Source organism: Nipponia nippon, unplaced genomic scaffold (genome assembly GCF_047370975.1).
Source record: "Nipponia nippon isolate SJK-2023a ecotype South Korea unplaced genomic scaffold, ASM4737097v1 scaffold_10, whole genome shotgun sequence".
Lineage (NCBI taxonomy): Eukaryota > Metazoa > Chordata > Aves > Pelecaniformes > Threskiornithidae > Nipponia > Nipponia nippon.
This window is the reverse complement of record NW_028262291.1, coordinates 33,128,552-33,256,480: the sequence shown is the minus strand read 5'-3', so window position 1 is coordinate 33,256,480 and position 127,929 is coordinate 33,128,552. Positions and strand designations below refer to the sequence as shown.

The following is a 127,929-nucleotide window of genomic DNA, read 5'->3' as shown; positions in this document are numbered from 1 at the left end:
AGCGGCTACCTGCAGGCGATGCCAGCCCTTGCTCCTCTGGCATCAGGAAAACAGGTTCTGGTTTTTGTTGGGTTTTTTTTGTTCTAAACTCTGCAAAATAGGAGTAAATATTTTTAGCATCTCCATTTTAACAAGGGGTCTTGAAAATGAGCTGTTTATGGTGGGTGTGAGAAAATTGACTTACTGTAATGGGATTAGGCCCTGTTCAGAAAAGGTTCTGGCTCTCTCAGCCCTGATGGAAGTGCGGCTGGAGGCTTGTGTTAGAGTCACTGCTGAAAGCACAGCCGCGACCAGGGCAACAGCACGTACGGCAGTTCTGTCTTTGGGAGGGCTGACAAGCACTCAAGGACCCTGGGTGTCAGAGGAAGGCTGTGCTCTTAGGTGCGCTCATCTCAGTGGCATGCGAGGCTGTAAGAAGAATTAAAACCACATGGTAAGAAGGTGGGAATGCTGTGGCTTTTGTAGCAAGACAGAGGAGTAGCCTTACTGGAAAGATTGCCAGAGAGGAGGGATTGTAACTCACTTGGGAATAACCCCTGCTTTCATTTCTCCTTTCCTTTCCTGATTCTGCCAGAGGCACAACACTCGTGCTTGCTGCAGGCGAGAAGGTGAGGAGGCTTCACCAGGAATGAGGTTGAAAGGTAAGAGTGCAGCAGATGTGACAAAAAACTAGAGCACTGCTGATAGTGGGTTGGTGTGTTTAAAAACCAACCAAACAAAAATGTGTGCTATGGCAAGTGGACATGTTCTCTTCTAGCTCCTTCAGCATCAGCCAAAGCAGGGGGCTAAAACATCTAGCAGAAGAAGCTGTCCTATTTCTCAGTAAGCAAAAACCACCTCGAGTCCCAACTGGCATCCAGTCCCAGGTGCTCAGAGAAAAGGGGTCTGCAGCCAAGGCCCTCTTTTTTTGTCTCCCCAGCTGCTGCTGAGCAAGACACTGTGAGAAAACACAGCTGAGCTTGCACTGGCATGGCCCAGCTGGGTTGTGTGGACATGGCTTACAGTTGTTCTCCTTTGTGGGTAGCTGTGTGTATGCAGCAGCTGCTCAGGGGGGGCAGAAGTCAGTCTTTTGGTGCTGGAAAGGTTTGGGTATCTAAACGTTGACTGGAAGAGGTTGGAAATCCCTGCAACTCTTAATGGACTTGGATGTTCAGAAATTCCTCTAGCCTGGAGCAGCAGCCCTCTAGATCCCTCTCTGGTCAAGTGCACAGTACTTCAGACAGATGCTCCGACCCATGAAGGGATGTGGGGAATAGCAAGGAAGCCAGTGACTCTCTCTTTCTGGTTCTGCTCCTGCTCCTAAATTTCTCATGTTGTAGTTTCTCCCTGAACACAAATACAGAGCAGCTGTGGTTTAATGCGGAACTTATTTTAGATTAAGAGAAACAAGGCAGGCTTCCTGTGCAGGCCGAGCTGGCTTTCTTCCTTGTGTAGGGGGAATGTGGGCTCCAAAATGAGGACAGAAAATTCCCAGCCATTCAAAGGTGTCTTGGATGGGTAAAATAAGTGTGCTTATCATATGTGCCAAGTTTGGATGAGGAGGAGTAGCAGGACACACTGTATTCAGAGTTTGAAGCCAACCTGCAGTAAGGGAAGAATGAATTTGTTTGGTGAGGGAGATGTTTTAGCCCCCTGCTTTGGCTGATGCTGAAGGAGCTAGAAGAGAACATGTCCACTAAGCCCATGTTCTCCTTTTAGCTTGTGACTGGCTCCTGGTGCTGGCAAGGGGTTGGGTTTAGTGACTGCTCACTACACCGAAAATCCTTCCAGCTGTGACCGACTGCTGCTGAGTAACAGCCTTCTTCAAAAGCAGTGGTGGTGGTTGTGGCTCCAGGGACCTGTAAGCAGCAAAGGATGAGCATGACACTCCTCCCACCTAAACTCACAGGGGCCCGATGTCATGGGAGCCTTTGGCTTCCCCTTGCAAGCAGGCATGAGCCCAGCTTGCAGCTCCATGCTGGCACCCAGGAGTGGAGAGCCCCATACCCACTTCTTGAGCTGCTCCTGCATCCCAGCCTCCCCACTGCCTCTGACCTGTTGGATTGCAGCATGCCAGGGCGGACTTCTGCCGTTAAGCTTTCATCCAGCAGCAGCAGCACAGAAGGAGGGGATTTAATGAGCCAGCCTTAGGAAAGGCCATTGGAAGCAGGCGTGGGAGCCATCCCATTCCCTCCCTGAAGGGAGAAGAGCATCTCCCTGTCCCTGCCCCGGCAGCACTCTGCTGCAGGCACCCTGTTGAGCTCCTAAGTGCAGTGCAGGGAGGATCCAGAGGCTGGCTGTCAGAGGAGCTGCACGTGGCCTCTGCTTCATTCCCAGACCAGGACAGGGGAGAAGGGGAAGGGAGAACAGTTGCTTTCCAGGTGAATTGGAAGGAAAGAGCAGACCTCACAGGGAAGCAAAGAATAGCTGTCGTGGATAGTGCCCTGCAAAGGAATAAAGTGTCCTGATAATCTTTTCTTTGTCCAGGCAGGAGGGAGGAGGCTTGAAAGATGTTTCTGGGCCTTGGTTCTGGTGTGTTCCCTGTACCAGGCGTTTTGGTCCTGTCTGTACTTGAAGAGGGTTGCAAAGTTAGCAAACAAATTGCTTTACATGAGGAATATCCTCTCCCTCTCCCTCCCTGCTCTCCCCAGCTCCGAGCATGATGGGCAAGCCAACTTCTTCCCACCTTCCCCTCCAGCCCTCTCCCTCAGCTTTCCGTTTGCTCTTCTTTGGCTAACTGTGGCTATCTTTCCGAGGTGGAAATCAGCATCACCCCCCAGCACGTTTGGCGGGAGCCGTGGGAGGACGGTACTGCCCCAGGCAGAGGGGAAGCCCACCCTGCCGTGGTGGAGCTGGGGAGCCGCTCCGCTTGGAAAGTGCAAAGGAGGTGAGACGTGGCCTGCAGACGATAGTAGCTGCTCATGCCTCTTTCATAACGCTGGCTTTCTGTCTAGAAAATATTATTCATCCTACTCACAAAGTCTTTCAGACTTGAGTGTTTCATGCAGAAAATGCGTAGAGATGGGCAGTGAGCACCCCGGGCTGTTAACCAGGCACCTTCCTTCCCTGTTTCACAGCCCACCTCACACACAGCTTTGGGCCAAGCCCTGCAGGTGCAGAGGTGGACAGGGAGGTGCCTGGTCCCCCCTCACCTCGCACCCTGCAGCGCAGGCCCGTTCGGGGTCTGCGTGCCAGGTCCCGTCCCAGTGTGTTTCACAGGGGTGGGGGCAGGCTGAGGAAACGGTGCCTCCGCCAAACCAGTCTGAGCCTTCGCTGGGAGGCTCAGGGGGCCAGTGCTTTAGCGAGTCAGCCAGCGTCATGTGTCCCTTGCAAGCTCCTAACGAGCGCTGAATCCGACTCACCTTTTCTCCACCATGCATTCACACACATATACATACATATGTGCACACACGCATATATATATACACACATATACATAAAAAGATGACATGCATATCTCAAATATATGTCATCTATCAAAACAAATATTTCACAGTGAGGTCTTTTTTTATTTTTCTTGTTTTGCCTGAAAATAATTTACCCAAAAGAATTTCTGATTTTTCCTCTGATTTTCTTTCCTCATGGGCAGAGAGCAGAGTGGAAAGTTTTACCTTCAGGTGAAACGTGATGTGCTCTATAACTGAAGGTCACCCTGGAGGCCGTGTCTCTACTGTAGCTGCCATTGCCAGACCCACAGAGAAAGCAGCACGCGGGCAAACAGCCCTGGCAAGGACAACAGCCTGGTAATCCTGCATGTAGGGACATATCTGCTTCTCCACCATGCAGCAGCCAGGTTAACCATGGCCTCAGTTTTTCCGAGTCTTTTAGCGACCTGTTCAAGACATGCAGACAAGCATCCTTGCAGCTCCCCTGGACGAGGGTCGGTGGTGGCAGCTCCCTGCCAGCATGGCCGGGCGCGCAGCTCCCGTGTGCGGAGCGGTGCCAGTGAAGGGGGCAAGCAGCCTGTTCCAGGGCAGGGGCTGAGGCATGAGGTTCGGGGCTAACGTGGGTTTTTGAAGTTAACGTATAGGAAGCCTGATGTGACCTTTTCCTTGCTGCTGCCTTTCTCTGAATAAATAGTCTTAAATCACGAGGGCTATAAAACTAGCACATCTCCTAGCGCTAGCATCATGTAAATAAGCCAGGTCAGACAGCTGGCATGCCAGAAATTTCCTCAACATTTTGCTATCCACATGATTTAACAAAATATAACTATATCCTAAGAGCCCTGGAAATGCAATCACTCTTACATGCATCGGGGATGTTTTAAGTATCTCCGAATGTCACGGAAAAGAAGACAAGTAACTGTTTGCCCTTGGAGGAGGGTGGTGTGTGTGTCCCAGACAGGGGGCTCGTGCGGAAGGTGAAGGGAGTGAGCTGCTGAGTTTCTGTAGCTGCAGTGCAGCAAGGAAGAGGTGGTGTTATAAAGAAAGATTTCCTGATTTAAGGCACTGAATACATTTGAATTGTTTTGCAGAATAATTGGCTTGTGCTTATTACTGCTGTAATGGAATAGCCAGAGAAGCAGAAGCCGTGGCTGCTTCTGCAGCAGGAGACATCAATTATGGAGGAAGGAGGACGTGCTGTATAAGGTCAGCAGACAGTAGCACAGACAGGACTATATTCTGCTTTTTCTCTGCCTGTCCAGGTGATGTTTGCTGTGGTAGGGTGTGAGTTCCCAAGGTAACATGAAATGAATCCTGTCCCCTTTCTAAGGAGAAATGAATCAGTATTTGCCATCCCTACAGCCCTGATACCACAGCCTGCCACGTTATGGATGCTAATACGGTAGTAAGGTTATGACTTCAGCTCAGGTTCTGGAGACTGTGTGTGGAGAAATGTGAATTATACAGAAGTGGCATGTGGGTACTCATCTTTGGATGGACAGCTGCACCAAAGACAAATCAGATTTTATTTTATGGAATCTCCTCTCTCCTTAATCTTCAGAGATTTATTGAAAAGCTTAAGGTTAGGAAAGACCACTACAGTCTCTAATCTCTTCTCCTGTCTGCCACAGATGAGTACATTTCACCTACTTACCACTGGGTGAATTTTACTGTTATTCTAACCTATGGCAAGAAAGGCTTGGGAACGAGATCTGTGGCACGCTGTCTCCGGCACTTACTGGGGATTTCCCCGCCTGCATTAATGCTTCCTGGACCAACACACACCTAAACATGCCCCAGCACAGACCCTCCAGGAGGTGTTTGGGAGCAGCAGCCTGCTGGGGAGCACGTGGGCTGGCAGGCCTCCACGGCTTGGCTGTGCACAGAGAGCTGGAAGGCAGAGGGTTCCCCAGGGGAAACCTGGCAAACCCAACTGGCAGTGCCAGAGCAAGTGGCAGGAGAGGAACCAAGGTGCTTGGTGGGGGAGCCCGTCTCACACAGCAGGAAGGATCTTCAGGCCACACCATTTTTCATGGAGCTGGCACCACTAATAGGGAAAAGAAGGAAAGCAGTGACTGGCCCAGGCTCCTCACACTCACTGCTGGAGGGGTTGTATTTAACTACGTACATTTGCCAAGGGCTGTTTGTATCTAAACATATACCGATCATTTTTTGGGGGAGGATGTATTGTTATCCAGGCTAGTTGCTGTAGCCTTTGGAGGTTGGGGGCCAGTGAATCCAGTGGAAGAGACGATCCTGTTCTTGGTGGCCATGCTGTCAGCTGGGGCATGCTGGAGATGTAGAGGTCATGAGTAAAGTCTACTTGTAGGGAAGAGGTGAAGCTCAATGAAATGGGAAAAATAGTCCAAGCAGAGGTGCCAGGCTGGAGTTTTGTGGGAGGAGAAGTCAGCTCGTGCCATCCCTCAGTTGACCTGGTAAACTTGTGTAGTTATTGTCCTTCCTGGGGAGCAGTTTTTAACTTGGACAGAACCAGTTCTGGGGTACGTACCCAGCCACGGCCTGCAGCAGCATCCCTGTGGAGAGAAGCACACAAAGGACTGGGAAAGCAGTGCTTGATTTCCATGTGGTTAAAAGGGTCCCTTGCACATCTGTGCTCCAAAGCTGAGATGTGGTTTTGTGAAGGGGTTGTCCAGCTTTTTGCTATGCCTAATGTGACTTTGAGGCTTGGGTTGTGGTGGCTGCAGGGACAGCGGCTGTGGGAGGGATGCTGAGGAGACTGGGCTCCTGGCAGGCTGCAAGCCAGACAGCTCTCAAAACGCAAGTGCCCCCTGTCTCTGCTCTTGAGAGACTCTTAATGGACAAGGGGATCTTTTTTCCTAATTAAAAACAATATAGAAATACATGTCATGTCAGATTTCCACAAAGCCACAGAGAAATGGGAAAGGGAGGGGAGCCAAGGAGCAGCAGACGAGTGGAAAATCCGCAGCTTTATTAGCACTCCGTTTTCCACATGGAGCACCATGGGGTTTTGTTGTCTTCACCCAAGATAAGAGATGGGAAAAGGACCTTTATTTGCAGCTATCTCATTCAGGCCCCTTGCAGGGCAAGCAGGTTACTTATTGAACTTGCTAATCCTGCTTGTAGTTTGTTTAAATATCTCTGCGTCTCTGCTGTGCTGTTGGAGGTGCGTATGTGGAAAGGGCACCGATGTCTGTGCCTTGCCCCAAGAGGATGAACAGCACGCATGTAACCTCAGTGAGCTCCTCTTGGGGGTCACACACTCTTTGGACGCAATGCATTAAGCTCAAAAAGCTTCAGCTTACCAACCTGCCCATCTAGCTTGCTTTCCTAAGAAAATGAAGTGCCGGCAGTTGCTCTGTCTCTCCCACGTCCCCGCAAGTTGTGATCTCTGTCCACCAAGCTTAATAGAGACACAGAGATCTCAAAGATGATCTGACCCTTCAAGTTTCAGAGCTGAAAGTAATAAAAACATTTTTGTTTTGACTTATAGCTGAAGAACAGTGGAATTTGCCAAGCAGGCTATGGGCTAATCCTGTGCCTTGAGGTGGACAGCTGCTTCTCTCGTGTCCCATGCCAGTGCTGCGGGAAGCATCTCTTGGTGGGAAGATGGAGGAGAGCAGTGCCTCTGGCTGCAGGGTGGCCCTTGCTCTTCACAGGTGAGGCACATGGACTTTGCAGGGTGTGGGTATTTCACAGAAAAATGATAATAACCATGGTCTTTAGGGAGCAGCTGGACTGCCAAAGGCGTGACGCACTGAGGTGGGAAAACGCCCTTTGAGTGCTTATCTGCTTTTGAAAGGGGCAACAAGGAAGATTTAGCATGTGTGTAATCTCAACCAAGAGTCTTAGGGGCCAGAGCTCTTGGCTAAAGTGGAGAGATAGGGGTTCCTCCTCTGCAGTTACTGTCATATACATGACCTCGAAGGAGTCACTTGGGGAGCTAAGAGCTATTTGTATCACCCAGCTTCGGGTAGAGAACCTCATCTTCTCAGCCTTTTCTGTACTCTAAGCTTACGCCTTCCCCATTTATGAAATGGGTTGATTTCAGGCAGCCACCAGGCAGGGGACCGTGGCTCATCCTGCCTGGATGTGCGGAGAAGGTCCCAAGGCGCTCACAGCAAAGCTGCGGGGGCTGATGGCCTGTGTTAGTCTCCTGTAAGAACCTGGTTCCGTAGGAGTACTCCTTCCTCTTTTCTAGTGGCAGCAGAATCTGGATTCTTTATATTTAAATCTTGAATGAAGAGCTTTATCACTGATACCTTCAGTTGCCCTCTCACAGGCCAGTGGGGCTGCCCCTGCGCGCGCTGAGCCGTGGGGCTGGCAGGCCCTGCAGCTCTGCCCTGACAGGCTAGTTTATGTGGAACGGGACTTACCACCTTCCGCTGAAACTAATGCATAGGATCTATGCCCTCTGAAACCATATTTCTAGATCTATGTGTTTCCTCCGAGGTCACTTCTTTTCTGACCGAGACTCAGTGCTTGGTTAGTTCTTCACAGTCTATTAAAAGCTCTTCCTGCATAATGTTCTTTCTTTAGTACATGGTGCCAAATATATCCAACCATCAAAATCTTTTGCTCTCAAAGGGACAGGCTTGGCATAGGGGGGTGTTTATGGGAGGGGGACATGTGTGCACAAAGCTGAATACCATTTTTTCTGTGTTTATCTTCCCCTGCCACCAAGAGGCATCTCAGGGCAGGTGGGAAAAGTCACATTGCACTTTCATAGCATCTTAGTGGCATTACTCTCCTAGAAACAGCACTAAAGCCGTGGTCTGTGGGCTTGCAATCACAGTTCAGCTCCTCATTTCGTTCCAAGCCTTGGCTGTGTTATCTGGCAGGAAGATAATTCCTTGACCTTGCGGTCAGGGGATGAGTGCTCTGCTTAGTGATTAAGCCACTGCAGTAGATAACATGCCATGTTTAATCCCTTTGGTAGCTGGTCCTGGGGAGGCAGGGCAGGAGGCGCTGCAAAAATACAGCAGCTTGCAGTAGGTCTGGAGACCTCAGAAACAGTGGCAACAGCGCAGAAACTGTGGCTGTATAAGCCCTTCCTCCTAAGTTAATTTGGTGGCAGACTGGAAAACAACCAGCATATCTAGGGCACTATTTTATCAAGTGATAGAGCCATATGGTGCAAAACCCCCAGTTGTCTGAGGGCTTAGGTGTGTCAGAAATCAGGGAGTCCCTTTGCGTACTGGTCCTGTCTGCTAGCTGGCATATATAAAAAGAAGGTTTATAATTATTTTTCCTCCACTCTGTCGATGGGGGAAGGGACTCCTGAACAACCAATTAATCCTGCTGACTCGAGCTGGGGAAGGATGAGATACAGCCTTTGCTGCTGCTTCAAAGTTGTGGCTGGGATATGGCTGTGAAGCATCTGGCTGGCAGGCTGGAAAGCCCCACAAGCCTGCCTTAATGTCCAAGCAAGTGCAGCAAATGCACCAGAGCATGGATGCATGACCAGGTTTCAGGGTTGTACAAGTCATCAAGGGTTGAAGCCCAGTCCCCCTGGTGATATTTAGGGTCCTGCCTGCAAGTGAAATCAGAGTGAGAGCTTTGACTGACAAGGTCTGACCAAGGAGGTTTCATCCTCCCAGCCAGCTGTCCGTCCCCCCTTTCTGCTGAGAGTCTGCTTCTTGCCCCTGCCAGAGAAAGAGAAGATGGGGACATGAGCCAACATCCAGACTGCCAGCAGTGAGACACTATGTTTCTTGAGGAAGACTCATTTTTCTGAGCAATCCTCTCTTCCCATGCTGTCACTGCATATTTGAGGATCATGATTCCCCTTTAATCTGGCTTTTCCCTTTCAGAAGGTTCCTGCCCTCCTTGGAAACAACCCCAGCCTCAGGTTTCATTTGGCTGTGGTGTCACCTCCGCTCCGGCACAGGAATGTGCTAGTTGTGACCATGTGCTTGCCTTTGGGCAATTGACCTTACTGGGCATGAACCCAGCCCCGTGGTCTGGTGACTGAATCGAAATGGTTGCTTACAAACAAAGCCGTGCATGGATCTGGCCTTTGTGCGTAACTGCCAGCCAGCTCCCCGCTTTCCTAATGAGAACTGGGCTATGGGCATCTTGTGGGTCTCTACCAACCCCTGGCAGTTTGACATTAAAGTTGGTCTTTAAGAAAACAAACAAAAAAACCCACAAAAAAACCCCCAAAAAACCAACAAAAAAAAGCAGAATTAAAACAAGCTTCAGCAAAAATGTGCTTCCTCATCCTGTGCTCTTGAGCTAGATACCTCTCCTGCAGCTCATCCTCCTGATCCTAGCACTGACACACAGTAAAATCCTTTTAGTGCCAGCTCACATTCAAACACTAAGAGAAATGCTCCTCATCACTCTCTGCTTTGCAGGAGCACTCTGGGCACCCTTGGCTGCTGCCCCAGAGCCCAAAGGGTGGTGGATTAGCTCCTAACGTCATGGGGTGCTGCCTGCCAGCCCCCCGGAGCAGCACCTGTGCAAGCCTGGGGTGGAGGAAGCCACCGGGCTGGGGTGCTCCAGAAGGCGTTCCTCTGCTACTGCAAGGGGAGGAGCCTTCAACAAGAAGGAGACCTTAGAAAATAAAAAATTCATCATGACTTTCATGTAGGGATCCAGTCCTATTTTCATTATATTGTCCACTGGTTTAAGTCCTCGATGTGCTTATCCCAGCCAGCTCCATGGAGCTGGCTTCTCTTTTCCCTCCTTATTCCCACCACGCATTCAGGACATGTTTCTTTGCTGTACTGGTATGAGAGCCATCATTGTTGGAGATGTCTAGAACTTCTTTTCTACATTTCTCCACTCACTCAGCTTTCCAGCCACCCCAACCCTTGCTGGAAAACACCTCTCCTTTCTTACCTGTGGTCCTAAGTACCTTCCACCAGTCTTCATTCCCTGAGGATACCCAAAATGTTGTGTGAAAGGAGCTGTTTGGCCGTGCACATCTGTTGCAAGAGACCTATAAACTGTGTCTCCTATGATGTGAAGGTTATTTAAATCTCCCATTTTGCTATTTCTTTCTTCTCTCTCACGTTCAGCAACTCTTTCCTTTCCTGTGGGGAGACATTTTGTCCCTTCGTATTTGTGCCTCCCACTTCCACATAGAAAAGACTTCTGCTAAAATTATACTCTATACATCTGATAATACTGACTCCTTGGCCAGCCTTGCCTGCTTGCAGGATGCCTCCCTGTACCTGAGGACGTTGCAGTGTGTTGTCATGGAGAGGGTTCAGACAGTATTGCTAGGTCAGCGGGTACCATACAGCATGCAAGTTTATACAGCGCTGGCATCAGGATGGACAGAAAGGGCCCCTGCGGATTCCAGGAGACTCTGCAGAAATTCCCCTGGTAGCTTACAGTAAATTTTCTGTGCATCTGGGGGCTCGCAGGCTGTGACTGAATCACGTGGCATCTGCATTATAGTAGAGTGTCTTTGCAGGGATGGATCTGCATGTTCCCAGAGACTGCAGGAGCTGCAAGAATCTATAGAGAATCCCAGTGTAGTCTGATCAGAGACACTTAGAGAGCACAGTAGCTCTGGGTGTGAACATCACTGCCTTCAGGAATCTCTACTTCCACAATTTTTTTATGGAACCGTAAATAAAATGCATTGAAATACCTGACTGTGCAAAGGGGTATGTGCAGGTTCTTCGAAACGTAGGAATCGCAGAAAACTTCTGTTATAAGACAGAGTGCCTTCTGCCTGGAAAATATTAGGACTTGCAGCACCCAAGAGATGTGAGTTGGAGTGACAGCTACCATGCAAAGTGATATGGAGTGTATCCACAGCAAACCTAAGATGTCAGGTGCTCTAACTAGTGTTGCATAAAGCCCTGAAGGATCCCTCGGCCTGCCTACCTGCCTAGCATTTTCTGAGAGCAGGCAGGTCAGCTCTGGTTTACTGACACAATCCTCCCTGGCTTTGCTTCCTCCTGTGTGGCAGTAGGTGAAACTGCTAGCAGAAAAAGCAATGCCATGACTCAGAGCTGTTAAGATATCTCTAAAATTCCTGTCGTGACAGATCCTGCAGGCCTAGATAAGCTAATTATGAATTTACTGGTAGAGCTCAGTATGGATTGAAAAGCCCATAAGGAGAAACTGGAGAATACTGGACCAGTTAGCCTATCCTAGGCACTGCACTGTTAAACTGGTAGTGGTGACTGAGCTAGCCATTTTAACACTGACTTGGTTATCCACACCTCGCTGGCAGTCATCGCAGTGGTGGTAGTGTGGACGTATCTTAGACAGGCTGCCAACCCCACCCCAAAGCACAGGCGATGATGACTGCAGAAAGGAAAGCTTCCCTCTCATGCAAGAAGGGGCACCGCTTCCCACGCCAAGCATTGGTCTAAGCATGGAGGGCAAACACCTAATCACTTCTGGTGCTGCTAGTGTTCACCCCATTCATGTTAACACTGTCTGGGAGAGCAATGCCAGGGAAGAAAATCAGCAGTGGTGCTGCTATTTAAAAATCAAACAGTAGCATCCCTTTGCTATGCCGCAACTTCCTAGTTCATCTGTAGGCCTTCAATCTACACCACCCAAAGGCAGAAAGCTTGGATTCAGATAGTTCCTGTAGTTGCTCGTGCACAGGCATGCCTCAGTTTAAGGAAGAGCAGGGCAAATTAGGTAGCTTGAAGCCTCTACAGACAAGTGGATACTTGGCTGCACCCTGTGACTGGTTCACCAGGTACCAAGCTGCGGGTGTAGGCAATGGGAGCAGCAGCCTCAGGGACAAACTGGCTTGGAAATAAGGACAACTTGAATCGGGTGGGAGCAGAAAATGGTGCAGAGGGTCTTAGTGTCTGGGTGAGGGCTGCAGAAATCCTCTGATGAGAGCAAAGTGTTGCTCCTCCGTCGGGCTTCGTGGCAGACGTGGGCTGAGTCCACGCAGGACGGCTGTGTCGTGGTCCCTCTACAGTGAAAATACTGCCTTTCTGTTCACGGATCTCACCTTGTCTTTCTTTGATTTCACTTTTTCCTTCAAGTCTGAGGAAACAGCTGTCATGGGGAGGTAAATGGGAAGCCTGTCTTGTTCAGTGTGGACCAGAGACAGGTGCACAGGTAGCAAAGCTTGTGGACGGAGTGGGCCCCCTCCTAAGGTCTAACAAAATGCATGCAACTTGGCACTTAACAAAATTCTCAACTGCTGGCATAATGCTCAGGGCCTCTTTCAGGAGGGAAAGGAAAACGTCTTTCTGCTTTACCTACACATCTGTGTTTTGAGCTCCCTTCCTCATTTATTTTCCCATCTCTTATAAATCATTAAATAATTGTCAAAAATAGCACAGCTCACTTTGGAGGTGATTAAAAATGAGAAGAAATTATCCCATCACCCTCTTACAAACCAAAACATTCCCAATAGCATCTGACAGACACAGAGCCAAGTCTCTTACTCCCCACTGTTTAGCTTGCTGTCTGACAAGGTGCCTCTGTGCCAGCTGCTCTTCCCCTCGGCTGCGCTGTGCTGTTTAAGCACATTGCTTTGCAAACACCGGGAACACAGCGTGTGGTACGGGGTATTGACAAACTCATCGCTGTGCCTAAAAATACCAACCGATATGTGACCCTCCCATCCCGTTGCCGGGGTACAGTGCAGGCAGGGGAAAATTTCCACCAGGCTCTTGGAAGCATAACCTATCCCAAGGCACTGTGATTTACATAAATAATAAAAAGGTTAATATATCTAGGCTGTATTCATTCCTGGAGTAACTCTGCTGGCTCTAGGGAGGTAACTAAAGGGATGAACTGGGCCCTGTAGCTTTAATGTGCTGAAAGAAAGTGTTATTGTATGCTGTCATACACATAGATAGAAGTGATTCTAGCCAGCCAGGATGGTATAAGGCTTCTCAGTCCATGCCTGCTCTTTCATTTAACGTTTGCATCTGTAGCTCCTGCCCATTTCTGATAATGCACCTTCCTCCTGTCCTGGGCTCCCAGCAGAGCCTTATCTGTGCCACTCACCTTCAGGCCCTCCATTTGAAAGCCTAAAGATAAATTTCACGGACCCAAGTGCTTCAGGGTTTGGGGGCAATGCCCAGAAATGGAAGCTGGCACCTTAAAACCTTCATCCTCTATGAAGCGCCAGCTGCAGAGCAGGGACCAGAGGAGCTGCCACAGCAGGGGCACAGGGACATCCTTCCCGCGCAACCAGGAGCGGTTCATTAGAGGGCTGCTTGGGGAACAGGGAGGACACGAGTGAGAGCTCCAGCTAGATCACGGAGTGCCAGCATGGCCTGGGGCAAGTCACATAAGTTCTTTCTGCTTCAGTTTTCCTGTACTTAGGCTGAGGGCGATAACTCGTTTACCTCACAGCCGGGTCCTGAGATTGGATGCAGGGAGCTGTGTAAAGCACGTAAGAACAAAATAGCACCGGCAGTTTGGTTTTGTAATACAGGATATTTCTTACTGCCAGAGTGGTTTTGTAATGCAGGGGATTTCTTGCTAAATGGCAGGGATGTAGGAGATGAGTGCAAACTTGCCAGAGAATTATTTGGGTCTTTTTAGACTAGAATCTTACAATAACAAGGTTGTGTTTCACAGCAAAGAGCCGTGCTCAAAGAATGGGCTAAGGACAAAGAAGTCAGACCTAGAACTGAATTTTTTATGCCCTAGCACTGAGAGGCATACGGGATGTGGGGCATATCCCATTATGAAGGCTCTGAACACTGGTCTTCCCCAGAGCGCTGGTTGCTCTGCATAAACGGAGAACGTGTTTCCAGGTATCTTGTACAGAAGTGTTTTGCATTTTTTCCTCTTCCTAGTGTTTTCCCTTCAAAGTACCATCTAGTAACATTTTACCAAAAAGAAGGGCAGAGCTGCCTCGTGCCTAGAAGCAGAAGCATTATGATTTTCTTACCGTGTCTCAGGACTGGCTGTTTACAGTGGGTGCTACTTGCTTGCCAAGGGCTTGTGGGGCTGCACTCCCACAAGGAGTTGTATTGGGGCTCCATCAGCTCACATTAGGACATGCCTGTACTGTGCTGCAAAGTAAATGTCACGGGGCTCATTTCCAGAAGGACTGGGCTAAGCCAGTGTCTTCCTCTTCTTTGCCTATGACAGCCTTCTTTTACAACTATGACAGCTAAGTCCAATTCTAACAAACTTAATTCCCTAGGGCCTCGACTCAGCAAAGCGTTAAATGAGCTTAAACTTGCACGCGTTGAAGGGAGCCTGTGTGATCTGAGAGCAGGCAGATCCCTCCCACAGCAACTCTGCTCTCCTGGATGTGGTGGCTGCTCTACTAGACAACAGCACAGTCTCAGGTCTGCAAAGCAGAACTGTGTGTGAAGACAGACAGCCACAGCCATCGCCCGTAGTGTGCTGCATCTAAGTAAGTTTTGTGTCTCATCCTTATACCTCCCTGCATCTGATTTAAGAAGAAAAACAAAAAAAAAGATACAAAAAAACCCAATAGACTTGCAAAATGGCATTCTAACTACTACATTTTTGTCTTCACCACCAGAGCAAGAACACCCACAGCTGAAAGAAAATCTCTTGTTTTGGTGTAACAAAAACACAAACAAACAAACAAACAAACAAACAAAAAACCAAAAGTGGTGGCGATGAGAAGCCGTCCTCAGGTAGGATATGATCAGCCTGCCTCTCTCTGAGGACAGCAAGGGAGCCGAAAATGTCACTTCCCTGAAGCAGTCACTTCCCCGATGACAGCTAGCAGAGGTGGCTCTGGGGCTGCTCTCAGCAGAAGTTCTGGAAAACTAGTGGTTGATGGACTTTGTATTGCAAATTGTGTTTCCCACGTCTCCCTGTCCAGGCTTGGCTTAGTAAAGACACGCACACCAAAATAAGCCCCCTCTCAGACCTGTGTGCACTGCATATACAGCATTTGTTTAGTGAACAGAATTCCCCTGGCATCAGGAGAAGTTTTAGCACAGAATGAGCCTGGCGCTCCATAAGCATCACAAGAGAAACACAGTAGGTAACCAAGGCGAGAAATCCAATCCTTGCATCTCTCTTATCCACGTGGTGAAAGAATTTATAATAAACTGGGTTAAAAAATACCTTGTAAAATATTAACTAGTGGTGGTGCAGCTGCTTCTCCTAATAGCTTTTGAACGTGTCTGCCAAATTCAACCTTGACAGAGGGATCGTGTTTAGTGATGAATTTTGTGTGAAGAGGCAGCATGCAGAAGAGATTGTTGGCACTTTCACTGGCACTGAAGGGCTCCAGCTTTAGCCCAGACGTCTAGTTAAAAACTAGACAATCCACATGAACAAGATAGTCTGTGAACACTCAAAATGTGTGAAAGATTCATCCAGAGCTCAGGCAAAAGAAACTGCTCTTTAATCAATGGTTCTCCCCCAGGTGAGTTCTCTGATGCCTAATACAAGATGAACTCATCCTGCAGCCTTGGTTTCACTGAAGTGAGAATCACAGGGCAGCCGCCCAAGGAAACCAGGCTGCACAGTTCTGGGGCCTCTGAAATTGCTTGTCTTACCCTGCCATAGCCAACAGTGTGAGAGGCTCTTCTTTTCCCATACTGTGTGCTTGATCATGTTGTCTCACCATGCAAAACATTAGTATATAATGATGGGAGTTTTACCCGAAAATTAATCCCAGGACTTGGTCCTGTGATTCTTTTTAGAACCTTTAAATGATATTGGAGTCTTTCTCCCTAATCTTTCAATATCTCAACTTCAGAAACCCTGTAAACATTCAGAGCCATTTCTAGCAGGTCAACTTCTAGCAGTAGTCCTAGTCAATGGGCAGTGGTAAGCAGTGCAGTGGTTTTCAAGTGGGATTAGAGGTGTGTCCACATGTCAGTGTTTGGCTTTAGACTGGAAAGTTTCGTGGCATTGGATCCAGATTTTGGGTTGTCCCATTAGATCTATAGGACCCAACGTGAAACCTGGAGCTAAACTCCAAGTGTTTAGGAATTGAAACCTGGGAATTTGATGCTAGCTGGATCCAAGATGTGTTATCAGTCACTTAAGTTTCCTGGTAATTGTCCTTTTGTTGCCGTTGCTTTTAAAGTGCAGGTATTTCAAGGTGTAGTGGTCATTCTGCAGCATGCATGCAAATGGCCTAGAAGCAAAGTCTTTATTATAACCTTATGATTATAATACAACAATAGCCTAAAATGTGTTTTCTAATCCCAGGAGAGGACCAACCTAAGTTATCTTTCTCCAGGACCTAACCAAACATCATCAGCTGCTCCTCTGCTCTAAATAAGCCGTGATCTACTTCTGAGCTCTGAGGTAACATGTTGCTTGCTTTCATTTTTTGTTCTCCCTGGACTGCAGCTCAATATCAAAAACACCAAATAAGCCTCATCTAAAAAGGCCATACTTTTTACATGTGTCCCAGGGTTTAATTTCTGTTCCCACAGAAATCCAGCAGTAAAACTCCTTCTCAAATAAACAGAAGCATAAGCAGACCCAGGAAATACCTCTCATGCCTCCACCCAACTTGCTGACTTAGTTTTCCATGCCGCAATTTTACACAACTTATAAACTCCATTGACTTTCACAGCCTTTGGACCGGAACCACTACAGAAATAAAAAATATCCATACACAGATTAATGTCTTTTGAAAAAAAATATTTTTTTCTCAGATTGCACATTCAAAACTTGAACTGCACACTGCACAGTATAGGAACAGTAGTTTGCCAATCCAATTGCCACCATGCCGGTGTGTTTTGATTCGTTCAGCTGTAGCCCCAACTCAGTCAGCACCAGGAGATGGACCCCAGGTGTAATTACAGTCAGTGGTCAAGACATGTGTCCTGGGCTGTAAAATGTTCTCAGTCTACACTGGAAACGTCCCGTCAGAGGGAGGTTTGGACAAAGCCTTCAGGTAGATTGCAGTAGACGTTGAAGGAAAAACTGCTGTTCCAGTTAGAGACTGTGTCTGCTCATTTGCTCACCACATTCTGCCTTCTTTCCGCTGTTTCCCAGCTCTCCCCATTTTCCCTCTGCTAAATGGACCAAGCAGTGAACTTCAACCACAGTGCGATGCTGCGGGGAGCAAGAGCCCTCACATCTGTGCTGGCAGTCTTTGTCTGCAGCCCCAAAGGCTAAAAAAAGACAAAATGTTGGCTATGCTGGAGTCACTGCAGGTTTTATCCCAACTCCAGTGCTGCCAGGGAGCAAGGGAAGTTTTGTGCAGGCTGGATTAGGGCCACTGGGCATCTCTTTCCTAGGTCTTTGCAGCTACAAGGGCACACATGGACCACTGCAGTATGAACAACACACGAAGAAGACTGTTTTTTACCAAGGACCTTGTCCGGTGTTACAGCAGGATTGGTTTCACTGTTCAAACCGATTGCTGTTTTGAGGACAAGCGTGAGGAGACAAGACTCCTAGCTGGAAACAGTAACACAGCCTGTCCTTCCCACAGCTACCGATATTTTTAGATTTTGGTGTTAATTAGTGCTTTTCATCAACAGACCACTCAAATAAATAAATAAATAAATAATAAAATAGTACTTTGTGCTTTGTTAGCATCATTTGTCCAAAGTCTTCGAAGCGTTTTGCCAAGCCAAGTGTTACTATTTCCTGCGAGTCCCAGCAATCCCGAGAGCCTGACCCTGCTTCCGTTTATATCAGTAGCAGCAAGCCCAGCCCCTGAGGACTTGCCTGGCGTTACACAGCGAGCCAATGACTGATGGAGCAAACATCACTCAGATGCCCTAATTCCTACTTTCATGCTGCCTGCCCTCAACAGCACCAATTGTAGCGTGATTCAAAGAAGAGCAAGTTCCATCAAAATAAAATAAAATCCCTATTTGCTTCATTTTCAACACTGTTTGTATAATGTCTCCAGCCTTGCAGGGCACCAGGGTGTGCTTGGCCTACTGTTGTTGCTGTTCATTTAACACCTTCCTTAAGGCCTTCCAATAGGTTTTTGACCTGCTGTCACCTCCTGGGAAATTCTGGTAAGCAATCTATGCACGCAGGACTGCATGTCCGTGACATACGTCAACGCTCTTCTGGTTTTCTCTTCTACTGTATTGTACGCCAGAGGCATCTGCAAGGAAACAAGATCCTGGCTGTTCTTGCTGCTTCTCCCCCATGCTCCAGGTCCGATGCCATCACCACAGCAACCCAGCACGGTGTCGGCACAGAGAGCTGGTGCTGCCCGGAACCAGAAAAAAACAGTGCCTGGTTTGGATGTGTGCTCGTAACTGCAACCCAGCAGAGAGTAAATGTGGAAACCTGGAGTAGAACACTGTCTTACCTGAACGCTGTGCACGGGGCGTAGGTAGGCTTTTCACATTTTGAGTGCATTAACTGCAGAAGGACTCAGTTCCCCCTAAACGGTATCGAGTTAGCGTTACAAAATAGCCGTGATCCTCATTTAAGACAATCTGTAATGTACCTTATTTTGTGCATCTACTCTTTCTTGTGCCCTATGTAAGAATACAACAGTTAGCACCAGTGGACAGATAAATGCTGCCCTGCTCAGTAGACGATGATAAGAGCTGGGTGAACATCTCATTGTATGCAGCTCATAGAACCATTAGGTTGGAAGGGACCTCTGGAGGACACCTGGTCCAACCTCCTGCTCAAGGCAGGCCAAATTGGATAAGGTCGCTGAGGGTCTCCTCGCGTCTTGAGAATTCCCCAGGGTGGCGATTTCTCTATGCAATCTGTTTGCAGATTTCCATTTACAAGTGATCCACATGTTTGCCACAAAGGCCAGCTGCCACAGGTTCATTCATTTTTATATCTTAATGAACAAGTGGGTTGTGTGGGTGCCTGTCAGTTTGTGGATTCCCACAAACTTCTCTCCTTCTCCCCCTCCTCTGAAAGAAAAGAAGAAATTGTACAGATGTTTGTAAGAGAAACTTTGAAAGGAGGAGGAGAGGTGAGGATACCTGGGAGGGACAACAGTTGCAAACAGCAAAAGTGAAATTGTGTTTGTGAGCGCTTTTAACAGCTTCTGCCCAGCTCTGATCATAACGTCTGCTTACATGGTGTTACAAAGTCTTGATCTGTGCTTTCTCTTGCTCGGTACCAGCAGCAGGCGGGGGGCACCCAGGGGCGTACGGCATTCTGTACTCCAGTCCTCCTCACCTTCGGCGTGGGAGTGCAGCGGCTTTGAAAATGCAGTCCCGTAACTTAAACCAAGCTGCCCGTCACCCAAGCCAGAATCAGCTGAGGTGGTTTTGGTTCTTAAGTCAGTAGTCTCTAGTAGTCAGTAGTCTCTGTTGTCTGCATTTCCAACTGAAAAGAGCGCAGCTATAGTCAGCTCTGGTGTAAATAATCAACCAGTAACTCCCAGGCTTCAAGCAGACTTCTTCTGCAGCCCTCTCTGAGAAAATCCGTGTGCTCGTGGGATGGAGGACACAAAAACTCGCTTCCCCTCTGTAAAGATGACTGAGGTCAGTCCTTAAAACACGCCCAGAACAAAAACATATTTTAAAAAGGATGTGAAATAGCTGCCACGTTTTTGTGCGGTACCCTGCTCCCCCAAAATAATAAATCAGGGTGGTTGTTGGTTGTTGTTGCTTTTCAAATGTTAAATGTTAATGCGGAGGACCTTTCTGATGCATTATGATGGACAACCGGTGATGTAGCCCCACTCATCCATGACAAGATCTGTCACTTCTTATTCAGGTGGGCATGCAGTTCTGCTTCCAAGGCCATCTTGTCAAAGGTGCGCATGTTCGTCTCCTCCCGTACCTTTTCCCGGACGTGGAAGGATGCCCGAGCGACAGACCTGGCATTTTCTAAGACAGTCTTCTTCTCCTTGAAGATCTGCTCGCTCCTCTCCAGCTTCCTCTCGATAGAGAGGAGGATCTCCCTGCGCCGTAAGTCCTCGTACTGTTCCACCTTTTGCTTGTTCATCTTCTGCACTTTCTCTTTCTCCAGACGGCTCAAGACCACCTTGCGGGCTTTTTCTTGGACGACCTCTTCGGCCACCTGGGCAGCATGCTGGAGCCTTCTCTCTGTCTCTCGAGCCAGGGCCTCCAAGTGCTCCTTCTGCTCTCTTTCCTTCTTCTCTGCTGCCAGTTTGGCTCTCTGGATCTGCATGTCCTCCCGCCTGGCCTTCTCCCTCAGCTCCTGGTTCCTCTTCTCCACTAGCTGCTCATAGTTCTCCTGAGCCTTGGTCAAACTCATCTCCAGGGAGGCCTTCAGCATTTCCTTCTCTTCTGCCTCTTGCTTGGCCAGTTCCTTGAGCAAGGCCTCGTGCTTCAGCTTCTCTGCTTGGTTGAGCAGTTTCTTCTCCTTCTGCAGCTGCACCTCCTTCTTCAGCCTCTTCTGCGCGGCCGTGGACAGCTTCTCTTGCAGGAGCTGCTCCTCTCGCTCCCGGTGCTCCTTCTTGCCCTCCTCCTTCGCCTTCAGGTTCTGCTCTTGATGGAGCTTCTTCTGCTTGTCCTCCTGGACGGCCCTCTCCAGCCTCTCCCTCCGCAGCCGCTCCTGCTTCTCCGCTTGCTCCCGCCACCTCTCCTCGCACACCAGGCGCTGCCTCTGCTTCAGCAGGGCGGCCTCCTCCTGCTCCTGGCTCAGCCTCCCCCGCCGCTTCTCCACCTGGCTCTCCCACATCCGCTGGCCCTGCAGGAGGGCCCTCTGCTTCTCCTTCTCCTCCTGCTCCTTCCGCTGCTCCGCCAGGCGCCGCTGGCTGTCCCACTGCAGGTGGGCCGCCTGCCGCTGCTCCCGCAGGAGGCTGGCCTCCTGGTGCTTGGCGATCATCAGCGCCGCGATCTTCTTGTCCCTCTCGGGCACCTCCGACAGCCCCTTCTTCCTCTTCACCTCCCTGACGATCCTCTCCACCCTCTGGGCGGTCTGCGGCGAGTGGCTGAGGTCGCCCAGGCTGAAGCTGCGCCCCAGCAGGGAGCCGCTGGCAGCGGCGGCGGCGGCCCCCCGGCCCCGGCCGCCCCTCTTGCCCCCACGCTCCCGCAGGCTCTCCCCGCTGTAGGAGGAGGAGGCCCCCGACTCGGAGGAGGTCTTGCCCCAGCTGCCCTCACGGCGCTTCTGCAGCGAGTCCAGGGAGTGGCTCTTGGCCTTGGCGCCCGCCGGCGCCCCGGCCTTCCCCCCGCCACGGGGCTGGGGCCCGGCGGCGGCGGCGGCAGCAGCCCGGGGGGCGACGCGGGCGGCGGGCGAGGGCGGCAGGCTGCCGAGGGGGGCGAGGATCCGCCTCTTCTCCTCCCGGATAATCCTCTCCCGCTCCTCCCGGCACTGCTGCAGCTTGCGGCGACGCTCCCGCTCGTAGGCCTCGTAGAGGCCGGCGGCCACCCGCATGGAGCGCCCGGGGGCGTCCCGCAGCAGCTCCCCCAGCGCCCGCGGCAGCAGCTCCACCGGCCGCACGGCGCAGCGGGCGCAGGCCTCCAGCGACCGCGGGCTGGTCAGCACGTACCGGCTGCCCTCCGCCGCCGCGCAGTCGAAGTTGTACAGGTCCAGGTGCAGCAGCGGCGACTGCTCCCCGGGCCGGGCCGGCTCTCCCCCCGCCGCCGCCGCTGCCCCCCCGGGCGCCGCCGGGCAGGGCTGCGGGGGAGGCTCAGCCGGCGGCTCCACCATGGCTCAGCCTGCAAGGGAGAGAGCGGCGGCGGGTGAGCGGGACGGCGGGCGAGGGGCGCGCACGGTCCCCTCTTGTTCCCCTTCCCCGGGAAGGCGCAAGGGCAGGGCGGGCAGGCGGAGCTGGAGAGGGGCGGCGGGGGAGAGCCGCCGGGGCGGGTTCGCAGAGGGAGGGGGTCAGGTTGCGGGGGGCGCTTGGGGGGGCAGCGTTCGGTGGAGGGGGTGCCTGCGGCGGGTGGTTCTGGGGCGCGGAGGTGTGCCTGCGCGGTCAGCGGGGGTGTTGGGAGCGCGTGCTCGGGCCCGGGGGGGCGATGGGGGAGTCTTCAGGGTGCGTGGGGGCGTTTGGGGTGACGGGGGCGTTTGGGGTGACGGGGGGTGCGTTCAGAGCCCCTGCGGCGTGTTTGGGCGGTGGGCGCAGGCTTGTTTGGCAATGAACGGGGGTGCCGGGGGCGCCCGGCGAGGGTCTGGGCCGCAGGTGGGGGGTGGCCGGGCTGTGAAGGAGGATGCTCGCGGTGCACCGGGCCCGGGAGAGCGGCGGACGGGGCCGTCTGGGCAGTGAATGAGGATGGGGGTGCGCGGGGGTGTCAGGCAGGGCTGGGTGCGGGACCGGGACCTCCCCCCCACCCCCGGGGCCGGTGCCCCCGGCGCAGGACGGAGCCCCCCCCCGCCCGCCCCCGCGGCACTCACCGGGCGGGCGCGGCGGGCAGCCCCGCGCTTTGTCTCGGTGCCGGCAGCCTCGGGGATCAGGCGGGCGGCGGCGGCGGCGGCTCCTCCATGGCAGCCCGGGCCCGGGGCGGCGGGCGCTGCGGCGCCCCGCGCTGCCCGCTGCAGGCCCCGCGCGGGGGGCGGGCGGAGGCGGGCGCGGGGGGATCCCGCCCCGGAGCCCCGCGGCGGGGCCGGGCCGGGCCGGAGCAGCGCCGCTGCCGGGCGGGGGCCCGCCCCCTCTCCCCCCCGCCGCCAGGGGCCGGGCCGGGCGCTGCTGCGGCGGGGGCGGCTCGGGCGGTGGGCAAACGGCCGGCCCGCCGGGTGTGCCCTTCCCTGCGGGCATCCTCCATCCCTGCCTGCGCATCCCTGCATCCCGGCCTCCTTCGTGCACCTGCCCTCCGTGCACGCATCCCTCCGTGCACCTGTCCCTCCGCGCACGCATCCTTCCCTGCAAACCTTCCCCACGCTTCCAGGGTCGTGCCCCCTGTTTTGCACTGTGCCTGCACGCAAACCAGCCCGTCCGTATTTACCGTTAATATACGCAAGGATAAAAGGGGTGTAAGAGGGAGGAGGGGATGCTAACCCAGTTTTACAGATGGCAAACTGAACCGCAGGGAGATGAAGGTGCCTGCCTCGGGCCGCCTAGGGAATTCGTGCCAGAGATGGAAAGGAAAGGCACAGCTCTCAAATTTCAGTGCAAAGCAGTTTCCAGCCATGAAACCTTATTCCCTTTAGTGCTAATGCAAGCTATTGCTTGCTGCAGGGGTGTGTCAGGACTGACAAGGGGGGAACTAGAGCGATGTTGTAGGCAACACAGAACACCTTTGCAGGTACCCACTTTGAACATGCTGGTTGCAGTGACTTTGATAGATTCCCCTTTTTCTACAGGGATCCTGGGCTCAACAGCCCCAGTGTGGTTGAGGAATGCCCTGCCCTAGAAATACTGTTCAGCAAAAAGGGGACTGTTGCTGGATGTGGAGCTGCAGAGCATCTGTGCCACACAGCGGAGCAACTCTGATCTTGTCAGGCAGAGGACAGTAGCAGCAAGTGTACCATTAGCCACTGTGTTACAACTTCAGTGCTTTTCAGCAATTTCTTGTTTAACCTCTACAGGCACAGCTTAATCTGCTTTAATAAGGAAGGACATGGCACTCAGCAAAGGACTTCCAGGATGGCCCAGGACAAGGATACAGAGCAACAGAGGGACCCCAGAAAGGCCTAGGGAGTCCTTGGGAGAAAGCTGAAGAGCTGCAAGTTGGTTGTGGTTTCAAATTGTACAGGCAGAGACTTCGAATTGTGCTTATCCCTGTGCTGATGAATGCACACAGTAATGATGCATCCACAGCGAGTGGGCAAACTCCGCCAATAAACCATATTGACTAATCTGATCTCATTCATTCATCGTCATCATAGTCTGCTGGGGGCGGTTATAAAACTTGGTAATTAGTTATGTGAAAATTCCTCAGGCCAGGGAACAGCTCTGCACTGTCTGAAGAGCCCAGCTCACTGGCCGATGGGGCTAAACATTAATACTAGCTGCAGCAACGTAGGTGTCAAGCCATGGCTGTGTTCCCTCCTTGTGGAAAATATCAAGCTGGTAAGTGTATATGCCAGGTAAGGTGTGGGCTTCTCGGGGCTCTTGGCAGGTTGCTGTTTCAGCCTGCAGTGGGGCTGTATTTGGGCCTTGATCTTTCAGGTTTCCTTGTGGATCTTTAGCAGTCCCATAAGCGGTCTCCCAAATGCAACTGGTAGGGGACTTACCGGGAGATTTTAGAAGCAGCTGGATATGACTTTAGGAGACATTAACACACACTGTCCAAACATGGAGTCATATCCCTACCTCATCGAGACTAAAGGAGATTTGGGATGGGGCAGGAGGAGATCTCTGGAGGAGCTGAAGAGGATCACTGCTAGTGAGTCATTTTCCAACACACAATTGTAAACCCTAATCCTCTGTTGGCTAGAAATGTCTAGAAATCTACGCGCTTAGGTGGAGCAGTGCTATAAGGTTACGCTCCTGGTTTAATAAACGATGTCCTTCTTTGCATTGCTGTTAATGATAGCAAGAGATGCAGGGCAGTGGAAAATTGGGACTGCTGATTGTGGGGGTGGAAATATTTGTATCGCTTCAACAAATTTTTCTGTATGCTTTTCACTGCACATGTATTAATTACTTTCTTCCCATCCAAATTTAAAACTGCCCATACCTGGGTTTTTCTCTGCTCTCCTCATGAGAGCTATTTCACAAGCTGCTGGAGCTCATTGGTAAAATATTAGTTACTTTCAGCTTCTGTTTTTCCTCTCTCTGTTTTATCTTCTCTAGTAAGTAATTTGCCCTCCCTCCTGCTTGGGTCTGTGCCTTACAAATGTTTGCAAACTGTTTCCGTATCCCCCCAGAGCCAAGGAAAACATACTGTCATTGCAAATCAATCCCCTGTAGTTGCACAATGAGCTGTCGCCTTTCTTCTGACCTCCTCCCAGCGTGTCAGGCTCTCCCAGTAGCTGCTGCCTGAACTGAGCAGTGGGCTCCTGCCCAGCACTTACCTCCGTGCTGCCTGGCACAGGGTAGCTGTGTGCACAGTCCTGGTGCTGGCGCATTGCCTTCCTCCTCTCTAACGTCTCATGTCCCCTTCTCTAATTTGCTAGGTCTCCTAAGGTTTGCGCAACACAGTTTGACTTTCCAGGACTGTTTCCCCCTCTGCTATGGGGAGCGTTAGTTGGTGAATTATTTCCTCCTTGCTAAGTAGCTTCTGTTTTCCATGTTAAATCCTGTCTCCATCTAGTCTGCAGTTTCTACTCTCTCTTTCTCAGGCTGTGTTTACACCGTTGTTGGGAGGACCCTGACGTAGCTATTGTGTAGCTACTCCAGCTCTCAGCCTACTCACTGCTGTTTAGACTCCTCCTGGTTTTGCACCAGAATACTCCTGCTCCTTCCTGAGCCCTGGGGATAGGGGGAAGGTGACAGCCTTGGGGAGAGGAGAGTAAGGAGCCCTCTGACACAGTTTCTAGGCTACAGGCTGCTGGTATCTCCCAGGAACAGTGTCCTTCTCTTTCTAGCTGCAGATGGAGCACAGGCACCGAGTGCCTTCCCGAGGGGCAGGGGGGTGAGCGTGTCCCTCCCCTGCCTGGAGGCAGCTCCTGCACCCCTCCCAGACACACCAGAGCCTCTCCCGCACACCCTTCCTCTGTCAGCTGGACAGTTTAAGTACTAGTTTAAAACTTTAATGAGGCGCTCAGTCTAAGGTCTTACTGATCCCCATCCCCGTGATACCCTTGGTCCCTTCCCTCTAAACAGCCCCTTGCCACATGCCGTAATCCTTTGTTTACAGTCCTGCAGCCCCTCCACCTGACTGATTTTGCAGCCCGCTCTGAGCTAATGCTGAACACGAAGTCCCGTGAGACTTTACAGGCTGGGCTTGCCTGGTAGCCAAGGCCTGAAACCCAGCACGCCACAATGTCAGCGTAGCAACGTGACAAAAGCCAAAGTCCTCCTCGGGGAGATTTCAGTCTTGGCTCCTTTTATCCACACCTGTGCTTGGCCTTTGGCTTTTGTCAGTCCCTGCTTCTGCTCTGCCCGCAGCCCTGTCACAGCCTGCCTTTCCTTTCTTTCCTCTGCAGGCAGCAGGATGGGTGTTTGCTTTCCTCCTCCTGCTGCCACGAGCTGCCTGCCCGGGAGATGTAGGCAAAGCCTCCCTCCTCCCCTGGGTCGCCGGCACTGTTCTGCAGCCCCCTGCCAGGCTGCTCCAGTGGGCGCACAGCACCCTGAGCGACTTCAAAGTCCCTGCCCAAGGCCGAGGATCCGTCCCCACCGCTCACAGCCCAGAGGCTCTGCTTAATGCTGTCATCTGTGGCTGGGCCTCAGCCACTTCAGATGAGTCTCTAGAGAAATGGAGCTTCTTGCTGGGGCAGATGCGCAGAGCGGGGAAGCAGAGAAGGGACGGGGCGTGAGGAGGTAGCTGGAGATGGCGACATATGGCGAGGGACAATGCAAAGGGCTGCCACTGCCAGAAGCAAAATGTTTGGCAGCCACTGGGGACAGACTTGCACTACAAATACGATGTCCTTCAGCCTAATATAAAGCTGGAGTCTAAGGCCAGCACATGAACTATGCTACCAGTGAGTTATTAGTGTTCAGCTTACTGGGTAACGCTATGGTGCGTGCTGTTTGGTGCCTCACCAACACTTGGTCCTCCATAATGAAAGGTTACGTTGGTCCCTGGCTGACGGATGTCCATACAGTTGGCTCTCTACGTATTAAGGACTGGTAGCAGTGCTGCTGCACTGATGCTTTCTTCAGGTCACGATGAACAGCTCTCTCCTTGGCTTTGTGCAAGTTTGGCACATCTGCAGTAGGTAAAACCTGTTACCAGGGCTGTCTGAAAAAATACGGTAGGCTGGCAGAGAAAATTTTGAAAATAAGGGAAAAAACCTTGTCACTGCCTATTTCCATGGAAACAAGTATAGACGTGAGAGTAGATTTTATTTGCTTTTGGGGACATTCCATCGTCAGTGGTTATTTTTAGAGAAATTAGAATACTGGCATATTTTGGCCCAAACCAATCCAAGATGCTGCTGCTGAACCCCATGCAGTCAGTCCTCCTGGTCAGGCTTTGCTTCTAATGGAGAGCTCATGGGTCGTGAGGGCATTGTGGAGCCCTTGCACATGGGGAATTATGGAGGATAGATTTGGCGCCAGGGTCATAGAGCATGCTTAAGATGGAGTAAACAAATACACCAATCACTCAGAAATTGGTATGAAGAAGTCTTTGTTACATGAGCGGTCAGAATACACCAGTGGAATGGTCTGTGCAGGACTACCAACTACATCTCCATGAGCTACCGTCCATCTAGAAATACTGTGGCTTGCTTTTTTCATCAAAGAAAAAGCAAACTTTTCCATTGCGTTTTACTATTTTCAGCATTCACCAAAATCCAGCTTGGAGAGACCTCATTGTCCTGTGTGCAGAAATATCCTTGATCTAGACCAGGCCATAGCCCGACAGTTTGTTTTGGACAGGGAGTGCCTTTGCGATAGCTGTATACAGCACCTAGCACAAGGGGGTTCTGATCCCTGATCGGGACCCCAACCATTACCCCGTTATTACTAAGATTAGTAGTAAGCATTGACCCAGAATCATCTCTAATAAGCAAGTGCCATTGAGTGTAAACTCAACAGGAAGATTCCATGCTAACACTAGTTACATTTTCAAGCTGAAGCTGGAAAGCGATTACGTTCCATTCATTTACTTGAAAACTGTTGCTTTTGAGCAAATGATCAGTCTTGCATGCCGCTTCAGTTTCCAAGCTGCGCTATTAATTCTAGCGCAGCCTGGAAATCACAACGTGAAGCTATTGAAGAACAGTGGGAAATATGACATTGCTGGTGATGCTCTTCAGGGGGAGTAAAATGCAAAGTGTAATCAAACAGAATAAACTGTTAGATTAAGACTGGAGATTTTAAATTATTTTAGTTTTAACTAATCTGAGGTGTTTATTAGCTGAATAGTAAGAGATTCTGTCTCTTCCTGGATGATTTCTACCTTGACCATGGCATGGATTTTATCAGTTAGCTATTTTTAGGGGAACTGCAAAATTCTCACATCACTCCTCCTTCCCCTATCAGAAGCCGCACCAAGACATAGTTTTCCAGGGTATAGTATTTAATGTTCCCGTCTAAATATGAGCAGCTTTTGCATTCCTAGATTGTACTTGCTCTTGCCTGATGGTACGCTGCCAAGGAGCTCGTAGACAGAAGGAAGAGATTTGCTGTTTGTTTCTGCTGTCGTCTGGGAGTGAAGTGCAGCAGGGAGCGTGACAGAGGGGTCAGGAGCTGGGAGCTGGACCCTTCCTTGCTTCGTTAGCTGTATAGCCATGTGTATGGAGTGTAAAAGAGGTATACGGGGGCTTTGCACTCAGCCTGCATTGATGTATGCTACCGCCTGAGGAGAAAGGCAAAGAAGCATAAGCCCATGATGCCTGCCTCCAGAATTCAGGAGAACTGAAAGACAAATATCACACTCGCGGAGGCAGAGCACTCACACACGGGCAGAGTCGCATCACGCACCCACATGAGGCCAGCGAGGCGGTCACCCAGGGCTGTGTTGCCCATGCTGTTTTAACACTGTTTAACAATAACGTGAGCTACCGAGGCTGCCTTGACTACAGCCAAACCCCCTTATGAATAATTCTGCTTAATTACAGGCAAATGTCTGCAGCTGAAGCTTGCTACTTGTAATGATAGGATTGCATTTAAACTCCTCAAAATTATATCTATATCTGTATGTTTACAATTGTGAGGAGATACACTCTATTATTCTTCCACAGCAAGAGCTGGGATTCCTAATTCCTTAGGCATCAGAGAGCATCCATCCTGAACCCCGGAGGCCGTACCAGTTCCAGTGCAGTTCAGATCCCGTCATCTGAATCCCATGTCATCAAAACCTCCCCGGGAAGGGAAACAGTTCTACCTGAAGAGTGAGAGACTGCAGCTGGAGACAGTGCCAAATAGATTTTTCTTTTCCATTGGGCTGATATCTGGGAATAAAGCCAGCTGGAAGGCTGCTGGAAGGAAATCTTCCTAACTAACTCTGATCATATTTGCAATCAGTTTTTATGCCAGATGTTGCCTCAGAAAATATGAAAGTCAGCAGACAGTAGTTTTAATATGCAGCTCTGCAACTTGAAAAGGGCTGTGTTTTGGTAGAAAGGAAATAAAATGAAGATTTACTGCTTCCTTGAGATGTACAGTGTCACTATACGTAGCCAAACAATGGAGCATCATGTGGAAAGAACAGATGGGAAGCCAAGAAGTTAATAAATGTCCCGTAACAAAAACCCACTGTGTAATAGAAAGATTTTTACAGCTACCCTTCATTTTGAAGAATAAGTCAAGATATGCCTGACTTTCTTAATTTCATTTTCAAAATTGACATTGAAAGGAGAAGCTGAAAGTAAATAGGGCTGCTTTTCACAGAAGAACAGGGAACATGAAGTTCTCATTGGAAAGAAAGAAGGGTTGAGGACAATGGGTGTTATACAGGAACAGGTTCAGTTCTTTGCTTTGTCACTTTTTTTACCTAAATAAATGCTATGACTGGGTATCTTTGGGGATCCGGGCCTCCCTTTTCCATCTGTGAAGAGGAATAATAGCACCTTCCCTAAGCAGTGCATAGCCAATGTGATAATGAAGCCGTATATTAAATATATTACATAACTTTGGCAGTGTGAGGATCTCAAGATGGTTGGAAGGTAATTTAAATTAATCACAGGATTTTACTGTGAAGGAGATCTTGTCCTTCGGCCTCTTTTAAACATAATCCCTCAGACAAGCAAGAGGGGGTCCCCTGTACCACTTTATTGCAGCACACGGGCAATGATACAGCTGCTGTATCATTGAACAGATACTAAAGGGGGCAGGATGGATATTTTCCCATAACAGTTTTGTAGAATTGGTGTGTGTGTATATATATATATATATACACACACACTTATATGTGTATATAAGTCAGATTCTGCAGTTTCTCTGCTTACACCAGCAGTTTCACTGGCCTCAGTAATTTGGGTTTTGTTGTACCTTTTTTCCCTCCATCTCTCAGGCTTTTTAGCATGGCATAGGGATGGGATTCATGAGATGGTGCTGGACAAGCTGGTACAGGTCCACAGCACTGTAGACCACCACGCCACAATGTCTGTGGAGGGTGGCTGCTGTACAGCGGCTCTGTGCCCAGGCGAATCATTCTGCTGGGATTTGGGTGCATCGCCAGGGTTAGGTGCCAGTTGCAGGGTGGCTCTGAGCTATCCATATGAAGCAAATGCTAAGAAGGCCAATGTGATCTTCTGGTTTATTGGGCAAAGTGTCTCTGGTAGAGACGAGGGAGTACACCACTGGTTTGCGAGGTACCGAGGAGTCGCTGTCCAGATTGCTGCGTGTTATTCCAGTGTTAGGAAATCCTGCAGGCAGGGCTTTGGTGTTAAGAAAGATTAAATGAAGTTTGAGGCAGCAGAGCTAGTTAGGACGATCAGCGAACCAGTAAGCTAGCCTTAGGACAGGAGACTAAAAGAGCTTTGATCTTTGAGCCTGTAAAATGAAATTTGAGGCAGGATGTGGCAGACCTTTAAAATTTGCAAGGGACCAGACAACTTGCTCAGCCAGTGCCTTCAATGTATCCTGCATTTTGCTGTCCTAAACCAGAGGCATGTCACAGTCAACCTCAGAAACGCAGGCTCTGAAGAAGCCGCTCCTGTGAAAACCAAGGTGGTTTAGTTGTTGACTTCAACATGAGCAAGACCTACAGGAAACTCCCTTTTCCTTGCTCTGAACATTTAGCCCTTAAGTGAAATGGAATTAATACCATTGTGCTGTGTGGCTTGAATCTAGCACAACTGGAGCAGAAGTCAATTTGCTGTATTTGAAAGAAAATTAATTAAGGCCTTGTTTGTTTCCCTCAGAGAGAAAAGCTCTGGGTAATTTCCAGGAGATTATTTTTTTTTTTTCTCCTGAGCTCCTTTGGTACGGGCCTATATGTACAGAACAAATGTTGTACAGCTTCAAGCCCCAAATCCCTGTAAGCTCCCAGGCTGCGAGCTGGGCCTTCTGGCTCCCGCGACAGCGTGACAGCCCCAGCGGCTGCTCCACAACTGCGCGCTGCATTTCAAGTCACAGAACGGGAAATTATCTCAGTGCCATCAATATTGGCGGTACTCCGAGAAGGGAAATGTCGTGGCAGGGATGATGCTCGTAGCCTGGTTTAGCTTCACCTGGCTTTTATCAGCAGGCTACGAGGGCTAAAGAGAGAGGGCTAAAGAGGTTTGGAGATGAGGGGCTCAGCATCATCCCCTCTGCTTCTGGAGTGCTTCAGCAAGGTAGGAAGGTGGACGATGTGCCAAGATTTCTGCTTTACTCTTGTTTTTCCCATGTTGCTTCAGTAGCCTTTTGGAGATGAGTTTCTCTATTTACATCTACTCTGAATATTAATAAATGAGCAATGCCCTGCTAAACATGAAAAATGTGCGTGGGTTCCAGCATAGGATCCTGGAAGTGTAACCGAGGGCTGGCAGAACAGGAGATGTGTGCAGAAGAAGGTGGGAGAAAACAAAGCAAAACAGGAGAGGTAAACTGTACAGGAAGCTAATGGGCTGTGGGGATTTCAGGAGCACTTAAAAACTGATTTACTGCTGCACAAATCCCGCTTCAAAAAAGTTGCCAATGACTAGGTCACATAGGTGTTATCAGCAAGAAGGCAAAGGAGCAAGAGCATGTGTGGCTGTCATGTATGCCCAGGTGGGAGATGCTGTTTGCTAGAATCATGCCTGCCATGCTGCCGGCTCCAAGGAACAAAAGGCACCTCTGGTGTGATGACAGCTACCTGCTTTCCCACCGGAATCCGGACACGGTGGATTGACGGAAGCAGCCAAAGGTGAGTAGCTCTCCTGCATCTTACTACTAAGAGTTTCAGAGCTGTCTCACTAAGGAGAAAAGGTTTGTGAGGGAGCCCTGTGAAGCCAAAAGGTCTTTGGTGACTGAGCTGGGTGCTGAAGGGTCTCTGTGGCCGCTTGCTCTTGGAGTGAAGCTGTCTCAGTCTTTCAGCTTGCTGGCTGGGCAGCTCTGCAGAGGAGAGAGCAAATAGCACAGAGCAGGTACAGCACTCCCTCCTTGTCTGCAGGAGCACATAGCGCTGGGGAGGAGGACATCGGATGGTAACATTGCCAGGGGCTCATGAGCAAGGATGGGTTGTATCACAGCCTGAGGTAACGTTATCTCTTAGGCTATTTTTTCTCCTCTGATAGTGCTTAGACTGTCATGAGACCTTTTCCAACTAAGCACCACCATCAGGAATCGTATTTTATCTGTGGCTTCTCTCTCAGAAGGGAAATTAACTTGAAATTGGGGTCATGTTAGATATGTGGTGCCTGGACAGACATCGATAACCTGTGAAGTCCATCATGGGATGGGAGGGATGGGCGTGAGGGTGAAAGGTACCGTTTGTTATCACGAGGATGTGAATGGCTTTCAGCAGTTTGAAAGAGAGGATAAGAATTTCATGGCTAGGATTAAAAAGATGTTTCTTTTATTTGAGTACTCCAGTAGCAGGTCTGGATCTGGAAGGCAGCAACTGTCCCTGGGGGGGGATATCAAGGTGTGCAGAACAGCGTGCGCTCGCTGCACTAGGAGAGATGCTGTGTATTGCTGTAACACGGGGCTTCTCCAGTCCGGCTTCCCGCCCCTCCCACTGTCGTGGGTTTGCCAAGGGGACCGGGGCAAAGCGCGGCGTGGGGTGCCCCGCTGCCCCCATGTATGGGCAGCCCTCTTCCCCCGGCCCCCTGCCAGCAAGTCGCAGCCTGACCAAATGCCTGCCAGTGCCTCTGCCAGGAAGGAGCGTATTGATGGGCTAAGACTTGTGTGATAGTAATGCTCCTTCTGTGGAATAAAAGCAACATCCATAAGCACCGGATAAGAAATTAATTGCTCAATCAGATGGGGCTGCACAAAATAAGCATGCTTTGACCTTCCGGTGAAGTTTGGCAGCTTTCATGCTTTAAAATTTCTGCTACACAAAATCAAATGTTTCAATGAATTATTTCTTTTCATTTCTATTCAAGCAACATGAAAGCCTTTGAACATCAGGAAAATTGTGCCAAAATACCTGGGTTGAGACCATAAGCTTTTTGCCTGGGGGAGAGGCGCTCTGGTGGTGGCAGCTCCTGATCTTCCTTTATTGACACAAGTGTAATAAAGGGAAAATATTTCACCTCCCTGTTCAGAACCTGGAGCCTGAAAAGAATGGAACCAGTAGGTCACAGGCACTAGGCTGTGAAGAGGGAAGTACCTGTTTCGGGGGCAGCTGGTGGCGTTTACTTCCTCTGAAGCATCGGCTGTTGGCTAATGCTGGAAACAGGGTATTGGATTAGATAGATCGGTGGTCTGATGCAGTATGGCAAATCCGATGTAAAAGGCATTAGTTAATGTCTGTGCGATACTTTGGACATATGAGATAGTCTGTAAATGCTGACTTCTGTGGTTCCATGGTAAACAAAAAAACAAGTACAGTCCCATTAGCGTATCTGAGGCCCCAAAGGAAGAGTGTAGTGTTTTTTATTATGGCTTGATACAGTTATAAAGAGAAATATGTATGAATGAGAATTAAGGAAACAAAGTCTAGCATAGAAATTAAAAAGTACCTCTAAATATTTAAAAATGTTAACTGGTTGAACCTGAAAATGTGAACCAGCCTGCACTGAGAGGCCATTTTAGTGTGGATTTGCCAGGAGTTGCACCTTTCTGTGTGCGCTAATGCCCTGAGCAGAGGGAGCAGCATGGCAGCCTCCTCACCGCTCTTTTTTTTCAGAGGTGTGTGGGTTTCTGAACTCTTCCTCCAGATCCAGGAGAGCTGCACCAACGGGTCAAACCAGAGCAAAATGCAAAGGTGGAAGGGACAGAGTGAAAATGCTGGCCCACGTCCAAGATTTCACAAAAAGAGCAGCTGTATGAATCGGCAGGTTTGTGTGCAGCTCTAGCTCCCACTCTCTTCCTTCCTGCCTTCAGGCATGTGTTCCGGATGACCATGTAGTTTTTTCCTGCTTTTTGGTTTTGAAGTGCTTACAGGGGGAGTATTTATAGGGAATGTTTTGTCATGTACTGTATTCATCTCCTACATCCGATCAAGTGATGGTAAGCCATTTCTATAGCCTATTATGGGTTTTTACTATGAACGATCACTGTGCTATTGCAGAAAAATAGGAAAAGTAAACTTCCCTCCACCTTTCCAGTAGAGCTACGTATGCTTCGCCCCCCCATATAAGAGGGAGAACAGCTTACTCTCCATAGCAAAATACGAATAATGTAACAGATCTATAGAAGGTAAGTGTTAATTCAAGGAAGAGAAAGGAAACCAAAGAAAGAGATCCTTTTTTATTCCCTGTGTGCACTGTTGGATACAGGAGTGTTGTCTTGGGAAAGGCCGTAAATAGGAGCCGAAGAGGGAAGAGGCGGCAAGAAGGTGTAGAACTTCCCCCTACACCTGCATGCACCAAACCCCCGTGGGCACGCTCTCCTCCTCCAGCAATGGCTCGGCCTTGGACCTTCCAGCCGACAACCCGTCCCTGCTGGTGCTGCACAGCAGGACGCAGCCAGGTGTGGCTTGTGTTTCCACAGGCCTGCCACCAGCGGGGCCGGCTGGGAGGGGAGCCGAAGGGGCTGCCAGCAGGTAAGCCGAGGAGACCGGGCAAGGGACAGGCTGGCAGATGGACGTCTTCTGCAATAGCAGCTGCTGAGGGGCGTCAGCACGGCTTCTGTGCCACTGCTGTGGTACACTCACAGCGACGTGCCAACGGCAGAGCCCCGTCCCTGCCCGAGTTCTGGTACGATTCACAGCCGCAGCAAAGGCCACGGGCATCCCACTGTGAGAGAAACCCCTCCGCCTGGGAATGAAGGGGGGAAAACACAAGGAAACGACTTGGATTTTGCAGCAGCGTTCTCCCCTGCTGCCGCAGAGCTGTTCCTGCTCCGGGAGAAGAGCAGCAGAAGGCGGGAGAGGGCTCCAGCTCCCTTCGCGGCCGCTGTTCCCAGGCGCTGGGCCGACAGCGAGCGCCACGTGTCCGCGCAGGAGCGCGCCGCGCCGCGCGGCGAGGGCCCGCAGCGTTCCGGCAGGCCTCCAACAACTGCAGTCGCTGCTCGCGGTGGGGCTCCCGCTGCCCGGCTGCGGCTCGTAAACCAGCAGCGGCAGCCGCCGGCGAGCGGGGCCTGGAGCTCCCTGGCCGGGTCCCGCCCCGCTCCCCGTCCCCGTCCCCGTCCCCGTCCCCGTCCCCGTCCCCTTCCCCTTCCCCTTCCCCTTCCCCTTCCCCTTCCCCTTCCCCTTCCCACCCGCGGCCGCAGCCGCTCGCTGCGGGTGGGACGGCGGCGCCCCGCGGCGCCCCCCAGCGGCCGCGCCGCGACACCAGCCCCCCCGCCGCCGCCGCGCGGCCCCTTTAAGGCCCGCCCCGCCCCGCGTGCCCCGGCCGGCGGAGCGGGGCGGGGCCTGGCGGGCGGTGGCGGCGGCCGGGGCGTTGGGCGGGCGAGACGCTGGGGCGGCCGGGGCGCGCGGCCGCCGACCTTCAGCCCCAGCGCCGCGGCACCGCCGCCCCGCCGCCCCTCCGCCGCACACCGCCAGCTCGCCCGCCCGCCCGGCCCGGGCGCCGGCCGTGACCCGCCGCCGAGCCGCCCGGTGAGCTGCCGCGGGGGAGGGCGCGCAGCCCGCTCTGGGGGCCGCGCCGCTGAGGGGCCGGTCGGGGCGCGGGGCGGCGGCGGCGGCCTGGCTGCGGCGGGGCGCGGGGCCTGCCGCCGGCGTGCGGAGGAGCCTGCGCCTGCCGGCGTGCGGAGGAGCCTGCGCCTGCCGGCGTGCGGAGGAGCCTGCGCCTGCCGGCACGGGGTGCGTGTTCCGGCGGGGGCAGGCGCCGGCTGAGGCGGAAGGTCTCGGCGGCGCTTGCCCGGGCGCGGGGCGGAGCGGCCCCCGCGGGCAGAGCGGGGGATGGAGGCGGGGGGCGCCCGCCCGGCCGCCCCGCACGCGTGGCCCGGGGACGGCGTTTGCTTTCCTTGGGGCTGCGGCGGGAGCCCCTTCCCTGCCCGGGAGGCCGGCGCTGGGCTCCGCTGCCGGGTCCGTGACCTCCCGTCACCCGTGGTGCCGGCGCCCGCCTCCTGTCGCGGCACCGCGCCGTCGGGGGGAGCGGCGGCTGGGTTTTCTCCGAGGTCCGCGGTCTTGAAAGTGAGCGTTTGGGCTTGCGGGTGCTCCCTGGTGTGGGATGAACCTCGAGGGTTTAAAAACCCCGAGAGTAACAGCCGAGGCGTGTTCATTGCCCTCTCCTGTTTTTTTTTCCTGTAGCAGAGCTTGTGGGTGCGTGGGGAGACGGGGACGAAGGCGTTAGCGGAGGCCCTCCTGCAGAGGGCTTGACGGGAGAAACTTTGCGTTCATTGGGGCTTCATCTTTCCCTTCGTACTTACGGTGCCTTAGCAGCGCCTGAAGGTCAGAGCTCCCCTGGGAGCTGCCGTGACACGCGTGCAGCGCTTGGGCTGAACCCCTGCCTCTGCCTAACTAACCTGCCCTAAATCCCCGGGAGGGTGTGCAACTCCAAAATAGACGCGCTGGGCTTTTGAGAACTGAAAAGCAAAACCTGCTGTAAGTATCCCTAAAATTGAGTAAAAGATAAAAAGATACCATAATAAATAGTTCTTACTTTGAATATATTTACTTAATGCGGAGTGACGCATTTTTTTCATCTTCGTAGTGTTCTTTTAAGCAGATTAATGCAAATACAGTAGTTCCAAGTGGGCTTATTCTCAAGGGGGTTACGTTATTGTTGGGAACGGACTTGATCTCCGTGTAGTTACAGTAGGACGGGTTTTATTGGGTGGAAGGAGGTGAGAGGAAGTAAACACATAAATTAAAAATATCCTGGAGTTGTCTTTGGAACGGTGGAGAGCTAAACCGAACTGATGGGCAGAGAGGATTTCGCACTTGTCTGCTTGCGCTTCCTAGTGGCTTTTTGTGCGTGTTCCCATAAATGCTATTATGTAATGGTGCTTCTCTTGGCAGGAGCCTATTGTCACCGTAATTCCTCAGGTTTCTGGAGCAATGCAGCTTGTTCAGGAGAGTCGTGGTCAGAACAAGGGGAAGAAAAGTTCTTAAGAGGAGGTTTTAACCTCTTTAATTTTTCATGCGGTAGGACTAAGCTTAGGACATCTGGATCTCTTCCAGAGTATCTTTACTGTCCTCTGTTTGTTGTTCAGCTTGTCTTTCTCTTCTCCTAGGCTGCGCTATAGATATCAGGCACCAGCTTTCCGCTTGCATCCTGCGTCAGAGGGGGGGGAAGACATTGCCCCTCTCCTTTAATAATGACAGTTTTTATACTTCTCCCTTTTGTGGTTTTTTTATTTTCATTTTCCCCTCTGAACAGAAGCAGAAGTGATATAGTTATTTTCAGAGCACTTAACTGTTGCGTAGAAAAAAATACTTGAGATAATGGGGGAAAGGGGACTTTCCCCAGTCCGCATTGCCAGTTAGAACTTGTCTGTATGCATCAAAGGGAGGCAAAATGCCTAAGCAGAGAGAGAATTTGCATATTAAATGCCAGTGCTCTAAGGATCAGTGCTTTTGTGTCTGCAGTTTATCATTGATTTCATCCGCTGCCTCCTCTTCGAGTGTCTGTCATAAATTGCTTTGCAAGTCTGCCTTCTTTTCTTCTTTTTGTGCCACGCTATTGTTTGGGGGTATATTTCTATGGAGAGAGAATAATTCTTTCCAGTATTGTAATCTGGTGGCCAGTTGTGGCACTGGCAGTTTTACAGATCACGCTTCTGTCTTTTTATAACTTGCATGTTGTTTCTGATACTGATTCTGTAAGCAAAACTTGGAGAAGAAAGTAACTTCGGGTTCCCCCCCCCCACCTTGTTTGGAGTTTCATCTGCCCTCTTAAATTGGCTTGTCCTGTTATAGAAATGAGTGGTTTATGGACCACTAGAGAAGAGAGTACTGTCCGAAAGTAGGAAGGTATGTTTCTTTAAGCGGCCACTGGGATGAAGGCAATGTGCCTGAAAGACCTGCAACCTAATCTAACTAGCTTTTAAAACCGAAGATGATTGTTTTCGCTTTACGGTGTTGCACCTCATTGTAGAGCAGAGTAGCACATGACAAGGGAGCCAGAACCTCCTCTTAGACAAGTCACTGTCAAAACCCAGGTGCCCTCATGTTCCTACTTTAAAGGTTTGGGTTTTTTTTTAATACGTAGATGCTTCAGTGAGGTCCAGGCCTGGGAAAGTACTGATCTGGAGGCAGAAATTTCCCAACCACAGTATTACTGTAGCAGAGACATTGATTCTGTCACCTTCTCTTTGCTTGTCATGCAAATTGACCACCTGTGGTCTTTGAGGAGGGCCTGTCGTCCTTGAGTTGTTCAGTGCACCGTGTCTCTGCTGAAACAGTTTCCAGACAGTTATCAGCAGAGTTTATATTTAGTGCAGCATGCGAAGGTGGACTGAAATGGCTGCTTGAGCTCGGGAGCTGCCTGGGGAGTCAGCGAGCAATGGTTACTGAAGTCACTAAATGTGTGTCCTGCCTGTAGCGTAGTGATTTTGATGGGGTTAGTTCTGTGCTGTGATCATGGTGGTTTTCAGCTATTTTATTCCTGCCTGGAGAATTGTTTCAGCTCTCAGTAAGAGCAGTCTGCAGTGGTCTTAACCTCCGCTCCTCAGCTGTGCAACCTCTTAGCTGCAGCCTTGGGTTTCTGTGTCTGTGACTGTTCCTGTTGCATCACTTCTGCTTTTTATCAGTGTACTTGCTCACACCACAGCCATCTACTGCAGTACTGCCCAAATATGTCTCTTACTTGTTCTGCTTTCATGAGAAAGCAGATGTAAGCTGCTGGCCTCTGTCAGTCCAGGAAGGTTTGACGCTGCACCCGGAGTCTGTGTCAGGCCACTGCTGTCTTTTTTTGCCCTTCTGAGAGTTGTATCTCTTCTTGCTAACCCGAGATCCTCCCGGAGAAGCCCATTGCCTGCCCATACCTGCACAAAAGGTCAGTAGCTTGGAAGCCTTGCTCCAGCGTTTCCCCGTCTGCGTCCTGTTGCGCACTTTGCCTCGTACAAGGGCTCCCTGCAGCTCCCCTGCCCTCGGAGCCGCTTGTCGGCTGCTATAACCAGCTGATCCCAGATGATCAGGCTTAGCTGGGAGAGAGGCGATCTTTCACTGGCAGGGCTGGGCCTGCTTGCCTGACAGACTTGGGGGGGTGAGGAGAGGCAGGAGGGATTGAATTTTGCTTCAGGAGTATGTAAATAGAAACACGAAGGCGTTTCCTAGAACAGGAAAAGGGAAAACTTAACCCATACATAGCAAAGATGCTTGCTCATAATGTGGTATTGGTTACAGTAGATTTCTCTTGCCAGAAATACAGTAGTCTGTAATTATGTTTATCTAGTTGTCATCACAAGTGTCATGTCTTTAGAAATGCCTTCATACATGTTTAGCCTCTGTTATGAAGCCATTCTGGATACAAATGGAGTTACTTCAGATGTAACGATTTAACCCCCAGTACAGAGAGTAGTAGTTCGGGACAGGTAGAGGACTTCAATGAAGTGCTCTGCGTCTTTCAAAGTCCTTCTGTGTAATTCACCCAGCTTTGCTGTTCTGTAGTTATGCAGACAGTATCTTCCTTGACTCTGCTAGCAGGCTTGCTTGCTGAGCAGCTGCAAAAATTGATTTTAAGATTAACCAGTGGAAATGCTTCCTATAAATTTCAGGAAGTGAGCTTTTGTATGTAGCAAGAAATATTTTCACCCGCCATTTGTGTGCTGTTTGTTTTGTTACTGAGTAGTGGCAGCCAGTGCTCTCTCGCAGGAAGCTTAGTGTTCTCCCACGGCTTGCTTTGTGATACAGTCTGCAAACCGGGCATTTTCAAACTGAGCCTAGCCATGCTAATAAGATAGCAGTCGAAGCCTGGCCTGTTGTTTGCTTGCTTATTTATTTGTTTTAAACTGATGATATTTGCGTGTGATAATTCAAGACAGTTTATTGAGGAAGCCCACACTGTCGAAGAGCTGCAAGACCAGCAGTTAGAGGTATAAAACCCCTACCTCTTCCCTGCTGCTTCAGTCGACCCCTTCCCACAGCTTCTGGCTTTCTCTGCCTGTGTGTTGAACGGCGGACAGGCTCCGAAAGCGGAGCGTACACCGAGAACCTTCCCCGCAGCGCAGAGGGTCGACATGTCTCGTGTCACGCTGGTGATTCCCCGGGGGAACGGCTATCCTGGCAACCAGCCCACCCAGCAGTGGGTTTGCTTGCTGGTATAAATGAGTGTTAAGTGGAACGGGTTGGTCATCACCTCTGCAGCAGTAACCTTGTAGGCAAGGTAAAGTACAGCTTTTGGAGCTGGTAGAGCAGGGTAAAGGAAAACTGGCTTCTGGGAGTACTTCTGTGTGGAAAATTAAACGCTGCATCGTAGTTGTGCTGTGGACTAGAATGGCTTTCAGTCCAGTGGTGTAAACTCACCTGCTGTAGGAATGAGTTCCTTGTAGGTGCTTGAACTTTGCTATGCTGAAACGTGCACCATTTTAACCTCATGCTTAGAAGTGAACCAGTTTCAATACTCTCTGTCTCTGTCCATAGCTTCCTTAGCTTCCACTTTAAAAGCTCCAGAACCATTTTGAAAACTTTAAAGCTGTTTACATTTTCCCTCAACTCATTTTCCTCCTGGTTTGTAATTAAACGTTGCTGTGGTTTGCTGCTGTTCCTGTTTTTTTCCTGCATTGGTTTAATGGGGTTTTGTAATAAAATGAGTGGGAATTGAAAGAATCTCTGACCAAAACCAAGTTTGCATCTTGTTTGGGAATGAAGACATATAAGTTATGCTGGAGTATTGGATCTCTTTCTGCAGGAGTCTTAAGGGAGCATAAGTTTTAATAGCGAAATCCCGTTGCTACATCAGTCTTGTTTTTGGTTGCGTTGTTTTGTTGTTTTTTTTTTTAAACAAAAAAAATCAACCTCTAACCCAACAACATCCTCCCAAACCCCCAATTTCTGTAAGTGAGCTTGAGAGTGATGTTCTTACTCTATATAAAAATGTAGATCTTTCAATAGCTAAACTTGCAGCTTGATTTTCAACAGTAGCTGTTAAAGGCAGCTTGCTTTGAAAGGAGCTATAGTTTGTATGTGTAGTTTGAAATGTATAGATCAGTGAAATACTTGAGTGACTCTGACCTATTTAAGATGTTTGGTTTTTTTTTTTTCTTCTTGGTAAATAACTTTGGAACGTCTTCAAGGAGTAGATATTGAAGCAGCCCACACTAATACAATTATACTGTGGGGTGTGCCAGAATCTCCTTTGGGTATTGGAGTCCATTTGTGCCAATCATTCTCACAAGGCATTTTTTTTTGTTAGACCTAGTAAGGTGCTCTAAGGTTAATTAAAACCCGTTTAAGTGAGGGGCAGGGGGAAGGTAAAGATGCATACTGGGTATGTGTTGCTCTCTAATGAGCCAAAAAGCGAAAGAAAGCTGATGTGCAGTGAAGAAGACTTAACAGTAATTTATCATCCTCTGCTGTATGTGTGGGATTGATTATACTTGAAAGCTAATACAGAAACTGCCCCCAAAATAGCCTGTATAGGTTGTCCTTCGGTGTTGGTACACAGCCTGAGGAGAATCCCTTCTGTGCCAGAACACCAGCCTGGAAGGGTGATTGACATCTCTGCTTTTCAAGAGAAGTGTCAAAATTGCAGAGCATTGCTCAGAGGGTATGAAAGCTTCGCTTCTCCATCTGCTGCCGCATATGCCACTGGCGACCCAGTGGCCATATGTGGGATCATCCTGAAAGCTTTAAACCCAGGTCGTCTCCGAGCGCCCCTCGCTCCTTTTGAAAAGCCAAAAAGGGCATGCTGCTTGCTTCAGGAGAGGGAGGCTCCTGTTTTCCCCTTAGGAAAATCTAGTAGTACGTCCTTATAAAACTAAAGCGTTATTGTAAAGAGCTGTGTGATCCTGAAATACAGCAAACTGGTTCTGTGATGTGCAACAAAAATATGCTGGAGACTCATTGCAGGCTTTGCCCTGGCTTTGTGAGCAGACACTGTAAGACCGTAGAAGCCTACTAACAGAGATCCATTAAAAACTGCTTTATGGGTATGGGGAGCAGGGTTCTATGATCAGGGGTTGTGTCTTTTGGTAAGCATATGATTATTTAAGTTGAATGAGACACACGAAGAGGAGTTTGCTAGGTTTACTTGTCATTTCATTAGCTGTGAGAACCTCCATCTCAAGTCTGTTTCTGGTTTGCTGTCTTGCAGGGTTTGCATGTGTCTGAGACTCAAAAAGCTGACATTTCTGTGACAATGAAATGTTTTAACAACAAAGGAGATCTTTAAGCAGGCTAGACAAAAATTCCTTTCAGCTGCACGGCTTTTACTTTCCCTTTTGGATGACCAGTTTGCCCAGTTCTCAGTTGGTTGCTCTGCTTTCCCAAGTGGAGAAGGTTATCTTATTAATAACCATCTTTTCTTTTTAAGTCTTGGAATTTTTAGTATTAATGCTGAATAAAAAGAGTATGTGGGGAGGTAAGAGACAGTAAAACATACCTGTGGTTTTCTGGCACCGTAAAAATGAATTTCCTTTCTCTTATGCTTGTTTGGGAAGTATGCACTATTTGTGATCCCTAGAATTTTATTTGTAGACATGTATGTGTGTATCTGATGGCTGGACTTGATGCAGTTCTAATCTGTATTTCAGGTAACTTCTCAGAAGTTTCTGTCCCATTGGGGAAAAAAAAAATTAACACAGCTTGAGTGCTGCTGAAAACCATTTTAAGTAACGCTCTGCTATGCTTGAAACTGTGATCTGTACTCTTCTTATACTTGAAATTTTTAAATGGAATGTGTGAGGGTAGTTTTGAATATTCTTGTTTTTTGAGTAACTTGTGCAGTATATCTCAAACCCCGATCTGAATTTTGCGGGTGGTGCCTGTACCTGAAGCATAGCTGTGTGCCTGGGTCCTAAAAACGTAGTAGAGCTACTCCTACTCCTCAGCCTTCCGTCTCTTTTATGTGACAGAGTTGCCCTTCTTATCCCCTATGTATTCACAGCTAATACTTACTTTTTTGTGCATTCCTAGGTGTGTGAATCAACCTATTGTCACTGAATCATCAGTTTAATCATACTAACTTGACAACCATTGTATGCCAGCTTGTGTCAACACCAGGTAAGATGAAAGCTAATGCTGTTACTTTATTTTTTCCTCACTCTTTGTTTTTTAAACCTGTATTTTGTCCAAATGCCAGTGACTTTTCTGTAGACTAAAGTCAGAATGTGCTGCCTTCCACGTCCTCATCCTGCAACCAGCCAGCCGCTTACTGTTAGCATTACTTCCCATTTCGAAAGCTGGTGTTCTAAAATGTTCTTAGGGTCTTACTGCGTTGTAGCCATGCCTCAGCCTTTTTCCTGACACCTCTGTTAGCTTGGTTTTTGTGGTGTTCGGATACTGCAAAGTGTTTTTTTCCTTGTGTTCTTCACCACCTTACCGCTCCCTGGTTTTGCTGTAGAAACTGTTGAACTCCTGCCTTCCAGAGTTAAGCATGCAGGATAAGCCACCTGTACTATCTGACCTTTTCTCTTGAACAGAAAATGGGTTTTGTTTCGTTTTGATTTTTTTCCATACCTGCTCCCAAATGTTACCTTTGAAAACCTATCGCAGAAGGATCTTTCTTGTGTGTTTTATGTTTTAGTGGTAAGAAACTACCTGGATATGTCTTTCAGAGAACGAAACATAAAAGCTGGTTTTTTTGGACCTCACCCTTTTATCCCCCTTTAAAGAAGGGAAGTAGATTGGTGGAGGGGAGGTGGGGAGGAAATCCCTCTAATGCTTTCAACAAGGTTATTATCCAGTCCTCTAGGGGAGTCCTAGTGCTGACGAACTAATGTGAGCCTTTGTTCTGATGCTAATCAGAATAGGGATAATTCCTCTGACTACGCCCTCTTCCCCTCAGATCCCTCTAGCAGCGATAAGACATTAAGCTCCTTTGCTACCACTCTTCTTGCTGTGCTGGCCTGTTGTCCTTGTTTCCTGCAACTGCTACCTTGAGTGCAAAGGCTTGAGTTTTGAGGGGGTCTCATTAGGGGTGCTCATTTAAATCTGTTGAGATTTTTTTGGGTGCTCCTGAGTGGTACTTGTACACTTCAGTTAAATAGGTATCTTGGTGAATATGGGTGTGCGTTTGGGTTTTTTTGTATCATTAAATAAGAAAAAAACCTTTTTTTTTTGATCCGGGACACATTGGACTCGAATATAGTGGCATGTTTTGTTACATGTTGGGACATGTAACTGAAGGAATGCAAGTTGACATGTAGCTGAAACTTAGAAGGTATTTTTCCTTCTGTCTCTTCTTTCCTCCCTCCTTGGCCAGAGCAAACAAATATTGTTTCTCAAATGCTTTTAAATGCCCTTGAAGAGACTAACTTCTAATCACTAGTTCAAAGAGCTCTAAGTTTTCTAGGGTGAATGTGTATGCAACCTATATATTGTTTTGATTTATGCCAATGATATGCTCCCAGTCTAAAGACAAACTGCACGGCAGTAAAGAGAGGAGCTTAAAGCCTAGGTATATAATGAAATATGACTTTGCATGTGATATAACACAAAAAAAAGTCCATTAAAATCGTGTCTCTTCACTAAATCTTATTTGTGGCTGTGGGGAAAGGGTGGGGGATGGTGGTGAAGATACTGGTTAGGTCTGATGTGAAATGATCGCATCAGACAAAGCTGTTAAAAAATGTCTTGCAGATCAAGAAGGGAAGGGGAGAAGTGTACCGAGTTAGCTTCTTTAGCCTTTCTTTTGGCAGTACGAAGCTGATGAGAAGCTCATCCTTGTGCTTCTAAAAGCAGGTCTCCTAGTATAGCTGTTGTTTGTGATAGTGGGTTCTCTGAGGATAGTTGGTGGCAATCCTCCGTGGATAATCTGTCCTGAGTCTGGCTGAGCTGGTCTTCTGGTGAATTTGTGAGTTTGCTGCCTTTCATTAGGGGCTCTTCTCTCTGCAGGGTCGTTTGGGACCCTCTTTACTATCAGTACCGAACAGAGGGACAGGAGGGAGTTAGACAAGTTAAAGAACTTCCCTAGAAGACAGATTGACTGAGTGCATCTGCATATCAGTGCAATGCTCTCATAACATTTCATTTTGATGGAGAGTGTTTTTTGCTAATGCAGAATTGGAAAAAGCCTGCAGTGATGGTATAAAAATCCAGTCTCTTTGCAAACTGCACAAGTTTTGGCTATGTAGACATAATGTCTAGACCTCAAAAAAGTGCGTAAAAAGGTATTGGGGAGGAGGGAGAAAAGCCCCATCAGAAGATGTCCACCTGAGGAGACTGATTTAAAGTGTTTGGGGCAGGGGGTCCAGAGATTAAATTTACCCTTTTGCTAGTGACTGTGGTGGGGAGTGCATGTTACAAAGGCCGTCCAGCATGGCTTCCTGATGCAAACCTGCGTGGAAGCATTAGCTGTGAGAAGGGGTTTAGGAGCACTTCCAAACAGCGATTGTTTTTTAAGGTTGATTCTGTTGACAGTATCCTGAAGAGACATCACTAATAGATGCAGTGTGACACATTTTATGGGGGTAAAATTATGGGCTAGGCATAACTGCGTTTGCCTAGCACTATTAACCCAACCATTGTTAAATCCCAGGAAATGCTCATTTTCAGGGTGGTGATTGCTTTTACGACCTGAAAATAAAAACTGGAAGGTGTGTGCCTCGTTGGTTTTCTTTTCTTTACTCTCAATTGGCATATGCAGGGCATTTCCTGCAAATAAGTGCCCTGTACTTAGAGTTATTCATATGCTATCACTTTTCAACATCCTGTTCATCTTTTGTATTTTGAAACAATTATCCTGAAATGGTGTGTGTGAGAGAGACCGCAGAGAAGTTGCAGTACAGAACACAGGATTCCTCTCCCCCATTATTTTTATCCTGTGAAGTGAGAACAGGAGGAGGATGGCAGAAGCATTTCTGAACAGCCCCTGTGCAAAGCTTCCCATAAGGCCTTGAGTGCTCTCTAACCTGAGCTTTCTTGTCTGTTTCCCCCTTGTCTGCTTGAACCATTTGTAATGTGGAAAGCCTAAAACCCAAGTGCTTGTAACAGTGGTGTCCGCTGTGGGGTTGGCCAGCATTCGCCTGCATCCCTTCATATATATTGGGGCTTCTCCTTTGTGTATATTTTGACTTGTTTTTTCTTTGTCCAGGTTAGTATTTTCTTTTCAAATGGTGTGCTGTAGCATGAAACTCCAGGGACATATAGCATTGTTGGTCTTGAAAATTAAAGAAACAGTGCAGAATGTTCAAAATTGATCTGTTTTTTCTCCCCAAATATTTTCTTTCTGCTCTGCTGATAGGAGGCCAGGGGGGACTTCCTCTGCCTGTTTCTTTATGTATGAACTGAGGGTTTGGATTCTAGATGAGAGTGGGTTGGGTTTTTAGTGGATTTTTTGGTGTTTATTTTAAGGTAACTTGAAGACTAGCTTAACCCTTGTGACTCTCTGGTTTAATCTCTGGTAGAGAGGAAGGAAGACGGGTTTTCTGTGGCCACCATATCCTGGAGACAGTATGTTGTTCCACTGAAGCTATGACAATTGCTTCTTCCCACCTCCTCCCCACTTCCCCCCAACATTTTGTGGAACAGACACTTCCTGATTTTAATTTTTCATCTGTATTTATCCCTCATTGTGAAGCTAGAGTTTTTAATTAGCATAGCTTAGTCATCACCTAACACATTGCAAAAAGGCTCTTGGACTTTTGATGTGACAAACAACTTGCTGTGTGAGAGATTGGGAAGAAGATTCCCCCCCATAGCCTTGTGCTCTCTGGCCAATTTCCCTCCAGCTCTGTTACGTTAATATCCAGCTGTGTTTACAGGTAGAGCTTAGCATCTTGGGGAGTGCTTGGGTCAAACTAGCTGGTGATGAGTTATCTCCCCTGACCTTGGAGTGGTAGGTTGGAACCCAGCATTACCTGCAGGTGCTATTTCCCTTCTGACTGTAGTAGGGATCAGGCTGTGACCATATGCTCCCTAAACAGGAGTTGCAGCAAGGCAAGATGGGTTTACGTGGGATGTATAGATTGAGGTACTTCTCCTTTACAAGGATGGATCCTTCAGATGAAAATGAAGGCGTGCCTGGGGGAATGGGTGTTGCCAATGTCCTTACTGTGGCTGTTCAAGGAAATTGGCATTATAGCTGGTCTACCATCTCACTTGCTGAAATCCTCTCTTCTCTTTGCCTTTCCTTGCTGGGCTCCGCAGTTCATGACAGAAGGCAGTCTTCTCTAGTTCAGCAAATCTGTTGTAAGAGTCCCAAGAAAAGACAGCTGTTTGTAATGGGCATCAGAGCTGTTGATATGTAACTCACTTTTGGGGCAGGGACTTGCCTCTGTGTTGGTAGAGTAGCAGTTTTACGGCAGCGAGAGCCTGGGATGAACTCATGAATATGAAATACTCATCTGAAAAACAACTTGCTACGAAAACCTCCTGTTTGAGATTCTGTTCTCCTGAAGGTAGGCCTGTTGCAGAATAGGTTGAAATCTGTCAGTGCCCCTGTTTTTTGTTTTAAATGATTCACAGGAAACACACAGATTCTTCAGAACAACTTGGGTGGTTGTTTTTTGTTTTGTTTTTGGTTGGTTTTTTTTTTTTTTTAACTAAAACCCGGCTGCCCTGCATAAAGTGTGATGCAGCACAGGGAGGTAGGAAAGGAGATGTGTATTGTACTTGCAAGGCTTTTGAAAGGGCCTGAACACTGAAGTTGGAAGGAGTTGAAGCGTTTGAGTCACTGAATGTTAACAGTTGGCACTAATATGCTTCTGACCTCTGGCAACGTGGCTGAGAAAATAGACCTGTTTGCTCCTTGTAAGTCAATCTCTGTTGCCTTGGTTGATTTGTGTACCTGTGCCTGGTCTTTTCCACCATCTCCAACTGTGTACTAGTACGGTGGTTGGTACTGACTAAAGAAGAGGACTTGCGTCAGAAATATTGCAGCTTACAGAATGATGCATGTGCTGCAGCCTTTCCAAGCGTTGTTCCAGACAAGCCTTGCTGAATTTGGGATATGTGATAAGATTTTTTTTTTTTCCTGAGGTATGCGGTGGCAAGCAACCGTATTTGCTAAAGCAAGCTGGTATTTTATAGTCCTTCTTCACTGTGCATTTAATTGCTGCATAACTGATTCCTGCTGTCTCAAGCATACATTGATTTTTCTTTTTTTATGCTAAGTGTTTAACAGGCTCCCAGTACATAGGGGAATTTTGCACCCTTTTTCTACTTAAAGTAATACTTGGAGCTGTTGAGAGATATTATTCAGCTTAGACAATACAGTACTGTGTCTTAACAAGGGCATGTGTGTATCCTAAATTCTGTGAAGATATAGCTGGGCACTGTCAAGCTGCTCAGAGAAGTTCAAGGCAACACTTTCTTCCCTTTCAGCACCTCACACTGGGTGCTCAATTTGTTTAATCTCCACAAGTGGTGAATTTTATAGAATGGATACAGTAAACAGTGCAGAGGGTTTTTTTTGTCTTCCAAGCCATGAAGATCAATATTGAGTGTAAAATCAGTGAATTCTATCTAGATTTTTTTTTTTCTCTAGGACTCAATGCTTATCTTAGCCTTTCTTGTCTTTGAGGTCTCCTCTGTCTCCTTTTTGGCTGTAGAGCCAAAAACGTTGTATGTGATGATGGTAGAATTTGCTGTAAGTGTAGAAGGCAGCCTGTTTTTCAAGTTAAAGCAAATTTTTGGAGGTAGCTGAGGTTAAGGAGGAGCCAATAAGATATTTTAAGCAGGCTTTTTGAAGCTGGCTTAACTCATTAGTTATACTGGGATGAGCCCATGAATTCAGTAGAGTTATTTCAGACTTGCACTGTGAGGGTGATTGCTGTTACAGCCTCCGTACTTGATGTTTGAAAGACTCCTGTGGAGATCCTCTCCCCTTTTTGGCGAAGAGAAGGAAAATAAGAATGTGGCAGACACAGTATGTGGAAACCCTTGGCGAGTGTGACACTGTGCCTGCTACCCAGGAATCGGATGCTGAGAAAGGTATTTGACTTAAACTGCCTGTGAGAACAGAGGCTGACAGCTCTGGAGGCTGAGGCTCTATTAGCCTCTAAGAAAAAAACGAGGGGAGGTTAAGAAAGTGATTAGCGTAGGCAGCTTTAATGCAGGCTTTGTATAGTGCTGTGAATGTTGTGTAGTTGTTGCCCAGGCTTCTCTACATGTGTCCTGCCTATCAAAGCCTCTAGCATCTGCAGGAAATGGAGTAGTGAGCTAGATGAGCTCGTTTCGATCACGTGTGAACTCTTGCACACCGATATATGTGTTAATTTTTGAGGGTAGATCAGTTTCTTTAGCTATGTATCCATCTGTAATGGGGATGTAATCTACAGTGTGTTAGGCGGTACTCTGAGGTGGGGACACAAATCACAATTAAAGGCCAGTAGCATGTGATGGAGGAAGGTAGGAAAAATGAAAATACAGAAAAATGTAATTAATTAAAACTGAACTAAGCTGTTTCTTTTATGTGAAGCTACTCCTAGGAAGGTGATGATCTGAGTATATTTGGGAAGACAAACCTCTCAACAATTTACCAGTCTCCTGGTGTCCAGGAGCTAGTTCTCAGAAGAGACTCTGTCGCTTAGCTTCCTGGTGAGAAGGAATAGCTTTGCTTGTGAAAAGTCAGAGTAATAAAGGTTGGACCTCTGGAGCTACTATAGACCCAGCCTCCTGCTCAGAGCAGGCACTTGGGTTGTGTAGATCTGGATACGAGGGATGGGTCTGAACGTCTTACCTCATGGTTTGGCCTATATATAGTAGGTGAGTGTCCCTCATGGGACTTTCCCTCGAGAAATGCTGAGCTTGGTTCCCGACTAGCAAAATCACTGCTACTAGCCAGAGAACAACAGGAGGCTCAGAAGAGGATTGCAAAGGCTTCTCTGTTCAAATCCATATGTTTAGGTGATATTCAGCTGGCTGCTGGGGTCTGGGCTTTGAGACCCTTTATTATTTCTGTCTTTTGGAGAATCTAGATCTAGGAAGAAGTGGTAAGAGGTTGTAGGTGTCCTCTCAAGAGAAATTGTTGCATTTGTTTAACACGGGGAAGGAAGATTTCTTCCCTTGAGTTCTTGTCTTGTATAAAGTAAAAATGTATTTGCCTGCCCAGATGTGACAACTTCTCTCCCTCCCTTCCCATGCTCCTTCACCCTCCAATGAAAGCATGTATTCCAGGACGTACATGTCTTAAAATAGATAAAACATTTCCATCCTTACAAACATGATGTTTTCAAACACCACTGCAGTCTCTCATGCTGTCAGTGGTACACCCTGGGGGGTACGGGTGTTAATATTTGGCCACACGTTTTTGCCTTTAGGCTGTGTTCGGCAAAAGAAGTTCTAGGTAAATTCAGTCCAGTTTACTTTGTGTTGGTATTAAAAGCTTAAAACTAATTCTCTCTCCTTGGTATTTCTGTGGAGGAGACATTGCTGGAGTGAGACTTGCACTTGGATAACTTGGCTGTGTTTTTATAGGTAACCCTCTGTAACACAGGATGAACTTCTCTGATGTCCTCTGGAATAAGAGGAGCTAAAATACAGAAGCAAAAACTCATCAAGTAAAAACGATATGTGGATTTACTTCCGCAATAATGACCATTTCCAGTGCAATAGGGTGTAATGTGCGGCTGCTGCATGCCTTGCACTGTGGTGTGCGACTTCATTATGTTGTGGTTTTCCCAATATGTGGCTGTAAGGTTGCCAGGCTTTCAGCTGCTGGTGTAGGTTTGTGCCAGACACGCCTGGCACATGAGGAGGTGGTGACCTGGTACGTGTATGGGGCACGGGTGGCCGCGGGGAGGATGAGGGTTTATGTACTGCACAGGGCGGGGTGGTAGGCATTGGTTTTACTGTAGCCGGACACAGAAGTCTTTATTTAATCATTTGGTCTCAGGTTAAGTGCCAAACTTGGGAATGCAGGGCTGCTACCTGGCCTGGAAAGAAACACAAAGTCTTAATGTGGAAATGCTGTTCTCGGGTGGAAAATGTTAAGGTAGAAAGAAGCAGAGAGGAGTCTCTGCTGCTGCCACTGAGCCAGTGGTGGCCTCTGGAGTGCCTTACTCTGCGTTTGGTGTTGCAGGCTGTGGAGGTGTATATTTTGCTGTAGTGGGCATTAAATAAACCACTTGATTTATCTAGAATGCAAACATGCGGTGATAGCTATACCATAGAGGAAGATTTGTATGAATCTCTGTTGAACAAAAACCTAGCATACTTTCTCCTGTTTTTTTTGGCTTGAAATACCAAATGCCTAAGTTTGAGGGTGTGCTTGTCTTTGTTCTGGGGCAAGGTGAATTTGGGGATCTCTTCCTGTGGTAGCACTGAGCTAGATGTTATCTCCTTTTGCATCAAACGGAAGCACTTCCTTGCCAGGCTTCATTGGGCAGGAGAGCCGAAATACTTGGTATTTCCTGTTGCTTTGGGGTTTCTGAATGTCTAATGAGCAGTGACTACTTAAAGGGACTTGGTCAACTGGGAAATCCTACCTTTGAAAAATTTCTCTATATCTGTTTATGTAAGATAATGAAAAAGTTTGGAGGGTGAAATGTTACTTTGTCCTTTCAGATCATAGTGTGCCCATTGACATAGGCATGGTCATTTTGATATCCCACAGAATAAATCTGCTCCTCTCAGAGTTGAAGGCTTGCTATGCTTATGTTTTTCTCCTCTGAACTGCGTGAGGTGATGAGCAACTGAGCCATCATGAGTCTAAAGTTCAGACCATGGCAGAGCAGCTTGGGGGCATCTCTAATACCTGAAGCTCCTTTTAATTTACAGAGGGGAAAAAAAAATCCTTTAATTACTGGGTGGATGACAAATATGAGGATCAAAGTGAGACTTTTGAGGCAAAGCTTGCCTGGTTATAAACCAGAAGTAACTGTGGCTCTCATTGCTAATGAAGTTTAATGTTGGGACTACAGAGCTAAGAAGGCAGACTTGGGAAAAGACAATGTGAAAGACTTTTTTTTTGTCTGCCCTGTGAAATACCAGCCTTTCTCCGTCGGCCTCCTTACCCTCAGCGGCAGACAGGTGCCATGTGCAGAGTCATTTCGGCCACTGCTACTGCCTCTTCCTGCAGTCCTGTTGCTTGCGTTGGGGGCACCCGCGTAACTGCTGGTCTGCTCTGGCCTTTTCTTCTCGGGCTTCCACTGTTTCATGCCCGAGAGTGCCAAGGGGACACCACGTCCAGCTCTGGATTCAGGTGATCCTAAAATGGATAGTCTGTCCCAAGTTCCACACAGGAAAAAAATGGATTTTGTTTGTCTCCACAAAATCCCCCTTTTCTGGAAACAGTGACAAGGTTGCTGTGGTTTGATGGCTGTTAGCCACAAGCAGAGTTAATGATACTAGACAAAAAAAAGCCTAGAAATGTTTGCTATGGAAGTCCATATTTAATCTCTCCCAGTGGCCTTTGATTTGCTTAAAGCTGTGCTACAACCTTTCTGATTTCCAAGGCTATTGATTGCCCCCTGTGTCTGAAAATGCATTTAATTCTGTGATGCTTTTGCTGGCAATAGGTCTTTCTTTTCACATGGAAGAAATGTAGACTATACATCTTGCTAGAAATTGATGGGGAGTAACTTCTGGTGGCATGGAAAATCTTATATAAGAACAACATAAGCCATGTGCAGAAGTCTGGATTGCAGAAGGCTTTAAAGTCAGAAGCCTGCATCCAGCTCTCGGCTTCCATAGGAGGTTGCTACCCCACACGAGCGCACTGTTTCTGCTGCTCTCTGGTGCAAAGTGTATCCTTTTCTAGTAGGATGATCAGTAAATGAAATGTGTAAGGAGGGCAAAACATGGAAAAAAATGACGCTTCATTCCACAAACTTATCATCAAAAGCTGGCTTTTATAAGCATAAAGGTGAAGTTCCTGGTCCTAAGATGAGGCTGCTAGCTACCTCTCTCAGTAATTGCTTAGCCTGGCAAGAGCTAAAATTCAGATACTCCATCTCTTTCTCCCTCTGGCACTTTTTGGCTGCAAGGCTGTTAACCAGACAGTTGCTGTCTGTGTCTCTTCTGTGCTGCATTGCTTTTCCCCTTACTGCTTGTGAGGAGGCTGAAAAAGCCTTGCTGTCTCAGCAGCGGACTTGAAGTCCGCATGAGAGCTATACACCAGGTACCTGGGAGACAGCCTTTTTATATTCTGGTAAGCAAATGCTTGGCTCTGCTGGAGACCCTTGTGGATTGCTCTTTATGTAGGAATGTTCATCTCTGGGTTTCTTGCCTGAATTCCCTTCCATGGGCAGAGAGCAAATACAAAGTGAGATGTGTGGGTCAGGGCAATAGTATACCTGGACTCAGACTGGAGTGTTTTAAAGGGATGGAGCGGGGAGACTGGTACATGTTGTGACCTGGATGGATCTGGGAAGTAATGCTGGCACTAGTTAATCTGGCCTGTCATTTTCCATTTTATTTACTCCTGGCACTTGATTGTCAGAGCAGGCTTTTATACTGTGTTCTCTTTGTGGCTTAGGCTGCTCAGCACTGCTGCAAAATCCTTCTAATCCTTTTTGCCATCCCTCTCTTGCAACGAAAACGCAATTGACAAAGTGAATACTTGAATTTCAGAGAGCAAGTGGGGATTCAGGTTTGGGAAGAATGAAGAATCAGCAAATACAGCAAGACCTTGTTGGGACTGAGGGACTCTTACAATAGGTGAATTAACTTGTGTGCTGTATCTTGACAGCTGTTGAGGAACTTTGCTACTACCAGGGATCTTATCTCCTTGCACAAGACTGTCGCAACTAAATGACACTCACCAACAGGTGCTCAAATAGAAAAAGACCTTATTGATCTGGTTTTTTAAGCTACTTCTGTACCCTGTGTTATAACTTTGCTGCATGGCGGACCTGTGTGTGGGATCATAGAATTAAGGTCGGAAAAGACCCTTAAGATCATCGAGTCCAACTGTTAACCTATCACTGCCAAGTCCACCACTAAACCATGTCCTCAAGCACCACCTCTACCCATATTTTAAATACCTCCAGGGATGGAGACTCAACCACTGCCATGGGCAGCCTCTTCCAGTGCCTGACTACCCTTTCTGTGAAGACGTTTTTCCCAATATCCAACCTAAACCTCCCCTGGCACAGCTTGAGGCTCTTTCCTCTCATCCTATCGTTTGTTACGAGGGAGAAGACACCAACCCCCACCTTGCTACAACCTCCTTTCAGGTAGTTGTAGAGAGTGATAAGGTCTCCCCTCAGCCTCCTCTTCTCCAAACAAAACAACCCCAGCTCTCTCATATTAGTAGCACTGCTGAAGTACAGGCTTTCTCAGCAAGTGTGCCTGTGTTCTGCAAGATATTAGAGAGCATTGCTGCCATGTGTCTGGCCTCACTTTTGTTGAAGAAAGATGTGTTCTTGGGTGCTCTGATCTGAACCAACTGTGTTAGTTGCAATTCTGGGCAGTGCTTTCAGGCACTGAAGATGGCTTCAGGATAGCGGTTGAGATTTACTGTGCTAAGCATGCTTACTGCTGCCAAATGCCTCACAGCTCCAGAGTGTTACTAGTGTATCTGCTAGTGACAAAACTGGTCTTTCAGTGTTGCAGCTCTGACTGGGCTGTGGATAAACCAGGCTCATGTTAGGGCTAAGCAAAACTCCTGCAGGAGTGTTTTCATCCTCCTCATTCTGGTGTCCTGTCATGAAAAGTGCTCTGAGCTGGACTGTCTGGGCCAGAACACTGGCAGCACCAGTTCTTCAGAAAGCCAAATCTGGACTGGGGATGGTGGGGCTGGAACAGTGGAAGAACAGGCATTTTCTCTCTTATCTTGGAAGGAGTGACCTATTACTTTTGTTTTTAAATATGAATGAACTCATTCTCCGTACCTCAGTTACTGACCATATGGTATTCCTGGTAAAAGTAGCAGATGTTCCTCTCTCGCTGTGTTTTGCTTTGTTACACAAATTCTCTGTTTTCTTTCTACACTGTCTGCAGTGGGCTGTAATGGTGTTCAGCTCCAGTGTATCAGGTTATTGCCCTGAATTTCTAAATGTGCCATTTACAAGTAAGGCGGGGGCTGCATAAACTGTTGCTTGGGTTTTGGATCTGATGCGTGCCTGTATACAGGTGGTAACCAAACCCCATGTTCTGGATCAGTATGCTCAGCTGAAGAGTTTCTCCTCCTGTTTTGCTGTTACTTATGGCCTCTGCACTTTGTTCTTCAGCATAAAACAGAATGTTCCAGCCCACCTTCTTTGTGGTAGTTTGGTTTGGTTTTGCTAGTGAATGCAATTTCTTTGCAAATCTGCATCACTTTGTATCCCAGAGCAGCATTGTTTTAGTGAGAGAAAGGGGATATTTTTGCACATAAATGGTTGTTTTCTGTGTTCTCCTTGCCAGTATAGTTGTTTGTCCTGTTGTGTACTCATGAGCTGCTGTTCCGGTTTAGTAAGGGAGAGTAGGCGTATGGTGGTGGACTGCAGCAGACAAATGTCTAAGAGTGCCAGATAGGTCATGGCATCCCTCAGTCTGGATACAGGAATTAAAGGATTGCACCCACAAAGAGTTGTTCTCTTGTGTCTTTGTTTGCATGAGGTATGAGGCACTTGACGTGACACTGAGAGACTTTGGTACTTGCTGGTGAGAACTGGAGTTTGACCCCAGTCAGCAACTAAGCACCACACAGCTGCTCGCTCACCCTCCCCTATCCTGTCCGGTGGGATGGGGGAGATGATCGGGGGGGAAGTAAAACCTGTGGGTTGAGGTGAAGACAGTTTATTAGGACAGCAAAGGAAGAGAAAATAATAATAATAATACTGATAAAACAATATACGAAACAAGTGATGCACAACACAGTTGCTCACCACCCACTGACAAATGCCCAGTCTATCCCCGAGCAGCGATTGCTGCCTCCCAGCCAACTCCCCCAGTTTATATACTGAGCATGATGTCATACAGTATGGCATAGTCCTTTGGCCAGTCTGGGCCAGCTGTCCTGGCTGTGCCCTCTCCCAGCTTCTCTTGTGCACCTGGCAGAGCATGGGAAGCTGAGAAGTCCTTGACTAGTGTAAGCACTACTTAGCAACAACAACTAAAACTTCAGTGTGTTATCAACATTACTCGAAATCTAAAACACAGCACTATACCAGCTACTAGGACGAAAATTAACTCTATCCCAGCTGAAACCAGGACACATGTTCTTAGGAATCCTCATGTGGGAAGGAGCACGTTGCTTTGCCACTGGAGATCTGTTGCCCTAAGGCAGTGTCAGAGGCTGGCAGAGCCTGTGCTGCCACGCTGCCCTGCGTGTGCCCCATCGCACGTGCAGCTCGAACAGCTGGGGTTATGAACCGAGCCCTTCTGCAGGCTTCTTGTCTGGGTGTAGAGAGGCAGCTCCTTCCCCTGTAAATCTAGCCGTGGTCAAAATTGCTTTTTCCCCTGTCCCGGGACCCTGCCTGCGAGTCTCCTGTGTAAAGGTAAGCATGTGTCAGTATTGACGTATTTACTAAGAAGGATGTCAAACAAAGAAGAATGTGGTGGTAGATTTTTTTTTTTTAAGATTTCTGGAATGGGGCGGAGGATTTACTCTTAATATCAAGGAAGCTGCCACGGTTTAACAAGAAAGAACTTTTCCATAGTTTAGTGAGGTATACGGTGATGCGATTGCTTAAGGTGAAACAAATACTAGTTTTGTCTTTCCTTTTTGAGAGAAAGCAGACACCAGCTTTCTCTGTATATAAATGACTGTGGAACCATTCAAAGTGTTTGTGGGGGGGGTGTTTGTGCTCACTGATTAATGGGATACTGAGAAAAGGCACGGGCATGGGTCTTGTGACCAGTCTGTTGGTGTGTCCTCTCTTGCTTTGGAAGGTTTATGGCAGTGGCATGGGTTGATTCCCCTTTGGGGAAAGCATGAGCCTCTAGAGGAGGGATTCTTTCTGGTGAAGGAAGCAGAGGAGGGGAGGTGATTATCTCGGGGCTGGAGGGGTTTCTGTCAGACCGTGCACTAAAGAAAGATGCAGTACCAAACTGCCCTTCCCGTCTGTGCTCAGAAACCACTAGTCCTTTCTGGAAGACTCGTGTCTGGGTGCTCTTGGGCTGGCTGTTTTCTGTTGGGGCTGCAAGTCGCCTGTGATGGTGTGTTTGTACAGTGCTGTTTAGCATGTGAGGGCTTGTAGTTGCTACATTCAGTGAGACAAGGTGGTCTTGCAGGCAGCTTTTACTGCGAAATACTGTAACTTGCAGGTAGTTCCAAATTTAGTGTGGCCCCTTGGCAGAGCCGGTCAATGGGCCACGCTGTTCTAAGCATTTGCTGGTGTAGGAGAGTGAAACCTGGAGGCCTGTTTGAGGGAGGAAGGGTGCATTTGAGGACGTTGGGATTAATGGTAGGGTTATTCAGTTATGACAGATTGCTCTAAAATTTTAATGCTTTTCTTAGTAGAAGACAAAACCACAGGAGTGAAGCCTGCTGATAGCTGTGTTTGGGAGCAGGCTCAGGTTCCCTGAGAATCCCACTGGGGCCTGTTACAAGGATGCAGCGATTTCATCTTTGTCCTTAACAGAAGAGGAACAGCTGCACTGGGGGTGGTGAAATGCAAGGAAAGGCCAGATAAATGCTAAGACATCAAGAACAGAGATCTCTTCTTCATGTTCATGTTTGTATTACAAGTTACTACAATCTTCGAGGTGCTGCCAGAATGTACACCCTTTGAACAAAAAAAAAAGTTTTAAAAAAAAAAAAAGCTTAAACTGATGGACAAGATCAGTGTTCAAGATGACTGGAGATGTTATGTAGTGAACCTGTGTTCTCTGTCCCACTGCTCTCAGTTTACTCCCCACTGCCCTCGCAGCACCCCATTGTCCATGCTGCAGGCGTGCTTTGGCTTAGTATCAAGCTTTGAAAGATATGTTCAGCAGCAGTTCTTGATCGCAGCCAAGGAGGGGGTGTACACTTGTGCATAGGTTCTGTCTCTTAAGGAGGCATGACTAAACTGGGGAACAGTTTAAAAAAAAAAAAAAATTAAAAAAAAATCCCCCAAACCACTCCCCACTCCCATCCCCTCAAAAAACCCAAACCAAAACCCCCACCACAAAACCTGCATGCTTTCTGAAAGTACATCTGGCATGGGAGAGGAGCCAGTTTGCCCCTTTTTCCCTGGAGCAGGAGATTCCCGTGTTCCCAGTTGTGGTTGTTTAGGGAATCCTGATGCAGGTGTTTGTAGGGTGGTGATAACCCCTTGCATGAAGGAACGTAGCCTCCATTACCAGTATGCAGCTCATCTCTGCACTGAGCTCCAAAAAGTGAGAGCACAGCTCAGCCCTTGTCGAGGGGGTGGTGTGCCCACACAAGTCTCACTAGATTGCTAATGCTGCAGCCGCACAGGACCTTTGCAAAATGCACAAAGTAACTGCCCTCAAAACCTTACAAACTCATTCCTATATGCCCAGGGGCGATTTTTTCAGTCATGGGAAGTCCTGGAGACATTGTTAATGAGTTCAGCTGAGGAAATAGCACAAAGAACTGCGGGAGAGGGAAGGCTCGCTCTTGCGTGCGAAGCATGAACTGGAGTGTGTGCAGAGAGGGTAAAGAGGTGTGGTGGTAATCTTAAGAAGGAATGAAAGAGAAATGAAAGCAGAGGTGAGGCTGTGTTAAGACTTGAAGATGCGGAGAAAGAGCTGGGAACTGGAGAGGGAGAGCCATTGGCAAGGGAAGTCTTAGTCTTTACCCCTGTCATAAATCTGGTTATATAAATTAATAAGTATCGAGCTCATGTCAGTGACTGTAGCTACAAAAATAAAAAGGGAGTTAAATATTTACTGATAAGTATTTGAGGGAAGCTTGTTTGCAAGCAGTCTTGCTCTTTGATTCTTGCTTCTGAGCCAAATTATTGGCATGTTCTGGGACAGAAATAGCTCGTGTATCTGAGTGACCTTTTAATTTCCTTTTCAATCTTCTGAATCCACTGTAATGAACAAAGAAAGCATTAAGAACAGGCGTGGTGCAGATTTGATTGCGTGTTTGCAGTAGACCAAATAGCTCTGGATTTGTCTGGGTGTTATATAGCAAGACCCTGCTGTGAGAGTAAGATCACAGGGAACCGGTCGTGGTTCAGATTAAAGAGGTGGGTTCTCTCCATGGGATGGTAGCTCATGATATCTTCGTAGCAGTGGTCTTTTTTTGTTCTGTGTGTATACAGCACCTAGGACAGCATGGTCTGATTCCTAGGCTCCAATTTCTGTCTCCCTTTGCCCTGCACATGCTAATGAAGCAAGAAGTGCTTGTGAAGGGCTGTTTTTGCCTAGTCACATACCTGTCTGAAGCAGAAGTTTATCCTTTGGCACGTGCCCCAGGCTTCCTGCATGCAACTCTTCCCTTGCAGTGACTTCTGTAGTGAGTCACAACAACTAGCTGTAATGTATAAAAAAGGATGTTAAAAATCATGTGCTAAAGAGAAGGGGATAAGAAACTACGTTTCAGCCATGAGGCTTTCATTGGGTGAGGGGATGAGGGAGGCACCTGCAGTGGAGGAAGAAGCAGCATGAGATCAGTGGGCTTTTTATTGCACAGCATGAAAAGATCCCGCAACTAAAATCTGATCTAACATATTCTTCCTGTGTGTCTTACAAGAAATGTTTTCCATGTAAGGCAGAGGAGAGCCTGCTGTAAGGAAGCATGTGGCTGTCATTTATTTCAGAAAACGTGCCTCAGTATTCATACAGAAGAAAACGGACCAGATAGACCTGTGGTAGCTGCAGCCTCTCTTGCCCACATTTTTGCTATTTAAAGGCTAGTCTTCCTCAACTTGATTCTAGTGAAATAACAGGCTTGCCTAAAGTCCGCTGGCTGCTTGTAGGTGAGGAGAATAAGCCAAGCGTTGCTGGGGATAGGCCTGACATTTCTCAAGTCAACATAATTGTATTACTGAGTTGATGGTAAGCTGAAACCCTTCCAAAAGGCTTCTAGAGCTCTGGTTTGACTGTTGGTAAACGATTTCTTACGCAAGTCACCTGTACAAAGCAGCCTGCAGTTTAGGTGTGGCTTTAAAAAGAAGCTGAACTTCTCTGTAGTTCTTCAAGACTGGTTCATTCCCCTGATACCCTTTTTCCCCTCATACTTTTTTCTTGGCATGTAATAGTGGAGGAAAAAAATCTTCTGTCTAGGAATGGGGATTCAAGCATTTCTTGTCTAAAGTAGCAGAGGATTCCTTTTTGCCTCTTGAAATGAAGGTGTTTGCAGACCTCGGGTTAATCTTCTTAATATTTAAAAAATTAATTCCAATCCTTAACATGGGCTAATTCCATGAACCAGACCCTCCCAATATTGATGATACTAAGGCAGTATTGCCCTGTTCCAGTCTCCTCCTCAGCTTTTTTTTAGGCTTCTGCAAAGTCTGAGAGTCTCATTGTACATTGTGCATCTTTCTTTTGTTGCGATGTCTTTCACATTACTAGCATAGGTCTTAATTCACCAGTCTCAAGCCTTTTGCATTTTGTGTGTAGGCCTGGGTCAACACTTGAAGTGAGCTGGGATCCCTCTGCGTACTGTCATCTGTTGATGATTGGTTTGCAGGTGAGCTCTCTAGCCTGCTCTCAGGAATGTGCAGTGGGTGTCGAGCATTACCGTGCTCTGAAATGACATGGCCCTCAGAAGGCTGGTTCTTTCCTCTTCATTTTTTTCATTCTCATCAGATCAGGAGTCCTTCCTGTGGTTAGGAAGTCCGATGGTCAAGTTTATTTCCCCAGAAAAGAAAGAAAGCAAAAAATTTGGTTTGGGCATCTTGCAGCTGCTGACACTGCAGACCATCCCTTGCTCTGCTTTACTCCTTGCAGGTGGAAGTACCTGCAGTGTTTGCAAGGAATAGTTTAGTGTTCCTTTGGTGGTGGTGTTGAGGGTGTACCTGTCAATTCTACAGCAGCCTCCCTCCTGAGCGCTTTTGCCTCTTGAGAAGAGTAGCTTTTAATGTCATGTGATGCAGAGTTCTGAGACTGAAACTTGGTGTTGGTCTAGTGACAAAACCCCACAGCTTTCTTCGGTCAGAAATAAAGATTTCTGAATGGGAATGCTTCTTCAAAGAACTGAAACTCCTACCCTGTTACATCTGTTTCGTAGCCTAAATATAATTAGCTTCTTCAGATTTGGTTTGCTTGCAAGGAACTAGTGAAGACTATTGATGCTTTTGATGTAAACAAAGCATGGCTGTGCTTGCCAGAGAAGATGAAACTTAACCTTGGTCTCTCAGAAGTAAGTTGTTGGGCTCTGTCCTCACCAGCAGGTGGTCCTACCTTTCAAAAGGGCCGGTAATAGCATTTCGCTGGGATTTCTTTCCATTTGCAGGGGTGGTGTGAAGGAGCCTTTGCAGTGGTTCCCAGCAGCTATACTCAAGTGCCTCTGAGGAGTGGATTGGGGGGGGGGGGGGGCTGGAGAGGGAGGTGGAGGCTGTGAGACTGTTGCTAGAGGCCAGGAAAGGGGATGTGGCTGTTGGAGAAAGGGCTTCTGATAGCTATTGTGCTCTGTAGGATGCTGTAAGGAGGGTGGTTTCCTCAAAATGTGCCTTATAGTATCCCGTGGAGCCTTAATGGAGCTATTTATTTTCCACAATGCAGGCTTCTCTTTGTCTTCCCCCCACTGCCCTCTGCGTGTGAAGCAGTGACTCTGCTTCATGAGGAGCGTAGATCCTGAAGTGCAAAGGAGACAAGAAAACAGTTTGTTGTCCAGAGCCAACTGTTGCTTACATCTGTTAAATGTCATGTTCAGCTCACCCAGAAAAGCAGTTTTAGGTGAGTTAGAATGTATAAAAGCAGGCGGAGGCTAGCCTTTTCACAAAATAAAGCCTTGCAAGTGGCCTTTTAAAAGATGCTGATAGAAGCCCAGACAGTGGCAACTGACAGACCACCAACTCCTCTGGATATTGCTGCTCTACATGACATTGACAGTACGGTCTTTCCCTGAACTTTATAAGTGGAGCTACAGATGACATCTGGGTTTTTTTTTTTTTCAGCAGTTGTTTCTCTGTGCATTTAGTGAAGAGAAGTGAGGTTAGCTTAAAAAAGATTCTCTGTCAGTTCCTGTGCAGGGACCCTTTTTGGAAATTCTGCATAATATGGTTTTTTTCTTGTGGGTAAGAATGAGAAGCTCAGTTAACCTGTGCATATGAGACAGTTGCCCATCTTTTGATGTTTAGACCTTTCTGCAAGATACAGGTTTTATTTGTAAAGCATGCCTTAAATTAAGTGGTTGCTCTATTTCTTTTAAACTGTTGCTCCAGTGCTGTTACTTTACTGTTACTTCTTGCTGTCTGTTCAAGAGATGCCAGAGAATTGTTGAGCAAGTTTCTGATACTGGTATCAGGCTAATTGCTTCCCCACACACCCCATAGCATTTGTAGGAACTAACACTTGTCTCTCTCTGTTTGGTGGGGTTTTTTTTGTTTGTTTAAAATGTTTGGCTTTAGAGGAAAAGGATATTAGTAACACTGGAAGACGGAGCGAATGGATTTAGCCTGTTGTTTTGCAGCAAAGTCTTAGACTGCAAAGGCAAAAGGAGAACAGCTTTGGTGAGGACAACTGCTGACTCTCGAAAGACTAAATTGTATGTCGGATTGACAAAATGGGGAAAACAAATTTAATCTTAAGAGTACAGTAATAAAGGGATTGGGTGAATTCCCTTTGAGAAACTCACTTGAAAATAGATTAAACGAACATGAAAATCCTCTGCTGTTGAAAGTCATTTTAAATCTTCATCTCGCAGTTTGGTGGGTTTTGCATATTAATTTCGCTATCCTGTAAGCTCTTGTAGCTGATCTCTTTGTGCTGCTGCTTGGAGCACTATGTTACAGGTAAAAACATGAAGAGGATGACTTTTAAACTAGCTTGCTTTATACTAATTCTAATAACCTTTATTTAATCAATTCACTCTGAGGGAACCTTGTCTCCAGAGACAGGAAATTGCTTGAGGGTTACTGGCTGTGGCAGGACCCTCATATTTATTTGCAAAATGTCTGGAAAAAAACCCCATAAAATCAGTCTTCCTTTAAAGGCTGTTGAAGCTGGAGCTGCTGCGCTTTTCCCACAAGGCTGAGCAGAGGTCACTGGGAATTCTGTGCTAGAATGGTTTTTTTTTCTTGAAAAGAGTTTGATGACTTGAGTGTACTTGCGCAGGAGACGCATCAAAACCCCAAGCAAAGTAAAGAGTGACCTGTTTCCCAAGTAGATGTACTATCCACTTAGCTGCCAGTGGCTTGGCGGAGTTGTTTCCTACATATCCTGCAGGTAGCAAAGAGTTAAATGTGCCTGCTCTAAATGCTCTTTTTAGGGAGAATGGGGAAGAATCTTCTACTTCTCAGCTCTGTGTGTGCAAGAGGAGTGTGGGGAAGAGAAATCTGGGGCAGCATGTGTGGTATCCTTTATGTTCATGTGCCCAGCCTGTTGACATTGAATATAAGCAGGCTGGAGAAGTATCAAAATGCAGAAGTCCAGTGAAGACTCTATACTCTCCTCCTCTTCTTGCTTGTGTTTCATGGAAGCTTGCCTGGTAGCTGGCCCGTTCAGGGGACGGAGGACTGACTAGAGCCAGGAGGGAGGCAGCACCCGGGAGCGGTGTGCTTGGCTGCGGGACAGCAGGCACTATGTATTGCTTTCGGGGAGGCAGTTGCCCGGGTCACTGGCAGGATGCTTCACCTCTAGCTTCTGGTCCCACTGGTAAAGAGGCATTGCCTGTGGCTTTATCTGGATTTGTCTTTGCACATGTGAGTATCCAGAGGGAATCTGATCTTTGAGAGGGTTTTCCCTGAAGTTTTGAGACAGACTGGACAAAGCCTAGCTATGCTTTTGCAGTCCTGGGTGGTCTAGTGAAAATGCCAAGGTGCAAGGCAGAAGGTTAAATAAGCTGTATCGTCTGACTTTTGGGTGTAGCTCCTTCTGACCTAGCATTGGCACGTGTGTGATTCTTGCCTGCATGCAGCAGCACTTCGTAGCCTTTCTCACTGTTGCATGAAACTGTAAGATTTACTGCCAGAGCAAGTTGCTGACTCCTGCTGTCCTGCTTTGTACAACTTTTTCCCTTCTTTCGGCTTCAATTTCATTTGACTTCCTCTAACTAGACAAGCCCGTGTTGCCTTTGGCTGTTGCGGAGCACTCTCACCCAGCTTTCTGGCTTTTAATCTGCATGGAAACCAGGATGCTCGGAGGGTTTAGATCCAGAGTGTCTTTATGCATGGTAAAGTATTTCTGCCACATTTAAATGCAAATTGAAGATGGAGCTGGTTTTAGGAGCAAGAAGCCTGTGCAATTACTTGGCCTAGCATGTTGTACAGGCTGCTTAAGTCAGAGACTGGTTCCACACACTATAGGCTTTGGCAGCAAAGCTGAGGTGAGAGTTTCTTACCTCTCCCCAGCTGCTGCTTCCATCGGCCCCACAGCTATCCTGGTGCAAAGACCCAGTTTCTCCAACAAGCTACTGAAAGTTGCGTCAGCATTGTGGAGGGGATGGTTAGCTGTGAAGTGGGCATGGGAGCAGCAGCAGGGGGGTGTCTAGTCACCAGGAGCAAGGAGTCATCCTTCAGCCAAGGTAGCAGCACAAGCCCGTAAGTGATCAGATGGTGGAGGGACAGGCCTCAACGCCCTCTGGCTCTGCATAAGGGGCAGCACTGATGTACGAGGGGCAGACTAGACTATGGGTCAGTAAAGGCTGAGGAACTATTGCTGCTATATAAACAAGGTGCTGAGAGCTGCTGAATGAACAGTTACAACCAGGCAGTGTTCCTCGGCTGCCTCAAGACCCTTTGCTTAACATTTTCTTTGAGTTTCTGTTTGGTAGCAGCTGGGCAGAGGCCCCTCCTCAGAGAGCTGAGGAATGGCGATCACTGTGACACTTGCAGGGTGGGTGCTGCGGGAAGGGTGCAGGAGGCTGTGGGTGTGCTCCCCCTCCTGCTGCAGGTCAGAGCATCGTGGGTCCCTCTTCTAGGCTGTCCTAGTTCGAGCAAACGGTGTCCATATAGATGTTTTTTTTAAAATATTTCTTCTGCTAATAGCCATGCTTTATAAAGTGTAAATGTCACTGAGTGTTGTGGTTTAACCCCAGCCAGCAACTAAGCACCACACAGCCGCTCGCTCGCTCCCCACCCCGGTGGGATGGGGGAGAGAATCGGAAGAGCAAAAGTGAGAAAACTCATGGGTTGAGATACAGACAGTTTAATAGGTAAAGCAAAAGCTGCGCGCGCAAGCAAAGCAAGGAATTCATTCGCTACTTCCCATCGGCAGGCAGGTGTTCAGCCATCCTCAGGAAAGCAGGGCTCCATCATGCGTAACAGTTACTTGGGAAGACAAATGCCATCATGCCAAAGGTCCCCCCCCTTCCTTCTTCCCCCAGCTTATATACTGAGCATGATGTCATACGGTATGGCATAGCCCTTTGGCCAGTCTGGGTCAGCTGTCCTGGCTGTGCCCCCTCCCAGCTTCTCTTGTGCTCCTGGCAGAGCATGGGATGCTGAAAAGTCCTTGACTAGTGTAAACTCTCCTCAGCAAGAATCAAAACATCAGTGTGTTATCAACATTATTCTCATCCTAAATCCAAACCACAGCACTGTACCAGTTACTAAGAAGAAAATTAACTCTATCCCAGCTGAAACCAGGACACTGAGTCAAGTGAGGGAGAAGTTGAAGCTTCAAATTGACCTTCTGTTGAGATGCAAATTACAGGGTTTATTTATGACAGGTTTTATTCTGCGGACTCTTTAGTTCTCTACTCTTCTTTCTGGTATGCTTCTCTCCCACCCCAGTTTAATGGTGGAAATCTTTAATGTGCAACGTTTGAATGGTGGTTGTAGGTCTCAGGAAGCCAGTTTGCCACCTTGTTAGAAAGGGACCTGTTCTGGGGATTCTGCTTGGATCACTTGGTCTCCTCATGGTGTGTGTGTATGTCTCCCAATGACACATAATGAGCAGTGATCCTTCTTGGAGTGCCTTTCTGGCTTGATGCTCCTAGCTTGTGCTGCTCAAATCAGAATATAATTACAACTGATCCCTTGTTAGAAAATCAAATTAAGCATAGCCTGTTGAGGGAAGCCAGTTAAAGAGAAAAGGCTGTGGGGGTCTTCTGCATAGTGATGTGTGTTCTCTGTGAGCTGGTAATTGTGAGAGTGATTTAAAAGGAAGCAAGCTGTTAGGACTCTTATTTTCCACCCCCTCTTCTCTCAGCTCTTGAGTATTGACTTTTGAGATTAATCTATGGCACCTTGCCTAGAGTCTGAAAGCCTTAGGTCAAGTATTGGGGTGGACACCGGTGTGCCTGCTGCTGGTGAGGGTGCCCAGCTGGGCAGCCTGCTCGGGTCACCTTCTGTAGCCACCCTTGACTGTGGCCTCATGGGAGCGGGTCTGCGTGCAGGCAGTGTGCTAGTCACCCTACAGTTTTAGTTGCAAGGGGTTTGAATGGCAATGCAAAATTTGAATTTTCCTTTTTCAGTTGTATGCTGGCAAGAGTGATGCGGCTGGGCGCTGTGGAATGAAACGTGCCCGATGCCACTGTGATTGGTCTCTGCCACAGCGAGGGTTTGTGGCAATACACGTGCATCCGTGACATTAGCACAGCGCATCCTAAATAGGAAAAGCAATAGGAAGCATCTAAGGACTTTCCTGCTATTAAAAAAGAAAGGTAAAGGGGAATAGTGAGCTAATGGATGCAAAACTGAGCCATGGTGCTGAGACCCTTTGGAGGCCTGCTTTTTTTTTCCCCCTGCTTTTGAGATCTATTGAAACAGTTCTCTGCTGTGTTAAAGTCAGAACCAGAATTTGAAACTGCTTTTTAACTTTCTCAGTTTGGTTGATGATACTAGTCTGTTGGAAAATGAAGTTTTCAGAGGACTTAAGGGGCAGTCTTATTTCTCGGTGTGTGTGTGTTTATCTTTGAAAAGACCTTTGTGCTGACAGACATCCAAACATCAAGGATACGTTAGTCTGGAAGGTTCTGATACTACAATGTGTCTATTGTGGAGAACTTATTATTTGTATCACAGTTTATATAAAAAGTGCTGCACAGCAATTGTCATCATCCCTTGGAAGTGGGTGAGTGGATGTTTTCATATCTGGGATGGCAGCTTCTAAACTTGAGTTGTGCCTCACAGCTGCGCTTGTAGGACTTACGTTTGTAAGACTGCCTCTATCTTCTAGTATAGTTCCTTATTTAAAGGTCAGACTGGTTCACTGACGTTTGTATATAGAGGGCTTTGATAGGAAAAAGATTTCCCAAATTGGGTGTCCTCTTCAAATGGCTGTGCTGCCTGGTGGTATTGCAGCTGTGTGTATAGCAGACCGATGCTTTTAGCAGCATCAGTTGAAATGAAAGCACAACAAGTGGTAAGGATGGGGAAAAGCATGTTCTAGTAGTGAGGGATTATAAAATAAGCCTTAGCTGTACATGGGCCTTGTGGTGCATTCCCTGAAACAGATTAACACAGCTGCGTCAATGAGAAAAGCATCCTGGCTATACAAGTGACCTTACCAGTCCAGTGCTGCTTTGAGAACCCTGTTCTTACTGAAAGTAACATTTCAAGCTTGTATGCGGTTTTGAGAAGTTCTGCCTTTGTACGGCTTTTCTTTATTCTCCTTCCCTGAAGCCATTTCAGTTTACTGTGAGTTTTCTTTTTTAGGACTTATTATTTTTGGAAAGCATTCTGGAACATTTTGTGCATATGGTCCTCTGTAAATGTGCTCTTGTACTGATTGAAGCTGAAAGTATGAAACCTAGCCTTTCTGATGCAGTGCGGCAGGGGAAAAATGCTGAAACAATAGTTTCCAAAGGGAATGCTTTTCCAAATAAAGACACATTTAAGAAAACAAACAAACCCCAAACTGGGAAAGATGGCATGTGAAATGTATTCTCTACTATCCCCCAGACTCTCCTTTCTCCCATAGATTGCATAGATGCCAGTATGCTTAAAAAAAGAAAAAAAGAAAATCCCTGAAAGCAGATCCAGCACTTTTTTTTCTTTTTAACAACTGGTTTCTCTTCACTGGTGACATGACCCCATTGCTATAAGCAGTTTTGTAATAGCACAGAAATCTGCCATGCATCAGAGTTGTGTGCATTAACCTGTCTGCCTCTCCAGCCTGCCCCTCCACGCCTCTGCTTTTCCCTCCTACTGGTGCCTGGAAGCTCACAGCCTGCCCATAACCAGCTGCTGCTTCCTTCTTTGGAGGGACAATCAGATTCTGATCTCTTACCTTCCTCCTCCCAAGTAAAACAACAAGTTTCTGGTGAAATTTTGTGACTTTCAAGGAAACTTCTTAAAATTTGGGGACCTATTATCCAGGGCTTTCTCTCAGACTTACCAAGGCAAGGAAAACTGGATTATTTGTTTGAGTCATAAAATTCAAATCTTCTGTGACTGTGTCAGAGCTGGCATGACAACCACATTACCTGGAAACGGAGAATGAGCTTCGCAAGACTTGGGACTGTTTCTAACAATTTGTCTCTGGCTTGGTTTCTGAAAGTATGAGAGTGATATTTACAAGAATGAAAACTGAGCAAGCTCTGCTGTGGTGTCCTGTTTACTCTGTCACAGGATGGGAAAGCAAGTCAGTTGAGCAGAAAATGTTTTACGGCTTCAAGGTTGTGCTGTGAAACAACGTTACTGTCTGTTGATGTGTCCGCGTACCTTGCTAACAGTTTGTCCTCTGCAGTTGGGTGTCCGACGCAGTTGGTCCTGAAGTACATTCCTTGGAGGCCTCCTCTGATGTCTTCTTGGGAAGATGGAATTTTTGCTGCAGTACACAGATTTATTTAGAAGACCAGTGTGGCTGGTTGGTTGGTTGAATATACCATGCAAAAGGATGGCAGTTTAGACTGTAGGAGATGCAAATCTGTGAACTATGACTGAAAATGATGTAGTGATGAACTTTTGAAGTGTGCAGTGAAAATATGCTTGCTCTGATTTTCCTTGAGGGATCCAGGAGCCCCTCACTTGGCTGACTTGTGCCCAATGAATTCATCCTCCATACAAAATGTTTTCAAAGCGCCCACATATGTCTTGTGGTTCTCAAGGGGATACTGCATGGGAAATTATTTCTGGTGCTTCTTGGATGTGCACAAGTGTTTCTTAAAGGCGCTCTAGGCCACTTTTCTTGTTAATTTTCATTGGCTGGATAAGTAGGACCAGAGGAAGCTGGCAAGCAAGGTGTCCTAAGCAGCAGCAGTGTGTTGGGGTCCTTGTTATGCTTAAAAATTGCCCTGTGCAATTGGGCTGAGGAATGGTAAACCATTTGGGGCTAATCCACAACTGACTACTGAGCTTCCATCGTGCAATGGGACAGTGAAGGGTAATGAATACTACCCCTTTTCCCCCTTGGCAACCTTGTACCTTTTCTTTGCACGCCTTGAAAAGTCTGTTCCTTCCTTGTTTCCTTACCTCTAAGGGGCCCGATGGAGTTGCAGCTTGTTTGGTCCACTCAGGAATATCTCTGAGCCTGCTGTGCGTTTCTCTTTGGGCTGCAGCAGGGAAGAAGCTCATATACAAAGGCTTGTACACAACTGCTAGCATGGAAGGGAAATAGATGGAGGAAGGAAGTAGTCCCTGCCTTTAGCCCACAGAAGAATATGCTTGGCTAACCTCAGGATGACTTCTTGAGGAATGTCACGTGAGATAAGGAGGCAAGCAAGGGAGGGGTGCAAAAGCATGATCTAGATGCAAGCAGGACTTTAGACTGTGATAGGAAGGATAGAGGGGAGGCGGCTGGGGAATAAGCTATGCAAATTGGTGAATCTTGCAGGTTTATTCAGTTGGGGTAGGAATATTGGTGTGACTTTCCAGGTTGTAAGGGACTGGTTATCCAGTAGTGAAAAATCCAGTTTCCTGGCTTAAAGCTTAAGTGTGCCTTAGTGGGGCTGTGAAGAGTTAGGCACATGCTGTTTATCAGAGATTAAAATGGAATTTCAGAATTTAGCCTGTCAAGCAAGCTTCTTTCTGAGGAAACTCTGATGTTCCCTCTTGAAAATGGGAGTTCTGCATCACCAACAATCGTGCTGCTGTTCTAGAAACCTTCATGAAAGAGCGGGTGTGAAAGCTAAACCAGGGCATTTATGTGAAAGAAACTGGTGAATTTGCAAGTCACAGGCCAAACCCTGTGGCATAGTTTGGGAATGAGGAAGGAAACCCAACAATTCAGGTCCCACTACAGGTTGCAATCAGGTCTTAGTTTTCAGGAGGACGTGCGCTGATTCCAGCATCCAGAATAAGCTGCTCAGTCTGCCCTAGTGATTCCCCTCTCTGTAGCAGGGGATATGTTCAGTTCAGCCCTCTGCTTTATGCTGTGCCTGTGCTATGCAGAAATCTGCCTTTTTGTAATTCAAAGATGAAGCTGTAAAATGAGGCTACTGAACACATGTTCTAAATCATCTGGTTACTCTGTGTGTGTGTGGGCGGGGGGAGTGTTACATGGGTTGTTTGGTTTTTCTTATTTCCTCTCTTCCTCTTCCACCTTTTCCAATTATCCTGGGTAATTGAGAGTTGGCTGTGCTGAAAAGTCAGATGATTAAGATTTTTTCTAGACTGCCTGCAGGTAACTTTGAATGCGTTTTTTCCTTTGTGTCTAGTTTAACTGAACGGTTTAATTGAACTATGAAGTTATCCCAAAATGTTAAAAATATGATTGTGTCTAAAAGCTTTCAATTAAACTGGTTTGCCACAGAAAGTAAGTAGAATTAGAGATTTCTTTCCTCTGCTGGCACTTGGACTTGACTTTTCTTTAATTTTTCTTATCAAGCAGCCAAGATGACTTTTTTGTTTTAAAGCTTGACTGCCCATTGAAAGCAGACAAAATAAGGATATGTCAAAACCAGCAACTAAGGGTGGAGGTTAAATCCCCTGAACCACACTGCTCACATTAGGTTCCACCTGCAGTGTGACCATGAAGCAAGAACAATCCTTGTGCTTAGCCTTTCAAAAGGTATGCTGTGCACACCCATCGCTCATCCCGCTGCCAAGATCTTTGCTGTGTGCATTCAAGAGATAGCAAACAATTTCTGAGTATTATTCTGAGGGGGAAACTATGTGGATAAAATAAAGATTCTTGATGTGCATGAGGATAAATAATTTCCTTTTGGCAATTTTTTAAGTATGGTATTTAAAAGCAAGCCAGTAGCATTCCAAGCATACTGAACACTTCCCTAAATAAACTGTGAAGAATCCAGGTTGAAGACCTGTTTTCCAGCAACAGTGACACAGGACATAGCAGTGCCAGGCATCTTAAGCAACTGGAGAGCCTCAGATGGTCCTGTCCACCCCCCTGACATCCCATGTCCTTGGTGCACCAGAACTACCCGCATCTGGTTCTCTTTCATGTCCTGAGCACATGACCTTCCAAAGAACACTTTTCCATGGGTTTTTGATTTTTCCCACGAAATGGGGAAAAAATCAAAAAATTAGTCATCATCCTCGGGAAAATGTACGCATGCTTACAAAGGGATCTTGGATCAAGGCATATGAGTTGGCAGCTTCTGAAGGTCTAGAAGATAAATGGCAGAGGTCCCCAAACAGCTTAGCTTAAAAAAAGCCCCTGCCGTATGTGAGTGCGTCATCTTTGGAAACGGCTGATTGTGGTTTCAGAGTGAGCAGAAAGTCTGGCCTGCGTGGTTTCAGTGGAAGCTGATGCTTGCTTCAGGGAGTTTACGTAGAAGCAAACGGCTGCTGCTTGTGTGAGCAGCGAGGGGGACTAATGCTGAAGCATCACTGGGAAGGTTGCTTGATGACAAGACTTCAAGAAAAGAAGGAGCTGGGGATGGCAGTAACCTGGGAGCAATGAGTACTTTCCCTTGTTCATAGCATTCCCTGAGAGGGTGTGTGGCTATTAATTTATGGCCATAGAGGATGGTTTATTTTCTTATCTGTATTTAGTAGGTGTTTTTCAAAAGTGCATATTAAAAAGAAAAAAAAAACCCCAACCCTCTATTGACTGATGTATTGTTAACAGAGAAGAATCTCCTCTCCCCTCCGTACTGTACTTATAAGAACGGCTGGCTATACTAAATATTATCTTTGAAAGCATCTCTGTTTAAACTTAATCCTCCCATAACCCTTCAGCCTAGACTGTGGCGTGTGAAATGGGTCTGAAGTGTCCTTGCTCCATATGTAAACAGGGAATCGCTTTGATTCACGTGAACCCATGAATTGTTAAGCTGTTTCCCTGAGAGTATGTCTCTGACAAATGTGTGTGCTCTACAATGCCCTCCAGGTAACTTCTGGAGGTGGAGGCCTGAAGAGTTGTTATGAAAGCTGCTTCCCCGTGAGCTGTAGGTATAAGGAATGTGCTAAAACAACAGTCAACTTTCAGAGAATTGAATGTCTGTCTAAATAGCTTCCCAACCACCAGCTCCCCTCTGGGAAGAAAGGATACCTTCTTATCTAGCCAGAATCTCTTTCATCTTCTAATTTTGCCGAGGAAAAGTCAAGGCTGGGAACAAGTTTTGTAACTTGGCTGGAGCCTGAGGGAGGATCCCCGCAGGTGGTACCTGTGCCCATTGTCCCCTAACAATTCTGAGGGGTTTATCGATGCTATCTGCCACGAAATGATTTTGCTGCCTTTGTGTCTCCTTCAAATCCCACACTGAACTAAATCAGTTTAGTGGGATGTTACTGTAGGCATAGCAGCAGCAATTTACAGCATTCCTTGTGGGGCAGCTCTGTGCCTCTGACAGACAGGATCCCTGATAACCTGGGACAAAAGTGACTCGGTAGCTGGAAAGAGATGAGGAAACTGCACCCAACTTTAGAAGAAAGGAGAGAACCAGCACTGCACTTTGGAGCAATCTATTAGTGAATTGAGAATAAACAATAATTGATTCCCCCAGAAGATATTCTTGTTTTAGGTATCTCTAACTTGGTTGTTGTTCAGAGACCGGAATTGGGCTGCTGGCTTTCACGTGCAACCTTTGGGAGAGGAAAACGCCTCTGGGGCAAGGTAACACACCTCAGGCGGCTCAGCAACTTCTGTGATAATTGCATGCCCTCTTCCCTACCTCCTCCTGGCTGCTGCTGTGTCACCCGGCAAGCACTGTTTCAAGGGCAGGGAAGGCCACCTTTAAAAGATACCTTGGCAAGACTTGCAGGTTGTTATACTAATGAGACTTCATTAAATTGGAATGGGGAGGACAGACCTGTCTTGTTCTAATCGGAAGGGCCATTTGCTGAAGATGGTGCATTGCTTTGTCAGAGCTGTAATTTGGTGTAGAGCAGTGACTCTTAGAAGAAAGCAGCCAGCTATTGGCCTGGAGTATAGGCCAGATGTTAGGCTCTTCCAATGGAATATGAACTTAAAATCCATGCGGGAGATGTGACTTGAGAGGAAGGGGCAGATGTACAGACTAGCTGGCTTGGCTTTCTTCATAGAGGAGTATTTTTTCATTCCATGGTCTAATTGTTGCTGAAGGAATTCTAGCAGGTGAGCGGCAGCATCCTTACTCCTTTCTGCATGGTAGGAGTTTGGTGAACAAAGCACTGGCTCCAAATCTGTGGAAGGCATGAGAAATCTATAGGCTGTGCTACAGGCATAGAGTAGGATAGCTTCACTTCTCTCCCTCCCCCTCCAAATGAAGCAAGAAACAAAAGGGGCAGACACAGAGTTTATTGTAGCATCAGCTCCAGACTTGCCACATGGCAGTTTAAATGTCATCTTGAAATGACATTTCAACGCGGGGGCGTATGCAGACAAAGAATTCTTCTTTGGTAGAGACTAATTGACTCGAAAGATCCAAATTTTAAAGATAGCCCTTTTGTGAAGCAAATATGAGCAAAGTAGTGACATGGCACTAAGGAAACCCTCTTTTCACTAGGATGACTTCCAGGTTTAATGACAAATCTACATACTCCCTCCCATAATTCAACTGCTTTTTTGCCTGAGTAATTGGAAATGTGAGTTGTGGCTGTCTCAGTTGTGTGTTTCTCTGGTCAGTGCTGGCATGTTGACTTCATCTCAGAAGGACTTAAGAATCTGAAAGTCATACTGCCTTCCCTAGTAGTGCAAGCACTAACCCAGGTCTCCCATCTGTTCTCACAGGGTGCAAAAGTACGATACCTGGCTCTGCACCTCTCAACTTTTTTGGGAGTTATCCAGCAATTTTGAATTTCTATGGGAAACTTGGAAAAAAAAAAAAAATAATCCCCCTTCAGTATGAATTTCTATTTAACTGAAGAAGCTATGGCTGAACAGGATTTCTCTCAAAATTAAAAGTATTCCTATGGTCAAGTATAAAGAAACATATTTCTGCAAGTTTTTTTTTTTTCCCCTGGGAGCTTTAGATGCTTGTGTAAGGAATAGCATGATAGAGGTGTTGAAATGTGTCTCCATGTGGTGGCTTTTTTGTTTTGGTTTGGGTTTTTTGTTGTTTTGGTTTGTGTTTTTTGGTTTTTTTTTTACTCCCATCACTCACCCAGTTGTCTTTATCCCAGTTTTCTTCTTCCTCCTTTGTAAAACCATTACACACAGATTTTTAGTCCCAAGTTTCTTTCATGAGCATTGGAGTTATGCATGACGTTATTCATCCAGGTCGAAAGTTACCATTGGAGATCTTGCAGGTTAAAACCATACTAGGTTGGTGGGACATGTATTCTGCTGGGCTTTTTTCCTTCCTTAAAAATAGGGGTTCAACTGTGTGCTTTCTTGATTTCCCAACTGTGCTTTGTGTGTTTGTCTATGAGTCTGTTTTTGCTGTGACAGTGCCTGATAGGCTATGGCTGAATCCCTCAGTCCTCAGGTATGAGCAGTGTCACATCCTGCAATTTTAATTGCTATGCTCTGTACTGTCGGAACATTATACCTGAGGTTTGCAAGCTGTTTTACATTTCTCCTCATAAGTGTGTGTTTGCCTGCCTGCTGGCTGGCTGTCAGGTGTGCTGTGCCTCTCCAGGTGGCTGAAGAAGCATTTGATTGATTTATCCTAGCTGTCTGGTACACTCTGCTGTGTCTTGGAGACCTTCTGAAAGGTAGTGGGGGTGTAGGAAGGCTGGTTCTCTTGAAGTTATTTTGAAACAACTTCTCCAGATGCTATATCCTCTGGGGTTGTCTTGAAAGGAAAAGCTAAAATTAATTGTAAGCTAGGCAGTCTTCACACCTGAAATATTAGAGGGTGAGTGAAAATTTCTGGTCTCTCCATAATGCAGCTCCTTTTAGTATTTCCTAAGATTGCCTTTTCTGCTCCTGTTACCTTGTGAACTGTGAATACTTGGTAGGATTCCTAAATGCTAGAACATGCAAAAGGTTGTTCTTATTTGTTTCTGAATTTCCCCTTTTCCTGCCCTCCCCAGATGTTATAGGTGTTTGGCTCAACACTTACTGTTTCTTTGTTTGTCTTTGTTTTTGTAGACCGAGGAGCTCCTGATCAACCAGATCTTCCGGGAATTTTTTAAAAAGAAACTTTGGTGGGTAAAAGATGTGCCATGGAATGGTAGCACCAAAGAGCAACACAGGATCGTCTCTTGCCTTGACTAGCCATGGATTATTTCTTCTGCTAGTTATCTTTGGTACCTTTATCTTGGAAGCACAGGCCACAAGTAAGTGAAACCTTTGCATATGCTGCAGGGAGGGGGAGGTGTATAAGTATGGAGGTGGCCTTATATTTTTATGGGGAAGCTGGTGATGGCTGGTGCATTTGTACACATCTTTCAGTACTCACAGGAAAAATTCCATTGCTACTTGTTAAGCAGAGGGCAGTGTCTGAACTGAGCAAGTCTTGCATATTAGTAAATATGTGCTTGTCCTTTACCCTGTCATTTTAATTCCCCCAGCTTTTTTCCCCTCCATTCTCATCCCTTCACTGCAGCTGGGGGGCACTTGGACTGTCTCAAGAGCATGGACCACGTTTTGGTCAAGTGAGATTCTCGTGTAGACACTCCTAATCTGTATGCCCTGTAGCAACTGCTCATGTGAAGTAGTTCTGGAAGCACAGACTGTCTTCAGCTCTTTGCACAGCTGACGAATCTGTTCAGTGTTTCCTTGTGTGCTATCTTCTGACACCTCAGCACCCGCTAACTGCACCCCTCTATTAGATCCTCTTTGCAGCTTGAGTTTTTCCCTCTCCCCTTTCTAACTTCTTGTTGTTTATCTGATGGACAAGAGTTGTGAATAATGTAAATAGCAGTGCAGTGGGATAATATGTAAAATGTCAGCAGAGGTGAGGGGATCTGCCTTTTAAATATGAATGGAAGAAGAAAATATACTAGATACTCACAAGGTAGTACATGATGTGTATTATGTGCTTGTTTACCCAGTATACTGTAAAGTAGTCTTTTCTCTCAGACCAGCCATGATGTAGTTTTTCTCTGTAGAGAGATGCCTGATCATAAGTGGCATGGGATGGAAGGAATAACTGTGTGCTCTTGCACAGAACTTTGAAGGAGGTTAGTCCCAAAAAGGCATGTAGATTTGACTTCAGCAGCTGTTGCAATGTAGAACAGTAGCTTACCTTTGAAAACAAAACATCAGTTCTCGACATAACTCTAAAAAGTCCTATTTATTGGACATTTTCAAGTGCCATGATATGTCACATGACCAACACTCCTCAGCATCAGTGAAGCTTGAATTGGCCTCTGTGTGGTAGAGCAGAATAAATGTTAGTTGCCAGATGCACTCAAAGCCAAGGTGATCCTGTATGGAAAAGTCTGCTGGTGCTGGAAACTGCTGGAGGAGGAGCTGATCTCCTTTTATTTCTGGCTCTTCAAGTTGGAAGGGAGAGGCTGCTGAAATCAGATATCCCAGACTTGTATGTCTCCCTGGCCTGGTTTTGGCTTTGTAGGTAATGAGAGGTGGGGGGACACACATGAGAGAGTGACAAATTGGCAAGAATAGATAGTGAGAGTGGGAAAGGGACAAGGGCTTTTTGGATCTGGTCTGTCCTTGTTTTTTCCAGTCTCGCTGTTATTGGTGATAATGTCACTGCTTCATTTCAGAGGTAGGCCAGTCAGATACGCCTCCCAGCCTGGGGCTGGAGTGCACCATCCCTGTCTGAAGCTCCCATTACACACTGCAGCACCTTCAGTTGAGTGTGTAATCAGTATGCAAATGCCTTGTGCTGCATGGGGCTGCAGGATGGGGAAAGGCAGCCACAATACTGGCAAGCCTTTTTAGTATAATTTTTGAGGCATCCAGTCACATTAACAAAAGCACTAGTTAAGCGTCAGAAGACCCGAGAGTGGTTCTGCATTATTTCCCTTTCTGTGTTCCTTTTGCTTCAGGACCTGAAACCAGCTGTGGTAAACTGATCAAGGCAGATCATCAGCTAAATAGGATTATAGTGGCTAGGCATGAACCATTTCCTGCAGGGGAAGTGAGAAAGTGAGTGCATGTGGAGGGGAGCCCAAGATCATAGCAGAGGGCAAGACATGTAGGGGAAAAAATCCTGGGGGAGGGGAAGGGCTCGCTGAGGAGCGCTTCCACGTACAGGTTTTCTGAGACTGGGAGGCAGCAACCCAACCGCCAATTGCTGGGAGGGATGGGGGTGCTCAGCGATGCGTCATGGTCCCGGAGAGCTGCACCTGCAGCAGCACGCCAGCCACGAGTAACATCAATGAGCAAGTCAGCTGAGGAGCGGAGAGCCAGATGGAGAAACAAAGACTACTGGCGAGGCACTTGGAAAATCGTCTTTCCCTCATCTTTGTCCCCCAACCACCCCGCCATCCTCACTTTATTACTTTACATAGCAAAATCATTCAGAGCAGCGATGTTAACATGAAGCAAGAGATTGTATTAAATCTCTTGGTGGCAATGCTTATCTTGAATGCGGGGCCAACGTGACATGCTCACAATTGCTACATAAACTGAAGAATGTTCTCATAAAAAGACAGACAAGCGTGGAGACAATGGCTGGCTCAGCTTGGAGTGAGAAAGCAGAGCTTGTGATTCATATGTTTAAAACCATATGATGTATATTGTATTGCAATCATTTTGCTGTTTAGAAATTCTATTGCTTGAGTTCCAGGAGGCTTAGAGAGATATTCATGTTCTGGGCAGGAATGTGTTCTCTTTGCCACGTGGTTAATGCAGAGGGCAGACTCATTTCCAGTCAGCAAGCATCTGGTCTGTCCTCTGGTAATAAATTTATTTTATTCATGCATGGATTTTTAAGAAAAAGCTTCAGCACTTTGTCTCAAGCAATCTATCCAAATATCCTGGAGTGCCATGAGATGAGTGTGGTAAGTTGCTTAGTCACGAAGCACACTGCAGAATTTGGGGAAACTGCTCCCTTTTCACAGGAAGATATCTATGAATATAAAAATAACCATTAACACAAAACAAATGCAGCATTTGGTGATAGGCAAGCAACGAAGCTATGTCAGAAGAGGAGGATTTATGGAAACTTCAATGCTGTTCAGAAATATTTTTTGAGCTTTATCACTGTTGTGCCTTTTTTCCCCATCTGACAAGTTGTCCAAGATTAGTTGGGGGAAATAATGAAGGAATGAGCAGACGAGGAGACTTGGAAAGCAAGGACCTGAAATGCTGAGGCTTAGTTCTTCGGGTTTTTTCTTCTGTTTTCTTTGAGGGTTCATCTGGACTGTAGCTAAGAGCCAGGGTCCTTAGTAGATAGAGATGGGGAATTTTCGAAGTGTTGGAGAGGAGCAAAACCAACCATTTTGTCTGCTTTTCTACAGATAATGCTTCTCCATTCTTTGTTGCTGTGACTTTTTTTTTTTCTTTTTTCCCCTCCCTCCCATCTCTGGCCCTTAAGGTTATTCCCAAGCTCTCAAAGGCCTTGTTTTTATATCTCGTTCACAGTGGTCCTCCTGTCTGGCCAGGCTATTTTTGGAAGGATGACAGTGGATCAGAATAAGTTGTTCATTAAATTTTAACACATAGTCTCTAAAATACTCTGAAAGCTTCCTATCATTTGTGTTCCAAATGGTGTAATCTCTCTTGGATTCATAACCAGCTCTGTCAGAAACCTATCAAAACATAGGTTGGGCCTTTCATTATTGATAATGGCATCACCTGGTCCTGGGAATTGCAAGTAAAGGTGTTGGTAAAAGTATTAAACATCCTGAATTAAGCAAACATCAATACCCATAAAGGAGAGAGTTTAAATATTAACCTTTAAAAATTAATAATAATGCAGGCTCAGTGAATCTAAGTCCATTTAGATTTAGGCACAGCCTGATTTTTGTTGACTGGTCACGTGTGAAATGCTATAACGCTAGCTCTTTAATTTTTAGGCTTGCCATTAAAGTGATAAACTGAGCTTGAATAAACTGAAACGACTTCATTCCTGTGTGTTGTCTCTGATGCAAATGCAGCCAATCTGCTGCTTGCTGTTCTAAGGTCTTTTCAGTGCCAAGGTTATTCTGCACAGAAGCTCTTGGATACCGCTGGTATTTGTTTGCATTGCATAGAACAGCTTGTTAGAGCGCACTCCAGTCATTGAGCAGATTCAGACTTGTTCCTGTTCTTTGGGAATCTGTGCAAAGCAGAGGTTTCCTTTGTCTCTAATTATGCAGCTGAAAGGAAGGCATTTATACAGCTAGGGATGAATTCAGTGGTCATGAAAACAAGGACACTATAACATCGGATGGCCAGACAGAAATGTGGGGAAGTGTTGTGCATGAACAGAGGATCTTGATTCTAACCTGCATGCTTCATGTAAGTGTGGGTTTGGAGAAATTACAGGGTCAGCCCAAAGAAGTCTGTAGCTCTCCACGGAGAGAAGGGGGAGCAGTTTCAGGCTGCAATTCCTCTTTCCAGTTCCTTTGGAGAGCTTAGTAAGAGCAGAGTGGTATGGAAGAGCATGGTGAGGAGCTGCAGAATAATGGCCCGGCCACAAAGGTGGCTGGGAAGCAGATGCAGATGGGCCCAGAATTAGACTATTCAAATAATATTCACACTGTTACTATGCTGATCCAGTCAGTGCTATTTAAGCAACTGGCTTGAAGGGAGTAATAGGGATCTCAAGAAGCCACACAACTTGTTTAAGTTTAACCAGTTCTAATGGTTGAAGGATGAATTAAAGCAAACATAACAGTAATCCTGAATTTTCCTTTTGTCTGTCCTAGGATGGCTCAGCAAATCCAAAGGACCTGCATGTGAGTAGAGTTATATTCACTGCTGTACTATGAGAAATGAGTGTGATGTTTTACTGGTTAATATAAGGGGCTATGAGCTAGGATTCCCATTATACTTCTGTTGTGTTGGATAGGCTGAGATCTATCTCTGTGCCGCATTTCCATTTTTGTCCCTTGTATTTGGGAAAGATGACTGCCCTCAGTTTGAGAGAGGGAGATCAGCTTCTTATGTTTCACTGTGCTTGAAGGAATTCCTGTGCCTTCTGTAGCATTTAACTTCAAATGACTCAAGAAAAAACAAATAGAATAAATATTTCATTAAAATGCAGAGAGAGATGCTGCTTGTGAGAGTTTTGAGAGGCTGCCAGAGAGGACTGAGAGGACAGGGAGGGCAAGCTGAGGCAAAACCCCTTTTGTTTCCCTTAATCAAGAAAGGTGAACATCTCGGCACAGAGCATGTCTCTGGCTATATTCCACGGGATACTCCTAGTTTTCATTTCCTGTGCTCGGAAAAAGTCTATAATCTTTCCCGTGTCCATGTTATGGATGTATGTAACTTTGGGAGGAATCAGGAAGCATATTTGGCTTCTGTATCTGTTCTAAATGTATGCAATTTTGTATAAATCTTTGTTGAACTCTGAAATTTGATCTGCTTAGTCTCAACTTTCCCCTCTCCTCCAAAAAAAAAAAAAAGGAATACAGGAACAGAGTCTGAGGGGAATGGACTCATAATGAAGTATTTAAAGGTGTGGAAGGGGAATTTTACCACCTACCAAATTTTGGTCTTCAGAGAGTGGGAGATGGGAGAAGAGCTGATGGAATCCTCTGGATCCTGGATTTTTATCCAATGCCTGAATTTTACTCCTGGCAAGACTGGTATCACAGGCACCTAGTATTAAGGGGCCTTCAGTTCTTGGCCATGGTTTCTTGCAGGAAAATAAGCTGCTTTAGGAAATAACTCAAGAGTTGTCTGGTCCAACTCACCTTAGCTTCTTGGGCTAGAATGAGGAAGATGGAAACTGGTAGGAGCTTCATTGTAGAAGGAAGCAGGAGGGGCACTGAAATGGCATGGTTTGTTCTTCAAGAGAAGGTATTTGTGAACTTCAGTCCAGGTTCTGACACATCACCATCCTGGTGTCCCTTGATGACTGCTGCCCACTAGGTTGAAGATAGAGACTTGTCTATCTTCTTATGCAGCTTCCTTCTATCACTGAGTCCTTCCTCTTTATCTATTTGAGCCAATCATTTGGGAAGAGTTTGGGTTTGTTCCTAGTCTCATGGGAAAAGTCCTGACAGCAGGACAGAAGAAAGTTTGCTTGCTATCACCTTGTGCCATTTGACAATTCCTTTGCCGATTCTGTCCCTTTTGAGTCCTAAATTGGTTACCATTGCAGCTGAGGCATTATGTGTTTAGGACATGTTGAATGTTTTTCATCTGTGCAACCCATGTCTGCCATTGCTTCCCCAGCCCTATGTTTAACTGTAGCAGCACAAGCTGTTACCACCTCCTGTTTATGCTGCCAGCTATTACTGACTGCAGCGGGGATGGCAGAACAAGAAGTAAATTTGCTCTGGAACTGTGGCAAACTTCAGTCTGGGCTGTTCCTGTAAATACTGCTGGAGTAGCTGGTGTGTGGTATGTAAAGCTGTGGAGTAGATATGTCCTCAGCATGCTTATGTGGGTGATAAGGGGGAAACAAGTGGTAGGGCAAGGTGGGTAGCTGTAGACTGTTGAGTCTTCAGCTTTTGTAGCTGAATCTGTCAAGGCCTTGTGTTAAACCCAGCAATCTGTCTCTAGATGAGGATTGCTAAAACACTGCTGATAACAAGCTGCTGATAGTCAAGAGTGAAGGTACAGTGCTGAAGGCACTTGAACAGCAAGCTCAAAAATGCTCGTATCTTAGTGAAAGTAACTGGAACCCAGTGAGGGGATTATGGCATTGTCTCAAGAGGTTGTACTTGCTTATCTGTGTGCACTGATCTGCATCGAAAAAAAACATTTTCCTTTTAATGAAGGAAACCTCTGAGGAGTGTTCATCTTCCTCTGCAAGCAGGAATTCCTCTGAGGCTCTGCTTCTGCGAAGTGTTGTATTGGAGTTGAAGGACTGAAGCATTTCGAATTGCTTGCTTCCAGATGTCATTAAAGGGATTTGAAGCAACCCCTTAGGTGTATGGGGCTGCTTTAATGACTTATAGGATGTGCTAGGTGGATTGGGCTAGAGGGGGCTTGTTGCTAAACTGTTGAAGAATAAAATGAGCTTTTTGGCCCAGCCTAGTACAGTGATCCTTTTATTATGGAAGGAGGAGGGGAACTTTTGGAGTGCCTGTACTGAGAATACTGCCTAATCTCAAGAGTTTGTGGGGATGTTCCCTCACTGCTTGGGTACCTTGGCCTGGCTGGTGCTGGATGGAGATGCCTCCTGTGTTCCTTCTCTGTAGGGCCAATGACATGAATGCAAGGGTAAGTGCATTTATCTGCTTGGCATGGTAAGCAGCATTTCAGGGGAAGCAGAAGCCAAAGAACAGTGAGGTAACAAAAGAGCATCTTTAAATCCTGCAGGCTCAGCATTTTAGGTCTAGCCAGTCATCTTAACTCAGTGTGGAAAATCTTTTTTGTTTGAGAGCAGAAAGAACATTGCTGCTGCTTTTGAGATGTATCTTTTACTTTGTCAGTAAAGGGAGAAGTATGTCTGATTTGAAAAAATGTTGCCTTGTTGTAGAGTGAGATGTTGTCTTGCATTTTCAACCCACAGAGAGGGATGAAACATGGTAGGTCTGACACATGCAGAGTCATAACTAGAAAACCAGAGGCTGCTGCTGCTTTTTCGGCTTGAAGGAAGATTTATGATGTCCTGAGAAAAAGACCAACATGGCATATAACGAGTTTTGTGTCAGATGTACCCTTAGGCACCCATAAAACTATGCACCAGAAAGAATAAAACTGTTTTGTGATCTTACCAATTTTGTTGTTTAGGCAACTTTGCATTTTCTTCTGCTTAGGTAGAACTAGAATATTTTGAAGGAGATGGAGCTATCTGGAGACTCTTCAGGCATAGATAAGGACTAGAAGCAAATGGAGATTTGTGGGAAGGTGGTAGAATAGCTTGAAGGTGAGGATCAGGGGAGAATAAGATTCTAGGAAGGAGAGGAAGAGGACAGAAGAGTGCAGGAAAACGGGAAGGTGAAGGTTTCCACAGGTTGTGAAAAAAATTTTGTTGGTTTAAAAAGCCAATTAGTGGCTTGGTGGTTAAGTAGTGTAAGTCCTGAAAGAAGGTAGTGTTTTAGTTATGCAAGCAGATTAGAATGGTTGAGAATAGTATGGCCTTGGGAGGGAAGACTCTAGTAGAAAAATATATGTGTGTGTGTTTATTTTTTTAATGGTTAGGTAAGATTAGGTCTTAATGCAGGAGGATGTAGGATATGCCTTTACAACATCAGTCTTTTGAGGCTTTTCTATATGCAACAGGACTGACTAATGAGACACTGACAGAGTTTAAGAACATGAGGGTTACAAAGTGTGTGTGCCCTCCAGGGTCTGAAGCTTCAAGGCAGGAATCTCCTCAAGGCAGGAGCAGAGCAGGTGAAGGTGCCAGTTAGGGAGCACTGGCTGTGTCTGCCTACAAGTGCTCTAACATCGTGGCTGGGGATCTGGAGGGGAGAGAAACTGCAAAAGACCATATAGCAGCTGTGTGTGAGACAAGACGTAGGGAGGAATGTAAAGTGGAAGTTGCTGCCATGTTTAGAGAAATAGCTGTGACTTTCTCAGAAAGTTATGCTTTTCTTAGTTTGTGTTCAGTTTTATAGTTAAAAACTGCTTTGCTCTCCTCCCCCATCCTGTGTTTGTTTGGCTGCTACACCTGCTGTAGAGGAACCATTCCTGTAAACAAGATAAACCTATTAAAGCTGCTAGACCCTGGATCCTTGTCAACACCAAGGTATCACTCCCTCCTGATAGTGATGCTTTCCAGGTGGGGTCTGTGTGTTGCTGTATGTGTGGAATGAAGTTATATCAGAGTGGGTTAGGGACTTCTGGTGCTGCCTCTCTATTCTGGAGCACCAGCATCCTGGAGATTTGTCTCCAGGAGACTTGCCTGGATGCTGCAGAGGCCTTTAGGAATGTGCTTCTGGTTTCTTATACAAAAAACACAGTTGTTGATTTATCCTTGGCTGGGAGGGGAGAAGCGTAGGTTTTTAATGTTGTTTCCTCTGGCCCATTCCACCCCTACCTTCAGAGCAGCTAACTTTGAAACTCAAGAGTCCTGGCGATGCACCTGCTGCGTAACCCGTCTCCAGTAGTTCACGTTTTAGGCCCACTGATGTGCTTCTTGAAAAGGACCAGTACCTTCAGAGTTGTGCTGAGCCACGTGTTATGCTGCAGCACATCTTTACATCTCTTTAGCACAGGCAAAGGATCATAACTAATGCTCTGTATTATCCTAAAGCTAGTACTTCTTCCATTCTGTCACTGGTTTTGCTTTCCCTAGGAAAAGTAACCTTTGAATGCTCTTGGAGAACAACCTTCAAGTTTCATTGTAAACACTTTCTTGGGGGTAATTGGCCTAGGTTATACGATACTAAGAAAATATAAAGGCTTTATCATTTGAGTGTTTAGGTTCAACTGTCACTTTTCTCTCAACTGAGGAAATTTATTCATTTTTAATATGTAAGCTGAAAAATCTGAACGTAGTCACAAGCGGTGATGAGTTTGCCTTTGAGCTCAAGTCTTAGTGAAATCCATGAAGACAGCAAGTTTGTTTTTCCAATTGTATTCTTTTAGTCCTCTGCTTCTTCGTCTTTCCCAACAAGCTAGTCTTGTTGCAAATGTTTTATTGCTAGTAGCCCAAAGCAGAAGTGAGTCTTGCTGTGATGTAGAAATGTGATGTCCTTGAGCTAGCATAATTTTAACCTTAGGGCCTTCCCACTTCGAATCTCTTTACTTGCATTTACTTCTCAAATACTTAAATGTTGTCTTTAAGTTGACAGTTTGTGCTTTGATGATGGGTGTTTCCTCCATGGCATTTAGTGAGCTAGACTCCACTTTTAGAATAGTTGGGGAAGATGCACAGTGCTGGGAGAGCTGAGCTCTCTATTGGAATGGGTTCCTTGTTCAATTTAGTGTCACTGGAGTGGCAGAGAAACAACTAGTTGGCAGGTTTGATCTGAGGCAGGTCACAAGACTGGCAGTCGGGCACTGTTAGCGCACTTCTGCGGTGTGGGAGAGGAGGTGCACGCAGTGGTGGCCAGCTCACTGTCTGCTGGTGTAAGGCAATGCCTCTGGTGGGCAAACACACTTGAAGTGCAGTGTGGGTGCTGTGCTGGAAGAGGTTAGCCCCTGTGAGAAGGTCTGCCTCCTCTTAGCACCATGGGGAACTGCCTGCCTCTTGGCACGTGCCTCCAGCTGCGGACACTCCTCAGGGCTGGAGCACCTTTTCAGAGCACTGTTTTTTGGTTTGTTGTTTTTTTTTTTTTTTTCTCCCCCCTCTCTCCTGCCAGTGTTGTCTTGGTTATGTTTGGTCCCACTTTAACCAGCGCTTTCCAGTCACAAGCTGATCCTATGTAAGAGTTGAGCCCTTGGATGGGCAGTGGTATGACTGCATGGGGGAAAGGGGATGTTGCAGCCTATCATCTGGTACACAGGTAGGGCTGCTTTTAGCATCCTTGATTCTTGCTGTCAGTAAAACCAAGAGAGACTGGTGGAAGCTGCTAATTAGGGATGTTGTGAGGAGATTCATTCTCTGACTACTGTCAGGGTGAGCAAAGACTTAACTATTTTACCGCATACCTCTGGCTGCCTGACACTTGTCTGAGGCAGGTCAAGAGTATTTCACGCTTGGCCGCGTCGGGTGCCATGGAGCGATTTGAGAGGATGAAAATGAATGTCTGTTCTGAATCCTCTGACAGCAGGGAAGCATCTATCACTAAGTCTGTTTCCATCTGCTGAACTCTTAACTTAATTAGTTGCTTTAAATGGAGGAAATTTTTCTCCTGACATTGGTTAGTAGCAACAAGGGAGGGTGCCTGCAGAACTGAAGCTTTTGTGGGTTTTGTTTAAAAATTATTTGGATTTGGTGGCAGCATTTCAAAGCTGCTTGCCAGTGTGCACCCTGCACAAATGAAACCAAACACATCTCCCTTTCCAGAGTGGTCTGTCACCTTCCTTCTTTCTGTGGCAATAGAGGCTGGCCTCACTAAATGCAGATACTTCTCTACAGGTAGGAGTTCAAACACCTAAGCAGCAGTGGGATGACTGAACTTTCAAAGTGAATTAATTCCTGTTTCTTTTCCAGCAGAGGGATTTGGGGCTCTTATATATTATTTCTGTGGTGTTAGAGTAGCTTCGCCCAATCTCATAGTGAAGTGGGAATCTCTGTAGATGTAGCAGTGTTTGTGAATGGCAAATGTTGTTTCAGTCTGTAGCTTGCTTTTTCAGTTAACCTGTATTTTGCCTGGTGTAAAACTTAGCTTGATTTACTTCTCAGCCATTGTGGTAATGGTCTCCCTTTTCTCCTGTAGTGGGAGGCTCTCTGGGAGATGGTAGGAAATGATAAGTTGAAGGAAACACCCCCCCCCCCCCCCCCCCCCCCCCCAGCAAATCCTGTAGTATTTAAAACAGAATCATTACTTGAAGTTGGTTTACTCTGGTGATTCCCTGACTGGTATTGGAGGCAATGAAAACTGAACACTAAATTGAAGACAAGACTAGAAAGCCCTCTGGTAACCATCTGTCAGTTGTTAGATATCACACAGTGGAAGGATGAAATGTGTGGTGCCCGGTCTGGTCTCCAGTCTCCCCACACCAACTAGTTCCATTTGCTTTTGCAGGGAAGTTGACTGCTCTCCATCCCTTTGGAGTAGCTTTTTCCATGGGAGGGATTCCTCCCTGAGGCTGAGCTGGTTCCAGGGATTGTGAGGGTAGATATATTTATGTTGATTAGTTCCTTTGGGCCGTACTCTCCTATACCAATATCTGTTGTGCTGAGTCTAATGACCAGCTGTAACGATTTTTACTGTTGTGCAATTGTTCAGCAGTAGCAAGAGAGTGGTTGGGGACCTTTTGCTTTGCCTTTTTTCAAGTCTTCCCTGAGCCCATCTTTATCCTGGCGTGCGCGTTTGGAGAACACAAGGCCGTGGCGTACGGCTGCCGGGCCCCGGCCCCACATGCATGAATTCATCAGCTTGATCTTTCCACCCCTGCTCCTCGGGGGGGTGGGACGGCAGCTGCAGCTCCTGTCAAGCACGGTGCCGGGCAGGGAGCTTTGGGGAGGAGAGTTACAAAAGGCCCAGCTTAAATCATCTGTGTAAGGGCACAGCAGAGGCTCTGTCACCCAGGCCCCACGGCTTCTCTTCTGGTGCTATGGTTGTAATGACATTAGCATTTCAAAAAGGGGATTACCACAGCCCCCAGGTTCTGAGGGGAGGATATTTTGGCTGTTACTTGAAAAGCTGCTTTCTGACTATCTCTGCCTTCCCCCCCCCCCTTGGATCCTGAAGGGTTGGTGAAGGTAGCCACACCATGTTAAGAGTGGGTTGTTGCTGTTGCGAGGAAGCTGGTTGTTTATTGGCTTAAATGTGGGCCGGTAGATGCGAAGTTGTCACATTCTTTCTTTCTTGCTGATTTGGAGTGACTGTCTGAGAATTTCCTAATGGAAAAGCTAAATTAAAGGGTCTGCATTGGGATTGCAACTGTATGCTAGAGAAGTATCCTGAAGTCATGCTTACAGGAAGAAGTTAAGGTAATTATACTAGTTTTGTCTCGTGTATTTCAACCAAAGGAAATGGGCAGCACATGCATCCTATTCATTGTCTGCCTTCCACACCTCTTGTGGTACCAAAAAACACTTTCTGTGCCCAGGCACAGGATTTCAGGGAGGTTCCTTGGGAAAATGATTGTATTTTTATAAGGTCTTGTTTAAAAACAAAAATTCCTCTCGTGACTCTTGCAACTCTGTTGCATTATGCTTACCTCAATATTCAGTTGATCTTTGTTTTTCACTAAGTTCACTTTCCCTTTCCAATGTTGTTTTTGCTGGAAACTTGTGTTAAGGCCCTATGTATGCTGGGGTTTAGTGGAAAATCCCCGCTGTTGCTATCTCCTCTCCAGTTCCATTAGTTGTAGAAATAACAGGTCCGGCCAGGCAGGTTGGTCATCTCATCCCTGGGGCAGGAGAGCAAAGGGAATTGTCTGTTTACCTACCAGAGAGAGGCAAGAGTACTTTGTGCAACCTCTTCAACCATGAATGGGCCCTAAAATTAGTAGCTGGTCCACAGCGTCCAAAACAGGAGCCCCTTGGCTTGTCTGCGTGAGCATGTTTGGAGGGCATGTAGCAGAAAATGCTGGTGGCTGCCTGGAGCCTTGTCCTGAGCAGTATTGCTAGCGCTGTGTGTATTGAACTGTTGAATAAGGGAGAGGTGTGTTTTGAAGAGACGTTATTATATGTGTAGGTTGAAGTGTTCACAGGCTTTAATCTCTGCCTGTGCCCATAAGGCCTTCTCTTGCGTGTTCATGCAGGGCATAGCTCACCAAGTGGTTTTGCAAAGCAGTGCTGGCTTGAGTCATGGCCGCCCCTTGCTCTGGGCTCTGCTGGGAGCAGCCACGAGCTGGGCCTCTTGCCGTCAGTCACGGCTCCTGCACGGGGACAAACAGCCGGAGACCGGCTGGAAGAACTGCGTAGCTCTTCCTGAGAGAGATGGCAGGTCTGGGCCATACATAAGCTGTCCCTCAGGGCATCAGGGAGGAGCAGAAGTACAGTTTCTTCTGTAAACACGGCGCAGGGTACTTGGTGTGCTGAGGGAGGGAGACATTTGCCTTTTCGGTGTGAGAACAGAACTGTGGAAGGCCTTCCAGGAGTGTGGTGGCTGATGACAAGGTGCGTGTGCTTGTTCAGTGTATTTCTAACTCTACCAGTCTCCAGACCTGTTCTAATCTGCTTATTTCTGTAGATTACACATCTGTCTATAAACTTCAGCAAGGATGGAGTGTCTTAAACATTAGATGCTCAACTGAACCTGCACTGAGCGAAGGTGGGGCTTTTGGGTGCCCTGTGCCTCAGGTGAGCTGGACAGAAAGCACAGCGTGGCAGAGCCACAAGTTGCTGTGGTCACTTTGTCTTGTCCTCTCCTTTTTTCTGTTTCTGCAAATGCGCCAGCAGACACAGCTATGCAAATCTGCCAGCTGTCTACTTGGGAAGTTAGTCACTGTGCAAGCAGCTCTAATTGCACAGGCTTTTGAATTTGCAGTTAAACTTAGCTACTGTGCATCTTTGTGTGGTGGTTTGGGGATGTGTGAGTTTCTGCATGCTCTCTTTGAAACACCTTTTCTGGTAGTGATGACAGAAATGAAATATTCAGTATTATGGTAGAAGCAGGCTGGAGAAAAAGTAAAACTGTAAATCTGAATGCTGTGAACTAAAAACCTAGGAATTAAAGAATGCAGGAAATAACAAACAGCCTGGTTTCTGAGGGGCTGATCAAATTTTAGGTTTACTGTGGGGGGCACCCTCTGTCATTCTTTCCAGTTTCAGGGCAATTACTGTTTTAAGGCTTGCAAGAGAAAGATAAGGGCAGCAAAAAATAGAATGAATAAGTGCTGGTCATAACATTTAGTGGGATAAGAGCATTTATAATTATTATGGAGTAAGAGGAGGGGAAAAAAGCATGAAGGAGAAAGTAGTTTTATTTCCCTTGCTCCCTGTTTGGATTAATGAATTTAATTACTTGGAAATAGCTAGTAGCAAACTTGTGGGTTTTTTCAAATGTACTTTTAACAAGACTGCAAATTTTAAAAGAAGAAGAGGCAATTCAGTAAAAATAATTGAAGACGTGAGTAAGAACTTAACTGCTATATCCCCTGTTGCAAGCGCTTTGTGTCCATAGATGTTAGAACTGAATTAATATGCCTCTGATGTACTGGGAGGGGAGAAACCAAGGCAAGAAGATGCAATTCTAAATGCAGGGAAGCAAGCGAGGTACCGACTTTCAAATGGATCCTTATAATAAAGTTGTTCTTTCTTTTGTTCCTGTCAGCATAAAATAGAGACAAATCTGGAAAGGAAATGGCTGAACAGAGTAATGGGAGTCTGTGTAACAAGCAGCAAGAGTGCATGAGGTGGGAGAAAGGAGATGGGGCAGAAAGCCAGAAGAGGATCTTTGTGTAATAAAGCTTGTGTCAGAAACTCCTCCGTTCTTCATGGTACAGTTTAGTTTCCACTAAATTGTTTGCTCTTTTGTCAGCTTAAACTGGTCTTTAGATATGGCAGCTAAGCAAGTAAATAGCAAAGAAAAATAGCATTGCATCTTCTTTAAATTAGGGAAGATATCTGGTGGGATGGCTCTGATGTCAGATACATTTACCATCAAATGAAATTTTCTAAAGTGCTTGTGTCCCATTGGTAATCAGTTGGGAGAGGATGTCTCAAGTCATGCAAGCACTGCTGAAAATTTTGCCCAGTGTGTTTAACAATCTGAAAGAGGGATTTAGTATCCTGCTGCTTAAATTTGCAGGCAATATAGTACTGAAGGAGAGCCACAAAGTTCCCATGACGACTGAGTAACATGAGATTACGCTGAGTAAGAGTAACATCTAGAAATCCATGAAGGGAGACTACAGCTAGCTTTCTTCAAAGATTACTTGACTAGTCAGCAGATTGAGGCAGCATTTGGAAGAAGGCACGAATCCATTCCCTTAAACAATTTGCAGTGGCGGCAGCCCATTCTGAGTTGTTTCAGGAAGGCAGGGTAGAGCCATATGCCTTTTCGTTTCCTCTTGGTGGGTATGTACTCCAGACAATACTAATTATCTGTACTAAAAGTCTACCAGCAGTACAAGAGAGCTTCGTATTTCCAGCTTGTCCAATTCTGTGATGAGAACAGACACGTTGCCAGAGCTGGCTGAGCCCTGAATACTGATGGAGGGAAGCTTAATTCTCTAGCTGCAATTCTACTTGGAAGGATGCTTCTGTGTTCCCAGTTTGCCCAGTAGCAACAGGCTTTTCTATTAGCATGAGCCCCAGTGTGAGGGCTCCCCAGGGCATGATTCATTAGAAAATAGTATGCTGAATAAAGCAGTTTTATGCAGCAATAGTGAGGCAGTTTCTTGTGGTTTTCTTAGTGACCCTTTTTGTCAAGTCATCAAGAGGAGTGTTTGAAGGCAAAACTTGTGTTTTGGTAAGTCTCATCAGGTGCTCAACCATGGAACAAGCATGTCCCCTGACTGGAGCCAATACAGGGCAAATGTAGCCGTTCATTCTTGTCCTGGGAGCACTTCTTGCAAAACCATCCTCCCCGTTCCTGTGGGCTACCGCAGCCCCGGAGATCTCTTTGACTACAACATAGTTCTGTCTGTTCAGGTATCTTGCACTTCGAGGCAGGAACTCACTTCAGTCTAGTAGCCTGTGATTGCTCAAGAGGGTTTCCATGTTATGTTTCCATTGCCGTGAACTTTGGTTTTGCATGTTGTTAACCATTTTTACTGAGGAGTGCCAGGTCCCTTTAATATGTCCTAATTTTGTACCTGCAGTCACATGACCTCCTCTCGGAATGGAGCATTGTGGAAAAACTACTTTTCTGGGAGCTTTTTGCAGAGTCTAGACTGGAAATCCATTGCCAGTAAACGTGCTAGTCTGGGATTAGAAGTTTCCAAGCAGTGGTCTTCAGAACACGTAATAATAGTACGTGTAGTTCTGCCTGCCACATGATGACAGCTTCTTACTTTCAAACTGCTTTAATTGTGTTAAAATGGAGCTTTAAATGTGTTTTTGCTTTCCAGTGCAAGCAGTTTCTGTAATTGGCAGAGGTATGTGCCCCTGAATAAGACGGTATATGATCACAAACCGCCTCTGTTACGGAGAGGAATGCTCTTGTTGGAGTGTGTTCTACACACTGGGATGACTTTCATTGCTGATGAAGAGTTTAAGAGGAGCAGGAAGGGATAACTTCAAAAAGCACAGCTACTAAGAGGAAAACACAGGGTGCGGTTGGGTAGCTTGCTCTTCCCTGTGGAGTTGCTGCAGGCCTGGCAGTGTGGTTGTTGCAGGATAGCGTGGGATCCGTGTCTTTCTGGAGCAGCGGAAGAGATATTGTGACTTGGTTTCTGTTTACCCTGTGAGCTAAAGAGTAAATGTCAACTGTCTGATTCTCTTCCACACTGAGAATAAGAGTGACAGCGACAGCTTTGATGTGCAGTAACTAGGTTGCTGTGATTTGCGTTCATGACTTTAGGTTCTGATGCTGTGGGGGCAGGCCTATGAAAGTAGATCATGGCATTTAGTGTAAGACAGACACCTCTACCCACCTCATTAATGAAGGGAATTTTTCCCTTTTCCACACGGCCATACTGACTAGGAAGAAAAATGGGGAGAAAAGAAAAATCCAGTGTCATAATCCAGGTGACCTTTCCCAGGGCTTGGGGGGCGTTTGCCCTCTTTATCCTCAGGCAAGATACCAAGAAAAAGAGGGTGGAGAAGAGCAGTGAGTCTGTCTTTTGAGGAACACCCTCCTTTTCTAGACATTAAATTCTGCTTCTACTTCTTGGGAAGTCACCTTTACTTCTGGTGGGAGTTGACACAGTATAATGGTGTGTTTAGCCACAAAATGGTGTTTTGCACGATTGCAGCATCCATTTAAGAACTGAGAACCTATTTTAAGGTTTGTTGTTGGGTAACCCTTTGGGAGAATGACAAATCTATTTCTTGGCAGTGCTAGATCTTGAACATGTATTTTAGAAACAGTAACTTTGAAATTGCGGGGTACTTGGTGAAAAGATCTAATCCAGAGGTTTTGGAAAAGGGCTTTTTGTACTTTGATCCTGACATAAGATCCTCTTGTGAGGTTTTAGAAGGCTCTTCATTGTACACAGAGGGAATGTTGGTGTTAGCTGGAGGATGTGTGGTCAAACTCTAGTTGAATGCTCTGACTTAGGAGGAGGAGCACTGATTTGGGAGGAGAGGACACAGAGAAACTCTAAGTTTAGATCAGGCTGCTCAGTATTTCATTAATACGCTGATGAAAGATGCTAATTATTACGAGGAAGTCAATACTTCTAACGCTTCTCCCTTCTTTCCCAAACTTCAGCTACTTTCCACTGAGGCTGAGCTGTCTCCTAGGAGTATTGTCCTCTGCTTTCCACATCAACTGCCAGAATATAGCTGTTCTTATGAGTAGCATCCTAGATCCTAAGTGTCGCTGAAGTAGCCTTTTCTAACAAGTGAATAGGAAAGGCAGGGGTGGACAAGGGGCAGAATAAAGGATGGCACTGCGGGCTGTCTAACATGATCAGCACTGTGAAATTGAATGCAACAGCCTTTGGACAGTCTGAATATAATTGTGTTGGCAACGGGAGGAAAGTTCTGACAGTGTCTGTGCTTGACGGGATCTGTCTGGTGAGAGGGAGTAACTCCCGTGTGCTGAGCAAATTGTATGGGGATGGAGGAGTTTGGAAGAAGGGAAAATTGCCAGAAGTTTGAAAGAAGGGGCTGTGGAATCATTATATTGCCTCTTGTCCTGGTAGCTCTCTGCTGCCTGCTAAACATGGCTCTGCAGTGCCTGTTGCCTTACTAGTAAGACAGTGGGTTTTCTGTTATTTCCTTCCCATAAAAGACTTCAAATCCCATTCTCCCCAAGCATATGGAGGAGATGGAGAAACAAATGAACAAAACCAGGAAAGCTCTGGGTAAAGGAGATACTGTTTCTGTCTTTAATATCAGAACGGCTTTGTAATACCTGCTGTTGATTCATGGGCTTCCTAGATGGTTTATGTTCAAGACACCATGTGTTCCTAGCAAACTTGACCCAAGGGATCAAGTTTGGGTTTGGAGCTCTCCAATTTCTGTTTACAGTGTTACCCCTGTAATGCTTATTCCTGATTAAATGCATGTGCTGTTCTCTGAAATTCTCTATATTGGTGTGAAAAAGAGATCAGTTACAGAACGGTAACTGATAGGTTTAGTAAATGGACTCCTGATTTTACTCTGGAACTCTGTTTTACTGTCTGGACACTAATTTATCAGCAAGAAAATAACCTCCCTCCTTGCTGTGTTTTCCCACTAGTTCTCAGGCATAAGACATCCATATTTGTTATTTAAGTTCTCAAGGAGTCTGCACACACAGCTGGGAGAGTTCCCAAGTGTCTCTCTCTGGGGGGCAGCATTTCTGCTATTTTTAGCATGATTTCTTTGGGGCTTCCATTTCCTTTGTGTGAGAAACTTCACTAACTGGCAAGAGGTTGAACCATACAGTAAATGTATCTCAAAGTTACATGGGAAGCTTTCACTCCACTACCAAAGAAACGGTAAGCACTGTCTGGGCATTTTCACCAAACCCTCTGGTAGACTGAGCTCCCCTGAGCAGCTGAAGAGACGTCATGGTGTAGCCTGGCATAGAATTACTACATCTTGGAAACGGTTGGTGTAGGGGCACTATCCATGTACTGTTTATTTTCGCTGTGTCTGGGGTCTTCATTTGTGTCAGCTGGTAAACTCCATCTGGCCATAACACTTGCTGGTTTATTGCCTCTCTGCTGAACTACAGTCCAGGGGGTGCGATGGGAGAAATTTGAACATGTGCTGCAGGGAGAAAGAAAAAAAACACATTAATTTGTGAATCATCTATTTAAATGGGGAGAAGAGACTTTGCAGTTCAGGGAATTCATGGAGTACAAAGAGACCCTGAATTCTATAAGGGACATGGAAGTAAGGCTGGATGACAGTCTAGAAATGGCAGTAGGGATGTTGAATTAGTTAGCATGAGAAGTGTTCAGATGTAGACACAGTGATTGAGAGTGGGCTGGAATCAGTGGCCTGCACATCTGGCCTGCCCTTCAGCTGCCTTTCTGGAAGGGCACAGGTCTCCTGAAGGCCCTGTGCCATATCTAGCAGCCCTGTGTGGGTGTCTAGTGCCTTAGAACTAACTGACCCTGAATTGAACCCTCTGTCTGGGCAGCCCCATGCAAGAGGCGCTTGCTTCAACTCCCTGAAAAAGTGACTTGGGACCATACATGGGGTCAGCTTTGAGGACAGGGAGTTCCCTATGTGTTGAGGGATCTCGCAGATCTTGCCTTTTTCTTGACACTGTCAGATGATCCACTTGTGAGCTGCCTCTTTGCAGAAATGCGGCTTGCTGACTCAGTGCCCAAGGCCTGTAGGTGTCTGGTTGGAGCCAGGCTTGATGGGCAGAAGCCTAGTGATACCTAGGAAGGTGTGTGTAAGGCAGGTGCAACAGCTGGATCTGTAGAGGGAGGGAAATCTAGCTGTGGAAACTTTACCCCAGCGGTTGTAGTAACAGAGGCCTCTGGTGAAAGAACACAGAGAAAAAGAAAGGCAAAAAGCATAACTTCTGTCCTCCCCTGGTTTAAGCTTTTGATAGTATATGCACTCTTACTGGAGAAAAACAGATGCTTTTTTCCTTTTTTTTTTTTTTTTTTGTAAGTTGAGGGGGTATTAGATGGGAGCACTGATACTGGGGAAGAACTGGGATTTCAATACTTGCTTCCTACCACATGCATTCATGTGATGACGTGGGAGACAGGTCTGGATCCAGCTGTGTGAGTGTGAGGGCTCCCCAGGGTGTTCTCAGCATTCCTCCAAGCTCCAGCCCCAGCTCCGCAGAAGCTGGGAACACTCATGAATTTTTTTCCCCGTTTGTGCTCAGCAAGAGCACTTCCTGTGGCATTCAGGCATTCTGCAAGTTTCCTCTACTGCATTCTTCCTTGGGGACCATCTGATATGCTCTTCTTCTGTGAAAGGAACTTCTTGAAACTGCTTTGTTCTTACATGATTTGGAAAAGATTTATGTTGTTTTTAGCTGACAGGCTGTAACTTCTCCTACTGTCTTAGAATCACAGAATGGTTTGGGTTGGAAGGGCCCTTAAAGACTACCTAGTTCCAACCCCCCTGCCATGGGCAGGGACACCTTCCACTAGACCAGGTTGCTCAATGCCCCATCCAACCTGGCCTTGAACATTTCCAGGATGGGGCATCCATAGCTTCTCTGGGCAACTTGTTCCAGTGCCTCACCACCCTCATAGTGAAGACTTTCTTCCTTATATCTAATCTAAATCTTCCCTCTTTCAGTTTAAAGCCTTAATCCCTTGTCCTACCACTACACACCCTTGTAAAAAGTCCCTCTCCAGCTTTCTTGTAGGCCCCCTTCAGGTACTGAAAGGCTGCAATAAGGTCTCCCTGGAGCCTTGTCTTCTCCAGGCTGAACAACCCCAACTCTCTCAGCCTGTCTTCATAGGAGAGGAGCTCCAGCCCTCTGATCATCTTCGTGGCCCTCCTCTGGACCCGTTCCAACAGGTCCATGTCCTCCTTATGTTGGGGGCCCAGAGCTGGACACAGTACTCCAGGTGGAGCCTCACAAGAGCGGAATAGAGGGGGAGAATCACCTCCCTTGACCTGCTGGTCACACTTCTTTTGATGCAGCCTAGGGTATGGTTGGCTTTCTGGGCTGCAGGTGCACATTGCTGGGTCACATTGAGCTTCTCATGAACCAACACCCCCAAGTCGTCCTCCTCAGGGCTGCTCTCAATCCATTCTCTGCCCAGCCCGTATTTTTGCTTGGGATTGCCCTGACCCATGTGCAGGACCTCGTACTTGGCCTTGTTGAATTTCATGGGGTTCACACGGGCCCACCTGTCAAGCCTGTCAAGGTCCCTCTGGATGGCATCTCTTCGCTCCAGCGTGTCAGCCGCACCACACAGCTTGGTGTTGTCGGCAAACTTGCTGAGGGTGCACTCAATCCCACTGTCTATGTTGCTGACAAAGATGTTAAATGGCACTGGTTCCAATACCAGCCCCTGAGGATCACCACTCGTCACTGGTCTCCGCTTGGACATTGAGCCATTGACTGCAACTCTTTTTGAGTGCAACCATCCAGCCAATTCCTTTTCTACCGAGTGGTCCATCTGTCAAATCCATGTCTTTCCAATTTAGAGACAAGGATGTCATGCAGGACAGCATCGAATGCTTTGCGCATGTCCAGGGAGATGACATCTGTTGCTCTTCCCTTATCCACCAACGCTGTAACCCCATTGTAGAAGGCCACCGAATTTGTCAGGCACGATTTGCCCTTAGTGAAGCCGTGTTGGCTGTCACCAATCACCTCCTTATTTTCCATGTGCCTTAGCATAGTTTCCAGGAGGATCTGCTCCATGACCTTGCAAGGCACAGAGGTGAGACTGACTGGCCTTTGCTCTCAGATGAGTGCCCACCATTCTGCCTTGAGGTTCAGGTAGGATGAGTGCCCTTGACTTGTGCAGATGGTCACAGAATGGTGCCTGGTTCCTGGGTTATGTGTGCTTCAAGTCTCCCACTCGGCCAGTGGAATGCCCCTCCCTCGAAGAGGGGTTCTGCACCACATGAAAACAAATTTGAAATGTTGTCCTGCTGGATTGACAATTTAGACAAAAAGGAGCAAGTAGTAATGTAGTGGATACTGTTATTATCCACTAACATTTTTACTTAAATATCACTGAAATGTACAAAAACTGTTCTTGCAGGTAAATGCTTAAAAAAAAAACAACAGCTCAAAACAAAACCAAAAAATGAAACTACAACAAAACCCAAACAAAAACAACACACACACCCCAAAACTCCAGCTAACCACACCATCTCTTTTATGGAGTTAGGTAGTTGAAACAGGAGTTGAAATTACTGTCTGATGTGAGGGAGCGATGGAGCTGAGCAGGAATTTTTTCATGCATGTTTGACGGAAGATGACTGTGAGGAGGAACAGTAGGACTTTAGGAAGGAGGAGGCAAAACTGTAAGAATCTGAAGAGGGACTTGAAATTTCTCCAACTTGATGCTGTAAATGCTGGCTGGAAAGCACATAGGAGAACAAGCAATGAAAGTGATTTCATGTTGGCTTGGTTCTTGTGGTATTCAAGGAAACAGGGCTTTGTAGCACTATCTGCAAATCAACTGAGTTGTCTGGAAGAAACTGGCCTGCAACAGTCTCTGCAATAAGGCAGTGTCCTAGACCCCAAGGTCTGTCTGGCAAGGAATGATAGTAGTATCATTCAGGCTTGGCCTTTCGAAGTCAAGGATGATCCAGGTAAAATGCTGTCATTGAGGTGTGATTCTGGGTACTTTATGCAGCCAAAAACTCAATTAAGCATTTTAATACTGTTGTTATCCTGTTAACTGCATGTTGCCCTGAGAAATACTCTTGCTGGTTTAGCAACAACTGCTCTGACATGACTGATGATGCTGTATAGATAAGATGTAGCTGAAGGAAGCCACTTGAGAGAGCTGAGCAAATAAGTGCCTCAAAACAATAAATGAAACTTAATGAAATGTCACAAATAACATAAAATACCAGCTGGCACAAAAGGACTCTTGTCGACTTAAAACCAGACAGTAACACTGCAAGACAGTAATGCAGCGTATGCGTCCCTAGCCGTGTGTTAGTCCTGTTTATGGCAATACAGGTTGAAGTAAATTCTGGCCAGAGACACCTGTGTGGAAGAGCTACTGAACTGTGAAATCCTGTGTCTGGGTTGGCTTTCCTTGTATAGAAAAAAAGACACAGATATTAAACCAATCAAATTAATCTGTAAATCTTTGTCATAGAAATTCGTTATATTGGTGACAAGGAACCTTAGATCATCACACTGGGCTCCCCAGAACACCTGAAACCATATATTCACAAAGGCAAGCAGGAAAGCTCTCTGAAGAGGGAAGCTGAGGCAGGGAGGCAAAACATCAGGTTAGCTATCAGTGGAACATGTCTCTAGGCCTAGGTCTCTTGTGCCTCAGCCTTAGTTCCAGCCACTAAGCTGCAGTGTCTCCCGCTTCAAAATTTCAGCCTCTGGTGTAAGAATCCATAACCTCTAAGTCAGCGATGGGATGTGTTTTGGCTGGCTTTGTGGCAGCAGTTGGAGCTGGAGTTGTGCGTCTCCAAGGCTCCTGAGCATCTGTCAGGCCAGCTGTGCTCCAAAAACACCAGGAAAGGAGCAAAAGCATCCCCATAATAAAGCATTATGTGAGTGTTTGCTTGCTTTTTTGTTTCTAAGCTTTAACTTGGTATTTTAATTTTTACAGAACAAAGAACCTGTCTAGGTTACCAGGGAATGTAAATAAAAAGCAAAGGAAAGGTAACGGTCTTGTATTTCTTGTTGCTCAAAAGCAGCGAAGTGCAGAGAGGCAGGACTGAAATTTAGCAGTCCTTGAGGAGATCTGGTCTCTTTCCTGAAGATTTTGTTTTGAAAATAGTTTATACTGTGGGGTTTTGGGTTGTATGTTTTATAATGTCTTTTTATGTCAAATGGAAGAAATGGTATTTCATCTCTTATGTTTTTGGCAGGCATCTAGGGCTACAAATGGGTCCTGTCTTGGCAGTTGCTACCTCTAACCTTTTATTACGTGCTTTTTCAGCTGGGTATTTTTCACTTGCCTGTGCTTTGATTCCAGTGGCTATAGTGAAAGTGTCAAAGGGCAAGTAGTATTTCAAAGAGTGACAACTCCTTCTGCACATCTTTTCTGAACACTTTTCTTGCCAGCTGTGAAAGGAGCTTGTTTTTTGAATGGTTTCCCAATCCTGGCTTGTTTCAGTTCGGCTTTGTTTACCCTGTGGGTGTTTGGGATAAGGAGCTAGAAAAACAGAAAGGAAGATTTCATGTTTGCTGCTAGGTATGCTTTTGACAATTTGCTAACACATTTTTAGGCAATTTGCTAATTCATATCCATTGAGTTGCTTAGAGCTGTTGGTAGGTACGGGGAAAATGGAGGTATGAAAACAAACACTTTGAAGCTATTACATCTGTATAACGAGACAGTCTTTTCAAAGGAGGTGGCTGAAAATCTGAATTCTTTTATACACAGCATTTGTAAGGATTATACTAAGTTGCCATTTACTTTCCATGTGCCATTTGATCCCCAGCAGAATCTGAGTGGGTGGAACGTGGGGGACTCTCGCCTGTTCTGCCAGAACTGATGGTGTATTCTGTAACTGGTAAATCAAAGTAGCAGCAGCATCCCACCAGACCTTGATGTCTCTTGCTAGTCATGGCTCCAGTCACGAAGCAAGCTTACTGACAGCTTTGCTGGGTTACCTCCCTTCTTTCCAAAAAACACTCTCCAGTTACTTGCATTGCCAGTAAATAGAGAAGACCACATACTGAGTAGCTGTTAAGTTTCAGGGCAGGTTATATGGGGTCTGACAGCACCTTTCCTCCTATCACCTCGCTAGCTCTTAAACTGCCCAACACTGTTAAAGAGCTGGGCAATTTAGAAAGCTGTATCATAGCTAGCTCTTAGTAGAAGAAACTTCTTACTTTGCTTTGAAGCTTAGTTCTTCAACTTCACTCTGTGTGTCTTGGAGGTTTTTGAATTATTAGTCTGGATTGAGTCTGTATCAGTTAATCAGTTCAAGAAAATGTAGCTGAGGATGGTTGAACTTGCAGCATAACTGAGAGGCTATAAGGCTTTGTGGTCTCTGGGAGAGCTAGATTTGCCATGTGGAGTACTTCTGTCGCTCTGGTCTGAGGTGCCTCCCACGTTGAATAGGATGACTTGAGGAGTGTTCAAGTGGGGCTGTTTTTGTTTTCCTGCCAGATTCTGCAGAGAAGTTGCTTGTGATGCTGAGCTCCTGTAAAGCCGGCGGAAAAGATGACTTAGTATTTACAGCTAACCTAACCACATCTAGAGTGAAAATATGAAGTGTGCTTAAGAGAGGCTTTCCAGTGAGACAGGACTTCGCAGTTCTGCCCAGCCAGTGGTAAATGATTTGAGTGCTTGTTCTGACAAGTCCCATGACAGAGATGAGTCATTCTTAAAGGACAAACAAAGCTGCCTAGATATGAGATTCTGATCTGTTCAATGGTCCTGAGCAGAGCCAAAGGTCAGAAGAGAAATGGCATGGCAGGATGACAAACTATTCTCCAGTGTGTGTTGATGTATCAGCTTGAGGTTTCAGGATTGCTGTCCTTACCCACCTTTCCCTTGCAAAGCTGTCCATAAGCGTACTGCAGATGGAAACTTCAGTAACCTAGGGCTTTGAGCTTCCCAGTTCAGCTTCCACACAGACGAAAGTGGAACAATGGTTAGCACAAAGCAATCTCCTGTGTGCATGCTGTTACTAGATCAGCCTTGGCCAAACTTCCAAATTAGTACTTTTTGGATAGGCTGAGTCAGAGGCGACAGCTGCTGCTGCTGAAAGGATGAAAAATGAATCAGCTGCAAAAGGCTCATTAGTGAACGAAGAAGGCCTACCAGGGCAGAGCTTTAAAGTGACTTGGCTAGCGTAGGGATCTTTCCATGCACACGTAAGAAGACAGGGCTCCGTTCTAAACTCTAAAATTCTTGCTTCAGAGATTCCCATGTCCTCTCGGAGTTTAGGACCGCCTCTTGAGCGGATTCATGACTGTGCAATGACCTGTGTCAAGCCTCAGAGTAAACCATAGCAGAACTGGGGTCAGAAGGTAAGCACGAGCTGGCCTCTTGGGTAAGGGGGAGCCGGGTGTTCTGTAGTTTGGTGGTGACTGCCTGAGTTCCACCTCGCAGTGGAAGGAGAGCGATGGACTCCTGCTGCTGCTAGTGTTACCAGCCAGGTGACATGTCATCCAGAGCTTGAGTGGCCGTGCTGAAGCTCACAACAGGGACATATTCTGGGAGACTGCCATAGCAAGAACTTCTAAGACCTTGTTGGAGAAAGGAACCTGATTACTGTACTAGCCTGAAGTTTAGGGAGTGGAAGCGTTTTGTAGTCAGATGGAAATCCACAAGCAAGTTAAGCCTCCTGAGGCACTGCTAAATTGCAGGCCTCTTGTCACTTGCTGGTAGAGATGAGTTTTGCTCTGCTGTATCCAGAGGGTATGTTTCACGTATGTCCTCACCTAGTGTCAACAGCGGGACTGTATTTATTTCAGTCAGGACTTACAGACCAGTCAGCACAAATCAGTCATCTCTGTCCTGTCAAAACCTGGTGGCCAAAATCAGCATGAATGTCTGATAGTTATGCTTTTTCCTATTGTGTCTCATTGTTTTTCCTAAAGAGTCAGATGGTTTTCCTGAGACCAGAGCCCATAGTGTGTGTCAGGCTTTTGTCCTAAAAAGAGAGCCTTGGGGTATTACTATATCCAAATTGAAAACCTGCCTAGGAACAGCCTAGGAAACAGCAGGGTAAATGTACATGTTACCTCTGAATTGAGACCAATTTTTAGTTTTGTCAGTTTCTGGAAAGAGGCGAGCAGGGACAAGATGAGAAATCAAAGCTGTGTGAAGAGTGAAGCTGAAGTTTAAAATTAGCACCAGTAATTGAGGACAGTGGATGCTATTTGAGTTCAAATACCATGCTAATACCTTTTCTACTAACCTGCTTCTACACAGTAGGTGCTGTAAGTTCCTGTGCAGCTGCCTGTTCCTTTTTTGAAAGAATATCAAATTATTTTGACAGTTCTTTGTTATCTTTTTAAATAAGCTCCTCCTTCTTGCAATATAAAGTAAGATTTAGAATTGGATGAGCTGCCAGTGAGAGGAAGAGGCGCCCCTGATGAGTGTTAGCTGCCTCTGCCCAGTGTGGCGAACGCTTTTGGACTCTTCACACTTCTTAATCAGAATTTCAAACTAAAACCCATATGCAGCTTTCTTAGGGGGACCCTCTTAATCAAACATTTGAAGGGGGAAGGAAACCCACAAAACTAGCTGGGTGCTACTTATGACACTGGGTTTGGGTTTCAAGAGTAGAATCCGGGACCCTGGCAATTATACAAAGTGTTGTTACAGCACTTGCTTCATTTCCGTCTCCAAACACGTGGAAGTAATTATGGAGTGGTTGGAAGAAGGCACGGGGAGGCCGGAAGCAGCCTTGGAAAACAAAAGCGAATGAAGCATGTGCCACTCGGAAAGCTGCGCTGTGCCCGCGGGGGAGAGCAGGTTTCTGTATTAAACTGGCTGTTCTGCAGCCACTGTACCGCTGGCTCCAACTGCAGCCAGATGTGAATTGTTTATGCCGTCCTGGCAGTATGGGATGCTGTAAAGTACTGGTCAGCTGGTCTTCATCGTTACTGGACCTGAGCAAGCTGCAGGAGCTTTCACATACATCACCAGCAGCAGTTTTTATTTATGTATTTGTGTGTGTGTAACAATAAGATTGCTTTATCAGAAGATCTTAAAAGTGCTCCTGCAGTTGTTCCTGGTTTGTTTCCCCTTCCTCGTTAATGTTTCCGGAATTAATTTATCAGTCCTGGCTTTGTTTAAAAGCACCAGGTTTTTGTCTTATTATTTGGTGTTATCCTGATGTCCAGAATGCCCGGTGTGGATGAGAGCCCTGCTGCAGCCAGCCCTGTGCAAACATAACACAGAGCCAAGTCTGAAAAACTTGGCAGTGTTAGTCTCGGAGCCTGTCAGGCTGAATCATTTGGGAATGGAGCTGAGGAGAGCGCATTACAGGTGGGCCTATTAGGGGGAAAATAATACAGTTGTCATAGTGAGTAGCACTCTTCCAGGGAGGCAAATCTGCTGCTGGAGTGCAGTTGTGGTTTGGTTGCTGCTTTCCAGCACAGAAATCTTCTCACGGATGCTGTTCTTTTGTTAGCCTTGGATTTTGTGTCTTGGTTTTCCCTGCCTAGCATACAGCAAAGTCTGTGCTCTTTTGGATGGGGGAAGGAACTTGAAAGGCATAAAATTTATTTTTCTGTTAAAATTTCAGCGAGAGAGGGAGTTGTCTAACTGAAGCAAAGCTTTCTAAGGGGCAGAGAAAAGTACACTTTATATCAAGACAGTCTGTAGTGCTCTAGAAGCACCAGTGGCAGCTTCATATAGCTTAAACATTTTGACTCTTGTAGAATGTAAATAGAATTTGTGGTTTAGAGCAAGCTTTGATGCTAATGGTTTTCTTTTTAGGAGAGAGATAAGCCACTGGAAAAAAAAAAATCATATTTCTAATAGAAAGACAGACAAGACCCATAATTAACGTTGCACTAGCAGGCTTCTGCCATGGTTGGCTAATCACAGCTGAGTGTTAATAAGCATAGAGTTTTTTTAAATACTGTTGTAACATGTTAATTAAGATAATTCTGCTCCATGTGTCTCTTGAGTTACCAGATGGCGACTGCATTGGTGGAAGGCTGCAATTAGAGGCTTTTCTTTCTTCCTTTTTCTTCCCCTGCCCTAAAAAAAAAAAAAAAAAAAGGAAGAAAAGAAAAAAGAAAAAGGCAGCTTTGGTGTGGATGGGATGGCTGTGTGAGGGGTTCCTGTTACTGTACACAGTGTAAGTGCTTGTGTGTAATTATATAAATGCACAACTATATGATTATATATACAAATCTCTTTGCTTTGGTTTCTTCTCATTTACCCATATTATGACATAAAGAAAAATAAGCCTCCTCTTCAGAGTATGTCCTTGCTAGGGAAACTGTAATTTCCCTGTAAAGGCTCCAGTCCTGCTCAGTTTGCTCTTCTGTCATTGACTTCAGAGTAAGCAGCATCTGGAGCCAGTAAAGACAGAGAGCTTATTTTTCAGTGGACTTTGGCCTCTGCTTAATACACAGAGCCCAAAAGAGAGTTATGTTTTGCAGTGTGTTTTTAGGAAGGCTTAAAATATTTTAGGGGCAGGGTCGGTGAGAAGTGTGTGCGCTCACAATGGAGGCCTTTTATTGACTTCTGCCTCCTGTAAGTAAAATATAAAGAGGTCCTTTAGCCTCAGCTGTTGTGACTGGGCCCCGGCAGCAGCTGCCGTCTCGGGTTTGTCCCTCTGGGAAATGACCCATCTGCTCATGTGCTAGAGAAAGCCAGAGTGCTGAAAAGGAGAAGGTTAAAAATCTGTTCTCCTGGTTCCAGTCCCCATCTCCACCCCAGAAATTACAGGCAGTGGAAAACCTGGGCATCTGGTAATCTGTCTTTTATGGTGTGAATGCTTTCTCTGGGTAGAAACACACGGAGTTCTCAACTGTTTCCAGCTGGCAGAGGATAGCTTCAGTCTGGGTCCCTTTTCACATGTTGTATCTGCAGCTACTGTATTTGCATAGTTAAAGCACACAGGTTAGCATGCTTGTGGGCAATAAGCAAAAAGAAAAAACCCACTAACACCTTGATCTACCTGGAAGGGGAGCAGAGCATACTTCCCCTCCACCAGGAAGGACCCACCTGTCCTCTAGGGAGAAGGCTTTCTGATGACTGCAGGAGACATTTGTGCTGGAATTTAATTATGTGGGCTAAAAAATGTCCCCCCAAATGTCCCCACGATGCTGGGTGTCGGAAGAGGGTAGAATCTCTAATACGATTCCCAGAGCAGGTCATTGCTGTGCTTCTTGGAGACAGCCTGCCAAGAGAAGCCCCGGTCTAAAGCATGTGGCTCTTCATGTTCAGCACAGCCCTGCTGTTACAAGCAGTGACGTTTATCTGTGGAATACTTGATGAGCCAGTTCCTAGTCTAATATTGGTATTAATCCAAACGCTCGGACTGGGGAGGACAATGCAGGAGCAGAGGGCGCATTGTGGGAAGCTGCTGTGCTGAAAGCTTTTGAGCGTGTCTAGGCAAACATCACTGGTTGGAAACCTGAAGGTATTTAGCACTCCGAAATGGAGCTGGCACTCTGACTAGCTGGAGCATGTGGGTGGAGGTGACTGGTTTTGTATCTACCACTCGCACATCTAACACTAAAGCGCATTCCCTTGTCATTGCTTTCTCAACAGGAAGGAAGGTGTGGGTGGGGAAGAGGCAGTACTGTTGATCAAAGCCTATCTAGGTGCTTTTTCTCTGCAGACCAACTGCCTGGGAAGTGGTTTTTGCTTTGGTAAAAGATGGTGTTTAATTGACGTAGCTAGTCTAAAAAGGGTATGAAATGATACAGACATGCATGACATGCTACTTACTCAAACCAAACTGCTGCCGAAGGAGGGGCTTCCGAAAGTGGCTTCTGCTGTTTATAGGCTGGTTTGTGGCACAAGGGAAGAGACAAAAAACAAGGATGTTGCCTGTCTGGATTTCACACTGAAAGCAAAGCTGGCTGGTCTTATCCCCCCATCATCTCCCTCCCTGCAGAAGACTCCTGGAGCCAAGCACCAGTCCTGCCTCAGGCAGAAGGAAATGTTATGTGTGACTGAAGGCCCTGGTTTAAGAGGAAAAAATCCTGACCCAAGGAGAATCTTGTGGAATTTTTTTGTTCTTCAGTCATGGTGTCACTGCAGCCGTGCTCGTCTTCTCCTGCTCCCCCAGAGAGTGATGCAGCAGGAGGCTTGGGTTAGAGGGGCATGATAGGTAGTTGTATGCTCTTTAAATCAACTAGGTGTGTGTGTATATGTGTGTGTGTGTGTATATATATATTTTTTTTTTCTTTTTTTCTCCTCAAGGCAGCAAACCACCTTTAGCCAAGACTCTTCAGGGTATAGGGAGTGAAGTTCTTGTGAGAAAAGCAGCTGACTTGGACAGTGAATTTCCTGTCTGCTGGTTGGGAAGGGTTTATAAAATAAGTGCTTACTGTTGAAAATGGAGCGTATGCCAGTTGCATGCATACCTTTAGTTTTGGTGCTGCTTTTCTAGTTTTTTCTCTCAGGAGGTGTATAGTGGGGTTTGAGTTCATATGCTAGGTAGGGATCTGTCCTACCCTAGCAAATGTTGGGAGGGTTTGAGACAACTACTTCTCTAGGAGGAAAAGCGAAGTTTAAAAACCAAAAAAAATGTTACTTGCATGAAAACTTGGACAGTGTGTTCTGTTAGGTGTAAGCTGAGGCACTGTGGTCTGTCTGCAGGCACTGGGAGGCTCATGTGTTGCCTTTGTTGTTGCTCAAGAAGCTGCTAAGTGAGCTTGGCAACTCTGGCTGGTTACCCTGCTGCTGTGCCTAAGGACAGTAGTGACACTATTATCTGGTTGGGTCACATTCATGCTGCTCTGAGTACCGGTGACAGAGGTTGGGAGTATATCCAATAAATAGAAGAGATCCAAGAATAGGCTAAGGGAGGGGTAAATTGTTTCCTTATTGGCTTACTAAACAACCAGGAGATGAGTGGAGAGGTTGGGTCGTGCCCTGCTGGCAAGGATTGAAACTCTGCAAAGAGAGAAAACAATGTCTCTTCTCCTGTTAGCAAATAAGGCCAGAGCTCGTGCTAGCAAATTGATTCAGTTGCTAATGTTCAGTGTCACCCCTGAGTGGGATCCATGGGCAGCACTCTGCTAGAATTGCCAGACCCTCTAGAAGCCAAAGTGAGCATTATTGCTGGTCTCTGACTTGCACTTCTAGCCCGCTGGCTGGCTGGCTGCATCAGGCTGTCACACTTTTATTGTGAAGGAGCATTGTGTAAAAAAGATGAAGCCCTGTGTATGAATTTGCAAACAAATAGCAACTGGGGGGGGAGGGAACAACAAACAAAAAAAAAAACACTATTGCTGCAAGCCAGTTCAGGGCATTAACTGCATTAACTGAAGAGAAACAGTGAACCTGGCTCTGTTGTTTTCAGCATGGTGTTTCAGGTTAAACCTCTGAACCTCTGGTCTGAGATGCTGAAAATGCACAGTCTCTGCAGAAGGCTTCAGATGCAGCTGGTGTTTCAGACCACCCATTTAGCTGTGGCAGGACCCAGGTTGAAGACGGGAGTAGAGAGGGAGGATTACTCTCAAGGGTGCCTTCGAGAGTTTGGGGCTTTTTGAAGGTCCTTGCCAGAAGTTAGTAATAGCTTTTGCAGTTCCCTCTGTTGTACTGAAGTGATACACACACACGAATTATCCAAGTTGAAAATCAGAGGCCTCCATAGCAGGGGCAAATAATTGGAAGATGGGGATATCTTGTGTTTATTTTGGATGCTTTTCTAGATGTGCTGTTTCTGTGGCTAGTGGCAAGTCCTGGTTGAGAGAATAAAGGTGGCGGTGTTTTGGAGAACCGAAGACTTGCACAGAGAAGTGCTCCTTGCCACCATGGATGTGCTGGAGCACAACTTGGAAGAGATGAAATTGGCAATGACTGTGACCAGGAGGGCACCTTCCTGTGTGACAGGAGATATGAAAAGAGACAAAAAGATATACTTTAAGGCAAGACAACCTTTTTTTAAGCTGCACACAAAAATCCTACTGTAGGGGAGTCAAGGCAGCCCAAGAAAGTTAGGATGAGGCTTCAGAGGGAACAGCACGAAGGAAGTAGTATGGCCTCCAGTACTGGGACAATTTAACTGGGTGCTTATATGTTCTGCTTCACAAGGATGTTTGCTCACCAGGCAGGACATGCTGGTGTGAGACAATCATGACAGGTTTAACCAGACTAGCCAGGGGAATGTTCATCTTGTTAGATCAGGAGGGTGTTTTTCATTTGTAGGATGTTTTTCCTCTGTGAGTCTTGATAATATCGGTTAAATGGAGTAAATCTTGTAGATGAGGAAAGAGAAGTACTGAGCTTAGGATCTTCCATTTCCAGTCTTTACATCTCACAAAAGCTGCGGTATGTCTGAAAGGCTGGGAGGTGTTAACATATCCAAACAGGGCACGTGTTCAGGGGATCCAGCAGAGCAGTTGTCGTCTACCCAAATTACTTCCAAAATGCTTCAGCACTGACATGTAAGATTCCTCTGATGCTGCTCTGAGGATGGTCAAACATGCTTGAGCACTTGTGTAGTCAGTGAGGAATTTACTTGAGGCTCAGTCCAGCTTCCTCTTGAAGTTGCTGGGATTTGGGCCTGGCTCATATAAACAGCAAATTTAATTTGTCAAAACTGTTCCCATCCTGTGTTTAGTGGCCTTTGTGCCTTGATGTGGAGAAGTAGAAGAAATATTAGTGGATATTCAGTGCAAAACATACCTTTGTTAAGGCAACGTTATATCCCTCTGTCCACCCGTGTAAGGTGAGCAATGCAATAGTTTGTTCTCCCTCAGTTACAAACCTACAGTTATGCACTCTAGCAGATGATGATTAGTAGTTGTCTTGTTCTGGTTTTGTTTTCTTATAAGAATGCATTCAGTTAAAGAGGAATTGGTTTTCATCTGTGTGGTCAGACTTCCCAGCAAAAGAGGTGAGTGACTGAAATACAGCTCAGGTGCTTGGTGCAGAAAAAGGGGTGCAAGACCCCTGCTAGGATCCGGGAGTCTTACTAATTGAAAAAAGCAACACGCAGTGCCAAGCAAACAAGACTGTAGAGAGGTGCCTTTCAGTCACCTCTTGTATGGTGGTGTGCCTGTGCAAGAAGGCCTGTGCAAAGTACTGGGGAGTTTTTATAATTCTGTGGCAATCATCCAGTCAGATTGAAGTATGTTTTAATCTTACATTGTATGTGTAAGTGGAGCGTACTGTACTTGATCCTTGTCACAACAGGCTCATCCTGCTTGGGCTTTGGAAATTTTCTGCTTATCTGTGAGTTTCACTCACAGAGATCAAGGCTCAACTATTCTCCTGTGGTTTATGTTCCGAGTACGTAAAACCCTCACTTTTATGTCAGCACACAAAATACCACATACTTCCATCTGTGACCATGGTTTGGTTTTGTGTTGTTTTTACATTATGTTAGAAATGCTTTGTAGCTCTGCATCAGGTCAGCGTTGAGAACCACAGCTCAGCTTCAGCTCAGCCAGGACATGGAAGATCCATTTCATCCTTTGGTGATTAGGTTAGTCAATTTGGCCAACTGACATCTTTTACTGTCTCTAAAAGAAGCCACGTTCCAACCCCTTACAGCTGTCTGTGAATTTGGTAGAAGAGAAAGCAAGAGGAGCTTGCTGCTGCTAGAGGAGCCATGGGAAAGGGAACCGGTGGAGGTACAATGTGATGACACTGTGGTTGCCACAAAAAAGAGGTTTCTTAGTGTTGTGCTGCTTATTGTCAAGTAGGTAACGGCTATTCAAAGAACACAAGAGCAGTTAACCCTCCTTGAAGGAAGACAGTATTTTCTCAGGTGACCTAGACAGAGAAAAATATGGTGCTTACAGAGGATTTGATGGGAAATTGGGTGGAAGTGCGTACTGGCTTAGTATTTTTTCATTTGTGTATAAAAAAATTGTATATTAAATACCTAGCATTTTGGAGTGGCATTTGCAGAAACTCCAGTGCATAGCTTTATTTCTGCCTGTCAATCTGGAAATGACGGTTCCTTTACCTCTGAGCAGAGTTCAGTGACGTTCAGAACGTTTGGGCTTCTCATCAGTTGTTATCTCCTTCCTGTTTCCCAGCAGCGTATGCTGGCAGAGACCCAGCTCTCCCGGGAGACGTCGTACGCCTCAGTACCTCTCAGAAACGGGGCCTTTGGGAGTAGAGCTCAGCCCCCTTCGCACACAGTGCTGCAGCGTTCAAAACCACTGTTTCTGTGCGTCCTCAAAACTTGATGAATCGAGATGCTGAGAATAGCTTTGCAAGCCTAGGATGTCGGTAACCCCCTAGGAAGCTGATAACTTCTGTAACTTGGCTCTCTTTCTCTTCCCTGCCTGGCGTGAACATTGGTTTTAAGATGTCTCATAAGCTCTGGGATACTTCCAGGAACATGTGTTCCAGGGAGGGAGCTGATGAAATTCCTGCATGTTTCTTTGTATTTCAAATATAACCCAGTGCTATTGTGAGTCTAGGCTGATGCTATTGGGAAGGGAGTGGATTGTTACAGTATACGTACTTAGTGTCCCACAAATTTAAAGGAATTTTTGTAACCTTTTGGGAAGCTTCAGTGTATCCACTACGTGCCACACACCTTTGAAACTTGGAAGGAGTAAATCTGGGGGTCATGGTTCTACTGTGTCCCTTGAAATCTGCCCAGCTTTAATTGGGGCTGAAATACTGAAAAACCCTCCTCTGTGGTTTAGTTCACATGCCTCAAAAGGCGTCAGTGTGCCAAAGTGATATCCAAACAGCAGCACTGTGTCCTGGGGCTGGGCCACACAGCAGCATGCAAACACTGCTGAGGGTTAAACGCAAGCAGCCCACTTGGGAGCCTGAGTTGAAAGGAGCGCTGGGTCGGGCTGCTCCCAAACCCAGTACTGAACCGTCACAACACAGCCATGCTCTGGAGTGCTAATAAACAGTTCATACAGGCAGCTATTCCCATCCGTCTGCACCTTCTGGCTACAAAGCGTAGCCCGGGGCGGGTTGGCCTGGACACACGTTCTGGCAGCAGTTGGCACCTGGCTTTTCTCACCCCTGGTGTGTCAGTGGTTTATTCTGTCAAAAGTGGTAAATGGGCTGCTCTGCCTGGTTCTGTATTGCTGTGGGTATACCAGTGCTGCAGACTTGGGGCCTGAGCTTTGCTGCTGTTTGGTGAGATAAAGGGTTGTGCAGAACCAAACTCTACCTTTTCTTCTGTTAGCCCCAGTTTAGAGCACACACATGGAGGCAATTGAAGAAACCTATTTTGGAGTGCATGAAAGCGGAGGGTACTGAAAACTTAGGAGCAAGTCGATGTAGTGGAAAGCTGCATTGTCTGTCCCAAGCTTTCTGGGTGCCTGTGTTATGCTGGGCTGGGCCCTGGTTTGCAGAGGTGCTGGGCTCTGTCAGAGGTGCCAGGGAAAGGGAGCTGGTCCAGCAGGGAGCAGAGGTGTTTGACTTCCTCAGTTTTTCAGGCACTGCCAGTCCATCATCTTACCCACCCAACCCTTCCCTGGGCCACCTCCAGCGATCTTTAAAGCCGTCAGCACTGTCTAGTATCCCTCGCCAAAGCTGCAAGCTCTGAGATGTTCTGTTCCCTTGAGGCTGCCTTGCAAAGGACAGTTCAGGTAGTCTTCTAGGGGAGCTGGGGTTGCCCAGAGATGCTCAGTCAGGTTGAGGGTGGATGGTGTTGATGTTCTGGCAGCCTGATCTAGATATTTTTTATCTATTTCCCCAGTACATAAACAGTGTTCTTCCATCACAGTGAAGGTGACATTTTAAAATACTTGTGACACTCTTGGATGCTGTGATGACAAATGACCTAAGGAGGTGGGGAGAAAAGGGGGAGGTGACTAATTCTGCAATCTCTTCCCTGTGTGAAGAGGACAAGTCAGGGACAACTGACTGAACACACTTATCAGCTGCTTCTCTCCTTTTGTGTGCCAAGTGGCCTGTGGAGGTGAGGAGGAAACCAATCCGCAGTTGCGTAGCTGCGCATCTCCTCCTGAAGCCCTTGCGGGAGGAGACCAAGTCAGGGTTCCGTAGGTGACTGATGCGGTGGTATTTCCAAGCCTTTGAGAGTGCTACTGCAATGTAAATGAGCGCTTGTTTCTTGTTGGCTGGCTGATTTTTGTACGTAACTCGGAAACCTTGTCCGTGTAGGTGGCCCTTCACGATAGAATAGTGAGCTGCTGCCTGGTCCAAAAGGGCTCCTGGCGCAATGGCCGCACGTGGGTATGGCTCAGGAGAAGGGGGAACAGAGGGAACAAGCTCTGTTTGCTGTGGTCAGCTAGCAGAAAGATGCTTTGCGTGACTCCCAAGCAACTCCAGGTACCTCCTGTGGCATAAAAAGGTGTAGGGAAGTTGTCCTCTCTGCTCCTGGGTTTTGGCAGCTGCTGTGGCAACAGTACCTGTTCCCCACAGGTCTCTACCATTGCCTAGAGAGGTACGTGTTAAACTGCTGAGAATATTTCTTGCACTTAAATGGGTCCTTGCAATTCAGCAAGAAACCCCTCTCCTGGGCTGCAGATGAAGCAGGGCATTTGTCTATGTGCCTGAACGTGAAATGTGCCATGAATCTGTCACTTCAGCTGATCCCAGCTGACCCTAAGTGTTGGAAAGGCTTAAAGTGAAAGCAAGTTTTAGCCTCATAAGGCAAAGGGTTAAAACATTGGTTACAAAATGGGAAATTATTGCAGAAAGGAAAAATAAACACAGAAGAGGCAACAGTTAATACTTATGAGGTATGGGACAGTGGCTTCTCTGAAGCTTATTTAAGAATAAATCCCCTCAAGAACAAAGTCTTCTTGAAAAGCTGCTGCTTAGACCCCTGTTAACCTGTTCTCTGAAGAAATAAATTGAATTGCAGTTATAAAGCTGGCAGAAGTCATAGCAGAGGGTTTTTGGCTTCACTCAGCACTTCATCTTGGGGTTTACTGGCATTTACAAGGCACTACCTATGATGCATTCACACATGTGATTGGGTTCAAGGGTCACTTGCACTGCAGCAACGTAGCAAATTTTTCCACAGTGGAATGAATCTCTAAAGTTTTCTTTTGCTTCTTAAATCTTGCCCAAAATCCAGTTACTTGAACTTTGCCCAGCTGTCTCGCTGTTTGTAAGTGGGACACTTAGAGGCAGAACGTGGGAATGCGTGCTCCAAGGTTTAAGGGCAGGCCTGGATCACCATGCTATGATGGAATAGGGTGGGTGGCTTGACTGGTGTTCTACGCCCCAAAATTTCTTAAGAGGGATCTTTGATGTATTTTCTTCTGTGAAGTTTGGGAAGCTGATGTGGGTTTAAAGGGAAAAATCTGGATTTCTCCCTCTTTCGGCCAGGCAGATACATGGCGTCAGCAGGGATGTTGGGGCTGTTCTGCAGGGTCACTGTGACCTGCCAGAGGAGAGGAAATTCTAAGCAATACAAATATCCTGTTTTCAGTGCAGTTTCCTCGTTTGTGGTTTGTTGTTTTTATTTGAATGGCTATTGAAAATTCTACAAGAAAATTTCTGGCATGTGCTATGTCTACACCCATTAGTCGGACAGGGGAGATGCAAGGAGAAATGTTAAGTACTTCAGTGCTCCAGACTTAACATAGGTGAACAGGGTCTTTTAGAAATGTCTTTGTAATATAACTTATTCCTTTTTAAAAATAGGCTAGAATATTGGTCCTACTGCAGCAAAACTCGGTTTCCTGTACTGTTGGTGGTGTATCTATGTAAAATAGCTAAAATCAGTGTGCTTTTACAGGCTTCCAGGGTGCCCATAGTACAGTGGGGTGTTTGCATTCTTCATTCATGTCAGTAGGAGGTCTCATGCTTTTTCCTTATCAGGCTAATGCGGAAGCCTGATTGTTAGGTTCCCCCCAGTCTCTATGAAACAGCTGTGGGGAAAAGATAGTACCAAGGATTTTTTGGGCCTCTCTCACGTGGAATCTCTGTTGTGTCACTGTTCAAAAATATCACCAGTTTGATGCCTGCCAACTAGATTGTACTGCTGGGACAACAAGCAGTATTTACCAATCACAGAAGACCTATCGAAGGTGAAACTGAGGGGTGTTCTCTGCCATTGTGTAACAGTCCGTCGTCTTGGGTTTGGTAGTTTCTTAATTTAGTGGGTGTTCGTAGGTGGAAGTCTGCCTATACGCCGTATCTGTTGTGCAACAAATGTTTTCCTCTGAGATATCCTCCATGATGCTTTCTCTTTTTTCCAGATTGTCCCCAGCCACCACAGCCTGAGAATGGAGGCTATAAATGCCACCCTAGCCCCTGCAACAACCCTCTGACTTCAGGCAGTGTCATAGAGTATCTGTGCGTCGAAGGCTACATGCTGAAAGGAGATTATAAATACTTGACCTGCAAGAATGGAGAGTGGAACCCAGCAATGGAAGTCAGCTGCAGGCTCAGCCCGGGTGAGTGCTCCCTGACTCCAGTGGGATAGTCGGAATTGCCTTTGCATTGGCTTTTCAGATTATCCTAAAACACCGAGTCTGTGTGATGCTGAGGAAGTCCATACAGCTGCCTCTCATTGCTCCAGCCATTTCATAAACGCAGCTCACAATCACAGCTCTTTATTAAAAACATCTCTTGTGTAACAGCCCATCAGATGCAGGCTCAGAGTCCCTCATGCAAGGAGACAACCCATGGAAAGGAGTATAAAGGAGGCAACTCTTTACTTATGTGGAGCCTCTTATTTTGACAGCTCTCATACCAGAAATGGGGGAGGCCCTAACTGAGGCGCTTTCCATGCTGTCTGTTTTTGCTCCTGATGGGTTTGACAGTACATCTCCCTCAGTGGTGTACCCATCTGTCCACATGTGCGCATGTGCGTGTGAGTATGTAGAGCCGATCTTCCTTGCAAACAGGTTAAGTAGCTGTTGGCCTCCTGTGGCAAAGAGCTCGATGGTGCTGCTTTTCACTGTACCAGCAGGAAAGGACATTGCTGACGAATGATTTCTGCTTCCCTCCAAAGCTTTTGTTTTGTGGGTCTCTCCCAGCTGAACAGGAATTCCTCCATCAAAGCAGGAAAGTAAAAGGGTTTGCAGGAAAATGTTCATCATACAGCTCTTAGTTTGCCTATGGCTCTTCTGGTTTTAAAAGCATGCATACTGGATAAAGGGAGAATTTCCTCTCCTCTTCAAGTTTGGCTAGTTGATAAAGTCTTACTGCTCAGTCATCCTGAGTCAGCAAGATTTACACTCTGGAATTAAGTCTTGTAATCCTTAAGGCAAAATGTGTCAGCTTAATCGGAAGGAAACAGAAAAGCACCTTCTTCAAGCTTTTTATGGAGCTCGCTGTGTACCTCTGATCTCTGGAACATCCTGTCCTGTCCCAAAGACACTGTCTTCTCAGTGTCTCTGTCACAGCCGCTCCAATAGCCCCTTCCCATGATGTATAAGGAAGGGAACTGGGAGTTTACCTGGCAGCAACTAGATCCTGAAAAGGCTTTTCAAATTCAGCATAAGCTTCCTTTCCGCCGCGGTCCCCCTTCCCCTTGCTGCACCCAGGCTGGAGAACAAAGCTGTGCTATTGCAGGTGGTGTTCCCTGGGTGGCATTCCTGCATGGTGGCACTTCGTCTACATCAGGGCTGAATGGATTGTGTTGTGATGAGCAGAAATCCCTCGGATTTCTTTAGCATCCTGAAGGATCAGTGGCCTTATCAAAAATATGGGGCCTCAAAAGTCTGACTCTGAAAAAAGCCATTGCTTTCACAGCACAGGCTTTGAAACAACTGGACAGGGTCAGAGACAGCTGAGATTTAACTAGCAGGTCTCTTTCACAGAGCTAAAAGGAGGAGGAGGTGGGAGACTGTAGAGAGAAAGACAGTAGGTCTTAAAATGATTGGTAATGGGTAAGATCCCACCTGCTCTATATAAAGTAAATGAAATACCTAGCAGTTACCCGATGTTTTGTGTAGCTCCGAGCCTGTCAGCCCCATAGCCTTTTGACAGTTTATTGTATGAGCACCTTGCTGGAATATGAGATGGTGAATGTGCTGGAGTGACCCCTGGGTAGTGAGCAGTTTTACAGCATCGTGTACTGATGCTGAAAATGGAGCACCCCTATTTGCCTACCCTCCTCCCTGTCAGCATACTCAAAGTCCCCTGAGTAATGTTGAAAATGGAAATCCTTACTCAACCCTGTTTGCCATAGGGGAAAATGTACCAGACGTTGTTTTTATCCTGGGGAGGAGTCAAGCAACTTCTGAAAAATTTCAGGAGAACAAGTTCAAAATGACTAAACCAATAGGTTTGGCCCCAAGAGAACGTGTAGAAAATGCAAACTGGCTTTCCAGCTTACATGCCTGTTTTGGGCATAGATTTCAGGCTGTAGGCTTAAAAACAGTGGTCCTCCAGCTTTTTTCTTCTGTTTGCCTCTTCTTCCCCTCATCCCTATGTGCATGTGTGTCCTGCATCCCCCTGCAGTTTGAGACTTGTGCTCCCGAAGAACATGTTGAATGTAGCAAAAAGGAATTGAGGGGTTGCATACATGGGAATGTCCTGAATGTGAAATGCATGGTAGTATTTGCCAATGGGGAGGGTGAGGTTTTTCAGATCTTTACCAAAGACATAAATTAGGGACAGAGACAACACGTATACAGACAGTTATTTGCTCTAGGAAGGTGAAAGGACTAGTGTAGCGTTCTAGAAGTGATATGCAGTGCTCAGCAATACTAGCTCCAGGCCATTTTTTCTCCACTCCCAGTTTATTCCTGTCTTGCAAGGGACCTTTAAAAGCCAAATTGGTTCCTGTACAGTCACACGGCACAGCTGAGGAAGGGTAGGAAGGAGTAATGTGAACAGGGCCCATGTATCTAATGCTGAAAACTCAGCATCCTGAAGCAACATCTGCCTTCCTTCTCTGTTCCCTGGCACATGCTTGTGTGAGAGAGAAACTGAATGCTTGCTGCGTTTTAAATATACCCAGGCAGGTGACTTCCAGCTCTTCCTTTGGGAGGCTGTTCCAGTAGCCAAGAAAACCCGTTATTTGGAACTTTTCCTATTGTTTGGCCTGAAATATCCTGCTTATTGTGCTAGACAATTATTGACCATTAGTGACATCAGGACATTTTTTTAGCTTTTACTTAGGCAGGTCTATATATAACATGACCCTTACTGCCATCTACCAGTTTCCATGGCCTGCTTGCACTGCTTTTCTGTTTGCCTTGGGTTTTTCCAAAGGACCCTTGTATATGCATGGGTTTTTTTAGGTTCCCTTTACAGCTGATGGAGAGGGGTCAGCTTGAGCTCTGACCTGTCCCTCTATAAGAGATAGCTGGTGTGCCTTGACTGTGTGGAAAACTTGGGCTCCTCACATGTGCACCCAAGTGTAACTCCCGAGAGCAGGCAATGTGGATGTTTTTTCCTTCCCTATGGCAGTGATTGGAGGGAGTGGATCACTTTACCTTGTGTTCCTCTTGGTTTTGTAGAAAAGGACTCTCCTCCAACAATTGGAGTACCCACGCTGTCCATAGTAGCCTCCACAGCAAGCTCCGTCGCCCTGATTCTGCTCTTAGTTGTGCTGTTTGTTTTGCTGCAGCCAAAGCTGAAGTCGTTCCATCATAGCAGGTAAGTGTAGCTGGGGTTTGGAGGGGCTCAGAGGCATCCTGTTTCTTTGCAGCAGAAACTCATTAAGGGACTTGGTTTAGGTCTTCATTTTGGAGCAATTTACCTCCTCGCTTCTCTGCTCCTGTTTTAATCACCTCAGTGGCACCTCTGCCCCATGGTCCAGCAGTAGTCTGAAATGGTGGTCTGCGATACCCAGCTGCAGTCCCCATTCTAACATGCCACCTGGTGCATGGTTTCCTTGCTCTTTTTCCTTGGCTTTGAATGTGAAAAGTTATGATCCTACTAGTCTGGCTATAGATCAGCCTCTCTTAGCCTTGAATAGCTACTGAAGTATGTGTCTGGGTATGTATATACATCTCCCCCAGTCTGTCTGTGAGATCCTATGGACATGTATTCAGGCAGTACTGCTGATTAGATACACTTGCAAAGCTGCCGTTGTTCCCTGCTGAGAGAGGTGGCCTGGGTTTGTGGATGACAGGAGGGACCCAGCCATAACACTGCTCCCAGTCACTGTGGACTCTTCCGAACTAGCTACTGGTACACCTTAAATAAGAGCAGAGACATGGCTGTCCAGCAGTGGGGAGGTTGAGAGGTGAGGCCCTAGAGTCTGCCCTTTTTTGAAGAAGTCCAAACCACTGGAAAAGAAAAATTCAATCTCAGGACTCTGAATCATGAGCCTAGGTGATTCATGCTGTGCCAATTTAAGAGTTGTCTGCCCCACCCCACCAGAGGTTATCTTGCCAGCAGCAAAGGTGGCAGAACAGGCAGCGCTGGGTGTTGCAGAATATAGCAGTGTAACAAGCTGAAATCGGTGGTGGTCTGAGCTCTTTTTTATCTGCCAGCTGTGACAGCGGAGGGCTCTGAGTCATGATCTTTGTCAGATTTAGCTATGGAGGCAGGTGAGGTGGGAAGCATTGTAACCTTTTCAGCTCTTGCTGCTAAATCCATTGGGCACTGTGAATTACAGCCCCTGCTCATGTTTATGGCAATTCACAGTAGGGCTGCAAGGCTTTGCTTGCTTGACCTTGTTAAACCACCATTCATGTTTCTTTCTGTTCTCTTCTAAACAAGTCAATGGTGAATATTAGAGTTCTGTTGTGGGAGGTTACTGGAGTTCTTGGTAACATATATATATAAAAATATAAATGCGCAACTTGATTTCCCCTCTCCTTTGTTTCTTTTTTTGAGGCGAGACCAAGGTGTGTCTGGAGATCAGGTCTCTATCATGGTGGATGGTGTCCAAGTGGCCTTGCCATCCTATGAAGAAGCGGTGTATGGCAGCACAGGGAACTGCATTCCACCCTCGGACTCCCGAGTGCAGATCGTGCTCTCAGAGGGAGCTGGGCAGAACGGAGCCAGAGAGATGCAGCAGCAGGACCAAGGGGCTCGCAATAGCTTTGAAAGAGAAGATGAAGCCCCCGGACATTCTGGACTGTGTGAAGCCAGTGGCTCTCAGCGATCTGAAACTGTTCTTGTGCACCAGGCTGCTACCTCTTCCTGGGTAGCTGGCATGGCTAGCAGTAGACCTGTACACAAAGAGGTCCAAGATTCAGAAAGCAGTGACATACAGAGCCTTTTATCGCTCACTTCCTCCGAGGAATACACAGATGGTACGTGACTTGGGCAAGGAGCACTGAATGAGACCCTTGTAAGAGTAGGTTCTGCTGCCGACTACCTAGGATGAAGATGGCAAGGAATGCCCCTATGTATGTCAGGTACCAGAGGAGCTTTTGCAAAGAGGTGTCCCCGTCTCCATGGCATGTTTCACAACTTAGATGTGCAAGCAGTATTTAGTACCTTTTTCTGAAGTACGCGGCGCTCTCAGGCTGGGAGCCTAGGGCAGTCTGGAAAAACTGTTGGGGTTCTGTTGTTCACTCTTCTTGTCTTAGCAAAGGATTTGCAGAGAAATCCCAACCTCCAGCATCATAGTGCAAATACAGTAAAATAGCTGTGTCTGTGGAAAACAAGTTGGTGGGAGCGGGAGGATATGCTTGGACTACCAGCCCTTTGTGATATTTGGTGGTCTTCATTTTTAGACTGTTTTAGCAAGCAGCTTACTGCCACAGCGCGTACAGCGCTGCAGCCTTGGCACGCGAGAAGACCTAAAAGGGATGTGCTTGAACTTACTGTACAGGGCAGAGGGGCAAGTCTGTTAAACAGTCAGTGCATCTTCCGTTCTTCGCTTCTGTTCTGCCCTGAAGGAGTGGCTTTACAATGGCAGAGCCGATGTGAAGCTGCAGCTTAAGGTTGCTTCTGCAGAGACTGCTGGCTTGTAGATAGCTCAGGGCAGAACTTCTCCTTTCCATGGTGTCAGGCCCTACAGTCGTAGCAATGCCACCCAGAACCTTGCAGTCAAATCAGTTAAAGGGGATTTCTGCTAAAGGGCAGAAATGGCAACGTGTCCTGAGATGGGCATTAAACCTCAAGTGCGTAAACAGCAGAAATCCAGAAGCGAAGCCTAACGAAAAATGTCTGCAGTGTAGAAATCAGAGGATGTTGCCTGTGCACTGTGTCGTTTTTATGACTGCCTGGAAACATGTGTTGCCTCTAAGGCTTGTTGTACAGTAGCAGATTGCCTTTTGAGGAACTAAAAGATGATGAGGTCATGGGAAATAAGGAAACTGTCATTCTTAAGGGAAGTTATTACTTTCCCCTAAACAACATTGGTGAGGCTTTACTGGGAATACTGTATCTTCTTGTGGGTCCCCCAGTTCAAGAGAAATGTGAAGAAACTGGACAGGCTCTGTTGGAGGCCTTCCAAGATAGCCAGGGGCTTATGGGGAGTGACTGAGGGAGCTGGGCTTCTTTCATCTTGTGAAGCAGCAGCTGAGGGCCCAGTCAACGATTGACTACAGTTACTTTACAGGGAGTTGAAAAGCTATGGAGCCAAACTCTTCTCAGCCAGATGATATGACGTGGGGCAATGGCCACAAGCTGTAACTTGACAGATTCAGATTGGGCACTAGTTAAATATTTTGCGCTAGGAGGGTAGTGCAGGACCAGATGGGCACCCAGAGAGGTGATGGAGTCTCTGTCCTTAGAGATTTTCAAGGCTGGAACTGGGGATGGTCCTGCTTGCAGGGGCAGGTTGGAGCGGAGTCCTCCAGAGGTCCCTTCTGCTGTGTTGTGATGACAGGAAGACCACTGCATTATCATGTTATGGAAGCAGGGGCCTGTCTTGCTTTCAACAGTAGTTTTTCTGGTGTGTGGTGAACTGCAGAAGTTTGACTACTTTTTTCTTTTTTTTCTCTCCTCACCATTCAGATATTCCCTTATTGAAGGAAGCATGAGGCCTGCTGTGTTTGTCTAGCCTTCTCCCTCTTGGATTTCTTCCTCCTCCCCTCCCCCTGCCTTCAGGACAGAAGCACTCTGTGCAGCCTTCCCCGTCCTCGCAAGCTGTGCCCTGGATACCTCCAAGCAGAGACGCCCTCAGCTGAAGATCCAAAGGATGTTGCCAGGTTGCCTCCTGGATGCACCAGCGGAGTTGGTGCAGCGCTGGCTTCCCCATTCCATCAGCAACAGGGGCTCAAGGAACAGAGTGGATTTGAGCTCTCCTTTTCCCCAGCCAGATGTTTGACAGCAGTCTCTGAAGAGCTGCTCTTTTCTCGTGCCTTTCTCCTCCTCACACCGGCTTGTTGCAGCTTATCAGCCTCTCTAGCCCTTCTGCTGCCCAGAGAGCAGGGGCTAAAACCGCTTGCTCATTGGGTGCAGACACAGTTTATATATACGTATATATGTTATATAGGCTCTTCTTCTGGCATCCTCTTTGTGACAGGGCAGGATAAAATGCCTGACTGGGACTGAAGCTGGGCTTGGGGGGGATCCCAGTGAAGGGGCAGCTTGTGATGCCTAGAAGCGCCTCAGATGAGATGGGCTGTGTGACAACTTAGCTGTGCAATAACAGTTCATTGAGAATTGCTAGAGCACTGAAGGCTGAGAAGTCCAACGTGTGGGAATGCCCTCTGCCCCCTTCTCAAAAACCATCTCTGCAGGAGTCCATTCCTGAAAATCACTTTTGTCTCCTCCTTCCTTCTCTACCCATGCAGCCCACTTGATTATGCTGTGTTTCTAGAAGCTGGGACTGGGACTGTCCTGCCAATAAAACAACCCTTTCAGCTTTGGTCTGGTGCCAGAGCTGCTCCTGGTGTTCGTTTGTAGAAGAGCCTTGGAGAATGGCTAGTGGTTAGCAGGGTCCAGAAAGCTTGGAGGATGCGACTTTCAGTTAAGCAGCCCTGTGTTAACTCTGAGTTAGCCCCATTCACTGAGACATCAGGACGGGAACCAAATTTGTGGACCTGCTCTTCTGAATAAGCTGTGTGTCTCAAAGCTTTTTCAGTTAAGGTGGTTCTGCACTAAAGCTTAGGTTCCTTTGGTCAGATCTTCAGTCAAAGGTAATGCTTTTGAGATGTAATCTGGAAGTGGTTCAGGTATTTGAAAACATCAAGAGAAAAAATGACCTTAGGTAGTGAATGCCTAGTGCCGTTGCTGCAATCCCAAATTACCTTTCTAGCCACACTAGGTACCTTGGTATTTGAATCCTGGGTAGCTACTATCTCAGAGGCTAGTGTGTCTTACTAGCTTCGTACAGCAGACTCTTGTCTGCTGTTTTATCCTAATGGGCTTCAGTGGGCCCACAGAGAAGGGCTTCTTCCTTGTGGCTGGGGGTAAGCAGCATTTGTAAAGTCTCTCCTAAATACAAGGCAGTTGCATGTTCTGTGAAGGAAGGCTGGCTACACTGAGAGCAGTGCCAGAGGATACCATAGCTTATTCCTGAACCTAAGTTCAGGAAGATTGTTTCATGTTCTGGTAGCAGGGAAAAGAAAATCCAAAAAGATGTAATCCTCTGCACCCCACAGTTATCTACAGCAGGTCAGAATATCCTGGTTGCTCTTAACAGGACTCTGCAGGAAGCCACATTCATCTGGGGTAGGTGATCCAGTCACAAAAGCATCATGGTGGTTGTAAGGTTCTTCAGCGGGGAGGTCTGGACACTGTTCCGTGGGATTGGTTTCAGCAAGAAGAGTTGGCTTCTTAGATGCATGCACCCTGTCATGACTGTCTTGAAGTAACCAGGGAAGTGTTTGCCCTATGAGAAGCTGCTAAATTTTTATTTCAGTTGAAGGAGCAAAATGTCATGGCCTTACACATCATGTGGTAACGTACAGGTAAATAGGGATGCTGTCTTTGCTGCTTTGCTTTTGGTTTATGATCTTCGTCATCCTCATCCTTGTTGCTCCAGGAACGTACTGTCACAGCACTTGGTAAAAGTGATACAACACCTTTATATGGAAAATCACTGTGGCTTAGCTCCAGTTCCTGGAAATGGGGATTGGCCATAGTATCCAGCCATGTACCTGCTGCTCCTGTTCCTGATTAGCTGTTAAATCCCAGGAGACCTGGGACAGCATGTGCCTGTGGATGGAAGAATCCTATTTTCCCTATCCTTGTTTTAGAGGGATGTTATTAATTTAAAAAACACAGTATTTTAAACTTCCTTCCCTGTTGCTCACGTTACCTCGCATTAACACAAGGATTTGATAAATCCCATTGAGGTGGTTTGGGTATTTTTTGTTCAGTTTGGATGGTGAAAAACCCCACATCACTTTACAGTGGGCTGCAGTGTCTCAGCTTCAAGGACTGTAGAGTTGTTTACACATCTGCTATTGGAATTCTAGAAAATAAGCATGGGAACGTTTGTATTTAGTTTTTAACTCCTACCTTGCAAATGGTCTAAGCTTGAGCAAATTCCCTCATTCACTGGTTTATCAGGGCAGATGGAGGGATCGAGCGAGTGTAGTGGTAAGGGAGTGTGGAGGGAAGAGTACGTGACTTCTTTCCTGCTACCTAACCAGCTGGAGCCGGAGGAGTTGCTCTCTAGGCATTTAAGGTCCCATCTACTCAAACTGACCCTCAGCAGTCAAGGTGTAGAAGTCGGGTACATGCTGCCTTCCTGCAAGGGACAGTCCCTTAACTCAGCGTCAGCACCGGGTTGGTGGGAGAATCCCGCAACAAAGCTGGAAGCTGATCCCGAGGCCTGACCTTGCCCTGGACGAGCACCTGCTCTGCCAGCAGAAAGCACGTACCGTGTGGCCCTGCCGCCTCTCGCTGATGTTGTAAAGCAGGCAGCTGCCGGTTTGGGAGAGCAAATTCAGTTTGGGTGGGGAAGAGAAGGAAACAAGCTGCACAGAAGAGGGAGTGCTTTAATTTTGTTTCATTTATAGAAATTGTGGGAAATGGCTTTACTAAGGGGCGGGGGGAAATGCGGAGGTGGAAGGAAATATGCAAGCGTAGATCTTGTGATCAGGCATAAACAGGCAGCTTCTGTTGGCTTGCTGGGAGGGTAAACCAGCAGCTCCCAGGCCAGTCTCTGCTGCACTGGCTGGTAGCCCCAGCTGATGCTTCCAGCGCTTGCAGAAGAGCCTGTCCCCTGCAGCAACACTTGTGGGAACAGGCCCCAAGGACTCGTGCAAGCCAGAGCGTGGAAAACAGTTTGGGAGCATCACATTCCTCTTGCCCATGTCCTCAGCTTTAGAGTTTATTTTCATATAAAATGAGGTAGAATGGCTGGGAAGGAACCTGAGACATGTCTGCTTGACAATTTTTTTGAAGGGGGAGGGGAAGCAAGGCCTCACTTTACTGATTATCAAGTGATTGTTACTCATTCATGTCTGTTTTAATTCTGCGGAGGCGGAAGGATTGGGAAGTCTTTTGGGCAGAGATTTAGGAAAAGCTAAATTGCACAGTCCTGTCTTTACTTATGGGAGCAAGGGCTGAGGCTTAAAGGTCCCTCAGTCATGAGCTCTGCTCTCTCTCAGGAGCGTTCATTACCTCTGAGCAAAGAGTGCGTCCTGTTTGGCTGTTGCCATAGGTAGAAGCAGCCTGGATCTCAGCGTGGTGGATGGGGGGAGCACAGGGGCTCAGCCTTCCAAGATGTAACACAGTAAATCATTTTTTTTTCTTTTCTTTTGTCTTGGTTTTTTTTCTGATGGGGCCACAGCCTCCTTACCTTTTTTCCCCACTTATGTCTGGCAAAAGAATTCAAAGGGAGGCATTTTTTCTTATTTAGCACTCCTGACATAATCATCTCGTGCTCTGTCATACATGCTGGATCCCATGATATTTCAAGAACATTAAAATGATTTAATTACATTGGAAAAATAGCACTTATTTTAAAGGTTTCTGTTATTTTTGGAGTCTGATAGGCTAAAAAAAAGGGCATTTCAGAAATTCAGAATATTATGTGCAATAGAAAAACCTCCTTGCTCCCTTTCAGTTGCATAGTTTTTTAAAAAAAATAAATAAAATGCAACCTACTGGAATGTTTACAGCCCAAGCATTGCAGAACTGGACCAGCCTGAAAGAACCAGAAAGTGAAGCTGACAGTAACCCATGGGGAAGCAGGCGGTCTCGGGTCTGGATCTGCATCGTGAAGCTCAGCTCAGTCGATCGTGTTGGAGCCTCCTGCCACCTTGGCGGGGGTCAGCAGCGCTGGTGGGAGATATGGGTTTGTGTGTTCTGGTTTTAAATAGCTTGCATCTCCCCATCATTAACTGCAGAAGAGCTAAGAACCGACGTCGGGAGGAGAGGCGTGCTGCAGCACGTGAGCCTGTGGAGTTGCTGCCGAGTTAAAACTTCATGAGTTTGGGAGGGAGAAGAGCTTAATGCATTTTTATCCTTTTTCTTAACCACCAGGGAACTTGCTGTGTAAAAGAATGCTTACTCAGCAAGCATGCTGCTTGTTCACCCCTTGGCCGTCTCCCCCGAGGTTTCTCCTTAGCCTTTCAGCTCTGGTGTGGTGAATCGTTTAATGCATCTGGAGCCTTTATTTGGCCTTTCAGCACATGGAGAAGTCAGGTGTGTTAGGAAGAAATCTGTTCCACATGTTTTGGGAGGAAACATCCTAAGGTGCTCCCAGAGGTGGATGGCTTGGGTCAATACTGAGGAGCGGGGCTACGAGGGCAACAGGCTCAGCCATTGGAAGTAGTCTGGGATGGTTAAGTCATTTGCAGCACAGAAAAAGGAACACAAGGAGGGGGGTAAGGAAGAGCTGGGACTGAAAACAGAGATATGCTGCAGGCTAATGAGCTAATGCATTCATGACGGCGTTGTAAGGAAGCTTGTGCTTTGTTTAGATGATTTAGCAGACACCAGCAGGCTCGCTGTATAAAATAATATTAACGTACCACTGGTTGGACACACTGAGGTTTCCTTGCTGACCTTTTTAGAACATATTTGCAAAAGCTGGTTTTACTGTTCTGATAGCAGTTGCTTAAAAAAACAAAAATCTGCCTTATTACTTTATCCAGATAACTAATTAAATCAGTTTCGCTTTCTGGTTTCTGTATATAAATGCAATAAATCCCATCCATTTTGCACACCCTGCCTCACCCTCCAGTCCTTTCCAGGGAACTGCAGATTGAACTTGCTCTTTGTGAAAACCTTTGTTTGCAGAAGAACTTAATTAGAAAACATTTATTCTCTATGATATGCTTTCAAGAGTGGGGAGAGGTTTCCTAGAGCAGGCTTCGTTTTAAGATGTATTTTTATACAGGGAATAAGCCTTTTTCCAGTCCTTCATCCCCTCCTCCTGCCCTTCCACACCAGGACAGAGCACGCCACTTCCCACACTTCTCTTCAGGGCCCTGTGTTCAGCACTGCTTCCAAACTCGACCCTCTGCAGGTGACGGACGGATATATGTACCCACCAGAGCGGGTGCTACTGGTGCTCTGCACGTGCTTTCCGTAAGCTGTGCTTTTGCTTCTGTCCTCGAGTGAGCAAGGACAGAGGCAACGGAGTTGTGCTGGAAAATGTTTTAGTTCCAGTTCTCAGATTTGCTTCCTTCCAAAAGAAAACAAAGTGAAGTTGTCTGTGAAGCAGATGTCCTATGATGCGGTGGGTAGACTGCTGGTAGTTGCTGATGCAAATGCAAGGGGAGCTCGATTGCCTTTGTGCATTAATCTTTTCTTCTTTCCTGTATGTGTTTTCTTTTTATCTGAACTGCACCACTATGGAATTATTTGCAGAATGGTACTCCAGATATATGTGGGATTTAAAAACAAAACCATAATTGATGCTGTGCAGGATGTCACTCAATCAGTTTTATTTTGCTTTATTTTATATATATTTTCTGGTATCCTGTACATTGCAGTGGGTGTGAAGATAGTATTTTAATATTTGTACAAAGTTTAATTTAATTGTTCTGTGTATATAACTGCATTTCTAAATTAAAAAAAATTTCTTTTGAAGTGAAGCTATAATCTCTTGTGTTTTGTTTTTTTTTTTCTTTAACTGCTTGGGCCTCGCAGACTGGAAATCTAGCAGATCATCAGTGAATACGTTGCGGCAGTGCAATGCCTTCCACGTGAAGATCAGGATGAAGCTAAAGCTAGGGATGCTCAGATGGCTTGGGGAAGGAGGCAGAGATGCGGTGTGGCCTTAGACGGATCATCTGTTTCCAAAAACACCCTCCGTTCTCAGAAGCAAAGGCCACCCTTGGTGCGCCTGCATATAACTGCACAAGAAACGGGGCCGGGTTGGTTCAAGGGCCATTCTGGAGGGCTGTGATCACGCGAGTGCCACCCGGACCTGTTGTCCTGGCTTGGCTGACGTTCTGGGCAGGTGTTTTCAGCGGATGCCCCTCAGCCTGCCTCAGAAGTCTCCTCATCCAGCGTGCAGACTTGGTGCATGAGGCTGGGCAAGGTATTTGTTTGCCTTTACTTTCTATAGCACTGCATGCGTAGCGATTTGCTACTGTGGTGCAGAAAGACCCCCGCAAGAGCTCTGTGCCTTCCTCTGCCCCTCCAAATGAAACCTAGCCTGCGCAGCCTGAGCTGCCTTGGACCAAGCAGCAACGATCGGTCGATGGAGAGGAAGGATGCAATGACGTGCGTGAGGAAAGGCAATAGCAGTAAAGCAAGAGGGGCTGAATGCGTTGGGAGATGGGGGCTGGATGAAAGCCATGGGGGGCCTCAAAGAGGGAATAAGGTTGGGTCTGGATTTGACGTAAGGAGAGAAGATGCGTTTGGGGGAGCGTTTGAAGCAACTGCTGCACGGTTTTCTTACAGCCCCCTGCTTGCCAGGCTTGGAACCTGCACTGGTGACCACGGCACCGATGGCCGATAGCTGCGGCGGTGCCCCCGTCCATCGGCGGGGCCCTCGGGGACAGAAGTCAGGGGAGGCTGGCCAGGTTGTTAACGATGGGAAAGGGGAGGGGGAGAAAGGTTTAAAGAGATGATGTATGGCATGAGAGGACTTCAGAGAGGAAGAAGGGGTGAATATAATAAACGGATAATTAATC

General features: G+C 46.8%; 2 protein-coding genes across 4 annotated transcripts; one reads left to right on the top strand and one right to left on the bottom strand.

Annotated features, from left to right (window-relative positions):
• Positions 1 to 19,883: 19,883 nt before the first annotated feature.
• On the bottom strand, positions 19,884 to 21,842 carry CCDC177 (coiled-coil domain containing 177). Its single transcript, XM_009473849.2, has one exon. It carries the CDS (start codon positions 21,813 to 21,815, stop codon positions 19,899 to 19,901), a length of 1,917 nt encoding a protein of 638 aa, XP_009472124.2. The 5' UTR covers positions 21,816 to 21,842; the 3' UTR covers positions 19,884 to 19,898.
• Positions 21,843 to 35,535: 13,693 nt separating this feature from the next.
• SUSD6 (sushi domain containing 6) lies at positions 35,536 to 126,882 on the top strand. 3 transcript variants are annotated; one of them, XM_087746465.1, is made up of 8 exons: positions 35,536 to 35,716; positions 43,139 to 43,225; positions 75,401 to 75,588; positions 80,077 to 80,106; positions 114,277 to 114,474; positions 117,493 to 117,631; positions 118,820 to 119,241; positions 120,896 to 126,882. In XM_087746465.1, exons 3-8 carry the CDS (start codon positions 75,468 to 75,470, stop codon positions 120,919 to 120,921), a joined length of 936 nt encoding a protein of 311 aa, XP_087602591.1. In that variant the 5' UTR covers positions 35,536 to 35,716; positions 43,139 to 43,225; positions 75,401 to 75,467; the 3' UTR covers positions 120,922 to 126,882. The 3 variants fall into 3 exon arrangements, with proteins under 3 accessions (XP_087602591.1, XP_087602593.1, XP_087602592.1); XM_087746466.1 differs by lacking the exon at positions 35,536 to 35,716 and adding an exon at positions 36,273 to 36,664; XM_087746467.1 differs by lacking the exon at positions 80,077 to 80,106.
• The last annotated feature ends 1,047 nt before the right edge of the window (positions 126,883 to 127,929 follow it).

Coding starts and splice junctions, on each gene's coding strand:
- SUSD6 (XM_087746465.1), top strand. CDS start 75,468: ATGTGCCATGGAATGGTAGCACCAAAGAGCAACACAGGATCGTCTCTT. Junction 114,475..117,492: donor CAGCTGCAGGCTCAGCCCGG/GTGAGTGCTCCC, acceptor TTGGTTTTGTAG/AAAAGGACTCTCCTCCAACA. Junction 117,632..118,819: donor AAGTCGTTCCATCATAGCAG/GTAAGTGTAGCT, acceptor TCTTTTTTTGAG/GCGAGACCAAGGTGTGTCTG.
- CCDC177 (XM_009473849.2), bottom strand. CDS start 21,815: ATGGTGGAGCCGCCGGCTGAGCCTCCCCCGCAGCCCTGCCCGGCGGCG.